General features: G+C 40.5%; 6 protein-coding genes, 1 long non-coding RNA gene and 1 other non-coding gene across 9 annotated transcripts; 4 read left to right on the top strand and 4 right to left on the bottom strand.

Moving 5' to 3' along the window:
* Nucleotides 1–34,258: 34,258 nt before the first annotated feature.
* Nucleotides 34,259–43,310, bottom strand: LOC117458018 (G2/M phase-specific E3 ubiquitin-protein ligase-like). The gene is made up of 9 exons (XM_071205354.1): nt 43,236–43,310; nt 37,595–37,690; nt 37,208–37,514; nt 37,035–37,114; nt 36,763–36,821; nt 35,714–36,027; nt 35,359–35,537; nt 34,768–34,940; nt 34,259–34,481 (listed from the first exon to the last, which is right to left on the bottom strand). Exons 1-9 carry the CDS (start codon nt 43,308–43,310, stop codon nt 34,259–34,261), a joined length of 1,506 nt encoding a protein of 501 aa, XP_071061455.1.
* A 6,499-nt stretch (nt 43,311–49,809) lies between these two features.
* On the bottom strand, nt 49,810–70,791 carry b3glctb (beta 3-glucosyltransferase b). Its single transcript, XM_034099873.2, has 15 exons — nt 70,612–70,791; nt 68,282–68,319; nt 68,153–68,192; nt 67,445–67,554; nt 60,411–60,487; nt 60,156–60,267; nt 59,836–59,972; nt 59,122–59,185; nt 58,121–58,237; nt 56,995–57,064; nt 55,410–55,523; nt 53,961–54,060; nt 53,380–53,499; nt 51,329–51,473; nt 49,810–50,663 (listed from the first exon to the last, which is right to left on the bottom strand). Exons 1-15 carry the CDS (start codon nt 70,670–70,672, stop codon nt 50,538–50,540), a joined length of 1,431 nt encoding a protein of 476 aa, XP_033955764.1. The 5' UTR covers nt 70,673–70,791; the 3' UTR covers nt 49,810–50,537.
* On the top strand, nt 70,726–77,713 carry LOC139435110 (uncharacterized). Its single transcript, XR_011644383.1, has 3 exons — nt 70,726–70,816; nt 76,947–77,052; nt 77,468–77,713. It is a non-coding gene; the product is annotated as an uncharacterized lncRNA (long non-coding RNA).
* Nucleotides 77,714–78,648: 935 nt separating this feature from the next.
* Nucleotides 78,649–85,542, top strand: LOC117458990 (mesenteric estrogen-dependent adipogenesis protein). The gene is made up of 5 exons (XM_034099797.2): nt 78,649–79,117; nt 79,197–79,333; nt 84,295–84,416; nt 84,505–84,678; nt 84,845–85,542. The coding sequence occupies exons 1-5, from the start codon at nt 78,918–78,920 to the stop codon at nt 84,857–84,859; spliced, it is 648 nt and encodes a 215-aa protein (XP_033955688.1). The 5' UTR covers nt 78,649–78,917; the 3' UTR covers nt 84,860–85,542.
* Nucleotides 85,543–85,684: 142 nt separating this feature from the next.
* On the bottom strand, nt 85,685–89,977 carry alox5ap (arachidonate 5-lipoxygenase-activating protein). The gene is made up of 5 exons (XM_034099798.2): nt 89,755–89,977; nt 89,581–89,662; nt 87,530–87,600; nt 86,053–86,134; nt 85,685–85,979 (listed from the first exon to the last, which is right to left on the bottom strand). Exons 1-5 carry the CDS (start codon nt 89,822–89,824, stop codon nt 85,817–85,819), a joined length of 468 nt encoding a protein of 155 aa, XP_033955689.1. The 5' UTR covers nt 89,825–89,977; the 3' UTR covers nt 85,685–85,816.
* Nucleotides 89,978–92,626: 2,649 nt separating this feature from the next.
* On the top strand, nt 92,627–92,698 carry trnae-uuc (transfer RNA glutamic acid (anticodon UUC)). Its single transcript has one exon. It is a non-coding gene; the product is annotated as a tRNA-Glu (tRNA).
* Nucleotides 92,699–93,575: 877 nt separating this feature from the next.
* uspl1 (ubiquitin specific peptidase like 1) lies at nt 93,576–115,610 on the bottom strand. 2 transcript variants are annotated; one of them, XM_034098645.2, is made up of 9 exons: nt 115,453–115,610; nt 114,348–114,504; nt 113,452–113,574; nt 112,393–113,350; nt 111,529–111,639; nt 102,666–102,795; nt 101,987–102,112; nt 96,058–96,218; nt 93,576–95,518 (listed from the first exon to the last, which is right to left on the bottom strand). In XM_034098645.2, the coding sequence occupies exons 2-9, from the start codon at nt 114,471–114,473 to the stop codon at nt 93,765–93,767; spliced, it is 3,489 nt and encodes a 1,162-aa protein (XP_033954536.1). In that variant the 5' UTR covers nt 114,474–114,504; nt 115,453–115,610; the 3' UTR covers nt 93,576–93,764. The 2 variants fall into 2 exon arrangements, with proteins under 2 accessions (XP_033954536.1, XP_033954537.1); XM_034098646.2 differs by lacking the exon at nt 115,453–115,610 and having other exon boundaries at nt 93,577–95,518; nt 113,789–114,437.
* A 3,324-nt stretch (nt 115,611–118,934) lies between these two features.
* On the top strand, nt 118,935–122,879 carry hmgb1a (high mobility group box 1a). The gene is made up of 5 exons (XM_034099429.2): nt 118,935–119,043; nt 121,278–121,438; nt 121,661–121,806; nt 121,926–122,100; nt 122,203–122,879. Exons 2-5 carry the CDS (start codon nt 121,292–121,294, stop codon nt 122,353–122,355), a joined length of 621 nt encoding a protein of 206 aa, XP_033955320.1. The 5' UTR covers nt 118,935–119,043; nt 121,278–121,291; the 3' UTR covers nt 122,356–122,879.
* Nucleotides 122,880–144,179: the final 21,300 nt, after the last annotated feature.

The following is a 144,179-nucleotide window of genomic DNA, read 5'->3' as shown; positions in this document are numbered from 1 at the left end:
TGGTGGTTATACCATTGTTATCGTGAACAAAACATAAATAAGGACATAGTATCTGCTTGAAGATGAATGGATTTCATATCCTAGAGGGGATTAGTTATTGTGAAGACTCCACAAGGTATCTACTAATGTATTGTAGAGAACTTGAATTGACTTGATAAATAAGTGAAGATAGGCTGGCTGGCTGGCTGGCTGGCTCACGTGAGTATCAGGTAAATGTGGGATCCCACAGAACTGTATGTAATTTGTACTGTATTGATTGTACTTGATTGTATTGCATTGTATATTACCATTAAAGTGGATTAGTGTTTAACGGTTAAGTGTATGCTCTGGATTCCCTTCATGTAAGATAACAGCTATGTTTAGGGACGCGGGGGGATTTGGAAATGCGGCCAAGTTATCATTTAAATCTCCTAACAAGCGGCACCCCCTTTTTTCTGGAAAATCCTTAACAGCTTGGAGGAGTGGTGATCTAGCTGCTGCATGAACTTCGATCTCAGTGGGACAGTGGTGATGCGAGCAAACTCGGCTTCCACCTACAAACATTTAAGACAAACACAGATCAAATCATAAAATCAACACATTTTCTCGTTGGCTGCAGCACCACAGTAAAAGTTAATGGAATAATTCAGCCATGACTTTTTTTTTTAACTTCCTGATGATTTTTTGTCAAAGCATTGTAAGAATGATAAAATAATGAAAATATAGAATAATTATTTTTCTCAAAGCTATCATTTAACATGAAAGTTAGGTTAATTTCTTAGTATGATTCTGTAGTCAGGTTCCAATGACAAACATAAGTGCATGTGGCCAGACTTTGGACGCATTTGCCCTAATTTTTTCTGGCAAACTGCATCACATGTACAAGGATTCAAATTGATTTATGATAAACAATATTCACTATTGGTAAAATGTTTTTTTTTAAATTGAACCCCCTTATATATAATAATTAAGTTATCAACAAAATATATGACTGACCTCACGCTCAGAAAAGAGAGCCGGCCACCTTCTTTTGAATTCGGCAATGAATGGCTTGTCTTCAATCACCTCATGACGCCTATAGGCAAATGTCCTCTCCATTTTATCCTTCACCACCTGTTGGTTATTGTTCTTATGTGCCTCGGACAGTAGTGCCAGCCTCTCTTCCTCTAGGCTCTGTTTGGTTTGTCCTGTTGGATAGTCTGGATAGTAGTTAACCTCCGCTCTTTTAGGTTTCTTCACTTGATTGCGAGATGTGCGTTGATCATCCTGTTGACGCTTTAAAGAATTGACAGTCAGCTCTGAACATCCAATGTTGCGCAGCTTAGTGCGGTAGTTTCCCATCTTGAATTTCAAACTGATCTTCCAACCATAAAAGCCAGTAACAGAGCCTTGCTCCCTTAAACATGGGTGCTTTTTCACAAGTGCTTCAGCTACCGAATCAAATTCAGCACTTGAGGGATATGCTTTATATTTCACAATCTGTGATGCCAAAGTTTCAAGAATATCTGACTTCATTCTTGGATTAGGACTGAAGAGGGTACCATTACTTTGAAAGTCACTATTGGCACGCTGGAGTTGGATCTCAACATCATAGACAAACTCCGGCACAGGAAAGGCGTTTGGCCATGGCGCACTTCTGAGGGATGATGTTGACGAAGAATCAGAAGATGAGGGAAGATCAGTGTCCACAGATGAGATTGAATTGATCTCATCCTGGCAGGATGTCCGTGCAGAGAAGCCAGGACTGCTTGTAGATAAAGCACTTGGGGGGGTAAATTACTTTGATTTTCCCCTTGTTTTGAATGTCTGAGGTGGAGGTAAGGTTTATAAACTCATCAAAATCAAGGTCCTTGTATTGCAGTCTAAAGTCTCCAAACACCTCACATTGTCTCTTACTCTCACTTTGAAGTTCCTCAACAGAGCTTGGTATTCCCAAAGGCAGGGTTACTTTTGCAGAGTCATTTTCTCCTAGGATGATGCAAAGCACTGCAGAAGTGGCCATACTTGTCAACAGGTTACTCTAAAGAAAAGACAGAAGAAGATATATATTTTTTAAACAGCAGGTAATACAATTCGAGGCAGATCCAGTCATCATCAGTAGAGGTATCATAGGCATTGAAAGCACTGGGTTAGTGTGATGGAAGTATTCTTTAAACTTTAGTAACATATTTAATTATGTGTTGTGTAAATATTTATATTTTAATGATTCTTGCACGTGTGTAGTAATAAAGCCAAAGTAAACATTAAGGCAGCATTATCATTTTTGGTAGTTCAATTAAACTGCAGACTGATTTTAATTGTCGGCAGTTTCAAATGTATATTGCAAAGGTTACAAAATGCAACTTGACTTGATTAACTAGCATGCATAGATTTAGTTAGGGTACGCCAGCATCCGTGTAGAGTTGTGTTTTATTATTTCTGTAAACCTAACATCACTTGTTTCTGACTCCAAACCCCAGATGTTTTTAATTGATATTCTGTGTCTTATTTTACCCACAATCCCATGAAGACATTCAGTCAAAGTCAAATAAAAATTAAAGGATAATTACCTGACATGTGTATGTATCTTTTAAGGGTGACCATTCGGAGGGTTCCACACTTGTAGTCACTCAGGGGATAGTTGTCAGTCAGTTCACTTAACTTTGCCAACACAATCTCTCTGGCTGAAGATGACTGGAGCTCAAATGCTCCGTAGTGCTCCCTGTACCATGAAGACAATTTTCTGCATATAAAGATCAATGTGTTTTTCAATATACACATTTGAAGTATTTCTGCAAATTCAGGCAGTCCACCTACTGATCCATGCACAAGAAGCATTCCAATTCTATATTCAATGCCATTGCTAGAGACAATGTGTGCTAGCGTGACTGTTGTGAGGTTAGTGTATTTCTGACTTAGTTGAAGTGCTATGTCTTCTTTCATGATATCTAATGGAATTGTTGAGACGTTTGACACGTCAAAGGCTGACCTCTCATTACTCCTTGTGTGCATGTGATAGCCAATCATCAGCTGGTGCTTATTTGCCAGAGACAGTGTAATGTTCTTGAAACACTTTGTGTGTCTTACAACCTGTTTGAAATAACTGTGCTTGGCCTCAAAACGCATAGTCCAAAACATCACAATGGGGCCGAACAGCTTAATCATTTCCGGGTAATGTTCCAAAAAGTGATGTTTTGGCAAGAGTCGCTGATCTGGAAATACTTCTTGGTATCTCTGTCTGTGCTCTGAGATTTTAAACTCTAAATATGCCACAGACTCCTCACAGTGGATAGGTGCAACAACAAGCTCTACAATATGTTTCAAGTCTAGAATCACTTTCCAAGCTGGTTCGTCTTCAGGGATCAACTGCCCAATCATAAACGGCAATAACCTCAATAAACACCAATTTTCGTGCGCGTTGCCACCAATTCTTTTGTTTCGGACAAACTTAACTGGGACCAAATGAGGTCGGTTTTTTTTGTCCCCCCACTTGTATGGAAAGTTTTTGATGCTCTTGTTGAGGTTTTCAAGCGTAAAAAACTTTTTGGAAATAAGCACACCAAGGCACAGTGCAAGCTCTACTGGGACTATGCCCTCAAAAAGATCATGGACAACATCAGGAGGATACCCTGATGTGACACTGAAATGGGCAAGTCTTTCTGTGAAAATACACGCTTTTTTTACACCAAAAAAGCTACCTCCTTTTGCCTGTGCAGTATTAATATGGACTTGATGAAGCTCCTTGTTTCTTGGGGTAAATGCACCCAATTTCACTTCTTTAACCTGAGTTTCAGCTCGCTGAGCTGTACAAAACCTACAGGCATATGGGCCTGAGAAACTTTCCACAAATCCAGCTATACCATGTGCTGCAAGGTTGTCTGACACTACACACTGAAGTGTCCCTTTCACAAATGTACCCAGTTGTGAGACAAAAACACCCTGCCGCTCCAATGTAACAAAGTCTTGGAGTAATGGTTCAAATACTTTGCAATAGCCAAAGGTCTTCACGTCATCACTTCTACATAAAAGAGCCAGGTATATTGAGGTCAAAGAGGAATGGCTGCCAGGAGGCAGCCATTGGAGAAGCAATTGGTCAACTTGCAAGTTATGGTTACTGAAGAAATCAGCTAGAATGTTGTTGGATACTGGCACCAGAGAAGAACTAATCAAATAGTGCAACTCGTTTAGCAGCTCATCAATGGCAGAGCCTGGTACATGGAAACAGTTTTCAAGTTTTAATAAAATAAATGCCAGTTTCTGTTCTATAACTTTATGCAAGTTCTCTGACGTTTGGACCAATGCACCAACCTCAAGTTCATCATCGTGAAGTATCTCATCACTCTCTGTCAAGCATGTATCTCCCAATGTACAACTCAATGAATCTGCCCTTCCATTTCCCACAATTCCAGATTTGAAATTGTTCAGTGTATGTGTATTGTGCTTTCTGTTCTTGTGTGATTGATATGTTCCGTAAATATTTGTTGAAAAGGAACAACTTTCAAACACACAACAGATGGTTTCGTGCCTTTTGAGATGGTTGTTAACATGAACGGAAAACTCTCTCAATGAGACAATGCCACTACAAGAACAATGATGGCAGGTAAATGTTGTTACATTTACAGATTTTTGTGATGTTTGATCAAAATGTGATCGGGATAGATGACTTCGAAGGGCATTCCAAGTTTTAAATGTGCATGGGCATTTAGAATATGTGCATGGATAAGGGTGTCTGCGGCCAAAGTGGCCATGTTTTAACCTGTAGTGCTTCAATAGCTGAAATCTTGAGGTTTCCTCTGCAGCACAGTCTTTACACTTCCACATGTAACTGAAAATGAAACAAACAAAAATATTAAACAAAAAATGACAATCAGAGTATAGATATACGAGTTACCAACTTTACTGTAACCACTTTAGTGTTAATCTAAGATAAACCTTGATCCTTTTTTTAAATGTTAAACACCCATGCATTAAATAGTAAGATGACCATTGTACTTACTGCTAATGAGGAGCCATATTATGTAGAACGTCCACCGTTCAATCTTTGGAATGTTTCTTCATAAGGACACCTCCTGTAATTAAAAATGTATCAGACATGGTTAAATGATTTTTTTAACTAGAAAGTAGAACAAGCACTCTTTTGGTGTATATGAAATATGAACATGGATTATAATTCAATACATGCGAACATCTGGGTTTGGTACAGGTCTGGCTACTTTCACTCAAATATTTACTAAATGGTAAAACAGCATATAGTTTTTAAAAATGTGTTACCACCAGCACATGAATTGTCAGTCAATCTTTGCAATATATTGTCATTCACAGGAGCTAGGGTGACCAGATGTACCGCTTTGCGAGGGACTGCACAGAATTTTTTCACGACTTTAGGTGCGTCCCGCATATTTCATTTTGATTGGCTAAAACGCTTTTCTAAAATTCAGAGATCGGCCGGCTCGGTTTGCTGACTGCCGGCACCGCCCTTTATTATTATGTTTTAAACAGCATCATGTAAGTTGCGCTGACAGGCGACAGAGGTCCACATTGTCCCCCCCCCCCCCATAATGTCATCTATTACTGTCTGTCATCAGACCTCTAGGGGGCGTGTTCCCCCGGGAAGATTTTTAATTAAATATTGAAGTTAAAAGCATCAATCTGGTGCACTTTGAGAGCAAAACGAAGAGATCTATGGATACATCTTTCAACACCCATATAAAAACAGAACTGTAGGCAGATTTTTCTTTTTGGATATTTTACAAATCACTCCCCTTTTAAACTCTAATCTTGTTATTTTTAACAACTTTTTTGTTACCGTCATATAGTATTTTATACCTGTTTTTCATTTAGTCTCTAATGTCTCATTAATAACTATAATGATCATATCAAGGTGTGCCTTAACCTCACTGAGCTGAGGTTATTTGAGCCTCTCAGGAGAGAGCTCTCTTCCACCTGGTTGTAGAAAAGCTCTTTAAATTCGTTAGCATAGCTAGCTAACCAGATGCTAATAACAGATCGCCACTGTGCTTACAACTAAAGACACAGCCACGCAAACACTGCGGTGTGTACGGCTCCTTATGGGTACTGCAATATTTGAAGAGCCGGAGCGGCGTTCCGGTGCTCTCCGCCAGAACTCCTTTCAGACATATACCACGTGAAGACACGTTACGCACGTGTTGTGTTTAAGGAACCTATCATTGGCCAGGAAAAACAGGAATTCGCTGGTTTAATTATTTTGCGGTCTAGATTTGATTTCTTCTTCTTTTTTGAAGTGAGAAGTTGTCCGTCAGTCGGACTGACAACTTCCATAATCAAGCTGCATATGTGGTTTCAACAGGTATCCATTTTAAGAAGACCATACTTAAATCAACTAGGTTTAAACAGCTAACTCAGATATATCAATTAAATTGGGTAAAGATGCATTCATTAGATTAAACAACTCACAGAGTTCACTTTTTTGAGTGTGCGTCAATATGGGCGATCATATGGTCATGTAGCCAGTGGTGGAATGGGACTAAAAATCATCCCGGGACTCTCGACCGGCCCACTTCGGTACCGCTAGTAAATTGTCAACGGGGGGAGCGGGGGATGTAAAATACAAATATAATGTATAATGTCTGTGTCTTTGACATTAGCGCTGCTCGCCACCTGTGCCCTGTACTACGAAGCCAGTTGAACAGACCCTGGATATGTTTGAGTAACAAACAAACTAACAACAAACTAACAAACGAGATCTCGCTAAGCGGTCCTACGACGCTGGTTATCAACTCGGTAAATCAAGCCAGGGTTTCTCTCTCCAGCTGAGAGCGCGTTCACGTCTAAGACACGAGTGGATCTGACTTTAATTACATTTGTCTCGAGTGTTTCGTCAACATAATGTGTTAAATAATACTTCTGCATCCAGTCTGTGACACTGTGAGTGTTGCACGGCCAGATGAGGCTGGAGAAGCTGACTCAGATAAGGAAATATATGATATATTATGATATTATATGATCGATGATCTGATTGATGATGTAATATGAATGATAAGTGCGACACGTCGGCGTCTTCTCTGCATACGGCAGTTTAAACTGTATTTTCTTTATCCTGTAATATGACTTGAGAGATTTAAACTCCGCACACTGAGTTCATCTATTTTCTATAGACGCCGGAGGCGGGCAGCGTCAGGTAAAAGAAGTTATTTAGCCTTCTCAAACCTGAGCCTCACGCGCCGCCTATGGGGGATGTGCTAGTTACTTATCCGACCGGCCCACTTCGGTACCGACCCATCGGGATTCGTCCCGATGGCCAGTCCGCCACTGCACCCAGCCCAGGTAAACTGTCAACGGGGGGAGCCTCGCTGCGGGGAAACGGTGGACCTAGTGTCCCGATCGGAGTGGGAATAATAATAATAATCCGTGCATTGTATCCATTAATTTCCCCAACATTGTGGTAAAAAAACCACACGTTTAATCCACGTTGGTGTACTACAACTACAAAAAGCATCGGTTTGTTTTCTCATCAGTAAATGCAGACCGGCTCAAACAAACGATTTTTAATCATCATCCTCACTCATCATTTAATGTATCATATGTTCGCCGAATTGACATGAAAGCACTAATAAATGTAGTTTCATCCACTTGAGTTTATAACCACAAAAATAATCGATTTGTTTTTATATCACATCCGACGGGAGGAAATTCAGCAGCTCTCACTCCCGATTTTTAATCCTAATGTAATCATCATCTTCACCACGATCATTTATGTTTATGTCGCCGAATTGACATGAAAGCACTGACAAATATGAATATACTGTAGTCAACTTCATTAAAACGTTATTAACGTGCCTAAACTCAGTAATTCACCATTTCTACGCATGACACACACAACACACTTTGTCCGTGTTTGGCTCTCGAAGCGTTCCCGCATTGACGTCACTTCCGGCTTCCCCCAAAACTTCAAAATGAGTGAAGGAATTTCCCCGCGATGTTCGAAATTATTGATATTTAACGAAACGGTATCGCTTTTTCTTTTTTAAACTGACGGTTCGAGATTACTAGTAGCCCAATATTTCATTGCACAACAGTTGTTGGGATGGTGTCACAGGCTCTTTAAACAAATGTGCAAATCTATTTAGGAACCTATTCATGTGAACCTCAAATCCTATATTTTTTTAAATGTTGGACTTAAATGCATCAATCTGGTTCACTTTGAGGGGGAAATAAAGAGAGAGACTACACCCACATGAAACAGAACTGTATACATTTAAATAATCATAAAATCATAATAACATGGCCATAACTAATTAACATACCATATCCAATATGATAAAACATTGAAACTTGTTTATTTATTTGTTTTTGGTTCATTTATAGTTGTGAGTGTGTCTGGGCTCCTGAACCAGCCTCCCCCCTTCTCCTCTTTGAGGCAGCAGCAAAGACTTGTTTTAGCTCTCAACAAGTTTTTAAAGTTTCTTACATTTTTTCCCCTAGTTAACGTTTTTTTATTATTATTCATGCATATTTTACTAATCACTCCCCCTTCAAATGGAAATATGTGTTTACATGAATGGTGACCAAACCGTGAGACCCACTGAGAACTAAGTTAACTATCTAAACACTCAGCAGAGTCCTTTACCTCACCTGAGCTGTAGTTAATAGTTATCAGCCTCTCACGGAGCGTCCACACTACAGCTCCAAAAATAGCTTGGAGCTGGGCGTGTCTGGAGCTTGGGGATTTTATTCAAGCAACACGACCAACAACCAATCACATGAATCTCCCGCCCCCGACATACAAAGCAAAAACCCCCGGGGATTTTATGCGAGCAATATATATATAAACTCCCCAAACAGGCGAAACCCTACCAGTTTCCCCCTCTGTCTCTGCCACCTCCCTCCATGCCTGGTTCCTCCGGTTTGTATCCCGGTAGGTGAAGAGGGTCTGGTCATACAAAACCGGGAGATTTGCTACGGCGATAGTTAGTTTCTCCTCCAACTTTTTTTGAAATATAGAAATGAACGGCGGGATATCTCTCCCAGCTTAGACGCGGTTTGATTGGCTACGGCTTCAGCTGTCAGATTTTGGGAAACGGGATTTGATTGGCTGGTGCTGGCTACTCCGGCGTCTCAGGCGACAGAAGTTGAACATTGTTCAACTTCTGTCGCCTGAGACGCCTCGCTCTGCTACCCACAATTCAGTTCGGCGAAAAAGCGCGGCTACGTGACGTCACCCCATTGAAAGTGAATGGGCAGATTGGAGCAGATTGGAGCAGATTGGAGCTTTCGACGCTGTCGACGCTGTCGACGCTGTAGTGTAGACGGGCCGTCAGTCTGACAGGAGAGGACTCTCCTCCACCTTGTTGTTGAAACAGCTCCTTATATCCGTTAGCGCAGCTAGCTAGCACCAGATGCTAACAACAACAATAGCCTACACGTAACTGATGCGCGCGCTTTCTTGCTCACTTGCGCCACACATACTAGGCTTGTTTGAGACACATTGCGGCTCGCCTCGAAAGTAGACGAGAGTAGCCGATCGCAGCTGAGGGAGGTGTCAAAAAGCTCGTCTTAAGTCGGACAGCTCGGACTCGGAGTCGGCTTGACTGGCTGGGTTTGCAATGGCGGAAATTCCATTTTACCCACTGTAGACAAAGGTGATCTCCATTGCTTTATATAGGTTTGTTAATTCAGTCATGATGATGAACCACACCAGTGACTGGGTTCCATAATTAGAAATGCTCCTCCCTCTTAATGTTTGCAAAACTGATAGGTGGACAGGCTACAAATGATCAGTCCCTTCAGATCCGCACACATGCAGCTTAATGAGCATGAATTGAACAGACCTGCTGCTGTGTTAATTCTTTAGCTGCCACTTTAAGCTTTATAATGTGTACAACATGGATGTAATTTGATTTAATCTTGCCATTTTAAATGATGTATTCAATAAATAAGGTTAAACCAAATCATTGCATTACAATAGATTTTATTTTAATGATTTGGTTTAACTTAAAGAGAAACTTTATTGTTATTGCACATATTACAGGTACTGAGACAACGAAATGCAGTTTAGCTTCTAATCAGGTGCAACAAGCAGTGAAGTGGAAAGTAATGTACACAATCTACAGAATAACATATAGAATGAATTGAATGATGAATAAACAGTGGGGTATGAATGAATACACTAGATATCAGCCTGTGAGCAGTATGAACAGTGTGTATGAATATGCTAAGATATATAAAGTATGAAAACGGTAAGCAGTATAGTATAAAATATATAGATATTAATTTCATGATGATAAACATTGTGGAACAATGATGAAAAATGGGAATGGATGTGGCGACGTAAAACTGACACAAAACAACAACAAACTTTTGCCAGCCAATTGGAGAGTTTCATCAGCAGCACGTGGTAAAAACCACCAATGAGCGCTCAGCTCGAGATACCAGCGAGCTGTTTCCCATCAAGCATTTCGCTTCCACAGCTCGTGGAGAGCAACTGCGCCAACTCGCCTCGCCTCGCTCTCAAGGCTGCGGGCGTCTTTGTCCCGCGAGATTTCAAAGTCTCATGTGGGCGAGACTCCAGAGCAAGTCGGACAAAATGACTAACCATCATGCAACGCACTAGCAAGACGTTGATCGCAACTGCGCAGGTCTGCGCAGGTCTTGCTTGTCTCAAACAAGCCTACTAACACACACACCCTCCCGAGCTTGAATGACACACAGAGACCAATCGATGGCATTAGTGTATGGTCTGTATGAAAGTGGCCATGTGGGCAGGCCACATCATGTAGACAGCCAGTCAACCTCTGTGAGGCAGAGTCAGACCCACATTTGTGCAGCGTTGCGTTCACAATACATACATAACAAAAATCCTCAGGCCAGCAGGCCACTTAGCAGGCCAGGCCATCGGCAAAACTCCCGATGCTCCCGATGGCCAGTCCGGGCCTGCTGTGTAGTGTAAACCAGAGACCATTAACATTTAATATATAAAGCTGTCACATAACAACAAATGATCTCAGTGGAAATATTTATCTTATGATAACATTCAAAAATAAGAGGAAATGTATTCTGCTAGATTTGTATCAGTTGTGGTCAAGTGGGCATTTGGAGCTTGGAGCAACATGCTAGCTCTTTAGCATTCTGCATGACTATTGAGCCCAAAAAGAGGAGATTAAGTTCTCTTGTGTTTTGAATCAAACAATAATTTTTCTACTGATGCTTGTTTCTGGTGTGTTGTTCAGCTGAGCACAAATATGTTGGGCGAAGTTGAGCAGGACCATTAAAAAAAGCAAAGCAAACATATTCTCTGCTTGACACCCCATTTTTAATAACCAAAATGGGACCCCAAAAACAATAACACCACCTGGGGAAGCATGCCAGAAAATCAGTTTTGCCCTTAATAGCAAAATATCAATAGTGACCATCCATCCATCCATCCATCTTCTCCCGCTTATCCGTGGTCGGGTCGCGGGGGTAGCAGTTCCAGCAGAGAGCCCCAAACTTTCTTTTCCCTGGCGACATCAACCAGCTCTGACTGGGGGATCCCAAGGCGCTCCCAGGCCAGCGAAGAGATATAATCCCTCCACCTGGTCCTAGGTCTACCCCTTGGTCTCTTCCCAGCTGGACGTGCCCGGAACACCTCCCTAGGGAGGCGCCCAGGTGGCATCCTAACTCGGTGCCCGAACCACCTCAACTGGCTTCTTTCGATGCGAAGGAGGAGCGGCTCAACTCCGAGTCCCTCCCTGATGACCGAACTTCTCACCTTATCTCTAAGGGAGACACCAGCCACCCTGCAGAGAAAACCCATCTCGGCCGCTTGTATCCGCGATCTCGTTCTTTCGGTCATGACTCGTTCTTTCGGTCATGACATTAGTGACATTTTAGTTTTATATTCAACCACTTTGAGAATCACTGGTATGAAAGAAAGCATTGTAATAAACGAGCCAAACAACAAACATAGTAAAAAGATCAACTACAACAAGCCAACCCAGCAATTAAAAATAAACTACACAGATAGACAACAGCAGCCTGACAGCAGACCAAGTGAAAGACATTTTACAAACAGATTAACACTTACTAGCACGGGGTGCGTGTGGCGTAGTGGGTTGTCCGTAGGTGTTCGGATCAGGGGGTCACAGGTTCCCACTGCAGTCAGCATGTCGTTGTGTCCCAGAGCAAGACACTTCATCCCAAATTGCTCCTGTGGGGATTGCCCACAATATTGAGTATGTAAGTCGTTTTGGATAAAAGCGTCTAACAAGTAACATGTAATGTAATGTGTCAGCGGCCATATTGCCAAGAACACAAAATAAATGACTCCAGTTCCCCACATGCAGCCAATAGCACGGTGAAGTGATACCCAGGCCCCTCAAGAGCTAACCCTATGAATGTGATATTATTTCTACATAAAGCCTTCTGGGATCTGTTGGCAGCTCAAAGTGAATACAAAATGCTATCTGACAAGTAGTAAAAGTGTAAGCCATATGTTAACAGCAGTGAATCAAATGAGCAGCATAGCAGTAGATAAAAGGATGGTTGCAGTAAAATAGACTGTCGTGTTGCAAAGTTGCATTGAGCTATACGTTAATTGTTTTTTATGTTTGAACGCAATTGTATGTTTATGGAAACACTCCATAAACAAGGACCATGAGTTCAGTTTTGGGTAACAATCATGTCTCCATCTTCCTGTGATTTACTGTGCTCATTATCGCTATAATATAGACATTGCCTCTGTTCTCATGCATTTTACACATTCAGGTCTACGCCATCTTATCTGCCATCTTTCTTGTTTTTATATTGATATAATACAGCTTCATATACATGACATTAATATGCTGCCTTCTTCTTTGTCCATTTCTGAACTGAATCCCTCTCTGACTTTAGTTTTGTGCCAAAAAAAAGAAGAAATCAGTGCCTCGGTTCTCCACAGGCCAGCCAGAGAGAGCAGACGGATCAGCGAGACTAAAATTCTTCATGTTTTTTTCTCATGTTTGTGGATGAAACAACAGAAAAGACAACAAAGTGGTTTCTTTGAAGCGAGGCCAGCTGACTGAAAGACTGGTTGATTTACTGAACAGTAGCACCTCTTGTTTTCATTAATTACACTCCCAACTATATATAATAGTGAACATGGTTCAGTAATTCCAGGGGTTTGGTAATAAAGTGACTCTTGTGCTTCTGCCTCAATAAGTTATTCCCGAACCTTTTTATGAGGACCTTTGACAGCCTCTGGAGCATGTCTTAGCAATTAAATTCTGTTTTGTTTCATTAGGTTTTCCAGATAAATAAATTGACGCAACAAGCCCTACAGCCACAGACCATCAATACATTTGTCATGGTTTTAGTTCTGTACTCCCGCACAGAAGTGAAGCAGTGAGGATATAGAGCCGGTTCCCAGAATCGCAGTTATTCAAGGTTGTTAAAATGTATGCATAACAATTTTGAAAAGAAAATGAATGTCTTGTCTGTATGGACTGTGATTCATACAGACAAGAGAGCCAAGGAGGTTATTTATGTCAATCATATTTTTGCATACCTATCTGTTTAGGATTGATATACTGTTAACTGGAAGACTGATCTTTTTAATAATAAATTCAACACTAAGGGGTGCCAACATGAAACCATGAAATGTAAAAGTCTCGCTCTTTCTGTCTCAGTCTCTGGTCTGAAATATAACACGGTTTCCAAACAAAAAATTGATTTTTACTTATTTAGTAAGATCACACAAAGGCTGAGGCATGTATCATTCTGCTGTAGTAGACCGGGTACATTTTCACAAAATCAGAACCCCGAAGGCATTTTGTGTTTATTTATGCTATGCAACATTTCTAGGGGTATTAAGGGGTGCTGAATCCAAATCTGCTGTATATGAAGCTCAAAAATGTCCCAAAATGCCTCAAAATTGAGAAATCCAACACATCCACCACCAGCCTGAAATCTATTTTAAGTATATCTTTTTGACTAAACAAGGTACAAACTTGAATTAAATGTGCTTTTGTAAGTTCTCCTACATGGGCAATCTGATGCCATATTCAGATTTGAGATGTAATGTGAATAAACTGCTTAGATCTCATATATATTGCAAAAATAGTAGTTTTTAACTATGAATAATTACTCAGCTATTATTATTATCAGGCTACTTTTACTTACTTTGTATATTGTTTTGAGGTTAAATGTTTCAAATTTGCTGTGATGGAACCTTCCATCCTTCCCCACTATTGCCCCCCCCACCCACAAAACCAAACCAAAAAGAGGAATCACAGAGCGCTCATTCAGCGGTGTATTAGCAGAAGACTGTTTCACACAGTCATCTGAACAATATCCCGCAGCACAGAAAGTACAAGCTACAGACATGGCCTTCTTCATGTCCAGGACATCTAAAAAACCAATGCCTTCCTGGATATTGAACAATCGAAAGGCAAACACAGTCAACCCAGAGAAAACTACAGTAGGCTACCTACCTATCATCCAGACTCCTGCATCTGAACTCGATACACTGAACACAGTTGTCAAGCGAATGCTTCATATCTCCATATCAATGGAACAACAGCATGTCATACTGACAGTGGACGAGGCACTTTATCCGAAGTTGCTAGAACTGAAGTGGTCAATAGAAGAATACAAGGACGTGCTTATCCCTTGCCTTGGAGGCCTTCACATTGCCATGAACTTCCTGGGTGTGATAGGACAACACATGGTTGATTCTGGCCTGAGCGAGCTATGGGTCAAGTGTGATCTAATGGGAGAAAATGCTGCTCAGCATGTCATGGCAGGAAAGGGGTATGCACGTACCATAAGGACCCACAAACTTACCCTACAGGCTCTTTGGCAGCTACTGCTCCCACGGCTTTACACATATCTGGATGAGGTTGATGTTACACTGAGAGCTGAACTCTCAGATCTCTGCCAATCCGTAGATGCTGACCACATCGTGCAGATGGTCGACAAACTGACTACAGACAGATTCCAGCAGCCCATGAAAGAGTTTGCTGCATCGCTTGCAGTTGATGACCCGAATGCCGCATTCTGGTGGGACTACATGACTATGGTCAGCATCGTACTCTGCTTCACAAGAGTGATGGATTGTGAGATCTCCACCTGTATGCTTTCAAACGTATATGCTGCCCTTCTTCTTCAGGTACGATCATATAAACAACGCCAGATGGGGTACTGTGTACCTGGCTGAGCTCTCCCACCAGAAATCCTCCTCGAGTTTCATAAAGGCAACTTTGTGGTGAAACGCAGTGATCGACGCTTCAATCAGGTTTCAGCAGATCAGAGTACTGAGTGGCAAAACGCTACAGGAACAATTAGTGGAGGCTTAGTGGGCATCACCAGGATAGCAACATCCCTCAGTAGATGGACATTGTCGTATAATCTGAGAACATTCATAGCTTCTCAGACAAAAGCAATGCTGAGAATGACAACAGATGATGAAGACGATGAGTACACACACTCTGAGTGCATAAAGAGTAGAATGGAGAGAGACGACGGGGATGAAAGCAAAATATGTGTATCATTGAAAGAGCACTGTGTGTTTTAAGATGGTGGGGACACACTCAAGAAAATAATCAACAAGGACGTAGTCACACCGGAGATTCAAGAATCTCTGCTTGGTGCAGAACACCTTGGACAGGCACAAATGAAAGTGTTCAACAAGTCTGTTTTAGCAAATATACTGACAAAACATGTCCAAATGCCTGCAGATGTGCCCCTTCAGGAACCCAGCTGCCTGGCTATTGATGGCCAAGCACTTGTAATGGCACTTGGGAAGCCGCCTGACACTACAACATTTGGTGACTATGCCAACAAGTTTGCTGAGACGGTGTTGAAGATGGGAGAGAAGTACCAGAGGGTTGATGTAGTCTTCGACAGGTACCATGACGAATCCATCAAAACGGGCACAAGGAGGAAACGTAAAGAGCGTCACCGACCAGTACGCAGAGAAATCGTTAATGACTCCGTTCCACTTCCAGCAGACTGGTCAAGCTTCATGGCACTGGAAGAGAACAAAGCAGATCTCGCTCGACTACTCTCAAACCATCTGATAGAACACAGCCCAGAAGATGAGCTTGTGGTTGTAGTATCGGGTGGGTTTGCTGAAGTAACCACTGTCAAGTCATCAGATCCAGATCTTGATGTCTCCTCTTTAATGGCTGACCACAAGGAGGCTGATACACGTCTGATTTTGCACTGCATCCAGGCTCCAATGGACACAATAGTTGTATCAGCGCATGACACAGACGTGCTTCTGCTACTTTTAGCACACCATGACAGATCGGATGTACCCATCTCTACATGAAAGCCGGGACATCAAAGGATCCAAAGTATTTTCCAGTACATGACATTCGCGAGCTATTATCTGATGATCAAGTGGACACACTCCTTGCCTTCCATGCCATCACTGGCTGTGATAGTGTGTCTCAGTTCAGCAGTCACGGAAAGAAAACAGCCTGGCAGGTGTTCGAGCAACATCACACCGATCTTACTGGCCTTGGAAAGGGCCCCATCACAGAAGGTATTGTGACATTAACAGAGACATTTATCTGTAAGACGTATGGTGTGCCAGAGGTTGATACATGCAACAAAGCAAGAGTGAAGTTGTTTTGCAAAGGTCATCCACAAGAGACTCTGCCACCAACCTCAGATGCAGTGAAGTTTCATATCATGCGTTCACACTATCAATCGACAATCTGGAACCAAGCTCACCTGCCACATCCTGATCTTCCTCCAGTGGATGAAATGGGATGGATGCACAAGGAAGGTCAGTTAGTGCCACGGCTACTGTCTGCCACCTATGCCTTAAGCCTGCAGGGAGTTCACTTCATGTGGGTGTACCAAGGGATGCATCAGCCAACGCTGCAGCTGCAGCTATGTGTATAGAGGATTAGCTTATGATGATCAATGTGTACAAGATCGTATAAATATGATAGACTGGTTGAGAATATCAGACTGCATACTGCTGACTGTTTGTTGTTAACAGATTGTTGAAACCATAACCGGATAATTGTGAACCTATAACTGAGAAAAAAAGTAACAAAGGAACACAATAAGTGTAAGGATAACTGTAACGTGTATTCCAATGTACCTGTACTTGTATTGGTCATAATCTGTCTATTCTATTCTACTCAGAAAGAGTCACATAGAATGTATAGAGGCATGCAACAGCAGGAAACCTGACAACACCTGCCGGAACTAAGTGCCTGCCTTTTGGCAATTTCCCATAGGGTTTGATGTAAAAAAGGCGGTGTGAACAGGCCCACTCATTCTTCATTGCGTTAACACTGGATGCCCTGAGAGCTATAATTTGGGTTTATTTGTTGTTTTGATATATTTTTACATTATTATTATTATTATTATTATTATTTTGTAATCATTGATATGGTGGTGTTTTAAGAGATACTTGAATTAGGTTTTTACCATTTCAGTATGAATTGTATTCTTGTTGAGTTGAACATTCTAATGCCACCAATACACTATGTTCTTACTGTATTGGAGCAAATAAAAGCATATAGGGCTTTGTTGACTGTACTGTTGCTCCACTGTAGGCCTAATCGTGTCATGTTTACGTTATGTATATATGCTGACAGTTATTTTACTCTTATTTTTATTCATCTCCTATTTTCAGTCTTTTATTATTATTATCATTATTTCCTTGATTTTATGTTATTTATTATTTATTTTAGATTTTATTGATCTGTGTGAATCTTTGCTGTACTGTTTTTTTTCTCACTTACCCTGTTGCTGCTTTGTACAACTGAATTTCCCCTCGGGGATTAATAAAGGTTCATTTTATCTTATCTTATCTTATGGTTTGGTGGCCAAATAAAAATTGTATTAATACCAGCGACGTGCAGTCAGGGGAGGCAGAATGATGGTTACTGTGAAATGCGTAATGGCACTGCGCCACTGGCTGCACCCGACTTTTCTAGTACGAGGTGTGCCTATGGGTGCTGTCCTTTCACGGAAGGTGGTCACCACGGACGCATGTCTGACAGGCTGGGGAGGTATTTATGAAGGTCGCCCGGTGAGGGGTCTCTGGAGCAGAGACCTCCAGCGGGCACACATAAATTACCTGGAGCTTTTAGCGGTGTTTCTCACCCTAAAATGCTTTCTGCCTTTCCTCAGGGGACATCACGTCCTCGTGAGGACAGACAATACGACCACAATATTGTATATTAACCGCCAAGGGGACTTGCGTTCTCTCCAGTTACACACAGTGGCGCGCAAACTTATCCTATGGAGCGGTAGACGTCTCCTCTCTCTGAGAGCGACGCACGTACCGGGAGTGATGAACCTCGGGGCAGATCTACTGTCCAGAGGTATACCACAGACTGGACTCTACATCCAAGGATTGTGAGCCAGCTGTGGGTGCGTTACGGCAGAGCCGCGGTGGATCTGTTCGCATCGAAAGACAACGCTCAGTGTCAGCTGTTCTTTTCGATGCGTGATCTAAATGCACCGTTAGGCGTGATGCACTCGCGCACGATTTCCCCCCGGGCCTTCTGTACGCGTTCCCACCCCTGGCTCTGATACCTCCAACTCTGGCCAGAGTGAGAGAGCAACGCCACACACTTATTCTGATAGCTCCGCACTGGCCAGCCTAGCGGAGATATATCAGCTGCTGTGCGGGCAGCCTTGTGTCCTGGGCTAACCCTTATAAGGGCAAGCCTGTTACTGGTTTGGAAGCAATTGCTTTGGGGCCCATACGAGTCAGAGTTCGCAGGCACCCTCTTTTGACTCAGGGTCTGGCTGCATCCTGGGCTCTGTTGGCGAACGCAGTAACCTCTCCGCCAACGCCACAGTCACCCCCGTCGTGCGGGCCGGATGTGGCCCGCGGGCCGCCAGTTGGTGGTCACTGCCATAGTGAGACATCTCACTTCATGTTACTTTTAGACCTGGGGTTTCGTAAGTAACCTATAGTTTCTCTGTTGTCCCCATTCATAAAGCATAAAGCAACAGCATCAGAGCACGGTGCAGAGTCTCTAGATGAGTTTACAGTAGTCCCTCGTTCTTATTAAACATCCATGTTGTAGTCCGCTGTATAGAAAACTGTAGTTTCCATAGTTTCCTCACAGCAGCAGACGCACATTCATGACGTCCGCTGGCGCATCATAAACACGTCAGATAGTGAAAGTGCATTCGGATTCTCTAAAGTACCGCAGTCTCTTCTCCTAAGTCCTTTTGAATTCTCCTATCCACTATCCCTTAACCCCGTGACGTTTCACTCAGATGTCAAGGAATAGGAGATAGGGTTAGAATTTAGGAGCTGATTTTTGGATTATCGGAACGCAACCCAAGCATGGATGTATAATAGAGAACACGTCCTAAAACCCGGAAGTAAACTTCTTCCAGTTCCTTCGTCAAAAACACAATGCAAATTCTCCATAGGATTTTGGAAAATAGCTCGAAATAAGGTCTGTGGTTGACACACATTTAAGAGAGGGATCACGTTTTGTTCAGCCTGATAATCTCCACATGTCTACCCTACTTCTATAATTTTTGAATCATAAATCTAGTTGCCAAAAGCGAAATGCTAACGTTATGCTATAAACGAACTACAAGCCAGTACACAGACGACTTCAACGTCACGTCAATTTAAGATCGTTTCAACTGACTTGCACTGAAACTGCACTTTGAACACTTTAAATATATTATTAACATTTTAAACTGTATACCCCGGTTATCTAGGCCCTTTTTGTTTTGTTTAATGTATACCACATTTATCTAGGCCCTTTTTGTTTTGTTATATGTATACATGTCACACTGTGGGAAACGATATTTCTGGATGTATAACACATGTAGAATTTTTGACAATAAAGCTGACTTTGACTTTCGCGTGCTTGCATATTTTAACAAAGCTTTTCATTTTAGCCACACTGAATTTAACTAGAAGTCATGGCTGTGTCAATTACCAGTCTGATATCGTTTTACAAAGATGACAAGAAGAGTGTAGATAGAGGAGAGAACCACTACAAGTCAGGACACGTAAAACAGTGCAGCCTAGATGAAGGTGTGCTTACCGGTGTTGTCAGGGCTAGCATGAGGGACAAGGTTTATAGTGTCGGTGAGTAGTTATAGCAAGAGTACCGTTAACCTAGAGTTAATTTATTCACATTAATTCCCATCAGCAAGTTTATTTATATAGCACTTTTCAACACAAGGCAATTCAAAGTGCTTTACAAAAAAAGTCTTCAGCCTGGATTTAAAAGTAGTAAGAGTTGCAGCGGACCTGCAGGTTTCTGGGATTTTGTTCCAGATATTTGGAGCATAATAACTGAACGCTGCTTCTCCATGTTTAGTTCTGACTCTGGGGACAGAAAGCTGACCAGTCCCTGAAGACCTGAGAGTTCTGGATGGTTCATAATTTAGCAGGAGGTCAGTAATGTATTTTGGGCCTAAACCATTCAGTGCTTTATAAACCAGCAGCAGTATTTTGAAATCTATTCTTTGACACACAGGAAGCCAGTGTAAAGACTTCAGAACAGGAGTGATGTGATCCACTTTCTTAGTGTTAGTGAGGACTCGAGCAGCGGCGTTCTGGATCAGCTGCAGCTTTCTAATAGATTTTTCAGTGAGACCTGTGAAGACACCATTGCAGTAGTCGAGTCTACTGAAGATAAAAGCATGGACAAGTTTTTCCAAATCCTGCTGTGACATTAGTCTTTTAATCCTAGATATATTCTTTAGGTGATAGTAGGCTGAATTAGTAACTGTTTTAATGTGACTGTTGAAACTCAGGTCAGAGTCCATGACTACACCTAGATTTCTGGCTTTATCTGTTGTTTTGAACATTGCAGACTGAAGCTCAGCGCTAACTTTTATACGTTCTGCCTTGGCTCCAAAAACCATTACCTTTTTTATCTTTGTTTAATTGGAGAAAGTTCTGACACATCCAGTCATTGATTTGTTCAATGCACTTACTCAGTGTTTGAATTGGAGCATCGTCTCCTGGTGAAATGGTTACGTAAATGTGTGTGTCATCTGCATAGCTATGGTAACTTATTTTGTTGTTCTTCATTATCTGAGCCAGTGGTAGCATGTAGATGTTAAAGAGAAGAGGCCCCAAGATTACAAATATTACACACCAGAAAACACAGAAATATCCATGAAATAAATATACAGTAGGCTATAAACAATTAAAGGGATAATTGGGAAGGCATTACAAATGTAAATATATTTTAAATAATAAAACAATCCCACCACCACAGGTATCTACAGGAGAAGAGGGAATTCTCTCCACAAAATGTGAATGCCCACGTGGAGAATGGAAATGTAGTCATGCGGCTGCATTAGCCATCTTTGCCATCCACAATTTCAGCTGCACTGACACCCCGTCAGTGGAAGAAGCCAAAGGTAGCTAAACGTACGCATTCAGTGGAGGAGCTATTTCCTCCAACCAATAAGTCATTCAACCCGCTGACAAGAGAGCCCACCTCCGAAGATCGTGACTGGCTGAGGGACAGACTCGGGGGCAGGTTCTCAGGAATTTCTTGGCTTCTCTCCCCCGAGCCAGAAGAGGAACACTACAGCTTGGAAACACTTACTGTTCCTGAAATTCTCAAATCTGTTCGGCATCAGGGACCTGAGGCAATTGTGGAAAGCATGGCATTGTCTGAGGAGCAACAGAGGGCAATTCAGGTGGCTACCACTGGTCAGCGAACCAACCCAAACTGGCATTTGTTCAGGAAAGGAAGGTTGACTGCCAGCAACTTTGGAGCTGTCCTGACGTCAAAGCGTGTGACTGCTTCCCTTATTGCCAGGGTGCTAGGGCAACAACAGGCTCTTGATGGTGTTTTGTCTGTACAGTGGGGGACTATGAATGAATGTGAGGGCGTCAGGGCATTCACCACTGCAATCCATGAGTCAGGTTTGTGGCTCTCCCAATCAGGATTGTTGGGGGCATCTCCAGATGGTCTGGTAGGGTCTTCCGCTGTGCTGGAGGTAAAGTGTCCCTACGGAGCCAGGGAAATGACAATTAGTGAAGCATTTCAAATCAAGGGCTTCTGTGTCAGTAAGGAGGGAGAAACATTCAGCCTGCGTGAGGAACATCCTTACTGGCACCAAGTGCAAGGTCAGCTTCACCTCACTGCAAGAAAGAAGAAGAAATTAAAAAATTGTGAATCGTTTTTAATTTACATTTACTCGCCTTTGCAATGTTGTTGTTGTTGTTAGAGTGTTAGGTTTCCTGTCAGCTCGTCTGTTGGGAAGATATCAAATATTAGTTTCATGGAAGTCACACCGTCACATATAAGAGCATTAAGACATACAGTACATAAGCTAAAACAAAACATCTAAAGATATAACCTTGCACTTTGTCTCGTGAACATTTTCACTATTTTGACATTTTTATAGATGAAAATTGAACTAAAGAAATAAATGGTAGATTAATCCATATTGAAAATAGGTGTCAGCTGCTACACTAATTATAATAGTTATATTTCTTAATTAATTAAGATAAGATATTACTGTATTGTTCCCAATTTGGGAAATGTTTGTGTTGCAGCAGCATAACAAGAAAAACAAGTTATTATTATATATACAAAAGTATGTGAGGGATGGAATATTAAATTGAATATAAATGTAAAATGTACATGGAGCAGAGAGTTCTCTGCCAGCCAGAGGTGATTTGTTATTAGTTCAATATGTCAAACTGATTTCCCTGACTACAATCTTTAGTTACATGGTGAAACGTTATTCTGCTTGTACTAATTAGACTTATCATATAAGCGACACAGGTTTTAATAGGATGTATTCATTATCTTTACTTATCTTGCGGTCTTTTCAGCAGCGCCATCTCTTAAACGGCGATACAGTCACTACTCATCATTTACATTTCACCGTGACATGGACAATAATATAACGTCAGCTTACCTCATAGCACGAATCCAGACTCTCCTTTGGAAAACATTGGCCGGGAAACGATAGAACGAGCACGTTTCATGCGAAGACCTGTGGCCCCATGCATAGCGTTCCATAAAATGCTGCTTCTTATTTAGTTTCGTTGCCTTGCTCTGCTCTGGGGGGGGGGGGGGGGGGGGGTTATCTGCTGGTGGACTACCTGAGAGATAGGGCCCTTCTCACTTCTCTTATTTTTCATTTCCTCGCTCCTCGGTCTCGGTCTCACCGAAAGTTGATTTGTCTGCGCCATCTTGAGGACAGTGGTGCCAGCAGGGGGGCCAAGGGGGGCCATGGCCACCCTGATATATTTGTTGGCCCCCCCACTGGCCCCCCCACCACACACACCGCCAGTCACGTATGCGTAGTAGTTGATCTGATATTTAACAACAAATACACAGCCAGCGAGTCGCTTGATTTGAGCTTCCAACACTCATACTGCAGCCCCTCCCTCTCCCTCTGCTACCATGGTAACACTCTGATACTCAGCGCACCACTGATACTCTTGCGCATCACTCTGAGATTCGCACAGACAGCAGCAGGTTGCAGCAAAACGTTTCTTTCTACTGACTTTTCTACTGACTTGACACAAATCCACCAGACTTCTAGAATGTAAGTCGTATACGTTCGTTGCCTGTTAAGCCCCACAACACTTTAGGCTTTAGTGTGTTAGCTTTAGGTAGCAAAAAACGGAGATATGCTTACCTTTAGCTGTTATTCTGATCAAAATGTGTGTTCAATGGCATTAAAACGAGAAAAACGCTGGAAGACCTGGAAAACAGGCTCGGGGCTCAGTAAAGGCTGGCTTGACTTCAGGTATAATTCGTCTGTAAACACACTTTGTCGGCTATCCTAATTAGCGTTAGTTTAGCTTGCTAAGCTAACGTTAGCTGGTGTCGGTATGCTGGGCTGGTGTAATGCGTAGGCTACTATTAATCACTGCTGTGTGTAATGTCAATTTGCAGAAAATGAAGAGAAAGTCAACAGACATCTCTTCTTATTTTAAGAAGAAGATGAGTAAAGGAGAGACAGAGCTGGTAGGGAAGCAGCAGCATAGGGCTAGTGAGGAGATGGCCATACATGCTAGAAAGTACATGTGGAACTCTGTTTTGTAAAAGTGAAACTAAAACCTAAGTACAGTTTTATGAATGTGATTGTGACCTTTTTAATCATTTAAGTCTTCTACACACTTTAGGTCTGCAGCTCCTTCAAAATGAGACAAGAATCTATGCAGTTTTTCCTCTTCTGTGTTCTGAGGTTATGAGCCGACCATTAGTCAAGTTTGTGTTCATAATGTTCTGTACGCTAATTTAAAGGATGGTTGAAGCCATTTATTGGAGATGACACACGGGCATACTGCCTTTATTGTAAGGGCAGGGTTGCCAACTCTCACGCATCTGGCGTGTGACACACGCTTTCACCCTCAATCTCACGCTCTCACTCTGCCCAAACTATTCTCACGCCAAAAACAAGAATACTGAAGACTAGAAACGGTTTTGAAAACTTTTGTCAGGTAGTGATCGTCTTCTCAATAGGACATCTTTGATAATGTCTTCTGGCCAATCAGAATCAAGATAACGGCGTGGTGTTGTTGCAGGAAGTCCCGACGGAGAATACTTTTGCTGTAGTACATCTCTATATACATCGATACAACAATTAAGTGTTGATAGAAATCAACACGTAATGAAATAAGACCCCACGGTTTGATGATTGATAGGTGTGTGGGCTGTCTTTCATGTTGACACACAGAACAATGGGGGCTATCAACCCTTATCCACAATGTAAAGCAGGGGCGGACTAGGGGGAAAAAGTGGCCCGGGGATTAATTGACAGACAGGCCCACTTAATGTGCGGCATGTATCGACCGGCCGGCGACGAAAGTATGTTACTTAACAAAAAACCCTATGCATTTTATGTTATTTTGGACAATTATTCATATAGTAATCACATTGAGCCCTTGAGTTGCCTAGAGCAAAATAGTTACAGCATATATTTAGTGATTTTAATGTTAACAGATCATTGATGCAATAACATTTGGACCCAATTTGCCTGACTTGACACATGGAATAAAACATGGGCGTAGGAAGCATCTTCAATGTGGGTGAGACAATTTAACAGCAGGTGTGGGCAGGTGGTGGACCTCATCTCCTCTAGGGGGGTCCGGGGGCAAGCTCCCCCGGGAAGATTTTTTTTTTAAATGTTGAAGTTAAATGCATCAATCTGGTGCACTTTGAGAGCAAAATTAGGGACTAAATCTATGGCAGTCAGTAGGGGCTTGGACTGTGAGCCGTAGGGTCGCCGGTTCAAGTTCCCGACCAGACCTACATTTGGAGTGTGGACTTCTACTTGTAGAGGTCCCAGTTCACCTCCTGCCCTGCCGTGGTGCTCTTGAGCAAGGCACCGGACATCCCCCTTCCCCCCTCACTCTCCTGTACAATAGCTGCCCACTGCTCCTAGTACTAGACTCCTGGTACTAGGATGAGTTAAAAGCAGATTTCACTGTGTGTGCTGTGTGCTCTGCATGTGTGACCATTAAAGAGGGTTTCATCCCTCCCAATTCTTCTTCTTCTTCAACACCCATATAAAACAGAACTGTAAACAGATTTACTTTTTCTTTCAACATTATTTGAACAGCAAGTGGAGGCAAAAGTGACTGCACCCAAAACAATAAACCTGCTAGCTAACTAGCCTAAACTCAGTAACAGAATGTGGGCAACACGTTCTTCTCCACAGCCACGACCTCTGAGTCAGACATCACTTCCCCCTTTTCTATCCTACGGGTACAGCCACTCCCCCTGAACCCTGTTTCCCTGCCACACCCCACTGGGCTGGGCTGGGCTGGGCCGGAACACTTACAAATGTGGGCCGGTAGGATTTAGGCAAAAAAAAAAGAATATTTTTTTTTTACATTTTTTTTTTGGTTTGCCCTCCAGCCCACACACAGAACCGGCCCACCGGGGTAACTCCCGGTATTCCCAATGGCCAGTCCGCCCCTGATGTAAAGTAATTAACACAGCTTCTTCCCTCTTCTCTCTGTGAAGAGCAGCAGGTTCAGCTTTCAGAACAAAGTAACACAAAACTAAAATGACATTCATTTGTTTAAATATGTCGTGTAGTAATTAGGGGTGTAACGGTATCCGTATTCGTCCCGTATCGTCACGGTTCGGACGTCACGGTTCGGCACATGCAGTCACACGGCGAATACGCCTTTTTTTTACGAGTGGGAAAAAAGTCTGTCCTTCAGGGCAGCATCCACTACACTATTTATAATCCAGGGGGCGGTATTGCGCCTAAAAGCTGTTTGCCAGCCGCCCAACAAATGAAGAACAAGAAGAAACACAACAACAAAACGAACTAAATACAAGAAGAAGAAAAGTTAGTGTGTTGATTAGATAGATACACACTCCTACCACAAGGTGTCGCCACATAGTTGTGACCTATGTTTAAATCCACATGTACGGTAAGGGACCCGAACAAGACCTCTTGATTAAACTTGGCTAACACTTTAGCACGGAGCACGAGTCAGTTCATTAATAGACTAACAAACAAAACATGGTACCAGGAGTGAATTATGAAGTAAAATAAAAACGCATGTAAGTGAGGAGTTGTGACAAGCGACATGGATTCGTTAAAGCCACCGGAGACGCTAAAACTTTCGGGAAATGTCGACAGCAACTGGCGGACCTTCAAGCAGCAGTTCGAGCTTTACATCACGGCCATGGGACTGGAAACTAAGCCGGATGCTAGGAAGGTAGCGCTACTGCTAACTATAGCAGGCCCAAAGGCAATAGAAGTGTACAATACTTTTGTGTATGAAGAGCAGGCTGATAAAGACAAACTGGATAAAGTGCTCCATAAATTTGATGCCCACTGCTCTCCCAGAAAGAACGAAACATACGAGAGATATGTATTCCGTTCACGTGTGCAGCAGCATGAGCCTTTTGATAGCTTTCTGACTGACCTGAAGCTAAAAGCACAGTCATGCAACTTTGCTACGCTGAGGGACTCCATGATACGGGACCAGATCGTTTTTGGCGTGGAGGATAAAAAGGTCAGAGAAAGGCTGCTAAGGGAAACGGAGCTGACATGTGAAGCAGCTATACAAATCTGCCATGCAAGCGAGCTGTCCCAAATGCACGTCAGGACTTTCAGCGAGATGGCGGGCACGGCTAACGTGAGTGATGGCGCAGCAGTTGGTGCGGTCTCCAGCCAAGGCAAATGGCGCGCACAGACGCGGCCTACACAGCGGTCAGAAGAAGGGACATTCAGCTGTAAGCGCTGCGGCTCGAAGCACAAACCACGACAGTGTCCGGCATTTGGTAAGCAATGCTCTAATTGCCAGGGCCAGAACCATTTTGCTAAGCAGTGCTTCTCAAAAGGAAATGAGAGGAAGAAAGGAAAGTCTGTAAACATAGTGGAAGACGATGATTTAAGTGAGACATTTTTTGTTGGCATGGTGAACTGTGAAACTGAGCAAAAAGAGGTTAATGCAATCAGAGAAGACAAATGGATAGCTCCACTGATGATTAACGGGACAATAATAACGATGAAACTGGATACTGGTGCAAAAGCAAACCTGATGAGCCTGTCTGACATCAAGGCAATGAAAGATAAGCCACAAATTAAAAAAAGAACACAGGCACTAAAAGATTATAATGGAAAGAAAATCAACAGTTTGGGTGTGTGCATATTAAAGGTAACCTCAAAAGGTAAAGTGCACCACCTACTTTTCTCTATTGTCGCTGATGGACTTGATTCACTGCTGAGTGATAAAGCATGTGAAGATTTGGAACTTGTCAAGAGAGTGTATTGCATCAACACAACTGTGAGTACACCAAATGACTCAATTGATGGTATAGTACAGAGTTATGCAGATGTGTTTAAGGGTTTTGGTGTGTTGCCCTTCACATACAAAATCCAGCTCAAAGAAAATGCACAGCCAGTTGTGCATGCTGCAAGAAGAGTTCCAGCGCCACTCCGAGATCGCTTAAAGAAAGAGCTCGACAGAATGACAATGCTCGGAGTGATAAAAAAAGTTGAGGAGCCAACAGACTGGGTTAACTCGATGGTCTGTGTAAAGAAGAAAAGTGGTGATTTAAGAGTGTGTATGGACCCAAAAGATCTTAATGAAAACATCAAGCGTGAACATTATCAGATACCCAAGCGTGAGGAAATCACAAGTGAAATGGCAGGTGCCAGCTTCTTCACAAAGCTTGATGCGTCTCAAGGCTTTTGGCAGCTGAAACTGGATGAAAGCAGCACCAAATATTGCACCTTTAATACACCATTCGGCAGATATTGCTTCCTCAGACTGCCCTTTGGGATCATCTCAGCATCCGAAATATTTCACAGAGCGATGGAGCACATCATTGAGGGGCTGGACGGTGTTAGAGCATATGTTGATGACATCATTGTGTGGGGCTCTACACTGCAAGAACACAATGAGAGGCTGAAAAAGGTGCTGGAGCGCATACACAAGTATGGACTCAAGCTTAACAAGAGCAAATGTGAGTTTGGAGTTCAAGAAGTTGTCTTTCTCGGAGACAAGCTCTCTGCACAAGGTGTACAAGCTGACCAAGAAAAGATCAGAGCCATACAGGATATGCCAAGGCCCACAGACAAGACAGGTGTACTTCGCATTATGGGGATGGTCAACTTCATAGGTAAATTTATTCCAAACCTATCTGCAAAGACATCTTGCATCCGTGAGCTCCTGCACAAAGAACATGAGTTTAAATGGACAGTCAAACATGAGCAAGAGTGGAAAACACTCAGACAGACACTCACAACTGCACCTGTATTGACATTCTTTGACCCAACAAAGAAGATTAAAGTTTCAACAGATGCTTCAAAGGATGGAATAGGTGCAGTGCTCCTACAAGTTGAAGGCGAGCATTGGAAACCAGTGGCCTATGCATCCAGGTCAATGACACAGACTGAGTGCAGATATGCTCAAATAGAAAAAGAATGTCTGGGACTGGTTTATGGCTTGGAGAAGTTCCACAGCTACGTTTATGGCCTACCTTCATTCACAGTAGAGACAGATCATCGTCCACTTGTATCCATCATTAAAAAGAATTTAAGTGAAATGACACCAAGGATACAGCGTCTCATGATGAAGATGCAGATATGACTTTGAGCTGATCTACACACCTGGAAAACACCTGATACTTGCTGACGCTCTTTCACGAGCACCTACAGTGGATCATGTGAGTACAACTGAAGAGGATGTGAGAAGTCATGTGAACATGGTTTCTGCTGCACTGCCTGTATCAGACACAAAGCCCAGACAGATAGCTGAAGAAACAGCAAAAGACACAGAGCTGCAGTGTGTCATTGCAAATATGCAAAATGGATGGCCTGTAGGTTCCTGTCCGCTCTTCTACCACATCAGAGGTGAACTGAGTGTCGTGGATGGACTATTACTGAAACAACACAGGATTGTCATTCCACGCGCATTGAGACAGGAAGTACTAAAAAAAAATACATGAAGGTCATCTGGGTATAGAAAAATGCAAAAGACGAGCGAGAGACAGTGTTTTCTGGCCTGGAGTAAATAAAGACATCGAGAGACTGATTGGTACGTGTGACACATGCCAGACACACAGAAACAAACAGACTAAAGAGCCCATGATAGTGACTGATGTGCCAACAGCACCATGGGATAAAGTTGGAATGGATTTGTTTCATCTCAAAGGTAAAGACTATTTAGTGGTCATTGACTATTACTCAAACTTTCCTGAAATGGCACTACTGTCAAACTCATCATCAACATGTGTCATAACACATTCAAAATCAATTTTTGCCAGACATGGCATACCTAACACAGTAGTGAGTGACAACGGACCGTGTTTCAACAGCAGAGAGTGGCAAGAATTTGCAGAACAGTATGACTTTAAGCATGTGACCTCAAGTCCTCATTATCCACAGTCAAATGGGAAAGCTGAAAAGGGAGTTCACATTCTCAAGCAACTTCTAAAGAAAGCTGATGAGAGTGGCTCAGACCCATACCTCGCTTTACTCAGCTACAGAGCCTCACCTCTGGAGTGTGGACTGTCACCTGCTGAACTTCTGATGAATCGTAAGTTGCGCACCACACTGCCAAGCTATTCAAAGCAAAAGAGACACCCAAAGCTGCAACACCAACTACAACAACAAAAGATGAAGCAGAAAACATGGTATGACAAAACAGCTAAGCAGCTTCCATTGCTATCAAGTAATGACACAGTCAGGATTGAGGGTCCTGATGGATGGAGAACTAAAGCCACTGTTCTTCAGGAAGTAGCACCGCGATCTTTCACTGTGAGGACAGAGGAAGGACAAATCTTCAGACGCAATCGTCGCAGTCTTATGAAAACAAAAGAGGCTGGTCAACAGCTCAGTGAATCCATCATTGAGTCTGAGTTCACACCTTCACCACAGACAGACTGTGATACTAACACTCCAAGTGAACATGTGGTCACTGGTCAGAAGATCTACAAGGGAAATCAGAAAACCAGATAGACTGAATCTGTATTCTGTATCTGTTTGCGTATACTGCTTAGAAAACCAAGGTGGTGCAGTGCAAGTGAAATGTTCTGTAATGCACGAGTCAACACGTTCCATGCTCTTTTGAGAGGTCTGATGTACAAATTCATCTGTCGATTGAATGTTTCTCATAACTCTGTCATTATGCTGCTTTCAAATCCGTGTCTCAGTGCTGTACGATACCAGTCACCTCTGTGGAAACATTGGTATGGCTGCCTTTTTTTAGTTTGTATTTGAGTGTTGTATGTTTTGTAATAATGGACCAAGAGTCTCTTTAAATAAAGATGATGATGATGATGTAGTTGAGAGACTGATTTAATGGATGTTAAAATGGTGTAAATGTTTAGACAATTTCCAAGTTTGTGCTAGTTAGCATTCTGAGTACATTTAGACCAGATGTTTATTTGTTATGGCATGGTAGAGAAATCAAAATGTTTGGTTAAAATTGATGTTGCACTATTTGTTTATATTACCTCAAAGAAAGGGGGATGTGTTGATTAGATAGATACACACTCCTACCACAAGGTGTCGCCACATAGTTGTGACCTATGTTTAAATCCACATGTACGGTAAGGGACCCGAACAAGACCTCTTGATTAAACTTGGCTAACACTTTAGCACGGAGCACGAGTCAGTTCATTAATAGACTAACAAACAAAACAGTTAGTATGGCGATTTCAGATAACAGACAGGAGCTAGAACCCACCTGCTTCTTTTAAATCAGCTGTGTGGGAACATTTCGGGTTCCCTGTGGACTACAATAACGATGAGGTGCGCGAGTGGTGGATCCGACGAGGACGGTGTGTCGGCGTTGTTCTACAGTGGTGCGGTATGTACGGTGGCTGGGAAGTGCAATGGACAATTACAAAGTGTGAAACACTTTAACAAAGCTTGAGACAAATTTACATTTTATAAAACAAAATTACATTAGCAAAAACACTTTTACCAAGGAAAACAATTTTAACATTAACGAAAACAAATTAACAAGATGCAAAACACTTTTACAAAGCTAAAAACTAATTTACATTTTATAAAACACTTCTACCAAGGACAAAACTATTTAACATTAACAAAAACAAATTAACAAAATGCGAAACACTTTAACATTTCCCGAAACACATTAACATTTGACGAAACACTTTTACAAACCAGAATCAAAGCGGAAAGGGAATGTCCATCATACCGGAAGTGACGTGACGTGTTGGCTCAAATTTTATTTGTTTTGGCGGAAAGACCATAGGTACGAGTGTGTTTACGTTCGGTAAACATGTTTTGTCCGTTTTGTAGAAACAACCTGGGACAAGTGACACCGTTTTGCTCATCTTGTGGACAATCTCTGGAGTGTTTAAAGGACACGGACCAGACAGAAGGACCAGATATCTTGCATCATTGCGGGAAATATTTTAATGAAGGTCACTCGTATGCTGTAATCGTGGACATATTGTCTACCTTTCACTGTGTAAAAATCAGTTTGCGGACTCTTAAAAGCAAACTGAATCAAGCCGGGTTTTACCGCAGAAAGGGTTATTCCTCTCAAATCGCTGTAATTAACGCCATCAGGTTGGAACTTCGTGGACCTGGACAATTGTTTGGATACCGAACAATGTGGCAGGTACTAAAACAAAAGTACAGTCTTCGAGTGAAGAGAGATGATGTTATGAATTTGCTCCGGGAGCTTAACCCTTGAGGCTGCGAGAGGAGATCTCGCAGAAGGTTTATAAGGAGAACCTACCACTCAATGGGACCGAACTATATGTGGCATGCTGACGGTTATGACAAACTTAAGCCATTCGGTGTGGCCCTTTCAGGATGCATAGATGGATTTTCACGTAAAGTAGTATGGCTTGAATGTGGTCCAACAAACAATAACCCAAGAGTTATCGCTCAATATTTCCTCGAATGTGTGCGAAACCTCGGTGTCATCCCCATGAGGCTGCGGACTGATTGTGGCACGGAGAACGGAATTATGGCTGCAATTCAGTGCACCCTACGTCACCATCACCATGACTACTACTCTGGAGCGTCCAGCCACATGTATGGCACATCCATGACTAATCAGCGTATTGAGTCCTGGTGGTCCATATTAAGAAAGGGAAGGTAAGTGTCTATCATGATTATCTATTACTTGCCAACACTGTCAGACAAACAACATTTGCTTAGCTAAAGTGTATCAGTTTTTATTATAATAGATATGATATATAGCCTGTAGTCTATGACCCAGACTATACAAGGCCTTTCTTTAGAACTTATTTTTGGCCGAAATAAAGTTAGAAACTGTGAACATCTAAGCGTGGGTTTTGGATTGAACAGCGGCCCCTGAGGGGACCTAGGCACTATAGGTTGTGAAGCAAATAAATGATTAAATAGACACTCAATGATTTGTTGTTGATTTTACTGGTAACCTTTTAATGTAATGTGTGGAATTGTTGTATAGCCTATTGCTTAATAATTCACTTGAAAATATTAATTTCTATAGGTCTCAGTTCTGGATGGAGCTATTTGCAGACCTCCGAGATGCTGGACACTTCAACGGGAGTCACGAGCATCAGTGCCTTCTGAGATTCTGCTTCGTTGATGTTATTCAGAAGGACTTGGATGAGTGTGTGAGACTGTGGAACAGTCACTGGATTCGCCCTTCCAGAACAGCATCATGTCCAGGAGGAGTGCCCAATGAACTGTACTACTTGCCACACAGGTATTACATTGGTGATGGATTGATACTTCTTTGTCTGTTTTTATCTTAAATGTAATACTATTGTCTTCTATTTAACATAGATTTGGCTCCAGGGACTGTGGATTTGAGATTGAACAGGCAGAATTGGATGCTGTTCCTGAGACAAGCCTGTCTATAGCTCCATGTGGGGACCAACACATGCAGGAGTACTTGGACTTTGCTATGGAGCGCAATGACCTGCAGAAGCCAGAGAACTGGGAGAGTGCATCAGAACTGTACATGAAGCTGAAAGAATATGCTCAGTTATAAAGTAATCGAAAAGGTATTCAGAAGTACAGTAGCACTGTTTCACCATTCCAAATCAGATTTCAGGGCTCAACAATGCTTGGTTTCATGGTTTGTCAGACTGCATTTACTCTCTTCCCTGTGATGTATCCAAAGGATTATGGTATTATCACAATATTTGTTTCAATGTCATTTATACGGCACCAAATCACAGCATAGTCATAAAATAAATATCTTAATCATTATAAAATATAACTGGAATAACAACAAACAACGCTCCAATTAGCAAGCACAAACAATGTTATGTTGTGTGTGTAATTGTGTGCAGAAAGAACATTTCTGTATAAGTCTTATTTCAACCATGTGGACTCACTGGAAACCTGAGAATGAATGACTGATTTACAACAAAGAAGCTATGGGTCGCAATGTGAAATTAGTAGAGCAAAGTTCAGAGTATTTATAAAGATTGTATAGGTATAGAACAATACTTTGATTTTGTCCCAAACTAAATGGACAACATGAGCTGTGAGAAAGAAAAAAAACACGCTCGCATCTAACAACGACTATATGAACAACCTTCATAGAGTCTTTACTCTATGAACAACCTTCATAGAGTCTGTACTCAATGGGTCATCCAGTCACATGACTTAAAAACAGCCAAATCCTGGAGAATTTTGCATTCCAAAGTCCATTTGGGACTTAAACACATTGTATGCATCAAGGAGTGGTAGTTTCAATGTGTTGGAACACGTGTTTGCCATTGGGAATGGAGAGTCATCAAGGAACTCTATTCCTGGCGATGGTTCAAATCCAGATGGGGGAAATGAAGTCAGCCCAGTCGCAAACATCAAAACATCCTCCAAAGACACAGCAGTCTGGCTTTCTGCAAAGAAAACATGTTCAGATACATTTTGGCAATGTGTTTCCTGAAATAGTTATAAAAACAGCGATTTACAAACCTTCACAATCGAGGAGATAGTCTGCCCAGTAGCCCAAAGTGTGGCTTTCCCTAAGCCTCCTGTTACTCCCTGGTGGACTGAGGTCAGGCTTGAAGAGTCGCTCAAGTTCCAGAGCAGTAAGTCGCTTTTCAGAGTGGCACAGGACCGGGGCCAGCAGAGTAGGGTGTTGCTGTAGTGCGTTTAAAAACTGAAGGGCTGAAAGACCCTCCTTGAATCTGAAGAGTGAGCAAAAAAAAATTCATCACAAAGTCACATTTAAATAACCAATTCCTAAAACAAGGGGGGGGTGGCATGAGCACTTAAAGATTGGCACAAGACAGGCAGGGAAACGAGAGACGGACATCCCATATCAGTTATACTACACAGGCACACATTTTGACACTGACTAATTGCTAACAGATAAACATAGAATAAACCAAAGAGGGGGACCATGAGGCATTTTAAACAAAAAATTCTTACATACATTTAAAAAAAATCACATGAATACAAATATGATCTTACCTGTCAATTACAGATGAGTTTCGGACAATAATGTACCACTGGAGGTAGTCTGACACAATTCCTTTCTTTCCTTCAACAGAAGCCACATGTCTCAGACAACCTGCTGTCTGTAACATTGTGCTGTGTCTCATGGTCATTTCTCGCAAGGCATCCACTGAGGCAGCATTCTCAATCTGAAGATTATAAAATGGACAAACAATCCAGTCAATAACTGCATGTACTGTATATTCTTGCCATTTTTGTTCCATTACAAGTTTTATATATTACCATTACTACTATCCTTGTGCAATATATACCTGGCTGCTAAATCCTCTACTACAGGATGTGTTTTTTGTAAATTGTGTTTGTGTATCTTTAATAGTTTTTAGTCATTCTTCTTAGGTAACATTAAGCTGTCTTTGGCTCTTTTCTGCTCCAGGAATGTAAATGTCCCCTCAGTGGGACTAAAAAGGGTATTCTGATTCTGATCACAAAACAAACAATGAAGCCAATTCGGTGTATGTGATAAAGGTAAAGTAAAGATGTCTCAAAACACTGCACGAACTACATAATAATCCACCCTACCACACTGTTGCTGTATGCAATTCTCACCTCTTGTAAAGCTTTCCCTACTTCTTCATCAGTTATTAAATCAACTGTTGCTTTGAATGAAGGCTGGCCTGCAAGATAATGTACAAGATCTTCTGACAGGAAATGTGGCCCTGGACCTCCATGCACAACTGACACCGCAATCATCTTTCCTGCCAAGTAGTATTCATCCTCCCTAACAGCTGTGAATAAATGTATTCATATTGCAAAATTAAAACATTATTTATTATATACTTTAATGTACTGTAATGACACTCAAAGTTTTGGAAAATTGTTCAAGCAACAAATCATGTCATGTGATATATATAGTTAATGATCATTAACAATTGTATTAGTACACTTCTAACCGTATGCATACCATTTGCATTGTAGACCAAGAAGCGGCGTCCGTCTGGTCCATCAAAAATGGGCCGGTCTTTCAGATTCTTCATCAGTAGAGATAACAACTCTCTCCTGGGACCACCTGAGTCAATTTCTTCTTCGAAAACACCAGCATCATCAGTGCATTTTACCAGCATGTCACAGTTTTCTGAATACGATGTACGCTTGAAACCTCTGACTGCTCCATCCCAAACATTAGCCCTTGAAATGTTGAACCGGCTGACTCTTCCATGATCAATAGGCTGTGACAGGTTAGCAATAATGGCAGGTAATGTAACATTCATCTCCTCCCTGTAAAGGACGAAAAGTGACCTTATTAGTGGATATTCCAGAGGGTGCAAAAACAGTTTAAAAAAATTATTTTTGTACCAGAAATATTGTACAGAGAATTTTTTTTTAATGCCACTGTAATAGCTGTCCGTTTACATTTCAGTGTCCAATAAACTCGTCATGTTGACTGCAACCAGCTCCTCGTCCTCTTCTTCAACACATGGTGCATACAGGTCTGTGTATGTACTGTTAGGAAATGATAATTCCCATGTCAAAACATCTTACAAACAAAAATGTCTTTCTCGTGTAAGTGAGTCACTAACATTTGTACTTACCTGTAGCAAGTAGTCTTGTCTGTATTTGTTTTGGGTGGACCCATATCCTCAGTATCAGATATTACTATCTGAAATACAAATACAAATGTCTGTAACAAAACAACACTGAACGTTAGAAACATCAGGCTTCCACAATCTGCCTCAATACCTGTCCAGGCTGAGTTGTGGATGAATGTCCAAGTGCCTTCCTGAAACATGATAACATTATTAACTTCATTATACAGGGTATAGTTAAGTTTTAAGTAACATTTAGAGGTAGGGGGAACCATAAGATTTATAAATAACAGATTCTTTTTGTTTGAAATTAGATGACATGTATAGTATTTTTGTATCCATGTTCACCAGAGAAAATGCTGTGGCCTATTCGTATCATCCACTTAAAGATAAATTACTTATTTTGTAAAAATAAGTACAAACTTACCCTTCATTTTCAGGTTTGTGTTTTGGAGTACTTTTGTTTCGTGGTTCAAATTCAAATACCTGAGAGTAAAAGTGTACAATTATCAACAGCTTCCATTATTATTCCCTTACCACATATGTCTATCAACAGTGAAACGTTGTCAGTGTTTCTGATAGTAATTGTATCTGCCAAGTTGGTTCTTCTAAAATATTGACCAGAATATAGATTTCCTGCTTAAAATCAAATGTATATCAAATAAATAAATGAACATTAAAATAAAATCATTTACGCACCACAGTGTCAGCCTGATTGAATTCAGCTGTGCTCCTAGATGTGATGACAATATCCGAATCAGAGTCTGAGGTATCATCCCCTGTAGTAAAAGCAAAACGTTCAACACATTATTATGTATGCTGCAGTAGAGGATGTTAACATGTAAAAATATTGAATAATAACATCCACAAACCTCCTCTAAAATGTTTCTCAAGGCAAATTAAAAGGGTGATCCTGGCATATGCCTTTCCTAAGTCCTTTTTATATTCTGCCAATGTGAATGGCTTTTCTGAACCAGGCACATTGACAACCTCTGAGCAGTCTGGATACAAAAGGACGTACGGTCCTTCATCCATGTCCTTGTTAAAGGCTTTCATTTTCTGGACAGCGCGTTCCAGTATAGCAGGTGCTGCTACCTCCGGGTCTGTAAACAACGGGAGTGTTTTCCCTCTCCGAGGCTTTAAATCAACTCCTTGTAGCGACATCATTCCTATGTTTATCTAGTAAAATAGCAGAGAGATATAAGTAATGACACACACAGAGACACTGAGATGTGTATGAAACGGATAATGCAGCTTACCTGGACTCGTCTCTTTTCTTGTTTAAGTCTTCCTTTCCCACAGTTAAAAGACTGTTTCTCTTTTGACTTTGAGTTTTTGAGTTCTGTACTTCTGTCCTTAGACCCTCACATCGTACAAGGAAAAACTTCCAAAGAAAATCCAGTTTAAAGGGAAAAATGGGAGAAACCTCAGGGAGAGCAACAGAGGAGGGATCCCTCTCCCAGGACGGACAGACGTGCAATAGATGCCGTGTGTAAATTGAAAAGATAATACATTTGCAACATAGGTAGTCCAAATGTTTGGAAATGCATGTGTGTATAATAGGAAGATGAATCCATGAGGATATCCATCCAGGACCTATGATCCAGGACCACAGCCACGACTCAAGATCCAGCGCTCGTGATCCAGGACACAGGACCGCAGGATCATCCATGACTCCGGATCCCAGCGTATATAGACACCAAAAAGAAAGACATTTGGGGAAGCTGGGTTAATCGGAACATGAGTGTACACGGGTATAGACAGAGAGAAGGAAGAAGTAAGATGTCCCCCGACAAACTAAGCCTATATCAGCAAAACTAGGGGCTGAATCTAATCAGCCCTAACTATAAGCTTTATCAAAAAGGAAGGTCTTAAGCGCACTCTTAAAAACGGATAGGGTGTCTGCCGCCCGAACACAAACTGGAAGCTGATTCCACAAATGTGGAGCTTGATAAGAAAAGGCTCTGGCTCCCATTGTACTTTTAAAGATTCTAGGAACAACCAACAACCCTGCATTCTTGGAACGCAATGCCCTAGTAGGACAGTAGGGTATAATGAGTTCTTTAAGGTAAGATGGCGCCTGCCCATTAAGGGCTTTGTAGGCGAGAAGAAGAATTTTAAATTCTATCCTGTGTTCTATAGGGAGCCAGTGTAAGGCAGCCAGAACAGGAGTAATGTGGTCCCTTTTCCTAACTCTGGTTAGTACACGAGCCGCAGCATTTTGAATCAGCTGAAGCGACTTGATTGACTTCTTGGTACTCCCTGATAATAAAGAGTTACAATAATCCAGCCTAGAAGTAACAAATGCATGGACTAGTTTCTCTGCATCGTTTTGAGGCAAGATATGCCTGATTTTTGCAATGTTACGTAGATGGAAGTAGGCGGTCCTTGAAATTGATTTTATGTGGGCGTTAAAGGATAAATCCTGATCAAATATAACACCAAGATTCCTTACAGTCTCACTGGAGGCCAAATTAATGCCATCCATAGTTAGTATGTCTTTAGATAATTTGTTTCGTAGATTCTTCGGGCCAAGTACAATAACTTCAGTTTTGGTCGTGTTTAACATCAAAAAGTTTAAGGTCATCCACGTTTTTAAGTCCTTAAGGCAGTCTTGAATTTTATTTAGATGATTAATTTCATCAGGCTTGATTGATAAATATAGTTGAGTATCATCCGCATAACAATGAAAGTTTACAGAATGATTCCTTATAATATTGCCTAATGGAAGCATATATAATGTGAACAAAATAGGTCCGAGCACTGAGCCCTGTGGCACTCCATGGCTAACTTTGGTTTGCGTGGAAGATTCATCGTTAACACGTACAAACTGAGAGCGTTCAGATAGATAGGACCTAAACCAGCCTAAAGCAGTTCCCTGTATGCCAACCAAGTGCTCTAGTCTTTGCAATAGGATATCATGGTCGATAGTATCAAATGCAGCACTGAGATCGAGCAAAACAAGAATAGAGACAAGTCCCTTGTCTGAGGCTATTAGAATATCATTTGTGACTTTAACCAGAGCTGTCTCTGTGCTATGATGTGTTCTAAAGCCAGACTGAAAATCTTCAAATAAATCATTGTTTTTTAAGTAATCACACAACTGTTTTGCGACCGCTTTCTCAAGAATTTTTGAGAGGAACGGAAGATTAGAAATAGGTCTAAAGTTGGCTAAAACCTCTGGATCGAGGTTGTGCTTTTTAAGAAGCGGTTTTATCACTGCTACTTTGAATGATTGTGGAACATAGCCTGATAATAAAGACATATTCATAATATTTAATAAAGAAGTGCTAATTAATGGAAAAACTTCCTTCAACAGCTTAGTTGGAATTGGGTCTAACATACACGTTGATGGTTTAGAAGAGAGAATCATTGAATGTAATTGTTCAAGGTTAATGGCTGAAAAGCATTCTAGTTTACTATCTAGTGTAATATTAGAACTTACGATTCCGGGAGCTGTTGATAACACTATACTGGTCGAAGGCAAGAGGTCATTAATTTTGTTTCTAAGAGTAACAATTTTATCGTTAAAAAAGCACATAAAATCATTACTACTGAGTGCTAAGGGAATAGAAGGCTCAATGGAGCTGTGGCTCTCTGTCAGCCTGGCTACAGTGCTGAAAAGAAATCTTGCATTATTCTTATTCTCATCTATTAATGAAGAGTAGTAGGCTGCTCTCGCTTTACGCAGTGCTTTCTTATATTCATTGAGAGTAATATGCCAAATTAAACGAGATTCTTCAAGTTTAGTGGAACGCCATATCCTTTCAAGTTGTCTAGACTTTTGCTTTATTTTGCGGGTTTCGGCATTATGCCATGGAGCTAATCTATGTTGTTTTATTTTCTTCTTTTTCAAAGGGGCAACATAATCTAATTTTATTCGCAGCGCATCTATAGCACTATCAACAACATGATCAATTTGGGGTGGTGTACATTTTGTATAAGTTTCCTCCCCTACATGCAGACATGCTATCGAGTTAAGTATTGGTTGAATCTCTTCCTTAAATGTGGCTATAGCACTAACAGATAGGTTTCTGCTGCAAGAGCTTTTGACTAATGCTTTGTAGTCTAGTAACAGTACTTCAAAAGTTACTAAGAAATGGTCGGATAAAGCAGGATTATGCGGTTCGACTAATAGTTGCTCAATTTCAATACCATAAGTCAGAACAAGGTCGAGAGTGTGATTATAACAGTGGGTTGGTTTATTTACACTCTGACAGAAACCAACAGAATCTAATATAGAGTTAAATGCAACAGGTTCCTCCTAAAGCCGTGAAACCAAAATAAATAACGGAAGCTTTTGGCATATGTTTTTCAACGACTTTGCGCTCTTGAAACACTTTCTTATTATTTATGATGTAAGACATTCTTTTTAGTTTTACAGCTTGATGAAACCTTTTTGTTTGACATCAGCCATTATAGATAATATGGCCATCTGAGTGTGTGTGGTACTGTTTATGGTTTGTTTTTAACTGTTTAATACAGTTAATTATTCAAAATGTCAGAGTTCCTTATTTTGAGACTGAAACTTGCCCTACTGTTCAAAAATAAATAACAACAAACCTGGAATTATGCATTTGGGACTTTTTTTTGCTTTTTCTTGTTGTACCGAACCGTGACCTCCAAACCAAGGTACGAACCGAACCGTGACTTCTGTGAACCGTTACACCCCTAGTAGTAATAGATGTATTTATTTTTCTTCTCAAGAGAGTACCAGAATGTGTATTTTATGTTAGTATTTCAAAAAATCTCCTGGGGGAGAATCCCCCCAGACCCCCCTGCAGGGGTTGGGTTTTCAGCATGTCAACTCTTTAACCTGTGGGTAAATTGCAGGATTGGCTCCAGGTCGCCCTTTTTATTTACTACAAGACAAATGTGCCTTTTTATTTCATACAGACATTGAGACAGGGGAATAATCTAAACCTCACAGGTGGCGTTTCACTGTCAATGTATGTAATTACATTGCAAATACTGACTTCACCCCACCACTGTATGGGTTAGCCCTACCATAGATTACCCAACAAAAATACTCTCTGGCAACTGCCGACCCGTATTGCGCAAGCGCAGATCTAAGATCCACTAGAAATGATAAAAAAGTAAAAGTCTGCTGCTTATTGTTCTACTAGGCCAAAATAGAGTGTGTTAATTAATATGTTTGGCAGTTTGGAGTAAGTCTGTAGATTTGTTTGTGTGTGTGTTTCATGTATAGGCCTCTCACGATAAGTAATTTTGTTGGATACATTTTCCAGGAAAATATTGCGATAAACAATAATATTGTCGGCACCGTTGTATGACCATTTTAGACCCCTGACATAATGATAATATATAATAATAATTGAAGTACATCCTTTCGAACTGCTAGTCACATCCTCATGTAAATGGAAATTTATCGAGTTCATTTTTATTTATCGTACGATAAGTCAATTAATTGCTTATCGCGACAGGCACACAATAAAACAGTGGAAACAAACAAGTGTTTGACTTTCATTAGTGAATGAAACTTTGTGCCCTTTATAGTCTGTGTCCAATTTTGTGTATTTGTATATATTAGGGGTGTAACGGTTCACAAACATTTCGGTTCGGTACGTACCTCGGTTTTTTGGTCACGGTTCGGTACGTTTTCGGTACAGCAGAATTTTTTTTCACAAAACAAAACATATATATATATATTTTTTTATCATTATTAAACTGTGAATAATGTATTCACTCAAATAAATACAAAATATAATAAAATAAACATTAAGGTGCAGCATTTTGATGAACTGAAATAATCTGTATTTGAACTTTACTATACAAGTACTCACAAAACAAACTATTAGTTTTGGGTTTTTAATTATTATTAAACTGTGAATATTCACTCAAATAAATACAAAATATAATCAAATGAACATTAAGGTGCAGCATTTCGATGAACTGAAATTATCTGTATTTGAACTGTACTGTATTAGTACCTAAGCAGCCAGTTTGACATTAGGACTTGCTTGTCATTGTATTTTCATGTTGTTTAAAGAAAAATAAACTTGTCCACATTGCTTGCCGAAAGGGCAGATCTGCTGGCACTAGCAATGTATCCTGCTGTGGAGAACACCCTCTCGCTAGGGACAGAGGTAGCAGATACAGCCAGGTAGCGCTTTGCTAACATGGCAACATAGGATATTTGGCGTTTGTAATAGCTTTGGCTCAGTCTGAAGTTTTTGCGAGTGGTGGAGGCTCAAATGCTAGCGGGAGTTGGGTTTGCACTTCAGTCTTTTGGTACCGGTGATATTCACGTTCGGGTGATGCCTTTTCAAGAGTGTGCAAGTTTGATGTATTGCCAGCCGCGTAACCAATTTTAGTTGAACAATGCCGACAAACAGCTTTGGTTTGGTCCACCTGTCTTTGTCCGTCATCCTTGTACGTAACTGCGAAACCAAAATGTTCCCAAACCGGAGACTTCAATGATGCTGGAGGATTTTCGAGCTCAACTTTATCTGCGTTCGCCATTTCGACAGTTCCTCAAATTACTGACTAAATTTGAACGCATCCCTCTGACCAGCTCTCATAGCATGCCCTCTCATCCAATGGAATGACTTGCTCGCTCTATGACGCGATGAGCCCAATGTGAGGAAATGACTCTGAATGCTGCGACGCAGCACCTGAGATTACTTCCAAGAAGTTGTTCACGTTCTCAATTGTTTACGTTTAACGTTATATTCGTTCGGTACACTTCGGTACACACGTGTACCGAACCGAAGGGCCCGTACCGAATAATTTCGGTACGGGTACGTGTACCGTTACACCCCTAGTATATATTGTATATATATCCTATATCCTATATATATGCTAAGGTCCCGCTGCTGACACGATAGCAGTCATTTAGTGCGCATATGTGTAATTAAACCCATGATATCAAAATCTCACTCCAGCCAGGTACCCAAAGTTGGCAACCCTGGTAAGGGGGATTTCTATGCCAAACTGTCTGACATCAAGAAGCATATTGAAACCCAAAAACATACTCAAAAGGCAAAGACATTTCTGATCTACTGTCGTCTGGATTTAACTCCGGTGGTTTCAAGTTTTGATCCTTGAAGGGTTGGGAACGTTTTTTGTACTCCCCTCTACCATGCTCTCTCCTACAGCCGCCATTACATGATATGCAAATTAGGCGATGACGTCATTTAGCGACTTCTGGCGACTTTTCGGACAGCTAATAGCTACTTTCCTTACTATGGAGTTGGCAACACTGTCGGGAACCTATGGCTCGCGAGCCATATATGGCTCTTCCGGTGACGGCATATGGCTCCCAGACAATTTTGGAACTGATTTTAAAATACTTGTGATATTTCTTAATAATACTGTGCCATTTTAAAGTAAACAGAAATTAGTTTTGAAGATAAATTTCACAGGTCACGGGTCACCCGTGGGTCGGGTCGGGAACCAATGGCTTGCGAGCATGTCCGTGTCATTGTAAAGGTGAAGAAATCAAGTTTATCCGCTTCATCCCTTGTAACGGAAAAGATGGCGAAAAGAAAAAAAGACGATGATTACCGTGCATTCCAGGCTGCGTGGACGGAGGAATTTGCATTTGTGGAGAGAGCAGGATCTGCGGTATGTCTAATATGCAATGATAAAATTGCATCGATGAAACGGTCAAATATAAAGCGGCACTTCGATACGCACCATGCTTCATTTGCATCGAAATATCCAGCGGGGGACAGCAGGAAAAGGGCATGCGAGGAGCTACAGCGGAGAGTGCAGACGAGTCAGCAGCAACTACGTGTGTGGACCAAGCAAGGTGATGGGAATTCCGCTAGCTTTGGCAATAGTAAGGAATGGAAATCCATTCACAGATGGCGAGTATGCCAAAACATGCATGCTTGATGTGGCCAATGAACTGTTTGATGACTTCCCAAATAAAGACAAGATAATCAAACGAATAAAAGACCCCTGTCAGCAAGAACTGAGCACGATCGTAGCATCATGATGGCAAATCAAGTCGAGGAAACACAAATTAAGGACATAAATGCCGGGACATACTTTTCTCTCGCGTTAGATGAGTCAACAGACGTTAGCCATATATCTCAGTGCAGTATAATTGCCAGGTATGCTGCAGGTGACACACTGCGTGAGGAAAGCTTGGCTGTTTTTCCAATGAAAGGGACAACAAGAGGAGAGGATTTATTCACGTCTTTTATGGAGTTTGCTAAAGAAAAAAAACTACCGATGGACAAACTTATTTCTGTCTGTACTGATGGTGCACCCTGTATGTTGGGGAAGAACAAAGGATTTGTAGCGCTTCTCCGTGAACATGAAAAGAAAACCATCCTAAGTTTTCATTGCATCCTGCACCAGGAGGCGCTTTGCGCTCAGACGTGTGGCCAGGAGCTTGGTGAGGTGATGTCGCTGGTCATTCAAGTGGTCAACTTTATTGTTGCCCGAGCTTTAAATGATCGCCAGTTTAAAGCTCTGTTAGAAGAAGTTGGGAATCATTATCCCGGTCTGCTTTTACACAGCAACGTGCGTTGGTTGTCAAGGGAGAAGGTGCTCAGCCGTTTTGCAGCTTGCCTAAGTGAAATCCGGACTTTTCTTGAAATGAAAGGCGTCAAGCATCCTGAGCTAGACAACACTGACTGGCTCCTGCAGTTTCACTATCTCGTGGACATAACTGGCCATCTGAACCAACTCAATGTGAAAATGCAAGGTATTGGAAATACAATCTCATCCCTTCAACAAGCAGTGTTTGCATTTGAAAGCAAGCTGGAAGTCTTTCTCAGGGACATTAAAACAGGTCGTCTTCTGCACTTTGAAAGACTGCAACAATTTAGAGATGCATGCTTAGCAAGTGACTCCACTCAACATCTGGATCTCCTGCAGCTAGCTGGCTTTACGTCCAATCTCCTGCAGTCATTCAAAGCACGTTTTGGAGAATTTCGTGCGCGCACTGGTCTTTTCAAGTTCATCACTCATCCACATGAGTGATGGACAAAATCGACCTGACATGCATCCCCGGGGTCTCTATCGGAGACTTTGAGCTTGAAGTTGCTGACCTGAAGGCATCAGACATGTGGATGAGTAAGTTCAAGTCACTTAATGGAGAGTTGGAAAGTCTTACGCGACAGCGAGCAGAGCTGGCGAGGGAACACAAGTGGACAGAAATGAAAAATCTTCAACCTGAAGACCAGCTGATTCTTAAAACTTGGAACGAGCTTCCTGTGACATACCACACAATGCAGCGTGTGAGTATTGCCGTATTGACCATGTTTGGCTCTACATATGCATGTGAGCAGTCATTCTCGCATATGAGGAACATTAAGACCAACCTACGCTCACGTTTAACTGATGGAAGCCTCAACGCCTGCATGAAGCTCAACCTCACCACGTATGAACCAGACTACAAGGCCATCAGCAAAACCATGCAGCACCAGAAGTCACATTAAAAGTAAGACATATTTAATTTATTATACGTTAAAAATATTATATGGCTCTCAATGAAATATATTTAGAAATATTTGGCTTTTATGGCTCTCCCAGTCAAAAAGGTTCCTGACCCCTGCGAATCGAATGCGTGTGAACGGAAGACGTATGCGTTTTACTGTATGTGTCCTCGTGGGGCCAGGTTCTAAGCCGAACTATATCCGGTCACAGAGATCTGCTATTTTAAAGTAAGGTCAACACATATCGACCCTAAATATAGTCTATATTAAGAACGAGAAAAGTCTTTAACATATATATCGTTTTTTGTAAACATATGACAAATGTGTGAGGGTGATGACGTCAGAGCATCGTCCTATGTGCCGGGCTTAGCCCCAGACAGCCCCAGCCCAATTTAACCCCTGGGTATTTGTAAGGGAGCTCCTATGGCATTACCCTGCTGAAGCTCACCAAAGTTTAATATATTTCATATTTGAAAGTTTTGTCAATTGTTTTGTTTATTGGTCAAATACTGGTTTCTAATGGTTTCTGAGGAGTTTTACTGGAATGAAAGAGCACAGAGTACAGAATCAACAAAGCAGCATGCTGCATTAAACCTGACCTTCACAGAGAGGTTGAAGTTCATGTGGAGAGGAGGCTTCAGTAGTCTGTCTGCACTCTGTTTAGTTGTGCTATCTTACAATCAATATAGTAAATGTGAGGTAAAGTGTGTCGCCAATGTAACCGGTTAGAACTCGAAGTTACGATGAGGTCTTAAAATGTATGGAAAGGGTCTTAAAAAAGGTATTACATTTTACTTCAGGATTCCTGCATATACCCTGCTATTGCACGTCTGTCCGTCCTGGGAGAGGGATCCCTCCTCTGTTGCTCTCCCTGAGGTTTCTCCCATTTTTCCCTTTAAACTGTGGGTTTTCTCCGGAAGTTTTTCCTTGTACGATGTGAGGGTCTAAGGACAGAGGGTGTCGTATTGTCATACTAATATTCTGTAGCTTATAGTTAGGGCTGATTAGATTCAGCCCCTAGTTTTGCTGATATAGGCTTAGTTTGTCGGGGGACATCTTACTTCTGCCTTCTCTCTGTCTATACCTGTGTACTCTCATGTTCCGATTAACCCAGCTTCCCCAAATTTCTTTCTTTTTGGTGTCTATATACGCCGGGATCCGGAGTCATGGATGATCCTGCGGTCCTGGATCGCGAGCCCTGGATCTTGAGTCGTGGCTGTGGTCCTGGATCATCGGTCCTGGATGGATATCCTCGTGGATTCATCTTCCTATTATACACACATGCATTTCCAAACATTTGGACTACCTATGTTGCAAATGTATTGTCTTTTCAATTTACACACGGCATCTATTGCACGTCTGTCCGTCCTGGGAGAGGGATCGCTCCTCTGTTGCTCTCCCTGAGGTTTCTCCCATTTTTCCCTTTAAACTGTGGGTTTTCTCCAGAAGTTTTTCCTTGTATGATGTGAGGGTCTAAGGACAGAGGGTGTCGTATTGTCATACTGATATTCTGTACACACTGTGAAGACCACTGAGACAAATGTAACATTTGTGATATTGGACTATATAAATAAACATTGATTGATTGTACAAACTGTGAAGTCCACTGAGACAAATGTAACAGTTGTGATATTGGGCTATATAAATAAACATTGATTGATTGATTCCCCTGTGCTCCATTTCTCTTCGTCGTCATTTCATGTCACGGTCACTCATGCTTGTCTGTGTCTCCTGCCTGTTCCCGTATGTAACTTTGTTCCTGGCTGTCGTGATCCCCGGTTTTGTTTCTGTTAATTAGTTTCTTGTTTTTTCATGCCTTCGGCTTTTTATAATAAAGCTCGGTTTTTTAACTGCACTTGGGTCCTATTTTCCCCAAACCTGACAGTTTGAATACATCTATCAGATCATATTAATTCACCACAAAAAACATATTTTACAAGGACTGTGGATGCTTTTTCTTAAATGAGAATTGTTGTGACTTGCGTCCACTAAGTCTTGACATTGTAACTTCCTGTGATTTAAAAATGACTTCCAAATGACTTTGCTGGTTGCTTTCTAATTAGACAAAAGCAAATACAAAAAAGTGACAATGTAGGTAAAAAAAAAACCGCTGGATGATTTGGACTCTATTTTTCTCTTTCAGAAATGTTCTGAAATCACAACAAATCACACGAAGCAGGAAAATCAAAAGATGCAAAATATTTGATATGGTGAAATATTAAACATGACCATGATTAATATTCATTTAAAATATAAAGGATGTCTGAAGCGTGCGTATAAGAACCATCTGTGTGGTTAGAACAGGCAGCAGTGGAGCAGAGAAAAACGTTGGTTGTGAATGCAGCGCTGGAAACGCCTCTTGTGTGGATGACAGAGATAGTGGAAAATGTCACTGCCGTGTGTGTGTGTATCCCGAAACAATATTTGAACAAATCATGAACCAAAGTGTTTAAATATGTGTTATGATGTTACCAGTGTGTTCTGATGTGATCTGTGCCTTTTTGGTGAGTAGACAATTGTATTATTAACTGTTTTATTTATTTAGCTATGCAGGCTGGTTCCTTTGAGGATTGAAGCCTCTTCAAGGGAGACCATGAAGAAGGTTTTACAATTTTCATGACAGAATATAATAAGGAAACAGCAGACTAAAATACATTTAAGCTAAAAAAAAAAGAGACAATTAACAAACAAGTCGTTTACTATATAATTTACATTAGTCTTGATGTTAATAACATGAGCTTTATTCATTTATGTTAGTAATATTTTTCATTTCACTTTCAGACAGGCACTCTTTTTAAGAATAGTTTAACATTGTTGGTATCTACTTCTACCTTTTTCAAAAATCTTTAAAAAAGTGTATATGGTTTTAACATTGAATATGATTATGCGATTAAGTCTCTAACATGTCCAGCTGTTTAGAATTGTGTTATTTATCTGTAAACAGCATTACTGTTTGTTTTTTGGTTAGTCAGTGTGGATGGGTTCAAAAGTAATTACAACCACAGCTGGCAAGCCTGCATTAAAATGCCATTCTGCAGCTGCTTTTATAAATAAATACCGGCTGAAAAAACGAATTACCTGTTTTTATGATTTGAAATTAAATATTCATAGAGTTGAATAATTGTTTGTGTATTCTTTTTCTAAAACAGACTGAGAGAACTGTGTGAAGCCAGCGGGAATCACAGTGTTTGTATGCCTCACACAGGGAAACACATCATGTCCTCCTTCCCAGATTACTGCACTTTGAAGAATCACTGCCACATCTCAGCCACAAAGTTGTAACAAACAAAATGCTGCTGTTATTTGAGCTTTTAAGACAATCTGAAAAAAATAGAAAGAGATAACATTGAGTATCAGTCTTGTTTTAGTCACAAGTCGTCGTCACACTCACGCTTTCTTTAGTCTCAGCACAGTTCCAAAACGGACTGAAATTAAAGTTGTAGGAAAGCTTTCAGTTCCTTGATAATAATACATGCCTCAGCCTTTGTGTCCATTACTTTTTCACTCATTCTCATTGATGCCAAAACCCCACGAGTTATGAAGTGCCTTAGTGTGTCACTGTGACACTAGTTACTATAGCAACCGGGACACTGGGCTGCACGTAGAGACAGTTTCTTTTTGAAGACTATGTGTGATACTAGAAAAGGGACATGGTGTCATAAATATGTATTCAGCATTCATCTTCCCGGAATAATCCAATTAGTCTTTACTGATGACAAGCAATTGTGCTTCTGTGGATGAGCATTACAGGGAGATAACATACTTTAATGCTTCATTCTGGTGAATGGGGTTACATTTCATATTTTACAATTGCCTAGGATTGTTACATTTTCTACAGTTCTGAGATTAATATTTTAATTCTATTTCATGCAGAAATACTGTCATTACAACTTCATAAAAATTAATCACTGTTCATTTTGCATCACACACACACACACACACACACACACACACACACACACACACACACACACACACACACACACACACACACACACACACACACACACACACACACACACACACACACACACACACACACACACACACACACACACACACACACACACACACACACACACACACACACACACACACACACACACACACACACACACACACACCAAGTGGTGACCATTGTTAAGATGCAGCCCCTCTAATGGCTGACAGGCACAAGAAGAGGCTTACACACTGTACTGATGTCAACAAGTCCAATTACTCAGGGAATTGGAAGTTAGTATTATCGGTTGCCGCGTATTTGCACATTTTTAGCTCTTTGCTGTTGTGCAAATTTGATTCAATGTTCGGTTTACATATGCAATTTCACGAAGGATTGTGCGCAACACCTGCACAAATAAGAATAAGAAATAAAGAAACAGTTATTCTCAAAGTATCGGCAAAGGAAAATACACAACTCAACTGCAGTGAGGGCAACCAGAATCTCCTCGTTTCTGTGCTATTAGCATATAATTAAATGAGGTAATATGCATATCTTTGGCACAAAATGTGTCCCAATTTATGCAAATTAACCTCACTGCAAAAACAAAAAGACTGTCTTGGTTGTTTTTAGGAATGTTTCTTCTCTTTGCGTTATGAAGTGCAGCATTTAAATTGTTCTCTAATGTTTTTGCATACTTTGTTCTTGCTGCACAAGCAACACTAATACTTTGCCTAACGGATAAATGCAATCAGGTGCAATATCTTTTCTAAATCTGCCTTTGACATGGGCAGATAGTGGCTGAGGTGCAAATAATGCCGCTGTTGGCCTCAGTTCATTCTGACGGTGTTTCTACAGTTCATCTCGTGGCTGTGTGTCCTGCAGCCAGTGTTTGTAGACGACCACAGGATCTATGTTCCAGTGTTTGTGGAAGGAGATGGCCTGCTGCGTCGCCTCAGAGTAGTCATACGGTTGGGCCTAAAATATCAAGAACAAGCATTGGTGTTTGATACGATTCATATTTCATTTAATATATTGATGTGTGGATCCTCTGATACTTGAAACCATTGCCTGACCACAATAGTGCCTTTATAGACAAAGTAATCCTAAATTGCATCACAAATTGACCTTATGCAAGGATGGAGTTTCTTTTAGGCAAATCAATTTGAAAATACAAGTACTTTAAAAAGGTACTTTTTCCGCACAAACCCATGGACTCATGGTTAGAGAACATACCAGATGAGCACAAATCCTCTCTTCACTATTGCTATCAGATGAAAGCACAAAAAAGGGAATAAATAAGAGCTAAACATTGAGAAAAGCAATTCACCAACATTTCAACATCAGTAACACTTTCTTTACGGGTAGGTCATTTCCTAACATGTTCAATAGGAATTTCAATGAAAGAAAGTGTAATTTCATAGTTATCATTTAGATATTAGCACAGTCAACTGTTCTTGGAAAAGTAACTAAAGTTAGGAAGTTGTGTAAACGTTATTCTTTACATTTGCTGAATGATATGCTTCCCTGAAGAACATTTCACATTTCTGCATGTTCTGCACGTTCTGCTGTGCACTGACCCCAATGTCTTTGTTAAGTTACATTACATAGCAAACAAATGGCATGTGTGTATTGTTTCCTACCTGGTGGAACAGGGGGCTGTGTGTGATGGGAACACCGAGGGAAGTGAAGCACCGGCCCAGCACCATGTCATCAGGAGCATCGTCACTATAGCAACCACAACCACTGGAAACGAGCCGGGACACCGCAGACCGACTGAGCACCATGCTGCTCACAGAAAAAAACAGATATTTAAATAATAGAGGGAATTAAAAGCACAATAAAACATGATACAAGGTTTATGTGGCTGTCTGAGCCTGAAGAACGTATTATTGTTTGTTATGTTATCATGTAAAACTAAGTATTTTATTTTTTATATTTCAAAGAGGCAGTTTTCCTTGAACTTTGGGATGAAAATATCCTTTTCTTCACACACAGTATTCAGCCTGTCAGGACTATCAACGCTTCCATCACTGTTTTTTCTTTGGACGGGATGTGTAGCCAAAAGAAATGTTAGCTGGTGAACATAGTGGAGCATTCAGCAGCTTGAGCAGAGTCAGATGTTTCTACTTTATTGAATTTCAACTTAGTTGTAAGTGAATTTGTCTCAGTGGGCTCAGGACAAGACATATAATAGGAAATAAAAAGGTCTAACACACACAACAACACCTTGTCCCATAAAACACACAAAGTGACAGTCCTTTAAACCTTTTATAAAGTGCTGGAGCAGAATTGGGGAACCCTTTAGTAATTTAGTGGTTGTGCTGTAAGTGCTGTGGAGAAAAGGGGATGTCTACTTTCTGGTTGTCTTTTTCCTGAGGGCAGTATTCTTAAGGATGTTTGTCAGGAAGCCTGGAGTCCTATACTATTTTAAGACCTTTGAAATCAACGCCGGTCTCATGCGTGTCATAGATGGAGTGAGTTTAAAAGGGGTTGGTTTGGTTGCCATACCACATAAATATCAAAAAGATGAAAACATTTTCCCCGGTAGCTCTAGAACCGCAGCTTCCCCGCTCTGGACACTCCAAACATTTTTGTTCAGCTCAGGGATGAAACTTTTTTGGTGAACTTTTTGATGATCAGGAAGATCCCAATTCCATGCAGCACAATTTAGAGAGGAGGTTGTTGTTCCAGTAGTGCACTTTTCCAATCTTTAAGTTGGTAATAGTCTTTAGTGAGAGAGCCTGCCCATCCCTCAAAGAGTCAAACACCAGCTACTTAGTTTTGAAAAATACTTTAGTTTCAAGTTGTAGCGACAGCCCTTGCTAACTTAATATCAACATACGATTAGTCATTTGATCATTCAATAATATAATACATATACAAAGTACATTAAAATATAGCAAATTGTAGTCAAAATGTATGACAAGATTTCAACCCTACCAGATTTGTCTTGTATTTAATATGAATTTTAAATGTACTGATTTAATGCTATGGTGTACTAAAGAAATACTGATATTTACCAGAATGCAGTCGCAATAACGTTTTGGGACAGGCATACACATACTGTGCTGCTCAATGCAACAGTCATACACATACTGTGCTGCTCAATGCAACAGGCATATAGTGTTAACGTTTATTCTCCAATTTTGACTTAAAGGTGGGGTAGGTAAGTTTGAGAAACCGGCTCGAGATACACTTTTTGTTATATTCCATGGAATGCTCTTAACATCCCGATAGCAATGAATATCTTAAGTGCTTTTCTTTGACAAAAAATCCATAACAAAATTTCATCTGTGGAAGCCGTAATACTGTAAAAAGTACGACCAATCATTTTAGCGCACTCGAGCTGGTTTCTCCAAAATTACCTACCCCATCTTTAATAACACTTTTGTATTTGTGCAGCTTTCACACCACTAGCTAAACTGTGGCTGTTCCCTGCAAAGCATTCTTCTTTAAGCATAATTGTATGTGCAGATAAAATAAATGAAAAAGAAAACCGAAAGAGGACAGTTCTGAGTTCAGTCAGAAGCTGAGCTGAACACAAACACTCACAGAAAGAAGTGTTGACAACGTGCAGCTCCCGTACTTATACAGCTCGACATTTGCAAATAAACAGCCATGGTTAAAATTCGATTCACCTTCTGTCCTTACAACTTAGCATCAACAGCACCCACACTCCCTGCAGCCTCACCCTCCTCCTCCTGTGATGTAGCTGTATCCGCTCTGAAGCAAGCTGTAGCCGTACCTCTCCCCCAGAATCACTACTTCCTTCGGGTCGTAGCAACGCAGCAGTTGCCGCAACCTGGGTAAACTACAGACAGCAAACAGACAGGAAGTGAGGAGCATGCGTGCATATTTCCCAAACACAAGCACACATCATAGACTCTAGACTGTATGGAGAAACACAACACAATGTCTTGGCTACATCAAATGTCTATGCTAAGAGACTACAGAGGATTTTTAGGGGATTCAAACCGTTTCTAAAGTTGTGTCTTTAATGCAACAAAACTACTTTGGTTCAAAGCTTTTCTCAAGACTGTGACCATCTCGCTCCCTCCTCCAGTTTTGTTGGAAATGTTAGTAAGTTACACATTTATAAATCTAACTGGTTCCTGAAATCACAAATAATTACTATGTCAGCCAGCAAGTGACCTGTGTATGTGTGTGCGTGCGTGATCTTAAAATAAATCACTGTCATGTGATATCTAAGGTTATGTTTTCTTCCTTTCGTTGACAGTTGTAGAATACAACGAAATATCTTCTCCCAGTTACCTGATCAGTGTGTCGTCATCAACAATGAGAAGCCAATCAGCCTTTGGTACGTCTTTGCTTAAGAACCGCTTCAAGATGGCAAATGTCTTCCCACAATGCCCTGCAGGGAGATGACATACAGATAAAGCAGGGATCTCCAATTCATGTTTGTGGTTCATGAGACCTCATCAGACCCGATTAAAGTATTTTATCCTTTTACAAAAAGGATAATTTTTCTGTTGATCATTTTAAAATGGTTCTGATTCATAATAATAATCAGGGATATTGAAAAATAAGTTATCTACTTCAAAAGGCCAAATCATTTTTGTGAAAATCTGGCAAATAGACAATTCACACTGGTACTGATGATATTAACTTTTACAAAACACAAAACATATAATATTTTTACACCAAGACAAAATAGCTAGGCAAACAAAATACCCCATTTTTTTAATGAAGATAATGTATGAAGAAAACTTGAGATGTCCCAGATCATATACAGTAAGTAACATTCAAAAAAGACTAGGTTAAATAATAGAAATTTCAATATGCCTGCAGGTTTATTGGCATAAATCAAAGTATTAGACAACTGACACGATTGACCTCAAGATGGTGCTAGATAAAAAAGTCAAAGGATCATAACGACATGATCATCCCGTAAAAATATCCAACTGAAAATGGTTAACTTCTATTTTGAAGCGATGAAAAGTCACACAAAAAAAGAAAAGTTAGATGTATAGTTATTAGGAGACCTCATCTGGGAACCAATCGATGTCTTTAGAATATTCTGTGCCAATCCATCAAGTAAATGACATTTCACTAAAGAAAGTGGAACCTTTGACCTGCTGCTGGCAACAGAGGAAAAGTCATTAGATTGTATCCCCTTATGGCCCAGCATCATCTATTGATCCCCCTCCATCCACACATTTGAAAGCTACCTAGTTAGGTCAGGGGTGTAGTCGTTACAGCCGTCACAAACATCCCCTAACTCTGCAGCTTCCCCCCGAGCTCCTTCTGAGGGATCCTCCGACTGCTGTCAGGACACCTCTGTGATTTAATCTCTCTAAAAGCCATGACACACCCACAGTCCAAGATCGTTCAATATAAGCAAAGAGAAACAGACGTGAGGGAAACAAACAAATGACTCAAGTCAAAAGGGGACACAGAGGTCTAATGTATGATATTTTCACTACACAATGACCTCCAGGAGTTAGTGTTGAGTGAGTGTGAAAATGGTTCGGCAAACGCTGCTTTGATTAAATGTTTGTATCAAAAGAACGACGTGTATATCTACAGGCTGTTATCTGGGATCCCTCACTAACACAGCTGCTGTGACATTATCTCCTCAGTCACAGAACGTAACTGATTGTTGGCTTCTGGCTGTAATCTTTGCGGTGTGTTCAAATGCAACAAATTAAGCTAGTCCCTTGTTGTTGGTGTGGTGCGTTTACACTTCCTAGATCCGCTTACCTCTCTCAGTGTTGGGCACTCCCAGGCTGATCGTGGGTATGGAGGCGTCAGTGACGTCGCTGTAATACTCCAAAAACTCAGCGTCTTTCTCCCAGGTTGCCTTCACCACTGGTACTGTGAGGAGAAATGGAAGAGGGGAAAAAAAGAGGCCAGGTGGAAGAGAGAAAGTAGAGCCTTAAACATTGAATCTGAATCACACAGACACATACAGAGTTAATTATGAAAACTATCAAATAACGACAGAAGGGAGTGAGACTGGGGGAGAGAATTAATAGAGTGTCTTTGAACTAACATTGTCATTCCCTTCATGTGGATTTGGATTATAGTAATCACAAAATTAGTTTTATGCTGATTTATTCTCAAAGGATTCCACTAACTAATTGTTTGGAGTGCACACTACTGCTTTCCCCTGCAATGCTAATAAGACCTGAATATTAAATAGCGGGTTGGGGAGTTAATCGCTCTGATCTTTCTCCTTTTCAGTTTGTCTGTTGCTTTAAAATATTCAGCCCCTAACTGCTGGCTAATTTTGACCCTAAAAAAAAGAACCCAATGTTTTGGATAATTACACAAACTGTTGCAATTTAAGCAGACAGACTAAACGAGGTTGTGAATTTAAACTGGATGTTTTAAATGACCGGCACTCTGTTTAGAGGGTGGCAGTAAAGAAAAAAGCGGTGACAAATTAAAACTGTGAAGTAAAACTTGCACAGCTTAATGTCCTGTGATTTCCATTTAATTTCGATTTACTCTGTGATAAACGTTAACTAAAAGAGTTCATTTTCGCGATGTCGTGACCTCAGGGGGACAGATCGGCTTGCTAGTGTGATCAGGAAGCTGAGTACAGGAGTGTGGTGGACAGTTTTGTGGAGTGGTGCAGTCGGAAACACCTGCAGCTCAACGTTACTAAAATGAAGGAGCTAGTGGTGGACTTTAGGAAGCAGAGTACTGCCCCAAGCCTAATTACCATCGTGGGCATGGATGTGGACAGTCACACATTTCTGGGTGTCCACATAGACAATAAACTGGACTGGAATAAAAACACTGACGCCCTTTATAAGAAAGGCCAGAGTCGCCTGTATTTCCTCAGAGTCCTTTAACGTCTGCAGCACTATGTCGCAGTTGTTTTATTACTCGGTGGTCTCCAGTGTCATCTTCTTTGCTGTAGTGTGCTGGGGCAGCAGGGTGAAGACAGCTGATGCCAACAGACTCATCAAGCTCATCAGGAGAGCAGGCTCTGTCCTTGGAGTGGACCAGGAGTCGTTGGCAGTGGTGTCGGAGAGGAGAATGCTGAGGAAACTTCTGCATGCCACACTGGTTTCCTACCGGAGCACTTTCAGCCACAGACTGAGATCACCGAAGACCACCACGGAGCGCCACAGGAGGTCTTTCCCCCCAGTGGCCATCAAACAATATAGCTCTTTACCCTTCAGCTAAGCGAACTGAGAACTTTCTATCTGTCAATATAAATATCATTACCATCATTACAAAACACTCGCTGCTATATAGCATGTGCAATATTATTATTATTAACAATGTGTAAACAGTTCTTGCCCTTCAAAACATTTCGGGAATAGGCACACACCTCGCTCTGAGTGGAACTTCTGGCAGGTTTTCACAGCAACAAAAACATCTCTCTTTGACACCGGATCTCCCTAGTAAAAGAAAGAAAGAAAAAACAATGTTACTTTTTATTTAAAAGAATGTGTTTTAGTTATAAAATGCCAAGAGGTGCAAAGGTGAACCCACAAGCACAGTGTGAGGTGGAACATACATTGAATGTTATGGACTTAAAATAAGGTCCAGATGGTAATATCAGGCACATTAGGTCCTAACAGCGCTGTCAGGTATTATCATTGACTACACCTGTCAGTACTCTATTCGTATTCCAGCAAAAGACCAGCAATAATTGGGATTTTAATTCTTTTTTTTGATCTGCGATACTTGCAGAATATTCATTACAAACTTCAGACACTTCCTGATGATGCTTGACACTAATTCCTGTGAGATGATCATCATCAGATCTATCGCTAAATTATTAATGTATTCCTTGTGACAGATAGTCTTCAAATGTATGCTCCTTTCACACATTGCTTAATACAAAAGTCATGTATACAGCAAAGTGTTTTATTCATAAATAGCGTGTCATTATCATATAAGAGGACCGTAGCGTGAAAAGGAAGGGGAAAAAAATGGAAAATATGTGGAAATATACATTATGAGAATGATTATGTGCATGAAAACCAAATCTACAATTACTTATAAGTTATTCTTTTAAGTCATTTTTCTTTGAAATCGAAGTACATGTGAAATGTTCTTTAAAGCAGATTACAAAAAGTAAAAATGTAATTCTTGTGTCTTGTGTGGGTTGTTTTGTTTAACACCTTTTTCTTAATCTTTTGTCTTCTTGATTTCTGTTACGGCCTTCAGCCCGGGCTCACTCATCCTGCAGGACCTGATTATTTGTCGGCCTGCATAATAGACTTTGGCAACAGCGACGTGTGTAATGTACTGAAATTAAATTCAGCCAGACAGCTGAGTTATAAATGTGATTCAAGATGGTGGATTAAAAGAAGCAACCCTGAAAGAACACCTTGAAGTCCTCATAATATAACACTCAGAAAAAACACATGCTAATACAGGCACACTTTTCAAGAACTTAGTGCAAGGGTTTATGAACACCATATTGTAAACGTAATAAAAGTACATACACAGTTAGGAAGGTAGGATGTAAATGTGGTGGCACAGTTGTCACTCGTCTCTGTACAAAACTCTGGAACTGCCGTCAGCTTTGGACCATTTCCTTCTTCCCAAATATACAAAGCAATCTAAAAATAAAAGAAACAAAATAAAAGACAAATGTTGGGCTTATGCGTAATATTTGAAACAGTGATTTGCATTGACGGGTAAAGCAGCTCCTCGAATTGTAAATGACTATCTTTAGTTTTCTGGCAGCTCTCAATGGGTAACTCATATACACTAATTTAGATAGTGACTTATTTATTCTGTACAATCATTACCCACAAGTCAATTGACATTTTCAAAAGAGGGCACACAGCTCCAAGTTTATGAATCACGCATGAGTAACATTATGAATAAATGTATTTAATAGTTGTGAAGACGGGGGAAGTAAAGAAAAAAACATCACCTTGAATTTGAATGAACTCCCGTATCAGAACACATTTAAAACACAATTAAAACAATGTTACCATAACAGGGTATGACCAATTTGCTGCCCTAGGCAAGATTTTAAATTAACACAAATACAAAATTAAAACCTATAATTGCAAACGAAAACCATTATTTCAAAAAAAGAACAATTTAACATAAACCTCTGGTTTCTACTGTAATTTACATTAATTACAGCAGAGGGACCTGTCCTAATCAAGTGAAGAGAGGGCTGTAATCTACTTCCACATAAAAAAATTACACTTGACCCGCCCCTTGCTCCTCCCCCCCGCAGCCCCGGCTCCGGCAGTTCAACTTACCTGATTGGGGGGGGGGGGGGTTTGCGCCACAGTTTATGAGCGCTGTATGCAATATAGGCGTAGTTCTTTTAAGATAAGATAATAGGATGTACTTTGTTGAACCAAAATCGGGAAATAGTTTTGTTATGAAATGTAAATAAAACATTTTTTTTAATTTTATTTTGTTTTTATTTAAATAAAAATGTTCGGCGCATATTCAGAAATTGGAAGATGATTCAAGGTACCTCGTGTTTCAAGTCGATGGTGAAATCTGACTTCAGACTCTTGTATTGTATCTGCTCAGCGAGTCTGAAACACATTAAAGAGAAAGATACTGAGAGAAGAGAAACAGCCGAATACGAGTGGGAACTTTTCCCAGGCATGTCACAATATCAGATTTATACAGCACCATTATTTTTGCCAGAATTCAATAAAGAAGCATTATTGTCATCATTATCTAATGAAAGTTGAAGGAAGAAAAAACATGAATGGTAATGCTATCAATCAAAGTCATCTTTGTCTAGTTTGCATTCGTCTCCTCTAAGCCAAAAATAATTAAGTGAAAATAATAATACATTTCATTTATATAGCACACTTTAAAAACAACGTCATCTCAAGGTGCTTCACAATACTATATGGAGAAAATAGTAAAATAAATAAAATAAAAAGTTATCTAAGGAGCATATTGAATAAAATATGGTAATGTAAAAAAAGGTTAAGAGCCTAAAAGGTTAGGATAACCAAAAAAAAGAAAGAAGAAATGTACAAAAGTCTGATGTAAGACACACACCATCATGTGTATTACGAATGTATTCAAATGTATTCCAGTTGTGTTTATTTCCTAGTCTCTTTTGATAGTGTGTTATTTAAACAACCTTGAGATTTCAACTCTTTCAAAAAAGGAAATAATGAAGAAAAGGAGACAAACATATCAGCAACACATTGATGCGCACACACACCTCTGGAGCAGCGGCGTGCTGAGAGCCCAGCCTGCTGCGGGGTCCGGATAGCTGAAGGAACCGAGGTCTTCAGAGAACGCATAGTGGTGGATAATGGAGGCTTCGTTGTCATAGAGAGGCTTACCCAAGAACCACTCCTGAGTTACAAAGGGGTGCACGGGAAAAGAGTGATATGAAAAGAAAAGTTGCTCAGTTATTTTCTCATCAGTGCTTGTGCATCAGTGCAGGAAACTACATCATCATTCATGTAGCTGAAAGGGCTGTTTAGTACACCCAGTAAGTATTGTTCAAAATAGTGTGCATGTCAGAGTGCATCTCACCTCCTGGACTTGGTATCTGTGGAGGACCTGCAGCAGAGCAGACAGTGTGACGCTGGTTCCTTCCTCAATGAAGAAAAACCAGGATGCTGATTGGCCGTAAAAGGCAAAGAGACTGGAAACATCCACATAGAGCCATACACTTCATGCATTTATTTTATAATCCAGGAATCATTAAAGCCAAACTCTCAATGAACGCTTATCGAATCTGATTTGATGAATTTGTTTATCATCCCCATATGTGTGTTTAACACTCACTGAGGAAGCGCAGGGAGGATACTCCAATCCCCTTCATAGTCTGATAACTCATGGAGAAGAAGAACGACTGGAACTCCCTGCATGGAAACAAATAATATTTCATTAATATTTTCATCATCTCAAAGGGCTGGAAAACAGAGTTAACATCGTCAAGGTTAACCTGTCACTTAGAGCACAAAAACAGTCCTACATCTTCATCTCTGTATGCAGCCGAGCCATGAGGGTAAACCGTTATTGTTTGTTGAGCACATAAGATCAAAATAAAGTTTTGAGGAGGCTCAGTCACTGGTACTTTTACAAAGCCATGTTGGATAAACTACCATCTTATATCTGCTCCCTGATCTCTCGACGAATTGAAAGTACTTATTGCCTGAGATCGCATGCTGTGGTTTTATTAAATGTGCCAAGTGCTAGGACTGTCTTAGGGAAGAAAGCTTTTAGATGTGCAGCTCCACTAACTTGGAACAGTCTGCAAAAAGAATGGAAAATTACCAAGCTAGTACCACTACATGTTTTTAAAGCTCGGTTGGATGCTACAAAATCAGATGCTGTTGGTACCTGTACATGTGGTTAAATATGTAAATTGTAATCCCTGTACATGTTGCTGTATTATGTCCTTCTGTTGGTCTGTTGTTTATGTTTTTATGTCTTCTTGTGGAACCTACTGCAGCAGGTCTCCCTTGAAAAAGAGATCATTGATCTCAATGGGATTTTACCTGGATAAATGAAGGTTTTGAATTTAATTGAATTGAAAGTTGTTGTCTCTTTAAATATTCTTAACAATCAAATTTTTATTTTTTTATTTTATTATTTCAAACTGTTTTACATCACTGTGTTTCAAGAAGATCCAACATCAAATACTAATGCCTTTGATGGACATCATTTACCCCAAGATAACCAAAAACAACAAATGTCCTGCTGGAGAATGATTTGAATTGTTTACCACTTGAGGGCAGTGTACACTAATGGTCATCTCCTTGCAATACAGGTGTACAATTAAAGCATACATGACAGAAGTGAGAAGAGCACAAATTGGTTTTCAGAGGGTTTGACATAAGATCACATTCTCATGAGCGAGAAATCACACAAAGGCTACAAGATTTGGATGAAATTATTAATGATCCACTGTTACTGATGAAACATATCTTGACACGCTGACAGGAGGCGAGGATTCGATCCGGAACATATTGAGTGACAACATCTGCTCATCCATTGTGTGCACTGTTTTTCTAGTTTGGTAACAGACTAAATTAATGAGTTGATTCAGACGCCGTTTCTTACAACTTCCTCCTCTCCAAGTGACTCATTCAGAAGAACGCACACATCTCACTCTCTCTTTCACACGTTATTCATAGGACTATGAGGATGAATGTAAGTATAGATTAGTATAGGTTGGAAATTAAGGTTAGCGTATGATCCTTACTTATCTAGGTCATGCCCCTAATTTGGTCACATCCATGTTTATTTCAAAGAGCCAAAGAGTGTTTGTTTTATATAATGTTATGTTATGTAAATACAACATGTAATGCAGAACTCAGCGTCACTCTCACTGTCTCCCTGCAACGCATTGAATTATTCAGAGAGGTGTTTTTGTTCCTTCTGGAAAAAGTAATAAAAACTATAGGAAAATATAATTCCACAGCACTGAAACACCTCAGGCTTTAAGAGGATTATGATCTGATGAATTGTATTATTATATCAACAATTCATTAAAACATTTTCAGCAACAAGTGCATATCATTAATCTTCATTAGGGAAGGAATTATTTACCTTTTGAATTAGACTTCAGTAGCCTTAGCTAGGAGAAATGAATAAATAATCATGAAATTAGTGACACTATGGAAAAAATAATTCTTAAAGCCATATTAGGAATAAAAACTATTTATTATATACATGTATGGAGGACTCGTATGTCTATGTAAAGCTAAGGCTAAGATGAAATACCAGAACATACTTGATTACATCATGAGTCTGATAAAAAAAATGGTATTATTTTAGTTTCTGGCGTGACAGAACGTTTTGGTAATTTTACTTCCACAGTTAAGTGCACAATTTCCCACAAAGGAAAGATAATATTCACTGAAAAGTAAAGTAGCTTTAGGGCTTCCAGTTCCCACAGATATTCACACATTGAGCGTTTTCATGCAACCACACCACTTCAGATGCTGAGAGTGTTAAATATGGTTAGTAACATCTGCTGTAAGTGTGGTGAGATGTGAGCGAAGAGAGCTGAGAGCAGCTGCCAAATGACGGGACTCTGTAATGAAGCTGGATGATGAGGCTGAAAAGGCTGATTTAAAAGCCTGCAGTTACAGCCAACAAATAAAGGGCCAAATGTGAGACGTTTATAAGTGTCTGTCTCTTCCTTTGAACAATATGCCAGGAAAGATGTGAATATAAATAGGTGTTAGAAATTACACTAACATTACAATTGAGATGTAGCTGTTAAAATGTTGGTGACATCATGACCACAGCTGTGCAAATATAGATTACTCTATAGCGAAACAATTTAAGTGTTGTGAAATAAACAATAAAACAGCCATATGTCCCACAGACGATAAGCTGTCTGTATGCAAGTCAGACAGGAAGCTGAGTTAATGTGTGTTTGCCACCTTTAATCACCTGGTTATACATTGAAACCGTGACGCACATTACTAAAAAAAAAAAGGTGACAAAAACCTAGATTCTTGAGAAACATTTTGCTACAATCGAGATCTGTGATCAACATAAAAATCTAGATAAAGCTCTTAGTCATTTTCCTCACTTTGACAAATCACCACGTCCTCTGAAGCACACATGCTGAGATGATTGAACACTTATCAATACGCTGTCCAGCACTTTCAGGACCTGCAGTCAGCGGTGGTCTGTCGGGGTCTCAGGCTATAATTCCCAGGGTGGACCTATTGCTTATTTTGTTTTTAAGTTTCAAGTCTGTTTTACTCCTAATATGCATGTAAATGTGACGTTAATATCTGAAAAACCGCAAACACTTAACTACATTGCTACACATTTTAGGGTTTTAGTAACGTAACTACTTTAGCACTTAAAATATGTTTCAATCATATTATTATTTGTTTTTTATTGTCTTATTTTATGTTATTGATTCTGATGTTTTCTTTAGAATGGCTGTTAATTTATTAAATGCATATTGTGCAATCCTTCTCTTAATGATCCAACTTTCTATTATCTGTTTGTAATTACTGGGCCATTTAATTTGTGTATTATTTGTCACAGTCTTTATCCATAATTCTCTTTTTTCCTCTTTCTTTTTTCATTTTCAGGCTTCAGCCTCTTCATTGACTTTTAATTAAAAACTTTAACAAAGTTACGAGAATCATGCAAGTTCACCAGGAATGACCTGGGGCCCCTTTAGGGGGTTTCCTTCTGAGATATCATTGCAAATCGTGCATTGGTCGTTTAAAGAGAAAGAACTGGTTGCAGTCAAATTATGAGACCTGGCTGTGGTTTAAAGTTTTTTTTATCATTATGACAAAATGGGGTCCTTGAGACATTTACTAATGGTATTGCGTCACAACAGTGCAAGATGCAGACCACAAATATTATACAGATAACACCATTTTGTTTACATTTAAATATACAAGCCACTAGTTACATTAATGGTTTCTCTTGGATTTTGTGGAAATCTCTTTAATTCATACATAAAACTTCCCTTTTCATACCTGTTATTCTTTTCCAAAGTTATGTTTAAGAGACATTGAAGTCAAGACTTTCCTAATCCAAAAATAACCTTTGCATTAGAAAGATCAATATTTAATTAGCTAAAATACATTTTGATAAAATAAGTTCATCATGTTTACAGAAGTAATAATGATCTGAGAAAATTCATCGAGATGTAACCCCTAAATGATTGATGCTCTAAAGATACTTAAAATCTAATCTATTTTTGATTGAACTGAATTAATGATCATATCGCAATTACCTCAAGACTGCGGAGGTGGTGCACGTTTTTTTCTTTTTCTTAGTGTCTGTAGACTTCCTTTCAGACTGCATAGAACCAGACTACATCAAATTAAAATAATTTCTTGAGCCATTTTCTTTACATTAAGTATACCGATTAATTGCTCTTCACAGCTCTCATGCCCTTAACAATAATTTAACAAGCCATTAATGATACATTGGAATTAATTACCGGGCAGCTCACTCATTTTATAACCATAGAGCCACACTGATGTTTGTCGACATTCTCACTAACTGCATTATCTTTCTGTCTCTCAGATAGAAATTGGTGCAGTCACCTCTCAAACCTTAACCAAAACCAGAATGTGGCTTCAAAACAAAACAAACAGAGATTTCAAATGTATTCAGTGCTCCCACTCTGTCGCTGCTGAATCACTCACTGATAGGGTTGAGAACCGAAACTCGGTTCCAGATGAGAACCGATAAGAAAATGCCGGGTACCCATACAAAATACACAATTTCGGTTCTGCTTAACGGTTCCACCGGGTCCGTCTGCGCCGCGGTGACCCGGTGGAATACAGCCAGGGTAAGGGAGGACTAGCCATCTGTGTGTTCTGGAGAATCACAGAACGGCCGGCTCGGTACGCTGACGGCCGGCACCGCCCTTTATTTTTTTTAAACGGCATCATGTAAGTTGCGGCGACAGAGGTCCACAGTTTCCCCGCAGCGAGGCTCCCCCTGCCCTCCCGTAGACAGTTCACGAGCTCAGTCATTTCATAACACCAAAGATGGATCGCGGTAAACGCTCTAAAGTGATGCTCCACTACACTAAAAAAGAAAAAGACAAGGCACAGTGTAATGCCTGTTAATAGCTTGCCACAGGCATAGCTCAGTTAAAATAAAGCACAGCTATTGTGCAATACATTTGTATTGCATGTATATTTTTTTATTTGTAAAAATGTCAGTTAAAGCTTAAAAAAATAAAGATATTTTTGTTATCTAAACGTTTGACCTCTTTCTTTTACAATTTTGGAATCGAAACGGGGAATCGATAAGAACCGGAATCGATGATACCCATCCCGATGCAGATGTGATTTAAAAATGTCTCCAGCTGCCGCACCATATTTTTTGTTGACAGACTGCCATGTGATTGCAGACACATCAGGTCTCCTCACTTAACACAGGAGAGGGACTCAGAGAAAACAACATGTGAGATGGTTAAAATCATTAGTAGATTTCTCAACCCTGGGACATTTTTGTTTCTTTCTATGTAAGAATCTTTCAACGGAGCCCCTGCTGACTACCTTCTGCCATTATTACTTTGATTTTCTGGATTGAAAAAGAGTTTGGAGGAAAAATACAAAAAACAGTATCAATGTATTTTTGCTTCAAAGGAAAATCAACAGCTTCTCACAGCAGGCTCCCATGTCCATATTTCTGTCGTCTCATCTCTCCCTTTTCCTCTGAGCTCAGGGAGGGGAACACTACAGCAAGGAGGACACCTATCGGTAGCCGTGTAATAAGACAGCTATGCAAACTCCCACTCCAAAAATCAGTGACACACAGTAAAAGCATTGTTTCTGCAGCATTGTTATCCTGTCTGCTGTTAAGAATAAACTGAACCTTCTTGAGTCCTTAACGGCAATAACAAAATGTATTGTTCTTAACCATTACTGCTGGTAATAAATGAGCCTCAAGCAATAGGATAACTAATTAATGTACTTTATATTAAAAATCCCCATTAAAGCATATAACATTTTTTATGTTGTAGCCCATTTACTACTAATAATGTTTACTTTACATATCTGCTGCTAACCATGTTTCATATGAGACTGTGTAGTTGCCTTGACTGAATAAATAAATACTTTTATATTGATAATCATTCATAAAGTTATAATTTAAAAAGGGAAAATTCACCTTCATGAATGGTTGGATGGAAAATCCAGGGAATCCATCCAATACCTAAATTACATATTTAAATGTCAACTTCATGATGGCTCCAGTTGAAAAGTCACCATCATTAGTAGGTTTTACCCTCTGGGACTGTCTGCACACAATGTCCTGGTGGTATATCCAAACATTTCTTAAGAAATTCTTAAACTAAATATTATCTCTTTATAATTTTGTATAATAAAAGATATGGTGTAAAATGTTCATAATTAGCATATGTATTCAAGAGTAATGACCAACATTGTATTGTGTGAGTTCATAGTAATTCTAATGAGGTCATCCTTGAGTCCAATAAGATTAAAGTAGTTTTCTTCCAGGCTCTCTTTAAATATCATGTTTATTAGAATGGGAAAGATGAATAACCTGAAAACATTTGGCCAGTTAGTCGGCATAATTACATAAACGAACCTGTGCATTGTGAAAAATGTATTAGATTATTAAAAACATAACTCTATTTTAAAGGTTACAGTACCCCTCTTATTATCATAGTATCTTGAGTTCTATCTTGATGACAGATGGGTCACACATGAGGACACATGTGTGGACACATAAGACCAGATCTAAGATCTAAACCAGGGGTGTCCAAACTACGGCCCGGGGGACAAATGCGGCCCGCAGGCCATTTTGAATTGGCCCTCAGTTAATTCAAAAAGTATAATGATATATGGCCCACAAATGAAACTTTTGCTTGTCTTGTATTGTACTTCTTAAATATATATGTAAACATATATTACACAGTAGTATTCATGTGTTAATAAGCTCACTTGCAAATGAATTCCATCAAAGTTGAAAACATTTTCTAACAAATCTAAGTCTAATAACTTATTTCCATAACCAGCTCGAAATATACCCTTCATATTTCCTCTTATTATGAGTAATCTGAGGCTTCTATTTTAAGGAATTAGCTGCAAACACAATAAATTAAACCCTCGGGAGAGCTGTGACGTTGGCTGTTTTTTCTTAAAGCATATTCAAGTGTAAAGCATAATTTACCTACATTTGATTTATTTTGCTAACTTATAACTCAACTTATGAGGCAATATACCTCTAGTGAGTGGCCCAGCCCTTCGTATGTTTTTCTATATGTGGCCCTCGGAGAAAAAAGTTTGGATACCCCTGATCTAAACCCAGCAAAAGGTGTTAACCGACTGCCTGCCAGATGTTACCTGTCCCAGCTCAGCGGCCTGCTGCAGAATCTCCACCTTCCTCTGAGCAGCGTGACGGGCGTGGAAGGTGTTCCTCTGACTCTGGATCAGTAGCACCACCTCCTCCAAACCTGAGAGAACATGGACACACAAGTTAAGAGGGGTGACAAAAAAGGAAAGGCAAAGTGACAAAAGAAAATGTGTGACATACACTTCGACAGTGTGTCTTCTTGACAGGAAAACCTCAAAGTGATGACATAAATTCACAAAGTCACTGTTCCCGGCAAAGATAACCACTCTCGAAACTACGACTTATTATTTCTACATACCAGTTTTGGCATGCATTGGACAAACAGAATACAACAATAGTTAGCTAAATACCTTTGGAGGTGCAAACAGGTGGTTTGTGTTGATGTTGGACGGTTCCAAGTAAGTCTCTATTTTCAGTGTACTAAATGAAGCCAGTTGGCCATAGCTTTATATTTAGGGTACAAACATGAGTCCAATCAAACTTGTCATAGAACTATAAGCAAGAAAGCAAATAAGTGTATTTAACTAGTCCTTCCTTTAATTCAATCCACAACCTCAAAGATGTTGGTGTCTGGGTTGAGCTTTTCATTCACATGCTCTCGATGAAATTATTATCATGCATCGAATAATGGATTTGCTTTCCTAAACGTAATCTATGAACAAAACATCAGACCATCTGTGGTGAAATCCCTCACTCACCAGCAGAGCCGTGTGCAGTGTGCTCCTGATGCTCTGCTGCCTGTGGGGATCAGAGGGATCTGGTTTAGTCTGACACACACTGCTGAGCCACACGATGAAGCATTATCACAGAATCTGGGCAACACTTACATGAGCACGACCTGCGTGTTTGTCCCCAGCAGAGGTACCTTTAGGGCGCGAAAGAAGAGGCAACATTTAGTCATCAAAATGCATTAATTATATGTAATGACATGAGCAGCCAGTTATTCTTTAAATTGATTTGCAGGGGATATCGGAAAATACATTTACAGCAGATGTCATATTGCATTCAGAAATGTTTGCCTGTTTATACATTTTTAAAAATATCTTTGGGTTTTGGACTGAATATGTGATATTGAGATCTGAGATCTTGGCACTGAGTCTAAAAACTATAGTCTAAACACTTTGATGTAAAAAAAATGTAAATAATTGTTAGTTGTTGCTAAATATTAAGCACATGTTATGTCATTATAGTTATATCTCTAGCTTGGTCTTTATAAATGAAGACAGGAACCACATTCACAACACTTTAAAGTCTTGACACATCTGTAATAGCGCGACAGTCCCAGCAGCAGACGTAGCAGCAGCAGTAGTAATAGTTATTACTGCACCAACACCTCTTCGCTATATTAACAAGATAACAAATTAGACTTTGTGTCCATGACTCAAAACAAACTTTGAAACCAGGACAGATAGTTGCAGAGCTCAGTATAGGCTTTGTGGGTGTGTCATACTTGACTTGAGAGTCACCGGTATACAAGTGAATAATCATGTCAATCTACGCTAGAGGCAGAGATATGACGGGAAGTCAATGTGCATTTGTGCTATTATTAGTGGTGTGCAAAGCCCATTTAGTTATTTTCCTGACTCAGACATTAAAAAAAAATACTTTTCATACATGGTAACCCTATCCCTAAAAAAAGAAAAACATAACATTTCTCCAGATCTAACCACAAAATGCTTCTGAATGCTGTAATATTGAGCTGAGAAATAGGTCATGATGAACCAAGATGTGAGCTATGAGGTGACTCATGCAGGTGCAGGTCTCTATGGGACTGTCTGATCTAATGCATTTTCATTAAACATGAATCTATATGTGTACCACCCGGGGCAAAATAAACCAGCAGGTGCCTGCTGTGAATGCATAAAGGAAGAACACAAATAAGTATATTGCAGAGGTAAACTTCATTATGACAATCACTGTTGTTATTATGGTAAATACACATTAAATACATTACCACCCATAATCAACCTCAAGGCTCCCTTTCACTGCAGACATGTTGGCATGTTATGGTAAAGGATGGTCTGGTATGGGAAAAGCTCTCTTTAATAACATGAATGATACGGTGTTAAGGAAATAGAAGAAATAATGTATCATCATTGAGGTAATATATTACACCTGCACTATTCCTGCTATCATTAATAAAGGGAAAAGTGTCAATAGCAATCAAATGAAAGACCATGAAAACATTTTTATAATATCTTGTGCATTTCTGGAAAATTCTTAAATTACGGATCTTAAAACACGTTTGGCTTTTCCAGTTGTCTTTTGAAGGTAATGCACACTCATGGCATGTCACAGAAGTTTTCACTCAATTTACCTGTCTCTTTTGGCCTGTATTAAACTGTATTTAACCAACATTTCCATCACCCTTCTTTTGGATTTGTTAATCCAGTTAGTTTAGGACAGCTAACAACGTAATGGACCCTTTTCACGGAAGACATTTTAAATGGACCTATAAGGAAAAACCCAGGTGGAATTGATCATTTTAACCTCTTTTACCTGAACAGAGGCCTCACTGGCCATAGGAGTCACTGGGTGTGCAGGTCTTCTCACTTTTTAGCTTACTATTTCATTCGTAGACAAATATCTGGCTGCAAATAACCTGCAAGTGCTGTTCATTATTTACTGATAAGAATATGTGGCAATTGGACCACGGGGTTATAGACAATGTCAATTTCACAACAATTATCTTTATTCTTCCCAAGCAAGCTTCTGTGTGATTCTATCAGTTCATACTCTTCCTAGAGACACATTTATCATACATTTGATTACCTTGAAATTAACAACTGTTCTTTAAATCGTCTTGTTTACAAACCCCATGGGAGCACCTGCATTTAATTGAGTGATGCGTCAAGCTATGCACTATATAACCTCCCCAGGGACTCTTTTCGATTTCAAATTAAAAGAAAATAGACAATATTTTGTAGCAAAACATATGCCAGGGTCTCACTGGAGAATAACTTAAGTCTGTAATTAAACATAAAATACATCCAGTTTAACATTTTTAAACAACAATGCACGTTTCGCCCTGTTAAATTACATACATAGTTTTACTTTGAAGTACACATCAAACTAACTTCCGGTATTTTTATCATGCATAGTGCTAGCAGTTTAGCTTACACCATAGCTATCTCCACAGGGCATTGACCCCACTTACCAAGCCAAAGAAGAAGCACCGCGACCAGTTTGCATCCGTCCATCACATACTGATGAGACATGGCTTCTGTGGTTGATGTTCTTTGTTTTATATCACCGTGTTTTCTTGGCGAACTGGAAACACTGGTTAGCTACATTCCTATACTGGCGGAGCTGGGCTGCAGTGACTGTTGGAGCAGAGCTGCAGCGACCTCTAGTGGTCACGGGTATGTTATGTTATGTTATGACACACTGGCATAGTAGTAAACCACAATGTTGCTTCCTTCTCACTTTCAGTGGTGGTGGTCAAAGTCAGAGGTGGGGGAAGTACTCAGATCTTGTACTTAAGTACAACAAATGAGAACTACCAGAGTGTAGGAATATTCAGCTAGAAATAAAAGTCCTGCATTCAAAATGTACAAAAACAACCGGTTTCTGAAACTTACCTACCTAAGTTTCAGAAACCGGCTCGAGTGCACTAAAATTTGAAAGTACGCAGCCGAAAAGAATCCGCCCCTTCCTTCAGACTTCCTTACAGAGCACCTCCTCCAACACACATGAACGCGCACATAATGTCAGCAGACTGGTGAAAGTGGCCGCCTGTTGCTGGCGAGTCATTGAAGTACTGCTGGGCACGAGATACATTTGTGCGTGCACGAGATGGAAGGCTGACAGACAGGGCGGCAATCCAATCCGTTTGGCTAAACGGATTGGTTGTACTTTTTACAGTATTACGGCTTCCACAGATGACATTTTTGTATGGATTTTTTGTCAAAGCACTTAAGATATTCATTGCTATCGGGATGTTAAGAGCATTCCATGGAATATAACAAAAAGTGTATCTCGAGCCGGTTTCTGAAACTTACCTACCCCACCTTTAAGTAAAAGTACAAAAGTATAAGCATCACAATATATGTATAGTACCAAAAGTACTCAGACATTTAGCTAAAGTAAAAGAAGCATCAATATCACGTTGTTTTTTGGATTCTCTGTTGTAATTTCTTTATTTAAAAAAAAACTATACTCCTGGGAGACGGATCCCTCTGTTGCTCTTCCATGGGTTTTATTACATTTGTACAGATTAATTGTGGGGTTTCTTTGGTAGTTGTTCTTTTAGCACTCAACTCTAAGGATAGAGGGTATTGTATGCTTTACACACTGTAAAGCCCCCTGAGTCAAATGTGTGATAGTGGGCTATATAAATAAAATGTGATTGAGTCATTGTAATACCAAAGAAATTCCAAGTCTTACATTTTTACAACAGTGCTTGAGAGAATGTAGCCCACTTATTTATGTTTAACTTCTGGTAATACTGATATAATTAGCCCTATAGTTTTGCTAATATACTTATTTGCTACACTAGGTATTCAAAAGCTAGACGGATTTTACTAACACAATAGGATGGCTGAAAAAGATATACTAACCAAACAGTATATATTCCTCCTCAATGCTGCAGATCAGCCAAAGCTGCACTGACTCTTATCTCTGAGAGCAGCTTTTTCACTTTTGGACTCAGTATGCCCTCCACAGGGAGGTCAGAGGTTAGCTACACAATCAACAGGCAATAAACAACTAGAGATAAACTAGAATGCATGAGTTTTTACACAAGCTGATTGTGAGAAAGGATTTTGAAGCCTTGTTCCCAGTATAGCAAGCATTGTCTAGTGTAATTTATATTATAAATAGATGTCCAGAAAGAAGGCTGAAAGCATGATTTCTGTTGTTGTCCATGCAGACTGAGACATACAGAACAAATGAGTCAACAATATCCTGACCACTGAGTCTAAACATGGACTTCTTGCCCACACAAATTAAATAGTCTGTCTCCGTGAAACCACAGCTGTGGGTGTTCACATTTTTGTGTGAATATAAAGCGAACTCTACGGAAAGAAATCCAAATGGGATTTACGTTTCCTACAAACTTGAAGAATACGGAAATAAGGTCAGAGCTTTACTGGCTTTATGGATCTGTTTTGGACTCTTATCGGGTGAGTGTTTGCGGGAGACAGCTAAAGTAAATACTCGAAGACTTAAGGCCCTGACACACCAAGCAGTCACCAGAGGACTAGCCGACGCTGAAGTCGGCTGTTGCCTGGCCGTGTTCTCCTGCGTTTTGGCCATGTGTCGCACGGGAACACACCGCACCGACTTCAGTGCGTGAGTGGCAATAACTCTCCTTACCAGCAGGCGGCGGTAGTGTGTATTCGTCATTCAAAAGAGGCAACAACCGGAAGACAGAGAAGAAGAAGAGTATCTTTTCTCCGTAATATCATACAGAGCTGGCCTCTCCTGAATCAAGGTGATGAGCAGGTCTTCGTTTGCATCATTCCAGATCGCCATGGTGAGATGAAAATGAATAGCAGTCTGTGTGTGCCTTCTTAAATCGTTTGTTTACGTCCCTCACTTCCGCTTCGCTTCTCATGCACTGATTCGCTAGCTGAACAGCCAATCAGAGTGATTATTTGGTCCGACTGCCAGACCCGATGCATGGCCGATTCAACATGTTGAATCGGCCATGCATCGGGTCTGGCAGTCCAAATAAGGCGTGTCACGGTCGACGGTGCGGGACACACCAACCTGACTACGGCGCCGCGAATGCCCGACAGCCTCCGACGGCCTCTGACTCCCAAAATCGGGTTGGTGTGTCAGGGCCTTTACGGAGCGTCCACACGACAGCTTAAAAAAAAGCTTGGAGCTGGGCGTGTCTGGAGCTTGGGGATTTTATTCAAGCAATGCGACCAACAACCAATCACATGAATCTCCCGCCCCCGACATACAAAGCAAAAACCCCCGGGGATTTTATGGGAGCAATATATATATAAACTCCCCAAACAGGCGAAAACCTACCAGTTTCACCCACTGTCTCTGCTACCTCCCTCCATGCCTGGTTCCTCCGGTGTGTATCCCGGTAGGTGAAGAGGGTCTGGTCATACAAAACCGCGTGACTGCTACGGCGATAGTTAGTTTCTCCTCCAACCGTAACTCATGAGCATTGACCAAACATTGCTTATGAATAAAAACGCCAACAGGAAGAGAGTCTGATAAGACACAAACACACACACATGTAGAATATTAATGTCATCGTACCACAAAGGCTGGCAGGTCACTCAATATGTTTTTCATTACTGTACTTTTTCTTCTCTGTTCAAAAGCTCGCTTTGTTCACGACAGGAATGCCTATTGCTCACCTCAAGTGGCTTCTCGTAAAGTCCGGAAATCCATCTTCATTATTGTGGATATAATTGAACAATAGTGTTATTTAAAAAAATAAAATTTGATTTAGTTATTTATTCATTTATATATTCATTGTTAATTCATAATTCGTAATTTACTTTATTTTCTCGCTTACTTAGGGCCTACATTGTAGGTTTATAATGTAAGCTATGTAGGAAATGGCCAAACAGTTTTATGAAAGTAAATACAGCTCTGGAAACAAATTAAGAGACCACTGCACGATTATCAGTTTCTCTGGTTTTACTATTTATTTTACTTGTGTTGGAGTAAAATGAACTTTTTTTTATTTTATTCTATAAACTACTGACAACATTTCTCTGTGTTGGAATTCAACATAAACTGGAATGGATTGGCTGCCATACATGTAGAGATTGAGATTTAAGAAAAAATTGTAGTGGTCTGTTAATCTTTTCAGAACTATTCTCCTTCAAAATAACGTTTTAAGGGAAGAACAATATTAAATCATCAAATAGTACTTCTGGGACATTACCCATATGTCAATAGTGCTATCCAGACATTAAACAATGATTAACATCCGGATAATATTGAATCTGTAGAACCTGTTTTTACTTAACCACATGTGTATGTGCTCCACAAAATGTCCAAAAAATGTAGTAAAAAAATAAATAAAAACAGTAGTAAAACATTACAATTTTCCAGAGCCAAGTTAATGTAAATTAAAGATATATTGTAAATAAAAAGATTATGAAATCATTTGGCAGTTTTTGCCTGCCAATGGACTTTGAAATGTAATAAGTTCTCAGTCTGCATTAAACCATTTCTGTCAATTATCTTAAAGGAGAGACATGTCATGCTTTTCCGGTTATTACCCGTCCCCTTGTGTGTTATGAAGCTTTTTATGCATGTAAACGGTCTGCAGAGTCAAAAACCCTCAAAGTACACCCTGTAGCGAGTAAAACTCTAACATAGAAAATACCTCCCCAAAACGCCTCGTTGGAGATTTCTCATGTTCTTCCTGGGCATTGTGACGTCTGAATACCCAGTAGCCACGCCCAGAGCTATGACCAGGCTGATTGGTCCAAATTAACCAATCCACGTACTTCCTCACACACAAACACACACACACACACACACACACACACACACACACACACACACACACACACACACACACACACACACAGTAGAGGTTTCTCAATCCTTAAATGTCCCCTCCTCGATACTTAGTCCCGCCCACAGGAGATGCGAGCGGAGGACTGAGGAGGGGAACCGAGGAGAGAGGAGGGGAAGCAGCAGGTGGTTAGAGAAATGAGAACTCCTCTCCTCTGAGCGGTCATTTTAAAGAGACGTCCATTAATGATGACAGGAGGCACAGCAGCCCTCTGTCTGATTGACAGATGTGTTCATGACGACTTATATATTTACTTTTAATTCATTCACAGTGCGGTATAATGAGACAATAACAGGCTACAGATGCGGATACACACACATATATTTATATAAATATATACAATTTCAGAATCAAACAAGTATGAGAGCACTCTCATAATAACGTAACACAATCAGAGACTGGATATATCCCCCCTCTCTCTGGTCGCTGAAATGGGGAATTGAAATTACGGGCCAAAAGTTGTATTTACAAGTATTAAAAGTAAGCAGAGGACACCAAACCAACTGAGACCCGTCTGTCTGCCGCATCTATCAATCAATCAATCAATGTTTATTTATATAGCCCAATATCACGAATGTTACATTTGTCTCAGTGGTCTTCACAGTATGTACAGAATATCAGTATGACAATACGACACCCTCTGTCCTTAGACCCTCACATCGTACAAGGAAAAACTTCCGAAGAAAACCCACAGTTTAAAGGGAAAATGGGAGAAACCTCAGGGAGAGCAACAGAGGAGGGATCCCTCTCCCAGGACGGACAGACGTGCAATAGATGCCGTGTGTAAATTGAAAAGATAATACATTTGCAACATTTGAAACTGTACGCACTGTACAACACGCAACTACACACTGTACCACACACACAGCTCCTAAAGCATAATTAGGCTACAGCCATTGTGTATTTTATTATGTGAGCTGCCATAGAAACGCCTCTGCGTAGTTTACAGAGATGCTGTATGAGTATGGGATTAGTTTTGTATCATAAAGATAAAGCAACACTTTTTCAGAATAAAGCAAAACTGTGAGTTTAAAAGAAGAAAAAAACTGAGTCAAGCAAAATAAAATACATTTCAAAAATAAAACTATAAGTTGCAAACAAATCATTTGTGTAATCATGTAAACTATAAGTCTTTTTTCTTTGTTTTAACATAAGTTTTTGTTTGCAGTTCTTGTTTCTTCTTTCTCAATGATCAGACTTTTGCTCTCGCTGCAGCTTTCTCTTTTGCGCTCCCTCATTTTTTGTTTGAGATTCTGACACAAACCTCCCAGGTGGGCGGGACTTTCAGGGGTGCGTCCCCATTGGCTACTCAGTTTTTGAGTGATAGCCCAGTCCTCCAGCGATTGTACAGTGCGGTGTTTTGTGAAATGCTGCAGCGTTTTCTGAAATGCTGTTGTGTTTTATGAAATGCTGCGGCGTTTTCTGAAATGCTGTGGCGTTTTGTGAAATGCTGTTGTGTTTTGTGAAATGCTGCGGCGTTTTGTGAAATGCTGCGGCGTTTTGTGAAATGCTGATGTGTTTTGTGAAATGCTGTGGCGTTTTCTGAAATGCTGTTGCGTTTTGTGAAATGCTGTGGCGTTTTGTGAAATGCTGTGGCGTTTTGTGAAATTCTGTTGTGTTTTGTGAAATGCTGTGGCGTTTTGTGAAATGCTGTTGTGTTTTGTGAAATGCTGTGGCGTTTTGTGAAATGCTGTGGCGTTTTGTGAAATGCTGTTGTGTTTTGTGAAATGCTGTTGTGTTTTGTGAAATGCTGCGGCGTTTTGTGAAATGCTGTGGCGTTTTCTGAAATGCTGTAGCGTTTTGTGAAATGCTGTGGCGTTTTGTGAAATGCTGTAGCATTTTGTGAAATGCTGTGGCGTTTTGTGAAATGCTGTGGCGTTTTCTGAAATGCTGTGGTGTTTTCTGAAATGCTGTAGTGTTTTGTGAAAAGCTGTGGTGTTTTCTGAAATGCTGTAGTGTTTTCTGAAATGCTGTGGTGTCTTGCACTTCAGGGCCACCGTACAGGCAGCTGCGGTGCGGTAGCTAGCTGAGCGTGGACAGAAGACCCCCAGAAGAACCAGCATTTCAATTATTATAATACTACAAGTGAAAATATATGTAAGTATTGATCATTTGTGTTGTTTGTGCTATACGGTCTGTTTCTTTATTGTGTTAAGTGAGAAGTAAAGCTGTGCTATGAAAGTTAGCTTGTGCTACCTTTAGATCCATAACAATGCAAGCTAAGTAGCCTAACAGTTAGCTACATAGCTAGCATTGAGTGAGCGTTCAGACACCGGCGCACACACTCAAACAGACTCGTGTGCCTGACTCTACCAACAGGTTTTCATGATTCTGTTTAGATATGCAAGTATAAGCCATGATAGCTTGTTTTATTAACACGCTAATTTGATATGAAAATCAATGGAGGCTGAGTTAACTTTGTAGGAAAACCTACCGTCCATGAGCTGTGTTTTATTTGTTAACTTCATATTTTTAATTTCCTAAAACATTTATTTTCCTCTCATATTAACAGTGTGGATCATTGAGACAGCGTGGCATCCTGAGTCTTATCCCGTTTTCCCACTTCCTCTGAGGGGACAGCACGGAGGGGGGGCATGAAGAAAGAACTGCACCAGCTTCATCCACGCTGGCGTTACTGTTATCACTGGCTCAGTGTCATTTCATTTGACCAAATGTCTTTATACATATACATTTAATAGATTTTATTATTATCCACCTTTTTGTTTTATGTCCTTTAAAACATTCTTTGAGACTTCATCTTCTGGTTCAAATTTCAATAAATGTATATTTATGTAAAATTTGTATCATCACTCTTTTGTCTTTATTCTACATGAAAATGTTAGAGATAGATAGATAATTTTCTCACAGGATATAGAATGAAACAACACCGGTTTTATCCATTGTGTATGAATGCTTCAGCTCTAAAGCAGTCTTTAATTGTTTGTCCCAAACATAGCAATATATGCTTTTGAAATGTAACATGTCTTTAAAAAATAATAGTATACACTTTATATTGTGTATCACCTTTAGCTTAAAAATACATAGATGTGTTTTTTTAATCTATAAAATAAATAGACAGACACTTTATCAATCCCAAATTGGGAAATTATTTAACAGCAGCAGTGTGTTCAGGTATTAAAATATTTAAAGTTGGAATAAAGTATGAACTACACATCACAAGTATAATGCACTGCAATCCATAAAATAAATCCAATATGTTCATGAAAACTCCCGAGGAGACACCGACACTAACGTGGCCGAGTGGACTCCGGAGTTTGCTGCATGAGTTGCACTGTATGATCTGTGGTGTAGTGGGCTGTCACTCAAAAGCTGAGTAGCCAATGGGGACACACCCCTGAAAGTCCCGCCCACCTGGGATGTTTGTGTCAAAATCTCAAACAAAAAATGAGGGAGCGCAAACGAGAGAGCTGCAGCGAGAGCAAAAGTCTGATCATTGAGAAAGAAGAAACAAGAACTGCAAACAAAAATCTATGTTAAAACAAAGAAAAAATACTTATAGTTTACATGATTACACAAATGATTTGTTTGCAACTTATAGTTTTATTTTTGAAATTAATTTTATTTTGCTTGACTTAGTTTTTTTCTTCTTTTAAACTCATAGTTTTGCTTTATTCTGAGAAAGTGTTGCTTTATCTTTATGATACAAAACTAATCCCATATTTGAGAAACCAATGTGAGTTTGGAAAATTGCACAATATAAATATATTCTAGTAGACCTCAACAATGGAATCATGATCAGTGGAAATGGCCATGACATGTCTCCTTTAAATGGCTGGTGTTTTCGCTTGTTAGCATTCAACCTGAGCCGATTTAATTTGAGACCGGAAGTCTGGTCGTGTCACCATCATGTCTAACTTCACAGTGTTTATTGAAGCTACAGACTTCAGGCAGGCATTATAAACAGCTGCAGCCACAGGAAGACGTACCAGAGGCGTGACACCATGAATGCGAGCAAGACGTCCCACAGCAGAATGAGAGTGACAGAAGTGGAAGAGTTTCTGAAAAATCCTCCGGACGGTTTCTCTGTGGAGGAGCTCTCCTCCGGTCACCGAGTCCACAGCGACCCGGAGAAGAGCCTGGTGCTCATCGACGACTTCAACTCCTGCAGACGGGAAATAGTTTTCCTGAACTCGGTGGGAAGGTGAGGGAAACGCTTCATGGGATGCTTTAAAAATACACATTATTATACTCAAAAACATGTTTGAATTGTTTCAAAACAGGAAGGTTAAAATGCGAAACTTATGGGAGTACACCAGCATGAGGAAGAGTCTGCTGTCCAAGAGGATTTATCTGCTGATGTCTGCATGCGAAGAAAACCTTTCAGTGAACGACAAAAAGGCAGCCAATGAAGAAAGAGGTAACTTTAACTGTACACAAGGCTACTTACTACCATTATACAAAATGACCTCATCATGACGAGGACACGCGTTTTTGTGTAATTACACTGAAATAACTAAAAAAGATAAATGGTATTTAAAGACACCACTGGCATTTTTTAATTTGCACAACATTATACTTTTGAGCACAGTGTGTAGTTTACAGCTAAATGTGTCATGCTGCCTATATGTGGCATGGTGTGCATCTAGACCGGGTGACGACAATACCTATTGACCCAGCAACCACTGTAAGTTATATTCTTGTTTAATTAGACTTCTCTATTTCATTTATTCTACTCTGTATAATTGTTCTGTAGTTATTGTAGCTAAAACGGCGCTTTTGAGAGATTTTAAATCTCAGATCTGCTCACGTGAACCTGTTACACAGGTCTCAGTAGGTATTCAAGCCTGCATTACGGGCTGAAGTCGAATAGTCCATTTAGCTTAGGAACCTTCCTAAAGGAGTGAAATGACCCGGAAGTCCCTCAGTGGCAGCCATGATAAGTGCCGTTCGAATTCTCTAGAATGATGAGAATGATAGGAAAGGAGGTTTCAAACTTCCTTTATAACCTCCTTTAGCTTAGGAACCACTGGACCTCCCTAACTGACAGGAGAAGCGAAAATGCTGCCCCACAATGCCTTGCAGCCGCAGCATTTGCCGTCACTCAACAGTCGGCCGTTCACGGAAAAAAACGATTATGACGGAGAAATGATATCATGAAAGTTACGGTGCTTATTAAGCTTTTTAAAACATAGGTGGTAAGTTGCCAAAGTGCTTTGTTTTGAACGTTCATCAGTATTATAATCAAAGAGAGAAATATGAACGTTAGTTTTTACTGAAATGATCAAATAAAGTCAACATTTCAGTCTTCACTGAGCTGTGTGGGGTTTGTTCAACTTTTAAAAGATGTTTGAATGGTGATATACACAGTGATAGATGTTAAGGACTAACGTTTATAATAAATACATCTGTATTGATTTTAAGATCTTTAGTTCATACAATCATACGTATTGGGATCATTTGTATTAATGTGAACCGGAGGGAGAGGGTGACGAGCATAAGTTTCACTTTCCTTTTTTATTTCAATTCCAACTTTGGTCATGAAGAATATGTTTCTCTGTTGTCCACGTTCATAAAGCAAAGCAGCAGCATCAGAGCACGGTGCAGAGTCTCTAGATGAGTTTACAGTAGTCCCTCGTTCTTATTAAACATCCATGTTGTAGTCCGCTGTATAGAAAACTGTGGTTTCCATAGTTTCCCCACAGCAACACAATGATGTCCGCTGGCGCATCATAAACACGTCGGATAGTGAAAGTGCATTCGGATTCTCTAAAGTGCCACAGTCTCTTCTCCTAAGTCCTTTTTAATTCTCCTATCCACTATCCCTTAACCCCGTGACGTTTCACTCAGAGGTCAAGGAATAGACGATAGGGTTAGAACTTAGGAGCTGATTTTTAAACTATCCGACTGCAGCCAGGGCCTCTCAGCTGTCGCCATCAGCTGTAGAGAGTTAACTAATTAGAGGGGCATGGCCCCACAGCTGTGAGAACTCAGGCGTCCATTTTAGGTAGCTCTTTCCTGGAGCTTCAGCGTCAGACAGCCGAAGACATTGGAGTCCTGTGGGAGTCAAAGACTGACAAAGACATTGGAGTCCTGTGGGAGTCACGAGGGTGGCAAAGAGGAGGCAAATCCTACTCTGATTGAGCTAAGTATCGCTGGTGTCTTATTTTCTTTTCTTTAGCTTTCTAGCCCCTCATGCTATAATCATGTGTATTTTCTCCATTCCTGTTCATGCGTCTTCTCGCAATTATCACTGGCCCCGTGTATCTCCAAATCGCTATAACCGGCCTGCTCTCGTCTATCCCACATGCTCCACTGAGATCCAACATCTAGTTTCAGGCGGCCTGTGGAAATGCCAGTCAGCTGTTCCTAAGGCTGACTTCATCTCTGGCTACGCCTGGCTACCTAACGTCACTCCTTCCACCTTTGAATTCCATGCCGTCACAGTAACCCATCCTATACAATTAACCATTGTTGTTCTCTACCGTCCACCAGGCGCCTTGGGGGACTTCTTGGAGGAATTAGATAATCTCCTCTCACACATCCCTGAATCTGGCCCTCCCGCTGTACTTCTCGGAGACTTCAACCTCCAGACGGGGAAGATAGACTAACTAACATCTCTGTTAACCGCCTTTGCTTTCTCACTGTCTCCGTCCCCACCAACTCATAAAGCTGGCAATGTCCTTGATCTCATATTCTCAAGGAACTGCACTACTTCTCACCTCTCTGTAAACCCGCTCCACACATCTGATCACTTCTTCATTTCATTCTCTCTACCCCTTTCCAAACATAACAAACTAATCTCTTCTCATCCTGCACCTGTCCGCTGTAACCTCAGTTTCCTCTCCCCCTCTACCTTTGCCTCATCGGTGCTCTCAGCCCTCTCTTCCTCTGACTCGTTCCAACTCCTGCCTCCAAACTCTGCTGCAGAAACTCTCCTCTCTACTCTCTCATCCTCTCTGGACTCTCTCTGTCCTCTCACATCTCGGCAGGCTCGTCAGTCAGTCCCCTCCTGCTCCCTGGCTAAATGATGCACTGCGTGCTAATAGAACCGTCCTTAGGGCAGCAGAGCGGAAACGGTGGAAATCCAAACACCGGGACGACCTCCTAACCTATCAGGCTCTCCTCTCCTCTTTCTCTGCTTCGATCTCTCAGGCAAAAAGCACTTTCTTTCAAGATAAGATCCAATCTTCCTATTCCAATCCTAAAAAACTATTTTCCATCTTCTCCACCCTCTTGGACCCTCCCAAAGCCCCTCCCCCCTCCTCACTTCTGTCAAGCGACTTTGTTAACCACTTTGAAAAAAAGGTTGATGATATTCGCTCTTCTTTTTCTGACTCACCTTTACTCACTGCTGGGTCACCAGACCCTCCTTCCACCCGCACACTAACCTCCTTTTCCCCTCTCTCGCCAAGTGAGGTTCTTACCCTCATTACCTCTGCCCGCCCTACCACCTGTCCTCTGGACCCTATCCCTTCAAACCTCCTTCAGACTATTGCTCCTGATATTCTACCGTTTCTCACCCATTTCATCAACACTTCTCTAACTTCTGGTCACTTTCCAAACAGTCTCAAGGAGGCAAGAGTAAACCCTCTTCTAAAGAAACCCACTCTCAACCCGTCTGATGTTATAAACTACAGGCCTGTCTCTCTACTCCTGTTCCTGTCTAAAACACTTGAATGCGCTGTCTTTAAACAACTCTCCTGTTATCTCCATCAGAACAACCTTCTGGATCCGCACCAGTCTGGTTTCAAGGCAGGTCATTCCACAGAAACTGCTCTCATTGCCGTCACTGAGGAACTGCACACTGCCAAAGCAGCATCCCTCTCCTCTGTCATCATCCTGTTGGACCTGTCTGCTGCATTCGACACGGTGAACCATCAGATCCTCCTTCGCACTCTCCAAGAACTTGGAGTTTCAGGCTCTGCACTTTCCCTCCTCACCTCATACCTCAAAGACCGCACCTACAGGGTAACTTAGAGAGGGTCCGAGTCCGACCCTTGTCAATTAACTACAGGGGTCCCTCAGGGCTCTGTTCTTGGTCCCCTCCTCTTCTCCCTGTACACAAATTAGCTCGGATCTGTCATTAGCCCGCATAGTTTTTCATACCACTGCTATGCTGACGACACCCAATTAATTCTGTCCTTTCCCCACTCAGAGACCCAGGTCGTCGCACGCATCTCTGCTGGTCTAGCTGACATCTCTCAGTGGATGTCTGCTCATCGCCTCAAGCTCAACCTTGACAAGACTGAACTGCTTTTCCTTCCGGGAAAAGATTGTCCCATTCTTGACCTGACTATCAACATCGGCACCTCTGTTGTTTCCCCGACTCAGACTGCAAGGAATCTGGGTGTTATCCTAGATAACAACCTGTCCTTCACTGCAAACATCGCTGCTACAACCCGTTGCTGCAGATACACGCTTTACAACATCAGGAAGATACGTCCCCAGCTGACCCAGAAAGCGACGCAGCTTCTGGTCCAGGCTCTCGTCACCTCACGCCTAGACTACTGAAACTCCCTCCTGGCTGTTCTACCTGCATGTGCCATCCGACCTCTGCAGCTCATCCAGAATGCAGCGGCTCGTCTGGTCTTCAACCTTCCTACATTTTCCCACACCACTCCGCTCCTCCGCTCCCTTCACTGGCTTCCGGTAACTGCTAGAATTCACTTCAAGACACTGGTACTTGCATACCATGCTGCGAATGGATCTGGCCCTTCCTACATCCAGGACATGGTTAAACCGTACACCCCAGCGCGTGCACTACGCTCTGCATCAGCCAAACGACTCGCTGCACCCTCACTACGAGGGGGACCCAAGTTCCCATCAGCAAATACACGTGGGTTTGCTATCCTGGCTCCAAAATGGTGGAATGAGCTCCCCATTGACATCAGGACAGCAGAAAGCTTACACACCTTCCGGCGCAGACTGAAAACTCATCTCTTTTGACTCCACCTCGAGCGATAGAATTACTAACAAAGAACTGCTAACAGAGCACTTGTATACTAATAAAGGACTGGCTTATCTATAGGCAGTTGAGTAGCACTTGAAATGCTTGGCTCTATGAAACCTGATGTACTTATATGATTCTGTTTTCTTCAAGGTTGTGTCTTCCTGGTCGAATGTACTTATTGTAAGTCGCTTTGGATAAAAGCGTCAGCTAAATGCAATGTAATGTAATGTAATGTAATGCATGGGTAGGTTGGTTCAATTCCATGTGGGCTGAAATCCAACTTGGGATGTTTGCAATGGGTGGAGACGGAGTAGAGTAATGACAATGGCTGTACAGTGCTTTTGCATAATGACAACATGTCTTTCTGAGCTCTCTTCTCACTGGTTTCCCTCTGTTTTCCCCATAAATTATCCTACACCTTGCATCAGTGGCAGTACTCAAGCAGTTTGTGGTGTCCATCAATGCAAACGATCCTTTCATCAAGTGGCAGATGGAGAAAGGCCTGGACTGGAGCATCTCCTCTGTCGCAGGAGAAAGCTACAGGGTGGATGTAAGCAAGACTTTGTGTCACTTTTAATGTAGTTCACACCGGGAGCTAGTGTGTTTTGTGGTTTTTAAATATGTCTTTTGTTTATCAGATTGACTTGACTGAAATAATGGAGAACTGGGCAGTGAAAAACAGCAGCGTTATAACCGACAAATTAACAAAAGTCCAACCTGTGTGGAGAGACGCCTCCTTCACCCTCAAATACTACTCTGATGCCCTCTTTGACTTTGCACACTGGTTTGGGTTCAGCAAAAGGACATTTTGTGTAAGTATGTCTTATTCTTCTTAGCAATTTAGTATAACATAATATATATATATATATATATATATATATATATATATATATATATATATATATAGTTACTTTGCTGGATTTGTCAGATTGCACTTGTCTAATTTGTGTTCTCTGCTCACATCTTTTACCATTACAGTTGAGACTGACATGAGCAAGCAGTGGATGGAGAGAAAGAGAAACAAATTGAGTTTTTATGGTGTGTGGGTCTGCTTCGTTAAGGAAGTTTCCTGATCAGCAGAAGAATGTAACCTGCCAGGTAAAGGGGCAGCCTACCTCTTCAGACAGAACTGCACTATAATGGCTGTTGGGTACTTCTTCTGTTAAGTTGGTGGAAACCACTGACAAGGACTGACAAAGAATTACTGAATGCCATGAAGATTATCAAGGAATATATTGTTGTTGGAGAAATACTGTTTTCTCCACTCTTTGGGTTGTTGTAATGCACTGACATGTGTGGCTTTGAACTGTGTATGACCTTGCAGCTGCCTCTTCTTGTGATAGGAGGAGGCAGGGCATTTCAGGTTGTTATTTATGAGAAGACAGACTTGCTGTCTCCTAAATATCTCATTTCTATGAAGTGTGAAGGAAGTATGTGACTCTTTCCAGAAGACGTCACAGATAACCCGACTTTCCGACACCCGCGGCTGATATTAGCGCCACCTCCATTTACAACTTTGTTAACTCCTATGTTTTGGACAATATAAGCCTGATGTTTTTTGCTGTTCCTTTGAGCAACATACCTCATGTGTGTGACTTAAACCATATCCTTTGTATGTGATTTAACTCTGCTCCTTCTTGCAAGAATAAATTAGTTACCTGATCATTGATTCTCAACCTGGTGTAGAGTGATATTTTTCTAACAATTGTGTATTTTTTTTCCCAGTGTTTTTCGATAGAGATTTTTACCTCACTTGATTAGAGGTGAAGGGGTCAAATCTATATTGCAGAATGAATTGTTTAAGACTTTTGTACAGAAGAATTTGTTAATGACATTTTATTTATTTACCAAACTGACAGACAATAAATGCTCTTTTATAAAAACAGAAATTAAATAAGACTTTTGTTTTTGTTGTTTTGTTGTTTGTGCCATTATGTGACACACCTTGCCCTAAGGGAGTAGGAGAAGAGCAGACGCAGCGCTGGTGATGATTTCCACGTATTCCTTATAGTCGCTGCTGCAGAAGCGCACCAGCAGGTAGTTGAAGATTCCCACGATGCACATCAGGAACAGGAAGAACAGGACGCGTTTTCCAAACTGGTAGCCTGGGGTGCTACGAATAATGTTTAAATATGTTAGACTATGCCTCTTAACAAACAAAACACAGATCGCTCATTATAATTTACCTTTGAGAGGTTTGTCCCATGTATCCGATAAAGTACTTCTGCCTGACTACAAGATAGATGACCCCAGCAAAGGAAGCAGGAGCTTCAGAGATGTGACAGAAAAAGAAATATATATATTACTTCCTGGTTGGGTTGTACAAACTGAGATCATCATGGTATGGTCTCAGAAAACATCACAGCATTACATTTTTGTAATTATCATTATTAGTTACAATGAAACTCTAAAGAATGAGAACATAGTTGTACTGGTAATAAACAGAATTATTAACTGGGAAACCAATATCATATGGCTATATTAGAAAAACATGGCAATTTACATGTTAGCAGCACTATAGCATGTTAAGAAATACTTTTAAGTAGTTTTTTTGAGTTTTAACTATTATTATTCTAACAATTAACATATACTGTTGGTGCTGCTCATGTCTTTCTAACTCACACACACTCACTTTTGTCCGTTCGTTTAACAGAAAATATTTTTTACATGTAAACGTTATATGATGACCAGCCATTTTGAATAGCCTGGTATATTACTACAATCCCCATTTTCATAACTCACAATCTGGAACGTATATGGAAACTCCTGGCCACTTCTATTTGGGTGTCATGTTTTAGTCTGTGGCTCTTTTTCCCGGTTCAGTGATACAGTCAGTAATGATACTTCAGAGAATACCGTGATTCAACTGTGTGAACCAAAAATAATGTATTCACACATTTGTTTATGTATTACTTGAATAAGTGAAGCCCAGGTAGTGTGGGTAGAGGGAGAAAAAATGCATATGAGGACTGACTGTTGGCATTTATGTGGGAAATTCCCACAGGCAGTCTAGAAACTTCAAGAGGCTCTCTTTATTGTTCTATAAGGTGTTTTGTGAGCTATTGTAATGGGTTGAGACATGGGTACAGTAAGCTATAAGGAAATGTTGCTTTCCTTTACAAGTAGTTGTCACTCAAGTGTAAAGGGCTTCTTATAAATGGTAATGGGTAAGAATTCCAGAAAAAAGGTTGGAATACTTTTGATTTACATTTTATTGTAAATGAGAACCTAGGTGGAACAACATGAGTTAATATTTGTCGGTTGTATTGGCCTGTTCTGACTATCAATTGTTAATTGTGTACTTGGTTGAAAAAAGTTGTCTCAATATTTTAAAGTTGCAGATGAATATACAGCAACTTTGATATGAATTTATATTGTAATTTAATTTTGCCAAAGCACCCTGTCCTCTGCATGTGTTGGCTGAGCCTGATTGGGCTGTACTTCATTGCTGCGTACGTTTTGAATTACATGTATGTGTGGTCAAGTGTCCACAAAATGTTGGACAAATAGGGTCAATGGTATTATATTATAAGTGCTCCTCAAAGTAAGGAGTCATCTATAAAGAACACAATCCTTTCTTGAATGTTTTTCCTCAGCAGAACTGACTCTGTGGGAGTGTTAAACTGATTAATGATTACTTTACAGTAACTGATTAATGATTACCTTGACTGAGACACAGACCGGCACACCACATCACTGCCAGGAACGTTGGGTAAGAATCCATGCAGTTACGACTGAGAGATGAGAAAGCAAGAGGTGCAATTAGTACAATCAAGGAAGTTAACTGCAAAGAGGATTTATGGAGCAATCTGATAACGTTTGATATTTAAGAAAATGTTTTTAAACTGTAGAGCAGAAAAGGCTGTAAAAAAAACACAATGGAAAACCAATGTGGCTGTCTTGAGTGTTGGAGGAGAAGAGTTGAAATGGACAAATGTCGTCCGCTCTGAGGTAGTGCGTACTGGCTGCTGCAATACACTGCAATAATCAGTTCAGTGTGTTTCACAGAGCCATGTCCCTCAAACCTTTTCAATCTCACGCATGTCTGGAGAATTAACCAGTGGTGTAATAAATGTAGTGAATTACAATTACTCAAGTTTTGTACTTAACTACGATTTTGCATTATTTTCCTTGAGTATTTTTATTTTATGCTACGGTTTTACTCCACTACAATATGGAAGCCAATATTTTCCTTTTAATCCACTACATTAATTTGACATAAATATATACTGTTACTTTACAGATTCAGATTATTAGCAAATACAAAATATAAGAAACAAGCTATGCTATATAGTTATAAGTAAAGTATCCAGCAGAAGTATAAGCTCCACTTTTACCGGCTGTGATAAACACATTATTTCTATTAAAAAATAATAATCCAGTAATTGAATATGTTATTCTGAAATTAGAATTACGTACACAATAAGTACTATCCCTTTTGGTACTTAAGTATATTTTGATGTGAATACTTATGTACTTTTACTAAAGTAAGATTATGATTGCAGGACTTTTACTTGTAAGAAAGTATTTTTACACTGTAGTATTTCTACTTTTATTTAAGAAATATATATTTCTCCTCGATTAAACTGGCAAAAAATGTCCTATCACAGAACGGGTTTTTTGTTTATCTTTCGGTCAGGACCCTACAAGAGGCCTCAACATAAATCTGAGAGGTCACAGGCTGATTTGTTTCCTGAAAGGTAATTATATATATTTTCTCAGATTTATTTCTACACCTACCTCGAAAAAAACCTTTAATAAGAGAACAGGTCCTTTTGAAACTCTCAGCAAACGTTTGCATCACCCAAACGTTTGAAATCCAAGACAGGATGTGGCTGAAATGTTTCTTGCACAGGAAGTGCATTGCAGCCCATGGAGCTTCCCAATACTGAGACGTTGTGTCACTAATATTAGATTTTAATTTCAAGATATAACTACTTTTAATGATTAAATGCAGCATAACGCATTGTTTTCCTCAGTGCCAGAATTTATGGATTTGTTGATATTTTTCTCTGTTTAACCAATGAATTGTGGCCCATAACAAAAATCAGAAGCAAATGTGCAATAACTACAAGTTCCCGAAGTCTGATGTGACGTTTTTTCACTTTTCTTACCAACAGTCCAAAACACAATCATGTTCAAATGACAATGATAGGAAACAGAGAACATTGAAAATTCTGATATTTTTGATGAATCCATTAACATAATAGTTGTCAAAGTGTAAAATAATTGAGTAGTTTTGTGTGTGAGGTATCTAAGATGTTAGGTGGATACATTCTTGAATTGACAAATGTTAATGTGCCAAGTGATTTTGCAAGAAGTGTGAAAGTCACAGTTTTGAGAAACAGGCTTGATTTCATATTGCACGATCATACCTGGATTGCAATTTTAAACAAAGCAAAACAACCTAAGCTATAAGTCATTTTTAAACACAATTTTAAACACATGAGGATGATGATGATGAGTCACCTCACTGAGAGGCTTGTGGAATTACATTTTTTCCTAACGGTTATTGTTGCTTTCCCAGCAAGCATTCAAATGAGCTCTGTAGTTTTTTCCAGCATCTGGGAGTGTTCAGGCAAATGCAGACTGCCTCTCCAAAACAGGTCAATGGAAAACCAAATGGAATTTTTATTTTAGAAGGAAACAAAAATAACAAAAAAGCATATGTTTCATTAGATTAGCAGAGGAACTGAGTGTAAAATTGTACTTACTTGGCACAAGAAACTCGTTCAAAAGCAGCTGGGTTTGGATTTACACTTCTGCACTCCTTCTCTACCTTCAAAGCAAAGAATGCTAAAACACAAAGATCATTAATGTCATCACACAAGGTCATCTTACTCACATCTTTAACTACTGATTTAGAGTTGCTTCTTGCTTTTTCTCACCATTCTGAAGTACGCTGATGAGGGTGACGATGACCAGCATGTAGATGTTTTCCACCACGATGCTGTACATGATGATTGTGTGAGCTGTAATAGAAGATGAATGGAGATGCTGAGCTTCTTTTTCCCGTCCAGAAGTGTGTCTCTCCAGTCAGTCTGAAGAAAATAAACTTGATCTGTATCTCTATGACATACTGCACCATCCCACCTCAATCCTACATAGAAAACTCGTTTGTGGTTTCCTCTTTATGCAAATTATGTTCTGGCTTAATACAGAGGACACAGGCCTGTTACTTCCTCTGTGCTTGTGTCAGAGATTGCACAGCCATGAACACATTTGCATTACTCTATTAGGGTAATTAAATGTTCTTTGTGAGGGCCTTTTTGGAGTCTTTCTGGCAAATGAGCAAGACCAATACACGGGAATCCTTTAATATTATATCTTATGAAAGGATGTCCCCCAGACAAGTTCAAATGTGGATAGCCTTTTTCTCAAAGCAACAGGGTGACTTATATGAGAGAAACTCCAGGTGTTCCCATTCAAATGTTCATTCATGTTAATAATTACACCTTCGCTTCATACTTTTATGAAGTCAAAACATCCACTGCACTGGAAGAGGAAGTACTCATACGTTTTACTTAAGTAAAAGGATAAATACATCAATATAGAGAAATTACATAACAGGTAAAGGTTGTTCTTTCATTGTACTAGATCAGAATGTATAGGCAGTATACAGTTAAAGTGTGTAGATTTGAGAGTAGGGGTTTTCCTGGAGATGGGCTCTTGTCAGACTACGCTTCGAAAAGGAGCCCTTATTTCCTGGATGGCTGTGAGCAGGGGCGGACTGGGGGGAAAAAGTGGCCCGGGGATTAATGGACAGACAAGCCCACTTAATGCGCGGCATGTATCGACCGGCCGGTGACGGAAGTATGTTACTTAACAAAAAACCCTATGCATTTTATGTTATTTTGGACAATTATTCATATAGTAATCACATTGAGCCCTTGAGTTGCCTAGAGCAAAATAGTTACAGCATATATTTAGTGATTTTAATGTTAACAGATCATTGATGCAATAACATTTGGACCCAATTTGCCTGACTTGACACATGGAATAAAACATGGGCGTAGGAAGCATCCTCAATGTGGGTGAGACAATTTAACAGGGGGTGTGGGCAGGTGGTGCACCTCACCTCCTCTAGGGGGTCCGGGGGCAAGCTCCCCCGGGAAGATTTTGTTTTAAATGTTGAAGTTAAATGCATCAATCTGGTGCACTTTGAGAGCAAAATTAGGGACTAAATCTATGGCAGTCAGTAGGGGCTTGGACTGTGAGCCGTAGGGTCGACGGTTCAAGTCCCCGACCAGACCTACATTTGGAGTGTGGACTTCTACTTGTAGAGGTCCCAGTTCACCTCCTGCCCTGCCGTGGTGCTCTTGAGCAAGGCACCGGACATCCCCCTTCCCCCCTCACTCTCCTGTACAATAGCTGCCCACTGCTCCTAGTACTAGACTCCTGGTACTAGGATGGGTTTAAAGCAGAGAACACATTTCACTGTGTGTGCTGTGTGCTCTGCATGTGTGACCATTAAAGAGGGTTTCATCCCTCCCAATTCTTCTTCTTCTTCAACACCCATATAAAACAGAACTGTAAACAGATTTACTTTTTCTTTCAACATTATTTGAACAGCAAGTGGAGGCAAAAGTGACTGCACCCAAAACAATAAACCTGCTAGCTAACTAGCCTAAACTCAGTAACAGAATGTGGGCAACACGTTCTTCTCCACAGCCACGACCTCTGAGTCAGACATCACTTCCCCCTTTTCTATCCTACGGGTACAGCCACTCCCCCTGAACCCTGTTTCCCTGCCACACCCCACTGGGCTGGGCTGGGCTGGGCCGGAACACTTACAAATGTGGGCCGGTAGGATTTAGGCAAAAAAAAAAGAATATTTGTTTTTTACATTTTTTTTTTTTGTGGCCCTCCGGCCACACACAGCACCGGCCCACCGGGGTAACTCCCGGTATTCCCAATGGCCAGTCCGCCCCTGGCTGTGAGGTCCTAATTATGTTATTTGAACCTACCTCCAGCTTTGAAAACCTCTAGTATAAAGCAATCCTATATGTTTTGTATTTGTGTTCTTGACTTTTTATCTCATTCAAACAAATGAAGATAAGAGGAAGAGAGCAATGTTCACCCCTGGAACATGCTCGATAAGCAGAGAATTGTAATATATAAAATGCTGATCTCGGGGAAAGCACACATGCCTGAACAAAAGGGTTTTATTGTAGTACAGTATACAGTATACAGCCATTTACAACCTGTCTAAATCATAGACTGTATATACTATGTCCGGCCTACCAATAGACAAACAGCACCTGCGAGTGCATCACAATGGTAATGCAGCTGCTATTTCCCCCATTTGGTTAGTGACTGTATTTAAAAACAGAAACATGTTGTTGAAGTCGTTTATGAAAGCTCTTTAATTCAATTAATTTCTTATTTGCATACAAACTTACTATAATTGTGTACTTAATTACCAGCATACATACTTGAACCTACTAAATGAATAAACTACTGTTTCTTAACCTCCCAACAAATACAAATGAAGAGATTTTCTAATGTGAAGCGAGTTCAAACATTTAATCAAGCAGTGTTGTTTGACACTGTTTAGGCTGACGTTAGGCAAACAAAAACTAGCTAAGCGTGGTAGTGCATTTAATTTAAATTATAAACAGTAGATAGTCGAAATGATACCAGCTGAAGTCATGGTCTGCTAGTTTGTACCTTATAGTTTATATAATTTATATACGTATACACGACGCGTTATCTATAACTATGTTGAAAATGGCTAACGGTCGTCAAAGTTAACGTGAGTCCCATATGGTCTAGCGGTTAGGATTCCTGGTTTTCACCCAGGCGGCCCGGGTTCGACTCCCGGTATGGGAACGACTCTTTTGAGTTCTAGGTTGAAATTCATCCAGACTAGACACTAATGATCCTACCGAGAGACTGCTTAAATAGTAATAACGATTTCCATATTTTATCGTTTGCCATTTTCACACAAGGTCTGCTAAGTGACTCATTGATATATGAAGGAGCGAAGATTACTATTTAGCATTGCTTTGGTAAAACAAATCATATTACTTTTTTTATGCATGCTTCTATGTAACATTAAACTGTCTTTGGCTCGTTTTCTGCTGTAACAATGTACATTTCCCCTCTGTGGGACTAACAAAGGTATTCCGATTGTTTCATATTACCTGGTAGTTTATACAGTATGTGACTAAGTTCCTATTTGTTGAAAGACAAACCCTAACCCTTTGGACTAAATGGACATAATATAATAAAAGTTCATCTTGAATTACGTTAAACCAAGCAGCTGAAAATTACACCTAAACTTTACAGATTCAACTGAACATTGCCATTTTTAAATGATAAATTCTAAAGATAGTTATTGATGTGCTGTAAATTACAGACATATTTTCCTGCAAACAATGAAAATGATGCATTGTGTAACCTTGCTGCATTATCACAACATTTTGTTTTCTTTCAGAGGTGTAAAAAATGTGTAATCTTAATAATCAAAGCAATGTTGATGTCTGACTGAAGGCACAGGGTTTTATTTTGTAAATATGTGTTCTTAAATGAACTGTTAATCTTTCAGTTACAATAATTTAACAGTTTTGCCCTCAGTTATAGTCTCATGTCTAAGGCAAGTCAGTACTAGCAAGTCAGTGTTTACATTGACTTAACAAACCTAAAACTATAAATATTTTAATTCTAAGAGGAAGCTGAAACCACACAACACATTTTGTACAACACAGTAAAGTCATTAAAGTATTTATTAAATGACATTTAAAAAAAAATCACCACGACACTTTAAGTAATTTTCTAATTAACAAAACAGAAAACTCAAACAAGCTCTGCTGTAAACATAATAACTTCAGTGCCAAACTTGCAGACATTATTTTAAGGTGTACAACACTTGACAAGCATATAAACTTCATAGAAGTCAAATGAACAGTTCACTGAGGGCGTCCGTCTCCATCTCACTCGGCGATTGAGTCACGGCCTGCGAGAGAAACTCCTCCAGGAAGTTGTCTGTGTTGTTCATCTGAGGCAGCGCTCCAGCAGCGTTGACCCCACAGTGTATCTGCTCCACCTGCCCCTCCTGGCCGCTGGCGAGCAGCTCCAGGAAGCCCGTGCTGTCCGGGGAGAGGTTGCTGGCGGTCGTTGCCGGCGAGAGCAGGTCCGAGAGGAAGTCGTCGCAGATGGAGCTGTCGTACGTGCTGGAGGTGACGGTGTTTGGGGATCCCAGGATGGTACTGTCCGGTCGGAGGCTGGCCCCGCCTTGATGCCCCAACATCTCATTCAGCTTAGCGAGCTTCTTCTTCTTTGCATTTAGCTTCTTTATCAGCTTGTACCTGAGGGCTTCTGTCTCGCTGAGGCCTGGAGGAAGCTTCGAGGACTTCTTTGAGGAAATTTCCGGTAGCCGAGTTGCTCCAGGCATACACAGCGGCGTGTCAGACACCACCGTAGTGTTCAATCGGGATATCTGGTTGCTGGGTGTAACAGGTGGACTCAGCTTTGATTTTCCTTTGAGAAGCGCATAAGATGGGAGCGGACTTGGGGAGCTCTTCACACCAAATCCACCGTACATTTCTGCGGCTTTTAGCGGGAGACCATCGCTGTCCTCTGTCCTGAGCTGAGGTTTTGCGAAGATTACTACAGGACGCTGCTGTTTCCTCACAGGGTTGGGCGTTGAGTGGATGGGAGGAGGGAGCTTTCTTAGAGGGACAGAGGTGGGTGTTTTGGAGGGGGTAACTTTAGCAATTGACTTTTGAAATTGGTTGACTGGGCTGAGCATGTAGGACCAGTGAGGGTTTTGAGGGGGCATAGTGGCATTGGGATTTTTCTGTGGCGCATCAGTTGCAGACATGGGGGCTGCTCGTTGAGTAGTTTCAACAGGCGGTGGGTTTTGAGAAGCAGCGTTTCTCTCAGGTTTGCTAATGACTTCTTTTGAGGGCTCAGAGGATGTAGTTGGTGAAGTTTGCGGAGCTGCTTTTGGCTCCGCTACCTTTGTAACTGTTTTTCGGCCAACTTTTCTGCCTCTGCCAGCTGCTCTGCCTCTGCCCCGTCCTCTCTTTCCACAAGGCACAAATGTAGGATCACACAACGAGCCGTCCGCAGAATCCGATGAAATGGAGGGTAGCTCAAAATCAGGGCTGGGAGACGCTTCACTTTGTATTACAGCGGAAGAGCTATCGGGTATAGAGTCAAGTGTTTCATTCCTGCTGGGAGCGCTCGCATCCTCGGTTTGTTTGTTCTCGTTCAAAGGAGGCATTTCTGAATGATCTTTTAATTCCACCAGGGTGAGTGTAATGATGTCATCATGGGAAAGTCCCTCGAAGGCGTCCAGCAGCGTTGTGGAACCGATAGACGTGTCACCTCCTGCCGTGATCGTTGTGTCTTCAGATGCTGAGAGTGCACAGACTATGTCAGTGTCGTTGTGAGACATAAGAAGAGACTGATCGGTGGAGACGTTCAACACATTGTCCGCTGTTGAGCCATTTTCACTTAAACAGGGGTTCTTCTCATTCTCAGATGGGGGACATTCAGAAAATGTGCTCGATGGAGAACAGGCACGAGACTCTTTATTCTCCTCCGCCTCCCAGAAGACGACGTGCATCTCCTGAGCCGGGACCGGGAGCTTTTGGTGAGTCTTACAATCGGGATGTTTCAAGTCGTCATATTCTAACCAGGATCCTGTAAGACAATGCACAATTAGAACTATAAACGGCATAAAAGTGCCTCACATATTCATAATGGAGGAGCCAGGACAGCAGCATATGTAAAAGAATGTTAAAAAATCAAAAACATAACAGAATAATAGAATAGGTAAAATGTGGAATTGTCATCTCTCAAGCCGCAGTATAACTTATCTATAAAATGGCAATGAAACAAGTCTTCCTCAGTTAACATTGCATGAATTGTCCAGCAGAATGTGCTGTTGGCAATCTACCACCAACACTTAAACAAGCACATAGTAGATTACAGATAAATAGAGTTCTCATTCACTATACATGTTAATGTAAAAATATTGCAAAGGATAACAGCATCTAACAACTTAAAATTGTACTAAAATACAATTAATGATATATTAATTGACTATATATATATATATATATATATATATATATATATATATATATATATATATATATATATATAGATGCCTTAATCACAAGGGATGTTTTTTATCGACTTACATTTCAACAATACAACTATAAAAAATGGAAACCTACCGTCAGAATCACAAATCCAGGTGACAAAGTGCTTCAGTTGGTGGTTGTACTGTATGACGGTGGTGATGGAGTAGTGTTTCCCCTTGAAGGAGAAGGTGTAGATGCTGACATCGTTGTCAGGAAGTCCCTCTACAAAGTGCAGCCCAAACACCGGCGCCACACTTAACAAAACACAAAGCAAAACATCTGGTTAAACAGATAGAAAAGTGAAGAGCACAGTGAATAATATGTTCGCACTCCTGTAATTAGGGATGCTCCGATCGATCGGTCACCGATCGATATCGGCCGATACTCAATCTCTACCGATCGATCAGTACTCTCTAAACATGCTGATCGCGAGAGCCGATCGCATGACGTAAAATACATGACACTTTTCTCTGTGTGCGGCAAAACAAGCTCGCCAAAATGGCTTCACCGGTCTGGCATTATTTTAAGGTGTCCGAAAAAGACAGTAAAATAGCGGCATGCAACGTGTGTGAAGCAGAAATCCTGCAGCTCCGTCCGCCGGACCGGTAAGCGGGACGAAACACACAAGAGTTAGACCTAACACACTTAGCTATTTTATCTACCTCTGGAACAAGCTAAACTAGTTATTATAAATATATTTATTCTTCACTGTCAGGTCACTCATTACTAGATCAGTGAGCTGCATGAGATACTGACAGGCTGTCGAGAGAGAGAGAGAGAGAGAGAGAGAGAGAGAGAGAGAGAGAGAGAGAGGAAAAGAGAGCACTTCCGCTCATTTCTCCCGTGTTATTATCCAAAGTGAATGTAAACTTGAATAATGTACATCATTTCAATGTAATAATTAAGTTGATAGTTGTTTGTGGAAGCTCCAGTGAATGAGCCCCATTAACTAAGTTTAAAGATCACTTTAAATGGAAGATTTAAAGTGATGTTTAAATCTTCCGTTTAAAGATCACTTTAAATGGAAGATTTAAAGTGATGTTTAAATCTTCCATTTAGGCCCCGCCCACTCGGTCGGATCGGCGATCGGTATCGGCCGATACTGATTCCGGCGATCGGCCCCGAAATTGGCGATCGGAGCATCCCTACATGTAATTATTAAACTGCATGTACTATAATGAGATGGTTGCGCTTCATTGTGAACAGATTTCCTACTAAAATGAATGACGTCGTCTTTATGTATGCATGTCTGTTTTTAGATGTTGTCCACAGTTGTACATTTGTTTAGTTTCACACATGGTGGGTGTTTTGCTGAGGACCAAAGGAAGCTGTGTGAAGATGAAGATGTTTTGATGAGTTTAAAAAAAAAAAGTGAATGCAGCCATACCAGAGGCTAAGCAATCGGCCAAATAGGCTCTGCACTGGTATCTTTTAATTTCTCACAATTTCAAGTGTTAGGAATAATTAATTGACAATTGCAATCCCCCTGGGAGTCATTACTGCCACTTTAACACAGAAGTAGGCATTCAATGAACATTCATCAATTATTTTTTTGTGTAGATGTGGAAGCACATCTCGTAGAAATAAATGATTTGTTATCCTGATAACATGCATGTCTCTGCTGGACGTGGAAAAAACTATTGTAATTTTCTAATAACAAAACTAAATTTGTTGGAAACACTGGAGACTAGAGAAAAGCTGCTTTGCCCCTATAACTTGTATTCATGTACCTTTGTTATTCATGTTTTATTATCTTTGCTTTTAAATGAGTGTTTTTAAATGCAATTTTATAATGTGTTTCTTAATGCTCTTAACCTGTTAAATCCCACGCCTGTTTTTCAGGTTTCAAGCTCCAAAATGACATTCCCAGACAAACAAATGACCATATCTTCCCTTCTAAAAGGGGTAAATTAATAATCTTTTTTCTCAAAGCAAGGTTACACCTGTGAGTTGGATGTAGAAAAGTCAGAATCAATAGATGTTTTTATTTTTAAAGTAAATTCAGATTGAAAATAGTAAAAAAAAATGTAAATTATAGTGTCCGTCCAAAAAAAAAATTACTTTCAGTGAAAACCACCCTTGAATGATGGGATGGTAGACTAAAAGCTTTAGGAATCCAAACTATAACATAATAAGTACCCTGTATCAAGATTGATGCAAAACAAGTGACATTTTACCTTTTTAGAGAGGTTTAGAAAAAGAAACCCACTTCTAGGGTCATTTGGATGGATTTGCCATGTCTCTGGAACCCATCGGTCGATTTTGGTGATTGACACCTCTTTTGAACCGTTAGAGCCAAAAGAACCGAGGGGAAGTTCCTAAAATCCATCTAAACATTACCATTGGTGAATGAGTGATGTGCAGCCAGCATGCCCAAAATCGGAAGCTGGGTTACAGCTCTCATACACTATATGAAAACTCAAGTTTTTGACATAAATGTTATGATGGATTATCAGTTAGACCCTCCAGAAAAACGCGATTCTGCGATCGCAGAATTGACCGCATAATCAGCAAAATGGCGCAGATTTTTTAAAAGGCCGCATATTTATCAAAAGGCCGCATAATCCCCGCATTTTTCCACACAAAGTTGAGAGAAAAAAAAGTTAACTCGTCTTGACGTGAAGTGATGATGATGACGCGACGTCATCAGCTCGCGCATCACAGAAGGTAAACAACACCGTAGAGTGAACGTGTGGAGCTCACACGAGAGAGAAAACACCAAGATGAAAAAATGTAATCCATCTCATTTACCGACGAACATTTCTGCTAAAGACCGGGCAAAGCAGTACCCCGATGTTTTTGCACGAAAGTGGGGGGGAACTATTCTGCACCCCGTGCAACTGTGTGTTGGAGCATAAGAGAACATCCACGGTGACGACCCACTTTGATTCATTCAAACATTCGAGAATGCTTTCTGCTGCTGCAGACAAGAAAGCCAAACAACTCACGTTCACCGAGGCATCAACCTCCAAAACCCATTCGAGGGTTACAAGAAACGAGGTGAGTAGCCTACAAGATTGAAGCTGGTCAATTAACAAACGAGTAAATGAAAACAGAATGAGGCGGAGAAGTGAGTGTGTTTGTGTGTGAGAGAGAGAGTGTGATTAAAATAGCCCAATTGCTTTTACAATAAATAAACATTGAATGTGTTTAATTGTATAGTAAAGGGGTTTAACGTTAGTGGCAGGTTGTGTGTGAGAGAGAATAAATAAATAAGACATCCCTATATTTATTTTTTCCGCATATTTAGCAACTTTCCGCAATTTCACCGCATAAAATCACATAAAACATTAATAGGTTGTTAAATGTTAAGAAGCCCTGAGACACAGTTTCGTGAATATTGTTTCGGGGGGCAGGGGCATAACAGGTTAATGTCTTTCATTTTTGTAAAGCATTTCGAATTGCCTTGTGTTGAAAGGTGCTATGTAAATAAACTTGCCTTGCCTATATAATCATGGGAGTTAGAAAAGGCATTCTTTATTGACATGGTAAACACAGGGTATATGCAGGAATCCTGAAGTCAAATTTAATACCTTTTAAGACCTTTTTTAAGACCCTTTCCATACTTTTTAAGACCTCATCGCAACTTCGAGTTCTAACCGGTTACATTGGCGACACACTTTACCTCACATTCACTATATTGATTGTAAGATAGCTCAACTAAACAGAGTGCAGACAGACGACTGAAGCCTCCTCTCCACATGAACTTCAACCTCTCTGTGAAGGTCAGGTTTAATGCAGCATGCTGCTTTGCTGCTTCTGTGCTCTTTCATTCCAGTAAAACCATCAGAAACCAGTAGAACCAGTAGAAATCCTCAGAAACCATTAGAACCATCAGAAACCAGTAGAAACCAGTATTTGACCAATAAACAAAACAATTGACAAAACTTTGAACTATGAAATATATTAAACTTTGGTGAGCTTCAGCGGGGTAATGCCATATAGGAGCTCCCTCACAAATACCCAGGGGTTAAAGTGGGCTGGGGCTGTCCGGGGTTAAGACTTTTCTCGTTCTTAATATAGACTATATTTAGGGTCGATATGTGTTAACCTTAGACTGTATATGTATATATATATATATATATATATATATATATATATATATATATATATATATATATATATATATATATATATATATATATATGTGTTGACCTTACTTTAAAATAGCAGATCTCTGTGACCGGATATAGTTTGGCTTAGACAGGGCCGCCCCTCCCTACAGGCCAATCACGCAGGCTGCATGGGGCCCCGCCTTGCGCATGGGGCCCCGCCTTGCGCAGGGGGCCCCGCCCAGAGGGCCTCAGCTGCTGTGCGCAGTTCTCCGCGCACCCCCCGCGAGAGTGAGAGATGACAAGGGGAGCATGTCTGTAACCCGACACCGTTGTAATGTATCGACATCTGACCAATCACGGCTTTGATACGGCCACTAGTGCAGGTAAAGAGATGTCGGTGAAAAGACAGTTTCAGTCCGGCGCAAAAAACAAAACATGAAGAAACTAGAGCGTCACTCGAAGGTGGGTTATTGTATGAGTCAAATGTACAACTTGCGAATGTTGTATAAGTCAAATTGCCAATTGCCATATTAAAACATAAGCTGCAATTCAGGACATGAAGAAGGCAGTCTCTGCATAGCATATAGGCTAATGGAGATGCAGTTAGTTCCAGCATTCTTTATTTAACATTCATTCAAGTCTGTGATGCCTTTTATCTGCTAATGTACAGGAGGAACAGTGATACACTGTCTGTCTAGTTGGCTTACATAACAGTTACAGTTTGCAGCCTAAAAAACATGGAGCATTTTTTCCCCTTTTATTCATTTTTATGTCAATTTGCACATTTCATGGTGATGCTCAGCCTCTCCCCTTAACTCCTAACAGTCATCATCATGTCAACCACAACACAGAGAAATACTGATAGAAATGTGTGTCTAGTTGTTGATACATTGCTGACAGAGGGAACTACGTTTGAATACAGATTTAAGAAATATCAGTTTTTGAGCATGTCATAAGCATGTTTTGTCTTGACTATATTATAATAAAACAATATAGTATTTATATTATTGAATTGATTATGATTATTATTAGTAGAAGTTGAATTGCATTAATTATATTTGAATCTTTATGAGGCTAATATTTGGCAGGAAATGCAGACGTATTCACCTGTAAACGCATACTGAACGACATACATGCACATTTACCATTTACCTCACTGTATAAAAAAGTAACTGTTCATAATAATAATAAACAGGAATTATATTTGCAAAAATATGTTCACTCCCGTCGGTTGGGGGGGGGGGGGGGGGTCATCTCACAATGTCGCTTGGGGCCCCAAGTTGGCAAGGGGCGGCCCTGGGCTTAGACCCCGGCCCCACGAGGACGCATACAGTAAAACACATACGCAAAAAAGTTTTCCGTTCACACGCATTCGATTCATTAACGTGCCCGTTCACACTAGACCGCTGGAAATGCTGGAAATGCTGGAAATGCTGGAAACGCTGTAGTACATATGCCAGGCCTGTAAGTGGCGCTGCTGCCGCCATAAAATACACCAAAAGCAGCGAAGAAGACCCCGGAGCATGGTTGTCATGGTTGCCCTTCTGTTTATTGTCCGCGGTGGACGGCGTGTTCTCCTGCTGTATATCTCTCCGGTAGTCCACCAGCAGATAAACCCCCCCCCCCCCCACAGAGCGGAGCAAGGCAACGAAACTTAAAATAAGCAGCATTTTATGGCACGCTATGCATGGGGCCGCCTTGGGGGGGTTTCCCGACATGTTGTTTCAGTAAAGTAAAGGGTGTTTCATGTTGTCGTTGCTGTGGACCTTCTTAATACCTTGGAAAATGCCGTTTAATACTTTTTAATAGCCTTAATTTTCGCTAAATTCATTTATCAACTTTTAATACTTTTTAAGACCCCGCGGACACCCTGAAACAATACACCCCTGTGCCACAGAATAATAAGGTTTGAACAGTAGATGTAATTACTTTGCAAATGGTGGTCTGATTTCTGACATCATTATTACCTCTCCAGTATCAAAGTCCTTCTCTGGTTCTTCTGGCAGCACACATTGCACGGGGCCAAGTGGACTGCATCAAGAGGGCACCAATCAGGTAAAACCTTTGTGAAGGTGGGAAGAGTTTTTATAACTCTGAGAAACACAAAAAGAAAGCGATTAAAAATGTGTTCAGTTTGCTTGCATTAGAGGATAATTATACATTTCTAACAATGTGATATTGACAAATAGGTAACATTCAATTGTTTCATGTTTATAATTTGGTGATTGGCTTTAATATTTTTTTTTATTTCATACTTACATGTAACACCTTACTACCTCTTGTCAAATATAACAAGCAATCTCCTTTTGGGCTCTGGTAAACGGATAGGCCTTTTGCAATGTTTTCAGGTATAATATGGACTAAATAAATTAACTAATTAATTATTAAAAATGCATTAAGTATGTGACTATTAACAGGATAACCACCTTGCAGTTGTATGCAAGGTGGTTATCCACCTTGCAGATTGACTCCTCTGCTTAGTCAATCTGCATCTATTTTGGTTCAAAATGTCATAATTGTCAGATTTTGTCAATGCATTAGCAAAAAGGAAATAGCTTAAACTTCACAAACTATACACCTCTACGGACATAAAAACATCACTATCACTCTGTCAAGTAAATCATGTAGTATCTGATCATCATCTACCTTTCTTTTGTGGCAGTTTTGCATTCGCTGCACTTGAACTCCCAGTGAAAGGTGGACTGGAAGAGAGGCTCCGCCCAACAGTCCGTCTTCAGGAGCAGCGGCAGGGCGAACACCGGAGTCTCCTCCTGACCTGCAGGCACAAACATGCAGCCGTTAGAGCATCATCACAGGGGGGGTGCTGACGGAAGCTGTGGTTATAATCTCGGGCAAAAATCATTATCCCGATTATTTTGGGTCAATATGAGACGACAAGTTCTTAAAACAATCATTGCATTGAAAACATCACACCAGCGTTTCTGCCAGGGGGGCGTCTTGCCGTCATTTGACGCCCTTATTCAGCTCGGGACGCCCTGAACTCGGGCCTAGGGCGTCCACAAATATTAATAATTTGAGAGAAGATCGAGAGTTTTTATCGCTTGAAATGACGAAAAGGAAAAAGGACAAAGACATCCCTCTGTTGGAGGGGCAAAGGAGTCTGGTGGGATTCTTTTCGGAGTATTGAATATCGTTTCCCCGACATCGAAGCCAACAACACGGAACGTGCGCGATTTAGACGCGATGAGCGGGGGGGGTTTTAGTGGAGCATGCGCGTGAACTGCGAGCGCCGGAGCCTCGCAGTGGCGAAACTGAGGCTCCGTGGTAAACTGTAGTAACATGAAGAGACGTTTGGGAGCCGAAACAGCCGGCGCTTTAAGAGAGCCGAGCCAAATGATCCGGCTCACTAACGTAAAAAGACAGTATCTATAAAAGGGACGGCTCAAGTCAACCCCCCCTCCCTCTGCTCTCGGGGTGGATGCCCTCTCAGCCCTGGGGCCTCATTTATAAAGGGATATACGCTCCAAAAATGGCGTACGCCAGTTTCTACGCAATGTTTGCGATTTATAAAATACTAACTTGACGGGAAAACATGCGGTCCTCCACGCAAACTCTAACCCATGCGTACGCACTAAGCACAAAAACGGGAGACGAGAAACTGCGACACCGTTGGCAGAAGGAAGAATGGAGAGAAATATGTGGAAATAATACCATAGACCACTTATTTATTTAGGTGACGATTCAACCTCCATGCTGCTACTCTGGTTCAAACGGCATCCACCAAACAATATGATTTATCTCGACCTCCCCAAAATAACCAAAATCTGACACGGTGTGAGATGTCTTTTTTAGCTGTTGAAGCTATCTTCTTCAAGTCAGTCAAACTGAATGAATGAATGGGCGTTTCTTTGACTATTTATAGGTAAATATGGGCGTTACGTGAAGCCCGCAAAAGCTGCACCGCATTTCGAGTCGATTGTGATTTATAAAGGGAAACCGGCGTAGGAAGTGCTGTACGCACTTTCCTCGCCGGTATGCAATGTTTGGTGAATCGGAAAATTTCTGTACCTATTTTTTGGATTTCTACTACGTAAGCAACTTTCCCACGTGAATCCTACGCACGGCGTTATAAATGAGGCCCCTGGTCTGGCGGAAACACTGCATCACACATTTTACCGTTTAAAGTTGAATACCTCAATCTGGTGTACTTAAGAGCAGCATTAAGGGGTGGGACCTATGAAGAACCTGCTCTTGTTAACAGTTGAATAATAAACATATTGGTCAGATATTAATGGTGATGACAGGTCACACCAAAAAGGCTTTCTTAAAAAGGGAACCTATCATGAAAAATCCACTTTGTCATGTCTTTTATACATAAACATGTGTAAAGAGATTCCGAAACTTTCAGGAAAAAATATTCGCTCATTTTTCGTCCGATCCATTTTTATAAAAACTAGTGCTGTCAAAATTATCGCGTTAACGGCGGTAATTAATTTTTTGAATTAATTGCGTTAAAATATTTAACGCATGTGCAGAATGGCCCGCCCCATACATGCCACCAGTGGCAGCGCCAGGGTATGGCTGGGGTAGGCTACACCCATACCAAGAAATGGCTTAGCCCCACCATGAAAAATGATGTTAAAGTAAGCAAAATAAAGTCTGCCAACTCGCGGAGTAAATTGCACAGACAGCAGTTAGTAAGATTGATTTCAGTCGCCACGGTTTTGAAAACTTTTGTCACGTAGTGATCGTCTTCTCAATAGAACATCTTTGATAACGGCGTGGTGTTGTTGCAGGAAGTCCCGACGGAGAATACTCTTGCTGTAGTACAGGGCAGAGCCATATAATAGTAATAATATGGCTCTGGTACAGGGGTGCACATAACTGGTACGCAGGTTATGTGCGTAATCTGAAATGCGTACCGTCACTTGTGTCACAAAGCACATTTGCGTACCGACGTACTTGTGAAGCTTTTCCAGAAGGCGGTTAGATCACCGGACGACAGAGTCGGTCTCCGTGTGCACAGACAGGGCTGCTGTTAACGTCGGTCTGTACAACGGAACTGTGCCAAAACTACGCCAACCGGCTGCGGAGGGAGACTCCCCCCCCCCCCCCCCCTTCACTGGAGAACTGCGCTAAAACAGCTGATCACAACGTTCACACTCTGTGGTCACGAAGTACTCCACTAGCGCCCCCCCCCCCTCTGTCGACTTTCCTGAAGTACTCCCCCGTTGATAGAAATCAACACATAAAGAATTAAGACCCCACGGTTTGATGATTGATAGGTCTGTGGGTTGTCTTTCATTTTGACACGCAGAACATTTTTATAATAAACATACATACTGTATGTTAAATGAATATATCAGCCTTCTTTCATTTATCTTTCCATTCCCACAATATACATAAATAAATGGCATATTTTGGACATAGTTCGAATGGTGATTAATTAATTTGTAAACTGTGATTAATCTGATTAAAAATTGTAATCGTTTGACAGCCCTAATAAAAACCTGTCTGAAAATGAGCTGATCAGATTTTGGCCACTTTATGTCATAACGATTTAGTGGGTTGTGTAACCATTAGCCAATCAGCAACCAAGGTAAACCCCCCGCCCCCCCCCTTATCACCTGAATCTCCTCCTAGAGCACAATTGTGTTCTTTTTAACAAAATATCTCAGAGGGGCGTGTAGAGTGGCTCCTTATTATTCATCTAAAGTAAAAGACAGAATCAGCACTTTTGAAACACAGGGATGTCTAAAATGCATGAACCGTTTGGTATTTTGAGCAAAACACATCATAGACATGTTTTTTATATATCTGAGACCAATAATATATGCCTAAAAACAGCATAATAGGAGACCTTTAAACCTGTTACGCCCCGAGCCTGTATTCCATGCCTCAGGCTCGAAAATGGCATTCCCAGAACAAATGACTATATCTTCATTTCTAAAAAGGGGTAAATTCTAAAGGGGTAATCATCTTTTTTCTCAAAGCAATGATAAACCTGTGAGTTGGATGTAAAAAAGTCAGAATCAATACAGATTTTTTTTTCTTTTAAAGTAAATTCAGATTGAACATTGTAAAGAAATGAAAATTATAGTGTCAGTCCAAAAATAAACCATTACTTACAGTGAAAACCACCCTTGAATGATGGAATCGGAGACTAAAAGCTTTAGGAATCCAAACTATAACATAATAAGTACTAGGGCTGTGCATCTTCACTGGTCTCACGATTCGATTACGATTATCCTGTCAACGATTCGATTCAATTCGATAACCCGATGCATCACAATTCATACCAATGCGTTGCATCCTCAATTTTCTATATTACTGCACATGGCTTATTTTTCATCAATGCATACATGCAGTAAATACATATGAACTCTTTTTATTATTTAGAAAGTGCTTCAGAAATCAACATAAATCTCTTGACATTAATTTATAAACCAAAATAAATGAATTGTATAGGTCTAGCCTCCCTATATCTGTGTGTGAAGTTGTTCCATCCTCAAAAACTAAAAAAGAATGCTTCTGCAGTCTAGCTGCAGCTTCTAGCAACGGTCTTCTGTTAAAAAAAGGACACTGAGGGTGCATTCACACCTAATAGTCCGCTCTCTGGTGCGCACCAGACGACAGTTTGTTACATTGTTTCATTTTCCAGAAGGTTCGGTTTGCGTTCACATGGGCAAAACTGAAACGGACTATAAACTTTAAACACAAGTCATGTGCTCGGAAATGCTGTTCAACCATTGGTCAGACATTAAGGGGGTACAAACGCAAATCCCGGCAATTTCTAGCGGAGCCTCCGCCATGGAGCATCGGCACTTTCGGCAGGTTATTCTCATGCTGCTGTTAGTCTGGAGATCAACAGACATGATTATATAATCAAACAACGTCTGTTAAAAAACATTATTACATGGCTTTGTTGAATACTCGATTCTGATTGGTCAATTCAAAACACGTGACACGTTTTTAATCCAGAACAGACAGACCGCTGTCAAGGATTTATTGACCGTTGTTAAGGACACTCACATCTGCACAAAGAAGTCCGTTCGATTTAACTGTATACAGTTTAGCTGAAACTAACTGACAAGACAAGAGCGACAAGAAAACAGCGGAGAAGTAACGGGCAGAAACCCTCCTTTTTACGCAGCGGTCCAGACATAGGTCAGACGGCGACACATATTCAGTTGCCAGTTACTTTGGCATTAGGGCAGGGATATCTAGATACTTCCCAAGGTTTGACATAATGAATTGTGCTACTTTTTTTTAAAATCTGTAATCAAAAAGCTCCTCAAAAACGCTATCGAAGCAGTTCCTACCGTTGCTACGTTAGTTCAAACAGTAACAACGGACTATTTTTCTTAGCGGATGCATGTCAATTTAAATACAACTATTTTTTAAATCAATAAAATAATTTTCTAAATCCACAAAAGCATTTCAATTAATATTGGGAGTCATGTCGTTACTTTGTTGAGAATGTGGCCATGTAATAAGCGGGATAATGTGCAGCATTATCCATGAGACGTTCTGCAGAGGAGGGGCGTTTCACCGACGACAGGTGTTCTTACTTTTATGTAGCTGACGGAGAATTTTTACTTTACACGACACTGTTCAACACTTCATTCTGCTTTACTCTTTAACTAAACAACCGCGGATGTCTTGAAAGACTCTTTCGCTAAAGATTTTTGAAGATATCCGCGTTCTTGTGACACGTAAATACTGCGCTTCCTATGTTTTGGTGCGGACTGCGTTCACTAGTGCTGGAGGGACGCGTCGACTTCAAAATATCGTCGACGACATATTTCCGCGTCGACGCGTCGCTACACACACATGGGTGTGTAAACAAAGCAACAAGCCGTTCGCAATCGCACTTCAAACACAATGGAGACTGAAACGGCTACCAACTCCTCCTCACAGGATTGCGCACGAAGCCCTCAAACGAAAACATCTCGCCCTAGGTCTTCAAAAGCATGGGAATATTTTAAAGTTAGTCCAAAACGCAAAGATATTGTCATTTGCAGTCTTTGCCAAATGGAGTTGGCATATCACACAAGCACAACGGCTATGTTGGAACATTTAAAGCGGCAGCTAGCTGTGGTGGCTACCATTAGCAGCTAGCATTTGCTCTCCGATTTTTACATAAAAATGGAATTATGGATTATAAATTCAATATTTTTTTTATACATAGACGTTAAAAACCTATGGATTAACCGATTCAGCCGCGTTTTTTCTCGTTTTAATGCCATTGAACACGTCTTTTGATCAGATTGACAGCTACGGTGGTGAGACGATCTCCATAGAAGCTCTGTAAAGGTACGTGTTGTGATGACTGTATTTGCTTCCCCTGTCGCGAGTCTGGATCACTCAGTGATGATACTATATACCTACATAATCTGTGGAGTCTCAGCTTTAATCGGATATCTTGTATGTGCAGCTACGATGAGTAATAAGGGTACTTTTATCTTGAGTTCTGTGCCAATGTCCGTTAGCATTTTTCGCTCATGGGTCATTTAGATGCTTCTTATGAGACTTGTGTTTTGTTTTGGTAAACATGGTTTGTATCGGCAGTTAGCTGAGATTATTTCCGTTAATCTGGTATAACACATTAATAGTTTGTTAAATATTAAGATCCCCTGAGACACAGTATCGTGAAAAAAAAATGTTTACATTACGTCTTTTTTACATTACGTTTTTTATGAATTGAACAACAGAAAAATAATCGTTAGATTAGTCGACTAATCGATCAAATAATCGCCCGATTAATCGTTTTCGAAATAATCGTTTCCCCCCAGCACTAGGGTGCACACTTACATTCTCTGTCTTACTGTTACATAAACCCCATGAATGTATGAGATTAAATTAGCTTAATTATATCTCAGTGATTAAGTGAATAATAAAGTTTCTATCGGGTCACTATCAGCCTGTCACTCATTATTTTCAGGGAGGGGGCGGGGTTTGGAGGAACGGAGAGGTGACGGTGATCGCGGAAGCTTTTTTCCTCCTGTCTTCGCAAACTTTACACACGTATATATCGTCTGAAAATGTCTACAGGACATTCATACTCTGCAATCCAAGACTTAATTAAATCCACCAAAGACCTGACATGATTGTAACGCGATTATTTTTGAAAAACATAAATCCCTGTGTCTCTGAGCCGCAGCGACACAGTGATTCAGAGCGGGTCCTTCTGCTGTTGGTTCTGGACTGGTGTTCTTGTGTTGGTGGATAAAGCAGACCGCTCCGTGTTTGGTGTTGCTGTGCCGCTGTCACGTCTGTTCCCTGATCTCTGCGTCACCGACCGATTTGATATTAAAGTGACAGAAAAAAAAACGTTATAGTAAAGCCACGGCCGGAAAATCAGGAAGCAACCTATAATCGACTATCTTCCGATTATCTTCCGTCACTGCATCGATACCGAATCGTCCACGTCCACATCGCAATGCATCGTAGAAACAATTATTTTCAACACCCCTAATAAGTACCCTGTATCAAGATTGATGCAAAACAAGCAACATTTGACCTTTTTAGAGAGATTTAGCAAAAGAAAAACCACTTCTCGGGTCATTTGGGTGGATTTGCCATATCTCTGGCCCAGGGTTTCCGTTAGCCGGTAATTACCGGTTTTTAGCTGGTAAAATTTATAAAAAACCGGTAAATTCAAAACCTGACGGTCAAAATGTCTGGTAATAATTAGGGAGGCTCCGATCGATCGGCCGCCGGTCATTATCGGCCGATATTCACTCTTAATAGTTTGATCGGTGCTCTCTATAAAGGCCGATCAGGAGAGCTGGATCTGATCGATATGGACATAAACGCGAGTGTAGTGTAACCGGAGCGAGAGAGAGATCAGATCAGCTGCTGAGTCTGACCGAGACACGCAGCTCTGCAGGATCACCTTGAAGCCCCGCCCTCTGTTTAGCGAGCTGCATGAGAAACTGACGTGCTGCTGTCAGGAGAGAGAGAGGGAGGGAGAGGATCCGTTTCTCCCGTGTTATTATTCAAAGTTGATGTAAACTTCTGAATAATGTACGTTATCTACTACAAGTAGTTTGTTTGAATGTAATAATTATGTTGTTTGTTGTATCATTTATTGAAAAATGAATCTGAATTTTTCGATCTGTTACGATTATAAACTGAAGCAATATAAAAATGAGCCCGTGAACTGAGTTTTAAACTGAAGCATATCTGCTCATAGTCCGGTAATTACCTGCTAACGGAAACTCTGCTACACAACTATTATTATTATTGAAATATGACCGGTAAGTTTCAAATTAGTCCGGTAAAATAAATTCTGCCCGGACATTTGACCGGCGAGAAAAAATCCTAGCGGAAACCCTGCTCTGGCCACCCTCGGTCGATTTTGATGATTGACACCTCTTTTGAATCGTTAGAGCCAATATTATCGAGGGGAAGTTCCTAAAAATCCATCTGAACATTACCATTGGTGAATGCATGCCAGCACGCCCAAAACCGGAAGCTTGGTTGTAGCTCTCACAAGCATGCATATGAAATCTCAGTTTTTGACAAAAATGGAAGAACGGATTATCAGTAATAATTTTAAAGTGACAGAGATATTGGATTAACCTTGAGCAGCGTTTTTATTCCCTTGAACACAATTTTTGATCACAAAACAGCAAAGGTAAGACGTAATTATTGTTATGGTTTTGAAAATTGATGTTTTTTTGCTTTGTTCTGGCTGCTCGCTCAGTGAGTTCTGGTCGTGCAATGATGAGACTTATACCAATGGAATCTGTGGAATCTCAGCTTTCAGATGATATGTCGTTTGTGTGACACATTCATAGTTTGTTAAATGTTAAGAAGCCCTGAGACACTGTTTCATGTGATCTGGTTGGCAAAAGAAAGGCAGTATGAAATCAGCTTGAGGGGCCCTGGGAGCAGTGTTGTCGAGTTTGAAAAACATTTGTTCAGACATCTCCCCCATGCTCACAGTAACTTTGCACTATTTGCATATTGTTTCTGAACTGAGAAAGATTTCCCATCATGTCTGGCAGCACCAGAAACAATCCAAGAAATATTTTACTACTTTATTTTCATACACTTCTTGTATCCAAAATGTAGCCTTGGCCTAACATCGTCTAAATGTATTGTTAAAATGTGTATTGTCAACCAATGTATGTGCAGTGAAGTAGCCAGTGTGAAATTGTATTTTTGCTACATTGCACAGTCTTCAAACCAAGTTGAGAGAACATTAAGCTAGAAAAGTATGAATGATGACTATGATGAAGTAGTGCACAACAATTGTTGCCTTTTCCATGACATACTAAAAAGGTATTCTAAACAGGACTTATGCACTGTGCAAATAAACCTCGGGAATGACACATCCATTCAGAATGTATTTCTAAATATAATCCTGAGAGCTAATGTCTCCTCATATCGACACACCCGTTTTTTTGGCTGCCATGGCCTGAATCTGCACCAATGTGGATCAAAAGAAAGACATTAACCAAGAATGTCCAAAAACATTACTTCATCAACAATGTTCAATTCCTTTCAGCACTGGTTTGTCTTCAGTGACTGAGCTTACCCAGCTTGCAGTGCAACTTGGGCTGCAGCAGTTTGAAGATGGACATCCTGAGAGTGTGTAGTTCTGCATTGGCCTTTTGCAGCACATGATATGGCACCCGCACGTCACCATCTAGATAGATAACACACATTATATATTATATCTTCAAAACGTTTACAGATGTGTATTTGATAAATTGTGTAATTTTTGTAATCTTTAATATATATATATTTTGTTATGCATGCTAGTTAATATTAAGCTGTCTTTGGCTCTTTCTTGCTGTAGAAAATGCAAATGTCCCCTCTGTGGAATGAATTAAAGGTATTCTGAGTAATGCACTCCATTATATCTATATATAAAAACAAAAAAGTTATCACGAGTAAATTAACTCAATTGACTTTCTAGTCGAAAGAATTTGCAATTTTTCATTGATGGTAGTGCTACTTTACACCCAAGTAAAAAACCTAACAAAATGAAAACCTTGTGTACATTTGGAGAGATTTCTGTACATGTACACCTGGCTTGACATTGCACATTCAAGAAGTTTAATTTGCTTCTCAAGAGATTCACACAAGAAACAATTTAGGACTTTCATCTTCTGTATTGGTATTTCCTTAATCAACCATCTCTGAAATAAAGTGTATTGTCTCTTAGGAGTAACACACTTATATGTATGTACACCATTAAAATAAATCTACAATTACATTATTAATATAAACAAATATATTAAAACACCTTAATGCGCCATTTTTGGCTTCTGACCTCTCCTAGAAAAAACCCTAAAGGCATGTGATGTAATATTGAATGTGCTGTTTTAGAACAAGCAGCTCTTTTGTATTGCAGTAGCAGAAGATACAATAGAGCTCAGGGATGTGAATAACCTACCTCTGTCAGTCTGTTGATGGAGTTGGGTGGCAGCACAAACGTCTTCATATCCTCTCATCAGCTGCCAGACAGAAGACTGCTGAGGCTCATCTTTGAGTTTACTCCTTCTCAAGCTCTTACAGCTCACCAAAGCAATAAGCATCGAGTCCAGCCAACACAGGTTGTCACAGTTATTCCAGAAAAGATGATTCGGAGAAGATACAAGCTCGTCTGACTGCGTGGTTATCCTGGTAGGGGAAAAACACTCTGTTTTGGACTTAATGCTGTCCAAGTCCTTACATGTGATGCTGTCTGTAGTCAATGGTTTCTTTGCAGTCCTGGCTGTCTGTTCATTGTGCGGAGGTGATGGAGTATTGATTCCGTTTGAATCAATTGCAAAAGAGGACTGATCGGAGTCCAGACTGCAGCGTCTGTTCAGCGCCTCAGGAGGACTGTTCTCCTGACAGAAGTCATTCTCGGCCTCTGACACATCAGGAGAAACACGATGATGAGAAAGTGCAACCTCAGCCGCATCAGAGGTCAACGCAGCTTCTGATGAGCACTGCAGGAGTCCAGCTGGAGTCAAACGTGTAGCAGAAGCAAAAACATCCGTACAAGTGGCAGTCTCTGGTTCCTGGTCCAAAATATCATCTTCATATTGTAATGACTCCTGTAGCGGTGTCTCTACAACTGAAGAATCCTTATATCCATTAACTCTTTCATCGCCTGCCTTTGGTGCTGCATGTTGGCCATTAACGACACAGTTTAAAGTACCTTGCTCGGCTTCTTTCATTAGGTCGTCCGTAATGCTTTGTGGTCCAAGACTGTCGGATTCATTCAGTCGCAGGCGTTTGTGTACTGGTCCAATCAACTCTCCTCCTTCTTCTTCTTTTTTTCTCTTGTTCCCAACTGAGGGCCCCACAGGAACCAAGCTGGCCAAAACATCCTCCAAGGAGCGGCTGACCAGGGGGAAAAGGCACTATGAAGAAACGAAAACAGAAAGATTTTAACATGGCTGCTTGAAAGAAAAGCATAAAACATGGCTGTTCAGCTGGATGTTTGTGATGAACTAAGACTTACCTGTGGGTTTGTGCAGAGTGTGATGGACTCCTGGAGGTTGATGCGATAAGAGCGCAGAGCATAGGTCGAGCCCTTCGAGGTACACCATGGACAATACTCAAGTGAAGCAGCTCTTTCCTGAACCTTCAAAAAGATCATTAAGATCACAGAGACATGGTATTAATTCGATATGCCACAAAAAAGAATGATTGTTTCACTGTAGCATATAAAAACACAAGTTATCAAACAGTTTTAAAGAACATGCAAATCTGTGTAAAACTCTATTTTTTTGCAATTCATGCAAAAATGTTTTAAAAATGTTTATACATGTGTATCAGATGAATGGATTTCTACCTACCCACTTCACTGTCATATTTCAGCATCTTTCTCCACCACTGTCAGCAGCATTCATTGTATTCGTCCAATCACATTTATATACACATCTGTACATGCATTAAACTAACAAAAGAAAATTAGAATTTTGTATTTGATTTACCTTGCAGGGGTGCAAGAGTACCTTGCAGGGTGCAAGAGTACAAGCAAGAGTAAAACTGCTGACAGAAATGTTCAGTTTTTAGTGATTTTTCTTTTTTCACTCTAGATTTTGGCTTCACGTTTTCACTCATCGTTATTAATGGGATGAAGTATACATGAAGTTACATTTAAATAGGTCTATAATTGAATTGTAGATAAGATTATTTTTCTAAATAGATCATTTTAACAAAATCATGTAGTACACAGTTTCTTATAAAAACATAAATAATAGGCTTCAAGCCTACCCAAAAATCTTTCGCCTTTTACTAAAGATTTCCTTTTTATGTTTTGGATTGGTACTGCAAAGTCACAGTATTTTTTTCAAATATAATTCAGCTTTGCGCCAGTGACAACTGTTAGAGGAAAACAAGAGCTCTACTGACTTTTCCCAAATACCCCACCAGTGGTAAGGCCAAAGCCCCCAAACCAGTGTCTTCACCAGTCATTGGCAAGCCACTGCTGCTCTTCTGATCCATAGTTGTCCGATGCCATTCAAAAAATAACACCATGTCACTGCAACCAGGTTCCAGTCCTGAGGAGCTGGGGAGAACAATACAGCACCACATAATGCAATGTTACTCAATACATGAGGTGTGTGAACAAAATTGACCATAAGACTATATAGATGTGTTAGATAATGGTATATTGTTAATACAGCAATACCATTCACTTTAATGTTTCAAGTTATATTGACTGTATGGTGCAAAACAATGAGCAAAAGCTTTGTGGCAATACTAGTTTGACAGGATCGCATCCATGTCATAAAGAATTATGATCTGTCAGGTATTTAATTTACTGTATGAGTGTAACTGTATTTAGAATTCCTTGATTTCCTAATATGATATTAATAATAATGTGAACTTTTGTATATTACTTACTATTACTAATGATTACTTACTTCACGTGTCTACAGTCAACATTTAAATAATCCAGAATTAGGTAGCCGTTTTTGATAACAACAACAATCATTACGGGATATAATACAGGATAAAAAACTGTTTCACTGACTATCTTCACAAAAACTAACCTAAGAGATGTTAGCTGGCACACGTGGGACCAGCGGTCCACTATGACCTAACACATGAGTGTTAACCTTTAAAACAATATAAAGAGATTGTAATATACATGGGAAATTGTTAAGTTGACACACTAAGTAAATGAGCATTTCCCATTGCAAATGCGGCCTTTAGAGAACACGTTAACTGCTTTTAGGAGCCAAAGTAATTAGGAAGATGCAAAACAGTCAATTCTAATTAGCTAGGCGATTCGATAAATCCTTAAATGGCTTGATTTTTAAACCTGTCAAACCTAATAGAGGTGTAAACTCTATTTAAAATCCTAACATTAAAGTTAACAATCCACGCAGTTACCAAACCATCAGCCTCTGCACCTTGCTGCTAGCATGCTAACATATTAGCCAAGAGCCGGGCATTAATTCGGGCACTAAAGTCTCATTTTCAGTATTTTTGAATGATTAAATATACGTACCGACACCAGATTTAAATTATATCCAATATAACGATGTAGGTCGGCGAAATTCATCCACGTAGAGCCGCATTTATTAATTCAAAAAGAGTCCATGTGCACCCTTATGCCAGTTCGTATTACAAACGTTCTTATTCCGCTCGTTGGGCGGTTGTGCAGCGGCCTTTGTCTTCCCCCTCTTACAGACAAAGGTTCCGCTGGTCCCCTCTTGGTAGTTCAAGTGAACTGCAGTAGCCTCTGTTCAAGTTATTGTTCCTGCTTGTACTGTATGTTGAGAAAACACTGCCCATGACATCGGGACTAATCCATGCGTGAACATGCACGTGATAAAAGATACGCTGAATTGAATCACGTTATTTAATAGCATGCTCATTTATGCTTATGAGTATTAGGCCTTGGTTATCATTGTTTGTGTCTTCCAAGTCATTCTATTACAGGGATATGTGGAATGGCATGTTTTTGAGGGGAAACTATAAACTGCTTAGAAACAAGTCTTACTTTTTAACAAGCAATTATTGTTATATTGAATTATTATTACTATTATTATTATTAATTTATTTTCAATCACTAAAACTGATAGTAGTAGTAGTAGTAGTAGTAGTAGTAGTAGTAGTAGTAGTAGTAGTAGTAGTAGTAGTAGTGGCAAAACGGTTATATTTTTAAACTGATAAAAACAGAAGAACAAACATCCTTTTACATTAATTGTGTAATACATGATGGATGGATTTTCAATATTAAAATGGATAAGCCTGATTGTCTCTTCTGATTTGTCAAATATACTTGAAGCAGTAAGTCCCCAGAGTCAATTATATTTTTAAAGATATTTCATACATATTAATTATTTGATTTCTTCTTCACCCATTCTGTATAGTTAACTGATTTGGTCTAGTAAAAAAGGTGAATTTATTATTTATATGAGAGGTAGGTAAGTGGGGGCTGGGGGTTACATATGTCCCTCAATCTGGTGCTTTAATACAGCCCAAATCTCACACCTCCTGCTCCTCTACTCTCCAACGTACACATTCACAGACGTGTGCACACATGTCTCCCTGCACCCAACCCCCCCTTTTGAATGTGCCCTCTTCCCTTAAGCCTCTCCTGTATCTGCTACTTTCCTGTCCTCAATTTTCCTCTTGATGACAAAATGAATTTGCATATCTTTCCCAGGGAGTGCTCATTAGAATGCATAAACCGGCCGCCTCCTCATGAGCAGGCTATAGCTTACCGCGGCATCTCCTGATGCAAAATGAGACACAGACAGGGAGGCAGCAGCACAGACATGTGGCCTGAGTCTGGGTTGTGATTGGCATTTGGAACCACTTCACCCTTCCCATTCTTAATTCAAGGATAAGAAAAAATTATGTGTCAGCCATTTTTCTTTTGTTTCTATATTAGCTGCTAAGGAAAAGCATATTTCCTCAGAAATTGCATTTAGAAACAGTTAATTGTTTAATGAGCATGATTATTTCACCTTCAGTGGGCATATTCCATGTCTTGCAACATAACATGGGCATTCTCTTTTTTCTGACACCCCACCCCCACCAAATCAGCAAGTCATCTTGAAGAAGGCCTTTTCACAGTCTGAAATCATCATCCTGAAAGGTGTACAGTAGCTTGGTAAATGGTTGCCATTTTTTTCTCGTCTCATTTTATGTGATATTTTATATTTTGTAACTATGGTGGTGCTAAAGCTTAGGTCACAAGTTTACACATAGAATGGTACCTTTTGGAAGGGTAAGGGTTGAATCCAGTTAAAATATGTAATCACAATTAACTATGCAAAATTACTACATAACCATTTTATATTACAATAATATAGTAAGTAAGTGAAGTGATAGCATAATGATACTGGGCAAAACACTAATTAAACAAATTCTAATCTTTGTCTGATGGTGGCGCTAGAGTGATTTTACAGGGTCATTCACCTCATTACAGTTAGTTTCTAAAGAGCCTAAATGTGTGAAGAACATTTAATATATATGCAACCTAATACCATCTGTTGTTGGTCAGACAAATTAGCAAACACATAATCACATTACATCTGGACATCTTTTGGCAGAGCTAAGTTTAACAGCTGCACAACAAAACAGTATTTTAGAGTGCTGTTGTCTACATATGACAGAAAAACAGGTGGATGTAGGGTATAGTATAGTTTACAGGATATTCTGTACTCTAATTTGTATTAAATTATCAAAAAGTAGGACAGTGTTTTGTAAAGTAAAATATGTTTATATTAATGTGGTCCAGAACAATGCAATATCAGATAAAATAAATATTAAAATAAATTTTACCTCAATATTGTCTTTTTCAAATCTGACTATATTGTTATAGCATGTTGAATTTAGGGGTTTTACCCATTGCATTGCACAGAACATGTGTCTGGGGTAGAGAGTGGAGTCTCACTGTTATATCTATGGGTTTATCAGCAAGTTTAAATATTTAAATATTGCACAACACCGGCCTGCAAGCGATATTTAAATCAGTCTAATTATAAAACAAATATATATGTCGACCGGGCAAATGACTCTCAAATGTCAAACTTTTAACTATAAAATGCTCTATTCAAAAACGTTGGCGTAAACTATGTAACTCTTTGATCTTGATAAGGCTGTGTTTTATCTGGAGATGAGCACACTATCATTTGCCAATGAGTACTGTAAACCCATTCAAATTACCCCAAAGAAACATATAAATCTGAAAAAAAGAAAAGCTTTGTGTCCTAGTATACATATTAAGTGCTTTCACCATGATTTGATGCCTGTTTATATATTTTTTATATTAGCCTATTAGGGACTTCAAATACAGACATATATTAAGTGCTTGCTAAAAGTATTATTACGTATTCTTGTTGTAAAAGACTAATATAACACTGTGTGGTTACGGTATAGTGACATTACCTATATAATTGTCTGACAAATGAAAATTACGGTTTAATGTAATTAAAAGGCAGGTCATTAACCCAATTGGTATTGTGTTTTCATTCTAAATCCTGTCGTAATGCCATCAAATGTCTTATAAAGTGCGAATAAATGAAAAAAAGAGTCCGCTGCGTGTTACACTTGAACGTGCGATGTTTATTTTATGCATTTTTTCAAAGTCATAATTTGCAAATAAGCTAAGTATATTGAGGATAATGCACAATGGAGGTGGTGGAGGAAGAGGTGTGCAGCCCACCCAACACAATCGCACAACGTCTTACAGCTTGTCCGTTCACTGCCTACAAGCGCTCCACGTTTTCTCATTCATTTAACTTGCCTACTGTACACTGTGCTCAACGTAGTGAATTCAATACTATGGCAAACACACTACACTACTACCAGCTCCAGCATGCTGGGACTGGAATATTTTTGTATCCACGCGCCTCAGAAAACTTCAGTGACGTTTCACAAAAGGTAGCCAATCGAACCTCGTCTTCTATTAGGACAATGAAAAGCCCCCGTCCAATCAGAGCAGCGTTAGACCGGGCGCTGGCCAATGGGGTGAGAGCCCCGTCGAGAGTAATGTTAGAGAGCTGAAGACTGAAGACACTGCGTATCGCCTGTGTTCCTCACATACAGCCATTGCAGAGCATTCAGATCCAGCGATAGTCCCTAGGTAAGTATCACACGCGAAAATTCTAAGTGTTCTTAATGATGAAAAGTATGATAACAATTCTAGATATCTCACTTATGTGTTTGCTATGATTGAATACATTATGTCTTACTGGTTGAAAATGATTTTTATTGCGATGAAACGTCAAAAAAACAAAAAAAATAGCCGGCGCAAAGCAGGTAACGTTACAGTGTCCTGCCTGGTGTGGTCCAGACGCTCTTTAAAAAAAACGAGAACAAAATATTAACCTTGACTGAATTCGACGATAATCGTCAATTGTGTAGCATATAAATAATTTTGTATATTACTATTGTGTCATTGTTATAAAATGGAGTCAAATTGAACGGTGGATATCGCGTAAAAATTCAGGAATGTCTAGTGGACGACATCGTTAGCGACAATGGTAGAAAACTCACCGTTTGCTAGCCATTGCAGTGCATTGCGAAGCTGAACGGCTGTCATGTGAAGACTGGAGAGCGTACGGGATATGCAATGCAAACGTAAAAAATTACAAAAACATGAGAAAAAGAAAGAATGTTTCAAAGTATACAAGTCCATATGATTGTTTGCTATAATTCTCCCGTGAAGACGTTGAAAAAATTACCTCACGATCTGCGCTTTTACTGTAATGGCTGACTGTATTCGCATAGGAGGAAAGGCAGCGAGGCTAGTGACAGAGGCGCAGTTCAGATCAACTTTTTCTAACCGGGTTTTCTCGAAAAACAAACCGGTAACTATCAAATGTAACGACGTGAAAAGAAAGACCAATCTTTCGTGATTCCAACGATGCTATTGCAATATTTTTCCGATGATGTTAAAGGGTTTAAATCGGGGGTTGAAGTAGAGTGGTCGCCGCGGTCGCTCTGCCCTCTATCGCATGGCTGTGCGTTCACACAAAGAGAAGGAGCCATATTCTCCATGTTAGTGGATGAAGACGAGCGGCCATTAGGAGCTCATAGAAACCAAGGCAGCAGCAGCCGCTCATAGACACAGTGCAGTCCCAATGTATTACTATACAAACCGGCTAGTGCAATAGGATTCAATCGGGGAAATATTTTGTATAGAACGCCGGCTTTCCAGACACATTTGTCGAGTTTCAAAGCGAACTGAAGGGAGTGAGGAGACATTTGAGGGGGACTTTCTTTCATGAAGAAGGCATTCTCACAAAATGGAAGAAGAAATATTGCTGTCGTTGTTGACCTCCTTTTCCTTAACGAAAGCCTATGCGCCATTACTACTTCGGTCGACACAAGCTTTAACGGGGAGTTACAGTAGGCATTTTAATGGGAAAAAAACATTGGACAATTACGGATTTTAACAGATTTGCAATTCGAACGGAATTATTTTCAGAATAGGAGGAAAGGAAGACTTATAATATACTATTATCAAATGACATCGAATTGCAGTTTACGTGTTTTAATTTCAATAAATAAGCTTTTATGTGCAATTTGTGTCTTTTTTGTGTCCAAGTTATTTGTTGGATAAAACATGAACATGAATGGTCCAGACGGTCTTTTTTCATGGCAGATGAGACATGAGGATAGTTTTTTCCACAAAAATGTCTTAGCGCCAGGTCCACTGTTATAGTCCCGCAGAGGGCTGGGGTTTATGTTATCCCGTTGCACTTGGGGAACTTTTGCACAACATGTGAAAGTGATATGGACCAAAACGGGCATCCCTAGATGGAATAAATGTATTTATGGGCGTTTTTGGTGATTTTTATTCTTGATTACATATCTGTGTGTTAAGACGGTTTTAAACCACCAACATTGTAGTTGACCACTTAGTTATATGAAAAGACCCTGTTACAGATTAACGAATGGTTATTAAATAAAGTATTTTTTTTCGCATTAGCCCCTTCTTTGCCAGACGGCTTTATTTTTAGCAGACTGTTTAAAGGACACTAACTTGCAGTATGACCACAGGGGGGGCGGGTCACTTAAGTAGTGCCATCAACAACACCAGTGGTCAATGGAGGGACATAAAGATGTTCCTATTGTATGACACGATTACCATGGTGGGTGGATATACCACCTGCTGTGTATGATTCATAATTGGAATTATAATAATTAATAAAAAACAAATATCACAATTTATTTTAATTATGTTTATACATAAGTATATTTGGGACATTTTTCACAACATCCCAGCTAGTAATCCACTTGTTCCTCTTTCCAAAGTAAACATAAGATTAAAGTATACATTGAATAAAAGCTAACCTAAACCTTTGTTTTTAGATTCAACTGTCAAGATGGTGAGAGAGCCAGGAAAGCCCAGGGGCAAGATGTCCTCCTATGCCTATTTTGTCCAGACCTGTCGGGAGGAGCACAAGAAGAAACACCCTGAAGCTTCGGTTAACTTCTCCGAGTTCTCCAAGAAGTGCTCTGAGCGATGGAAGGTAGGATGAATGGATGATGTCCATTTATAAAATAGTCAGATTATTACATTTCACATTTTATTGTTCTAAATTGACTATTTGACCTATATCAAGTTAATTCAGGGACAGGATGTTGATTGTTTATCTTGATTAGCTACACTTGGCACATTGTGCAATAAGTAAAATATCCCAAACCTAGAAATCTGAGGTTTTTGTGATAGCAAATGACTTCTCTTCTTTCAGCCATTGACTGCTAAGGAGAAAGGAAAATTTGAGGACCTGGCTAGGCAGGACAAGGTGCGCTATGAGAGAGAGATGGTGAACTACGTTCCAGCCAGTGGAGGCAAGAAGAAGAGGTTCAAGGACCCCAATGCACCCAAAAGGCCCCCGTAAGTACAGCAAGTCATTCAATATTTGACACTCTCTTGAAATAGAAATCTTTCTCCAGAACAAAACAATGTGAATATTGTTGTACTATGAAAATGACAATCTTATTCTTTGTTTCCAGATCTGCCTTCTTCGTCTTTTGCGCGGAGTATCGCCCTAAGGTGAAAGAAGAGTCCCCTGGTTTGACCATTGGAGATACTGCCAAGAGGCTTGGGGAGATGTGGAACGGCACCGCTTCAGAGGACAAGCAGCCCTTTGAGAAGAAAGCGGCTAAACTGAAGGAGAAGTATGAGAAGGTAAAGACGCAGTGATCTGTTGTATGCAAATAGCACACATGATACTACCTACAAATGACTGTCTGGGCATTAGTTCAATATGTTTTCATTCACCCCTCCCAGGACGTAGCAGCATACCGCGCTAAGGGCAAAACAGGAACCAGTGCCCCCGCACCTGCAGCAAAAGCTCCGGCCAAGGTAGAGAAGAAGGAGGATGACGATGATGATGATGATGACGAGGAGGATGACGACTTTGATGATGATGATGACGAGTAGATGTGGAATGACGTGTAGTGGTCATTTTTCTTGTTTATAAAGCATTCAACCCCCTTGTACACACGTCACTTACCGAAAGAAATACATTAGTATCCAAGGGGTAGAAAAAAAACTAAAAAGGCTGTGTATATCAGTTGTTTTTATGCTGTACAGTTTTTTTTCTCCTTTTTGCATAGTTGACACTACACAAGTATCGTGTCTATCTTTCTGCCAGTCTTATTTTTTCGGTGATAGTTCCTAGACCACTATCCTGCCTGGTACAGTGTAAAGGAGTGGGCTTACAGTATTTTCCCTAGCTAGAGGTACACAGCACATAAAAAACAGTTCTAAGTTAGATCTGAGTGTCTCTTATTTTCCTTTTTCCTGTGTGTTTTCATTTTAAATGATGTGTTATCAAAATTGACGTATCACAGTTGTTCGACTGATCTTTATGTACCACTGTAATAGCAAGAGTAAAAAAAACGGCTTGTTTAATGTTGAAATTTAAATTGCTTCTGATGTCAATAAACATTTTTTTTAATAAATCTGTTTTGTGTGTGAGCGGGTTCTGTCTTAAAAGAGCTAGCTTATTTTACTCCACCCAAAGTCTACACTAGTTTAAAGGTGGGGTAGGTAAGTTTCAGAAACCGGCTCGAGATACACTTTTTGTTATATTCCATGGAATGCTCTTAACATCCCGATAGCAATGAATATCTTAAGTGCTTTGACAAAAAATCCATTAAAAAATGTCATCTGTAGAAGCCGTAATACTGTAAAAAGTACAACCGGCCGGCCCGGCTAAACGGATTGGCTGGCCTACCTGCCTGTCAGCATTCCATCGGGGCACAAACTTATCTCGTGCCCTCATTGGTCATGTGCGCGTTCGTGTGTGTTGGAGGAGGGGCTCTATAAGGAAGTGGCAGATTTTCTCCGGTTGTGTATTTTCAAATTCTAGCGATCTCGAGCCGGTTTCTCAAACTTACCTACCCCACCTTTAAGTGAACATTAATGCAAAATTCCTATGAGTCAAAGCTATAATATCCCTATTATAGAAGTAGTATTAGGATAAACAGTAACTTTCTGCACTGGAATGCAAGCACTGCCAAAATCAATACAAACAATTAAAACTGCCTGGATCATTAAATATCATACAAACGTCTATGGGACTGATTATTCCTCTAAGTAAATGGTTTAAGACTAAAGAGTTATTCATTTCCATTTGGAGGTGCGTTACAGTCTACGCAAAGTGAAATTGAGTTATTATGCTGTGCTAAGAGATGGTTAAGTGAGGAGGATGTCCTGGCCTTTACTAGCTGTCCCTAATATAACTGAACTAAAACATTTTATTGTATCATGCATGTTCAACGCTACCCTGATTCTATGCCAAGAAGCTGTGTGTCGAAGCTCCTTGGCGTGGTGGAGGTACACTGACAGTTGTAGCATGATTGCTCTGCATGCATCACTAACTGTTCCTGTTTTATTTAGATACAGCTGGTTCATCTGTCACGTATACTCCTATGGGGGGGGGGGGGGGAAGAAGCATTTATATAAGAAGGATTATGTGCTTTGAAAACCCAGTGACACAAGGATATAGCTGATGTGTACAAACCACTGCAGACCACAACTAAAAGGCACACACAGATACTGTATATTGTGCTGTCAACACCGCTTCCCCCATGGGAGAGGCATATTCAGACGGGGGTTACCAACCTTCAGCCTGAGCATACAGAGATTCACAGAAATGAGCTGGGCAGCACAGTGTGATCGTTGGTGTAAAACACAATGATGTATCTTCTTCTGTGCCGCCTGTCTGCTCAGCCTCTGTCATAATGCCGGCCTTGGCCTATATGATCCTTGCATCAATAAGACAAGAGGACAGGCAGACACAGGGCAGCAGCTGACCTCTGCACTGCTCCGATAAAGCCCAGCCGGTCCCTGAAGGTGACACAGCCTCTTGCTATCCCGGACCATTCCTCACACTTACTGATGAGGCTTGCTTTTTCCTATTACATTTTAATCTAGCTGATGATGGCATCCATGGGGACATTTCCCTTTCCCCCAGTCTTGAGTCACATCATGGATGTGTTGTCTACATCTGATAGTGTCATGAAAGCTGCACGGAAAGCTAACTGGGGGCAAACATAATATACAATTACCAAACATGTGACAGCTGCAACGGCTCATTATTATTTCCCCACTCTTCCTGTGTTCAATGTGCAGTATGGCCTGCCTACAGTTATAACAGATTGAGGGAAGCAGTTCAAATGGAGAATGTTTACACTCACATCCACAGAATAGGCCCACATATTGTGTACTCCATACTGCAGTTGAGCATGCAGGATAGGGGGAAATTATGCTGGAGCAGTTGCAGCTCCGCATGGCTCTCAGCTGTTGATCAGTGCCTGTATGGGCCTGTTCAGAGTAGACCAGAACAGAAGCATACAGAGGGAGGTTTAGCTACACAGCGCCACTGCCGGCTCCACAGCCTGTTAATCCAGCCACCTGGTATCCGCTGCACACTGCGACCAACCAGCGGTCTCCGGTGACACCTAGCGGTCAATCACTGCAACTGCAACAATACTGGGGATGAAATCCATCTTTAGAGGTGAGAACAGTTGTTTTCAGGTCAAAAAATCAATTAGTGGCTGATTATGTAAATGTAGTACAATTCTGCCACAACTGCACTTAAACCCAATAGAAATTGTTTTTTATTCTTCAAGTAACTTCAAGCAAAAGCATCACTGTTTTTTCATACATTGGTCAGGTTTAAGATGTTGCTTCCATGACATGAAGTAGAAAAAAACACATCAAAAATATACTTTTAGGTGTATACTACACGATATCTATTTGCATGTGCAGATAATAGTGTGATTTTGCTCTTCCATTTCTGTGACCTTTCTGTTCCAACTTGAGGTCAACCAGTCTGGAAGTTTAGCAAGCATCTTTTGGTTTTCATTGCAGTCGTTAAGTACCTCAAGTCCTTTTGATCTGTGACATGGCAGCCTCACAGCTGCGAAGGAAGTCAGAGAGCTCTTGAAGTTCTACGCTGTCTTTGAAACTTATCTTGAGCCATGCAGCAAGCTTATCTCTGAAGGCCTTAGCAATGAGGAAAGGATTACCGTACCTCTCTTCCAGGATGGTCCATGCGGCATGATAGGCTGACTCTGTGCCTAGCAGGAAGTAGCTCTCTATGGCCTTCTTGGCGGGTCCACCCACAGCTGGGATGTTTTTCCAGTCAACGAGTGTACGAAAGGAGACCTTCTAGTCATTGAACCTCAGTGGGTCACCACTGAACGTTGTAGGTTCAGGTACAGGTAGACGACTTGCACTGATGGACTCTGCAAGAGCTCTGATAAGAGCTGAAGTACTGTCTTCTTGTTTTTGTTGTGTCGCAGCTTGAGGTGGTGAGTGGTTTTTCAGTTCACTATTTTTATGCTTGAGTTCTTCTTTCACAACCAGAGGAACATGTTGATGGAGCAGCTCGCTAATTTCTTCGTCTGTGCATGCATTCTGTTCATATACTTGATGTCTCGCCTTTGCAGCTTTTAGCTTCTTTACTGTTTATAATCGCTCTAGTTGTCTGCGCTTGGCTTGTAACTCTCTTTGCCTCTCAGCATTTTCTGCCTCCTGTTTGGCTCTTAACTGAGCAGCTTCAGCTTCCAGTATATCAAGTTCTTCGATCTGTTGTTCCTGTTCTAGCATTACTTCTAAAGTCGCTTCATTTGCAGCAATTTCAGCAGCGGCTTCTTGTCTTTTGATAGAAGAGAGGAATGAACTTCTTGATGTGGCTCTCGAGTTGCTACGATAATGAGTCGAGGACCTGGTGCCATGAGAGCCATTACTTCTCTTAACAGAGGCAACAGATTTGCATACAGACTCTGTCTGGTTTTGACCAATTTCTTCTTCCTCATGACTTTTGTCCTTTATTGTGTCCATTCGTTCTCTTGCAGTCTCAATGATTGTCTTTGTAACTGCTTCACAGGTGTCTTCTCTGCGACGTGTTTCATGGTCGGGAATGTCAATGAGCCTCAACTCTTCATAAGCAATATTCACATCATTGGAGGTCTTCCTTACCTTAGTGATGTATTCATGCAGCAGGTCATTAGAGCATTGACCACTTAGCGCTTGTTTGGCTTCCTTTGTGATATCTTTCCACCATAGCTCACACTGAAACGGTGTACAAGTCTTGTTACTTGCTCATCATGCAGTTCTTGGCCCTTTTCCGTTAACTTCCGGACTCTTTGGCTCCTTTGTGGCTCTTGTGTGGAAAGGCTATCCATTTTTGGATCTTCAGTTGCCTGTGGTTGCTCATTTTCTACTACACTCACTTCATCACTCTTAGTGTAAGACTCAACATCTGACATTTTACTTGTTTACTTAAGTTTGTTTTTAACTCTAATATTGAATTATCTTTAAAGCTAAGTAGTTAGCCAATTTAGATATTAGCTTTGAGTTATCTTAAGCTTATACGCAGCTATTGAGCCTTATTTAAATGAAAATCACAAGTGATAATGATATAGGCAAACAACAAAAACCTTGGTACATTTCTTCAACACTTATTACTTGAAAGATATTGTCCTTTAAATGTACTGTGTTACTTAGTCTGCAAATACTTACTGCAGATATCTTAATACACAAATCAATATTACCAACCTTTAACTTCCAGTAGAAAGGTAAGTAAATAACATTAACACAGATTATATGAATGATGCAAATGTCCCATTTTCTTTGTATGGCACTTTAAAGTCTCTTTGTTGCACCTACATTTACATTTCTTGTGCTGCTGTGTAGATGGCTGCTATAGATGCACACGCTGCGACGGAGATGTCCCGTGCTGTCCATGGATCGCTGCCGTCTGGCGCCGTTTTACGGGCCGTCCACACTACAGCTTCGACAGCTTCAAAAACGGTTTCCAACGCGTCTGCCCATTCACTTTGAATGGGGTGACGTCACGTTGCCTCGCTTTTCACCGAACTTAATTGTGGGTAGCATAGCGGTCCGTCTCCGGTGTCTCCGCCGTCAGAAGTTGAACATTGTTCAACTTCTGATGCCGGAGACGCGGAGTAGCCAGCGATAGCCAGCGCCAGCCAGCGCCAGCCAGCGCCAGCCAGCGCCAGCCAGCGCCAGCCAGCCAGCGCCAGCCAATCAAATCCCATTTCTGAAGCTCAAGCCCTAGCCAATCAAACCGCGTCTAAGCTGGGAGAGATATCCCGCCGTTCATTTCTATATTTAAAAAAAAGATCGAGGAGAAACTAATTATCGCCATAGCAAATCACCCGGTTTTGTATGACCAGACCCTCTTCACCTACCGGAATACAAACCGGAAGAACCAGTCATGGAGGGAGGTGGCAGAGACAGTGGGTGAAACTGGTAGGTTTTCGCCTGTTTGGGGAGTTTATATATATATATATTGCTCGTATAAAATCCCCGGGGTTTTTTGCTTTGTAAGTCGGGGGCGGGAGATTCATGTGATTGGTTGTTGGTTGCGTTGCTCGAATAAAATCCCCAAGCTTCAGACACGCCCAGCTCCAAGCTTTTTTTGAAGCTGTAGTGTGGACGCTCCGTTACTCGTCTACTCATGCGGAGCAGTCGATTTCTCACTGTAGCTCCCTCCAGTAAATGACACGAGGCTGAGGTCTTGATTAAATACGGGGTTTATTCTTGTGGGACCAGTGGCGGTTCTAGACCAATTTGACTGGGGGGGCCAGTTATTTTCTGAGGGGGGCACAATAAATGCAGGACGAAAAAGAGAACTAGACAGTATGAAGTAATTGCGCATAAGAAAACAATGCAATACAGTTATTGGTATTTGTTTCAGAACACTTATTTATTTCAAATAGATCTTATAGTTATTACTGTTAGCTTCAGCTTAAGTTATAGTGCAATGTTTGCACTAACACCACTCAAAGGACCTGTTTGCATGGCCGTTTGTGACTCCATGCAAACAGAGCGAAATAATAGCCTTAAAGAAAATGTGCAGTTTATGCAAAGCTGTTGTCTTTCTCCTGACCCATTACAATTGGATGTGTTTTTACTGCTTTAGTGTGGTTTTTGTCAACATAACAATGCACATTTTCAGTCTTGCCATTCCGTCACAATTGTGTAGAGCATTGCTGGATTATTTATTAAATAACTTCCTTTCCTGCCTCTCTGATTCTGGTTGAATTTGCCATTCTGATTAATCTCACGGCTTTGACCTCTGATTTGTTCAGGTTTAAAGCTAACAAGAACTTGGCATTACTCTGACTGCCTTTGTCTCTCTTTTGAGTTCTGGTCTAGTCTGTGGTGTAAACGTCAGGCATTCATTACATGGATTTGTGGCTAATTTCATATTTAACTCCTGCAGTTATTGAGTCAAAGGAAAATCCAACTGAAAATTCAACTATGTTAAAGGTCCCATGTCATGGCCATTTCTACTGATTATAATTCCATTGTTGAGGTCTACTAAAATAGATTTATATTGTGCAATTTTCCCCAACTCACATTGGTTTCTCATAGAGCATCTCTGTATAGTATGTGTATTCACTCTCTGTCCTAAACGGCTTGTTGGAGCTCCTGCCCCCCCCCCTCCCTATGAGCCCAGTGGCCGTCTGCGGGACAGCGAGACACACCTACTCAAAGCCTCGCCGCGTCCCGCCGTCTCAGGGAGGAGAAATCTGCGGAGCTGCAGCTGAGAAAAGATTGAGTGTGTGTGTGTGTGAGGAAGTAACGGCTCCGCGGACGTAACATAACGGCTCCACGGATTGGTCCATTTGGACCAATGGGTCCATTTGGGTATGGGCACGTCACTGTACCCAGGAAGAAAAAGAGAAATCTCCAACAAGGCGTTCTGGGTCAGCATAGACAGGTATTTTCGGTGTTAGAGTATTACTCGCTACAGGGTGTACTTTGAGGGTTTGTGACTTTGCAGACCGTTTACATGCAGAAAAACCTTCATAACACACAAGGGGACGGGTAATAACCGGAAAAGCATGACATGGGACCTTTAAAGGAAGAATAATCACACTTATTTTGCATTGCTGAACATACTGGTGGCTTGTTTTTGTCCGCTGGGTGCCATCAAATGGAGCCAATAGTTTGTGTGTTGACGCTTTTGGTGTCAGTTTCGAACCTCTGCCATACACTCATTTAGTGCTGCCTGCATTGACGAGCAGTTGCATTTTCTGGACAATATTTCTCATACCACGTGCATATACTTTTTATTGGCACCATGATTTAATCGAAATATATTTTTTAAATAGCTATTCAAATTATGTAAACAAAAAAGAAGAAATAATCATATTCAGCGTTACAAGCATCTGTGGGATTAACGACAAATAATGTGTTTTATGTCTTTCCCACTCCAAATATATTGCATGAGTTAAATTGATCCTTATATTTTTCATGGTGTCATTGACTCAGCTCACCTTAACAGATACTTTTCAGTTAATTCACAAGATTGGATATATTTTTAAATATATATTTTAAAAAACATTTCCTCCATTCATCTTGTGTTGGAAATATGTAATAAATACCTGTTCCTTTTTCCACATGGGGAAGTAGAGTGTGCATAAGACTTGGTTTATCTCCCTGAGAAAATAAAGAATTGCGTGCATAGCCCTGCAGTCTAAGTAGAGCAGGTACTGTGATGGTCAGTCAGCTCCTAATGAAGGCCCAGACCTGATGAAAGTCATTTGTACTCTGCAATTCTGTGGAAAATAACTGCTCTTCCCCAAAGACATTTTGCTCATCCAGGAGCCGTCAGCCAGCATGAGAAGCATCATAACCCGGTGCCGTCCACCGACTTCATGTTCACTGAAGGGAGCATATCGAGGCTCTGCAGAAGGATGGTAGAGCGCTTTGATTAATTGCTTTTTCTGGATAAGAGACGTCTCATATTGTAATTCAGTGAGGTTTTTTCCTTATTTCTTATCTTTTTTTCAGCGATAACTCCTTTTTATAACAATGTGTGTTTCATAATAATGTGTTCCTGCATGTGTGTAGGACTAATATGACAGAAATCCACATTCCCTATATAAACAGTATATTGTTCTTTTTTTTAACCTCATACGACGAAATACTTGTGATTTGTATTATATTTTGTGTGTAAACTGGACATATTGTGTGACTCATAAATGCAATGCAAATGTAGGCTACACTGGCAAGGCCATGCATGACTGCACACAGATGTTCACACGGCAATATGTGTGTGCATGTGCGTGTGTTTGTTTATGTGTGTTTGGGTGTGTGCGTGTGTGTGTTTGTGTGTCATACCACTGTCTGCTTCCGAATGTCATCATGATTAAAAGTGATGACCCAATCAGCTGCATCTTTTCAGATCCAACCCACATTTGCACCAATCAGGTAAGGGCTGGTTCCCTCAGGCCTGGAGCATTGGCGTGCCCGAGCTGCCTTTAAAGACCAACAAGGGATTTTATTTGAAAGAACCAAGCACAAGGGAATAATTTTTAAGGGATATAAAGGATGTTCTTATCTGTAGAAGCAGCATTTTAAAGATAGTTTTCACCATCATTTTCACACTGATTTACTGTTTGATCTTGGAAACGTCATCATCCACTGGGTGATGCTGTTGGACAAGATTACCCTGAGTTTACATTCACTTACTTTAGTAACAGCCTTTATTGTGATTTCTAAAAATAAGAGTATAGTTGGTCTGCCACCATTTGAGATTTTCACTACACTATCATCTTGTCCAAAATAAATTCACAATAATGGAATTGTTGCAATATCTATATCTATCTATATAAATACTGACTGTGTTTATTTTATTTGTGCTCAGTAAAAAATAACTCACTGAGATGTTACAGTACTTCTATTTTCAGCAGGAAGCTTTCTAAGTGGGAGAAAAGTCAAGCACTTCTGTTTGTCTGTGTACATTAAAGACAAAGTGCACGTTTCTGCATGTTCTCGTGTCTTTACGCTGACAAACGCTTGAGTAGGCGGCTACACAAATGTTGAGTTCTTGTGAAATAAGATTTGTCATCCTGCACTCATAGTTGCATCACATGAGTCATCATATCTTATGCCTCTTTTCTGTGTGTGTGTGTGTGTGTGTGTGTGTGTGTGTGTGTGTGTGTGTGTGTGTGTGTGTTTTCAAACTGCATGTTGACTTGTGGCTGGTAGGCAGAAGAAAGCAGTGTGTAGTGCATTGATGCAAACAAGAAAGATAGGGAGAAGGACAGTGGATGTGAAACAACACACACCATCAAGTGTCTTCTGCTGTTAAGTAAAGTCACATAAAATACAGAGAATTATGTTATACAATTATCCGTAATGCAGCATTAACATGTGCACACATTGAAATAGACATTAGTCACCATGTTTTCTATAAAGTTGATCTCTCAGGCTGTTTTTAGTGCTCTTTACGTCAAACCTACTATACCAGGAAGATACTTTTATAACTTCCTTTTAAAATAATCCAAATAACTTTAAAGAACTCTTGGCATCTCCTTACAGCGCCACAGGGTTGTTGTTTATTCTCTTATGAAATGTCTCGACAAGTTCTTGATGGATTGCCATCAAATTTGTTGCAAACATTTATGTCATGAAATATTTAAATCACTTTGATCGCTTCACATTTCAAGTGCCACCAATTTGTCAAAAATGTATGTTTATTGTTAGATTGAGACCCCTTATTTTCCTTTTGTTTCAATTCCCAATGTTTACAACTTAAAAATGCATTTGCTTTCCAACATGCGTGACCTCATAGGTCATGTTGTTGTTAGGGAGTCATTTATTGGTATTCTGTTGTTTTTTTAAGGATGTGCTGAGTTTGGGGCATGATGATACGTTTGTTGATACTTCTTTATATATCATGTTGTTGCATACAAACACATCCGCCCAAGAATGAAGCCAAACCAATCGAAAGAGTTCTGTCACCTCCATTTGACAGTGTATAGTTAAGATAAAAACTTGTCTTTGTATCATGTATTTGGTAACCCTTTCTTCTTCATGCATCAAAGCCTGCTCTATAGATTTAAGCTCTGATCAAGTTTGTACATTTAATCTCAAATCCATCCCCGAATAGATAGTTTCAGATTAGTTGGATAAAGTAATTGCATTTATGTTTCTCAAAATGTTTATGACAGACACAAAGCAAAACATCGGTTCAGGATAGTGTTTACAGACGTGTCATGCATTGCTTCCAAGATCAACAGAACAGCCTGGTGCTTCATATCTGATGAAAAAGCAAACAAATAGTAACATTTACAGACTGAGTGTTATCTGTGGAGGTTTTCCGTTATAACCTTTGAACAATAGTGACAATAAAGCTAAATGTAAACATTTTATTATGGTGATATTAACACAGTTATTAAAAAGGGAAGGCTGTAATTAGCACTGACATTGGCAAAATAATAAATGTGCTCTTTACAGCAGTGTCACACATCCGTTTATTGATCTGTAATCAATACCTTTGTCAGTTACATCCTCCATTAGTCCCTCCATCAGTCTGTATTGTGTGTGTGTGTGTGTGTGTGTGTGTGTGTGTGTGTGTGTGTGTGTGTGTGTGTGTGTGTTGCTGTGTCATTACTCAGACGAACAAAACAAGCTCGAGATGAAACTGCAATGTCAAAGGAGATTCTCAGTATTTTCCCAATTTAATATTAAAAGATCACATTAACACAAGGTTTGGAATATGTTAAGGTGCTTTATGAGAAAGGAGGGAAACAGGACGTTAATAAAAGGAGCAAAAAAGTGGCGTTACTTTCAGTTTGTTGCTGCCTCAGTGTGTGGAGCAGGTTGAGACTGGAAAGGCTGATTAAGGTAATCAGGTCATGAACACACTACAGTTTTGATTTTACACTGATTATACTGTAATCACAAAGCCAATATAAAAATATTCTCCAGTTGGGAATTGCAAATAAGTCATTCCTCGAGCTCAGCACTTAAAGGGACCTGGCCTGGCTTTAACAGACTAAACAAACAATCAATCATAGGAAACAGCAGTGTGCGAACGATACCACGGTCTCCGGAGGAGCCGGGACTTTTTTGTTGTTGCGGGGAGGGTAAATGCTGATCCGTGCATCAATAGCAACAGCACAGACATAGGCCTATTATAAAGAGAAAATCTGTTGCACACGGGCCACAGGTCTACATTTACATGAAACGTCCCGATGGATCATGTTCATGTCAACAGATTTCCCGAGCATGTATGGGCTACGCAAACTTCAATCAACTTGATAATAAATAATCCACGGACCACCAATGTAACGTTTGACTGTTTAATTAAATCAACTTAAAATGACTCAAAAACAGGCTACATTGTTTCACATGGGCTATAGCCAGGGGCGGACTGGGGGGAAAAAGTGGCCCGGGGATTAATGGACAGACAAGCCCACTTAATGCGCGGCATGTATCGACCGGCCGGTGACGGAAGTATGTTACTTAACAAAAAACCCTATGCATTTTATGTTATTTTGGACAATTATTCATATAGTAATCACATTGAGCCCTTGAGTTGCCTAGAGCAAAATAGTTACAGCATATATTTAGTGATTTTAATGTTAACAGATCATTGATGCAATAACATTTGGACCCAATTTGCCTGACTTGACACATGGAATAAAACATGGGCGTAGGAAGCATCCTCAATGTGGGTGAGACAATTTAACAGGGGGTGTGGGCAGGTGGTGCACCTCACCTCCTCTAGGGGGGTCCGGGGGCAAGCTCCCCCGGGAAGATTTTGTTTTAAAATGTTGAAGTTAAATGCATCAATCTGGTGCACTTTGAGAGCAAAATTAGGGACTAAATCTATGGCAGTCAGTAGGGGCTTGGACTGTGAGCCGTAGGGTCGCCGGTTCAAGTTCCCGACCAGACCTACATTTGGAGTGTGGACTTCTACTTGTAGAGGTCCCAGTTCACCTCCTGCCCTGCCGTGGTGCCCTTGAGCAAGGCACCGGACATCCCCCTTCCCCCCTCACTCTCCTGTACAATAGCTGCCCACTGCTCCTAGTACTAGACTCCTGGTACTAGGATGGGTTAAAAGCAGAGAACACATTTCACTGTGTGTGCTGTGTGCTCTGCATGTATGACCATTAAAGAGGGTTTCATCCCTCCCAATTCTTCTTCTTCTTCAACACCCATATAAAACAGAACTGTAAACAGATTTACTTTTTCTTTCAACATTATTTGAACAGCAAGTGGAGGCAAAAGTGACTGCACCCAAAACAATAAACCTGCTAGCTAACTAGCCTAAACTCAGTAACAGAATGTGGGCAACAGGTTCTTCTCCACAGCCGCGCGACCTCTGAGTCAGACATCACTTCCCCCTTTTCTATCCTACGGGTACAGCCACTCCCCCTGAACCCTGTTTCCCTGCCACACCCCACTGGGCTGGGCTGGGCTGGGCTGGGCCAGAACACTTACAAATGTGGGCCGGTAGGATTTAGGCAAAAAAAAAAGAATATATATTTTTTTTAATTTTTTTTTTTTTTTTTGGCCTTCCGGCCCACACACAGCACCGGCCCACCGGGGTAACTCCCGGTATTCCCAATGGCCAGTCCGCCCCTGACTATAGCCTATTATGGCTGTAGCCTACACAGGGCCGAACACACGCGATAAGAGCAGCCAGCGGCACCAACCATGAACAGAATATTAATATTAATAATATAGCTATAGCACAACACAACCCTCTCACTGCCTGGAGAGATGCGACGCCACACACACAACACAACGATGCACATAGCTCTTCAGCCCCCAAGTTAACGTTAGCTGTCAAGTTAGCACTAGCACTGACGTTAGCTCCCTCCTCTCTCGGTTCTGTTATAGCAGCAGTCACAACGTACGATGTGCTACCACCAGCTACATTCAGTTGGTCTTCTTGATCAGGTTGTTTGGCCGTCTTTTTAAAGAAATTTCCCAAGGTAAGTAGTTTTTTTCTTATCGACATGTCAGCAGCAGCAACAATGCCTGGTAAACATGCAGTGCTAACTAAACGAGGTTGTGAGTGAGTGGGTAGTGGGTGGAGCTGCGGGCAGCGTGCAAGCAGGCGAAACATTTTACACCTTTGAAAAAAAAAAACATGCCCAAAATGGAATTTATTTGATATTCATGTCACCACTAGGGGAGCTATAGCTCCCCCTGCTCCCCTCCAGTTCGCACCATGGGAAACAGAGCTAATGTTTTAATATGTTATTAACCTCATTCCTTCTCTCTGAGACAGCTGGGACTGCTTTCATAGATAAATCAATTTACATTTCTTTGATATAGAAAACATACAACCAATGTATACATTTAAAGCAGTTGTATAGGATGAATAGCAACTGTTAAAACATTGCAAAGACTTTACAGAAGGTAAATATGCAATAGTTAAAATGTCTGGTACTAACTCCATAAAATATATGGTGTTTAACCCACAGAGAATAACTCCTGACCTTTGAAGCTTTTAGCTCTAATGAACACACTGACAATACCCACCCAGCATTTAACAGATGGCAAATAAAATGAGCAACTACCTGGTGATGAAAGTTATTATGACAGTGAATAGAGCATGCATATAAATGAATGCAGTACTTTTCCACAAAAGTATTCAAAGCCCAGGTGGTATTAATATTGTTAAGAGTGGCTTAGTCTATTCACATGTCCCAGTAAACTGAAGGAGCTAAGGAGTTCATTTGTGCATTATCATGGGGTTTATGTCACAATGTCTTGCCTTACATGACTATTACAGCCTGTTTTTGGTGAAGACATCTTGCAACAATGATAACTTTCCAGAATTGTAAAAGCCTGTCAGTTATGAACCACTGTGCATTGTTTTTGGTGTCTGATAAACCTTTAAAATGGTGGATCTCCTTAACCTTAGTCAGGATGGAGTATTCTTTTTAAATACCAGGCTTTTTCCATTCCTCTAACTTCATGCCTAAACCGCTCTCTCTGTGTGGAAGTTTGAAAGCCTTTAGTAGCGCCCGAGGGAAACCAAACTTTTCTCCCAGCTCAGATCACTCGTGATGTTTTAAAACATTTTGATCTTAAACCCTCCAAAGGTAGCTTGGAGAAAGATTGAGGATTTGTGAACTTTCACAGAATCAAAGTGTGTACTTTCAAAGGGGTTTTTATCATCAGCCTCTCATAAACCAATGTTTTCTATATAACGATGCATTCTTGGCACATTCATCAATCCAAAGGTTAACAAAATCACCACACTGGTTCAATGAATAACTTGATGTGATTACTTGATTACAGTTTACCCTGTTTTAATAGCGTGAACAAAACAGTATCTTCTATGATAAGGAAATCCAACATCAATATTGCAAGATACTGTATATATAATTACTTTGTGTGAATCTTGTTATTTATATGATATCCTTTGTAAAATTACATATTTTACGAGAATCGCTGAGAGCACTTATATTTCAGTTTTTCCATTAACAGATTTTTAACTGCTTGGATAGACGTAACATTTCCTGCACTTGTTTTCAACAATAACTAATCAACTTTGTGTGTGTGTGTGTATGTGTGTGTGTGTGTGTGTGTGTGTGTGTGTGTGTGTGTGTGTGTGTGTGTGTGTGTGTGACACATCCTCCCTTGACTTTGAGCCAGTGAATTTCAGCTGATGGAAACTAAAGCAGGAAGTGAGGCGCCGACAGCAGAGGGAACAAACACATCCTTCCCCACAGACAATTTATTGAAGGACATTGAATATTACTTATCGTAACAATAATGTTTTTGTCTATGTATTTAACTACTATGTTTTTTATGATACTGCTGTTTTACTGGTTGTATGTAGGCAGACGTAGATGCATTAAGTGTTACAAGTTTCCATCCAATTGTATTGAATTTCAACACATTTTGAAATGTGCTTGGAGGAGATTAGCACACATCTAGATAGGAGAAAGTGGTGCAAAGTCCGATTTTTCTCCCCATGTTTTTCTTCCTACTTTGCTATCACTGCCATGTTCTGTCAAAAAATAAATCCATGCCAAAAGAAAGCACTTGCCCAAGGTGATTCAAAGAGACAGTCTTGGACAAACATCAATCAAGTGACCACCTGAAAAGCAACAGCAACACGAGGACTGAGCCCAGCAAAAACAACACCTTAAATGTGCTCATTGATAAAAGGCCAAAGGAAGCAGATGACAACAACCTTTATATTTATCCTCTTGTTTTTGTTTTGAGCTCTACAGGGAAGTCTAATCACAGCTTTGTGGTGCCATAATAACCGCCTGACATCAACAGTGTGGCGATAATGCCAACCGTGCACTGCTGATAACGCCGACTCACCCCCCACTTTATGCCTGTCTAGTCACCATAAGAAAGGGAGGAATGGCAACAGGAAGAAAAACAGAGGGGGAGGTGAAGGAGGAAGCCAAGGCTGACTCAGGTACACGGAGGTTGTTGCTGCTTGCAGTTTGCTATAATAATGTGTTCATGGCCAATGTTATCCGACTTAACTGATATGAAAAGTGTTGAAACATAATCACAACAACAGAAATTGTAATTGTTTCTATTTTTTGTAGGTTGGTGATAGTATCTGTGTCATCATACAGGCTTGACGGTGTCACAGTGACAATTGGATTTTACATCAATGACATTACAGGTTTTGTGATTTCCTGGTGTCATATGCCTCTTCTCAAATATCATTCTGTTAGTTGAGAGAAAGAACAAAAATAAAGAAAGAAAGAACGACTGACCTTTCACTGACCTTTTTATATAAGGGTGCGTTCACACCTGCCTTGTATAGTCCGGTTGAATCGAACCCTGGTGCGTTTAGCCGCTTGGTGCGGTTCGTTTGGGTCGGTGTGAACGCAGTCCGAGACCTCTTAAGTGAACTAAACAACCGGACTCTGGTCCGCTAAAATAGGTGGTCTCGGAGCGCTTGCTTGCGAACTCTGGAGCGGTTCATTGCTGGTGTGAACGCAGTCCGCACCAAAACATAGGAAGCGCAGTATTTACGTGTCACAAGAACGCGGATATCTTCAAAAATCTTTAGCGAAAGAGTCTTTCAAGACATCCGCGGTTGTTTAGTTAAAGAGTAAAGCAGAATGAAGTGTTGAACAGTGTCGTGTAAAGTAAAAATTCTCCGTCAGCTACATAAAAGTAAGAACACCTGTCGTCGGTGAAACGCCCCTCCTCTGCAGAACGTCTCTCATGGATAAGCAGGAAAAGAACACCGACAGGCTGATCAGGAGCCCGACGTGAAGCGGAGGTATCTAGATCGGCATGAAGGTGTTCTTTTCCCCATAATGACCGCGCTGCTGCACATTATCCCGCTTATTACATAGCCACATTCTCAACAAAGTAACGACATGACTCCCAATATTAATTGAAATGCTTTTGTGGATTTAGAAAATTATTTTATTGATTTAAAAAATAGTTGTATGTATTTAAATGTGCATGCATCCGCTAAGAAAAATAGTCCGTTGTTACTGTTTGAACTAACGTAGCAACGGCAGGAACTGCTTCGATAGTGTTTTTGAGGAGCTTTTTGATTACAGATTTGAAAATCGTTGCTTGCTTTAAAAGTAGCACAATTCATTATGTCAAACCTTGGGAAGTATCTAGATATCCCTGCCCTAATGTCAAAGTAACTGGCAACTGAATATGTGTCGCCGTCTGACCTATGTCTGGACCGCTGCGTAAAAAGGAGGGTTTCTGCCCGTTACTTCTCCGCTGTTTTCTTGTCGCTCTTGTCTTGTCAATTAGTTTCAGCCAAACTGTATACAGTTAAATCGAACTGACTTCTTTGTGCAGATGTGAGCGTCCTTAACAACGGTCAATAAATCCTTGACAGCGGTCTGTCTGTTCTGGATTAAAAACGTGTCACGTGTTTTGAATTGACCAATCAGAATCGAGTATTCAACAAAGCCATGTAATAATGTTTTTTAACGGACGTTGTTTGATTATATAATCATGTCTGTTGATCTCCAGACTAACAGCAGCATGAGAATAACCTGCCGAAAGTGCCGATGCTCCATGGCGGAGGCTCCGCTAGAAATTGCCGGGATTTGCCTGTGTACCCCCTTAATGTCTGACCAATGGTTGAACAGCATTTCCGAGCACATGACTTGTGTTTAAAGTTTATAGTCCGTTTGAGTTTTGCCCGTGTGAACGCAAACCGAACCTTCTGAAAAATAAAACAATGTAACAAACTGTCGTCTGGTGCGCACCAGAGAGCGGACTATTAGGTGTGAACGCACCCTAAGAGCCAAATCATGTGGACTTTATGTTCCAGATTTGCTAAGCTGCATGTAAAGCCATTGTGAACACAGAGCTGTGCAACATTTCAGACTGAATTAAAAACACTTATCTCATGATCATAGGGAATTGTAATTATTAGATGCAATGAAGATGAAAAATGAAAAGAGACTTTGTGTGTGCCCTTTAAAATGTGTCATTTTCGATTTCGTCTTTTTCTCTTCACTTAAAATGATTCACTTAAGCTTGATAGCCAATCAGAGTGATTTCTGTCACCAACAGGCTCTGCTGTCAATTCAACATGGCGACAAGGGCCTATAAGTGACAGCAAACCGGACACACCACAACCCAACCTTGGTGTGTCCGGGCCTTTAAACCCTTAATTTTAGATAAGGAAAAACTCCCCCACCAAAAACCTTTTAGATAAATACTGAATCTCCTTCTAACTGGCAAACGGGAAGAGAACAGATAAGCATACACTCACAAAAGCAGGTGCACAAAGATACAAACACTGAGTAATGTACTTTATTCCCCTTCTGTGGCAGACAGATGGAAAGAACGTGAGATGATGAAAATTTGTTTTCACAGCAGAGCGGAAGAAGACTATGACGAGTGTGTGAGTGGTGTTTCTATCCTCAGCAAACCACCAACAACATATAAAAAACAAGCACTCAAATGCAGTCACAAGATATCACAGTTACAACTCCTATCTCAGATTTATCCTCCAGCGAAAGGTCTAGAGGGATCTCAGGACAAATCCCTGTGTATATTTACTACTGAGTGTGTTAGACAGGTGGGCAGATTAGAGAAGCACCCACCTCCTCCTGATTCCCACAACAACAGTTAGTGGATAAGCTCAGGCTTACACTGTCTCCTGGTAAGTCCGAGCCAAATCCAACACAGGTTTAGACTGCTGCTTTCGAGAGGGACATGATCCTGAGTAATAAAGGCAGCTCTATGACGTTGTAGAGACGCAGAAAATAATGGTATGTTTGAGTTGTCTATGACAATGACAGGAGAGAATATTGGAAAAACAGGCTAGACGAATCGTGTGGCTTATTAACAGTTCATTTGAAAAAGAAAACGTGTACCATATTCACATTTTATGCCTTATTTCCACTTCTTGGTAAGACATCGCTCTACTCAACTCTCTTTTGGTCCTTAATACCAAAGTTGAGGAAAGCCCTCAACTCTTTGGTAGTCTCGGTTCCATGCCAGTGCGACAATACTTAAATGGGGAGTTAAAACACAACAGACCACTGACGGTTATAAAGAATTGTGACTAGCGGATATGATATTCTGCAGTCCGGTCATTTTTAGATGACAAGATGACAAGAGACAGGAATTTCTAAATTAGGAAAACATTTGCCAAACTACGCTGTACACTATGCCGTCCTATTGACGAATTTCAGAGGTTCTTGAAGTCACCAATGAAAGGATATGTCGTGTTGAAAATTATGTAGGAGCAGTTTTTGGCGGCGACAGTGAAGGGGTTCTCTTCCCAATGGAAAACAATTGGAGAGAATGAGCTGGTACCATAAAATAAGTTGAGCCGAATAGACGGAAACGGTTCGTGCTGTTGTTATTCAGAATTGCAGTAAGCCCCACATACAAAAGCTTATTGACTCGCACATTTGAAACCCAAACGACCCGAAATCAAATCTGCATGGATGTAAATCACTAGATGAAAGTGAGATCATATGGATCATTTTGGCAACTTCCGAACAAGGCCGTCAGTGTGCCATTGATCTCTCTCAGGCAGAGGCTGAAGGCCACGAGGGAGAGTGAAGACGAGCAGGAGGGAATATCAAACAGTGCTGTGGTTATGGTTGGGGAAATGATTGCTCACATCTCCTCTGGCAGAGCTGGATTGTCCTATTTGTTATGGGGTGTGAAGCGTAACGCTGGGTGTTGAGTTCTGTCGGTGGCTCCCAACATCAACCTTTGCGCCACAGTACAACTCAAAGTCTGCAGCAGGATCTCCGAATAGCTGATGGAACACGGTGAATGTTAATTATCAGCGGGAAACATGGGGAGGCAGTGGAAGCACAGCAGGGAGATGTTCGAGTACTGCTATCTGGGCGTCAGTGTTTATATATATGGATCAAGAGTGTCGTGCACGCTGCCCTTCAATGCAACAACTGGTTTGCAGTGACACTAAAAACAGACATAGATTAAAGTTTATCTTCTGCTCCGACCCTGTGCAAGTGGATACAATATACTGGTTGAATTCTAATTACGCTCTTTGACCTTTCAACCTCAAAAACCTTGTTGCATTATTTGTGCTCTATATATATATATATATATATATATACAGGGTTGGGTTGTAACGGAATACATGTAACGGCGTTACGTAATCAGAATACAAAAATCAAGTAACTGTATTCAGCTCGCATTACATTTGAAAAACGAGTAATCTGATTACAGTTACTTTCGTAAACCTGAAGTGAATACATTTTGGATTACTTATTGGAATTATTGGTGGAAAGAATTCCTCACAACATTTAATATTCATTACTAAAGGTACAGCGGAATCATCACAGCGCACAAAACCTATTACCGCCGCAGATGGGCCAAAAAAGCGTTTGAAAAAAAATCGCGGGTCCGCTCGCTCTGAAACAATAACAACGAAACATGGAGGAACAAAAGTCTGCGTTTAAATCGCGTGTGTGTGTATAGAGGTATGTGTGGTTAAAACACATCAGCCTGCGGTCGCTCTTTAGCCTTACTAATGATTATTTCTGAAGGTAAACACAGTGAAGGCGGTGCGAAAGGCGGTGCGAGCTCGTCTTCTCAGAGGCTGAGTTAACCCTCCCGCTGCCTCCTGGCGCTGCAGAGATGTCATGAAGTGAAGCAGGTTTTCCTTCTATAAAACAGCTGCGGGCAGACATGAATTCATAGATCAAGGCAGACTGGTGCACACACTCTCCTCTCCTGTTTTGCCAATCCGGTGCTTAAACAAATATAGCTCTACACCCCTGGCCGAAATGTCCTTAAAATGAAGTCCGAGTTCGACATTTTAATTCATGTCCTGCCAACACTGGCAGGACAGAAGGCGACACGCCCGTTCTAAACCGTGTCCTTCACTCCTCACATCCCAAGCTGCATCCCCAAAAAGTGTATTATGTTGTTACATCGTTTCAGATGTGATGTTTCAGTTGTGCTCTTGATAAGCCATTAAAAACACGTTCAGTTTCCTTTTGCTTTTTGTGTCTCCTGTTCACCAAAACATACCCATCTGTGATGGAAAAAGAAAGTAATCCAAAAGTAATCTAAAAGTAATCTGATTACGTTTCTTTTTTAAGACACGTAACTGTAACTGTATTCGGATTACTTTCAGAGCCATGTAATCAGTAATCAGTAACTGATTACATTCACAAAGTAACCCTCCCAACCCTGTATATATACATATATATCACTATATGTCTGTGTGTGGTCTAAGCCAGTGGGCCGCCAGGGGGGTCACTCAAAGTTTGAGGGAAACAGGATCTTTTTTTTTTTTAAATGTTATTAATAACTGCATATCTATCAATCTATGTGTCCTTTGATGCCAATCTTTTGATATTTTTTGTTTTTGAATCTCACGACCGCCCTTCAAGCCAATCAGAATCGAGCTGCCGCTTCTGCGAGTGAAAATCTGCTCAGCTTTTGGAGCAAGTGAGAGCTAGTGAATGTTTCGCTCTGCAGCTGGATGAGAGCACGGATTTAGCAAATGTCACAGAATTGCTTGCATACATCAGATTTATTTCAGAAGACAACTTTGTTGAGGAAATATTATTTTGCAAAGCACTAGAAGGTAGGACCACACAAAGAGACATTTTCCAAGTTTTAGATGAGTACATCATCTCAAACGGACTTGACTGGTCTCGTTTGGGGGTGTGTTCAGATGGGGCAGTGGGGCTATGACAGGCAAAGAAAGCGGAGTGACAGCTTCGATCAGGCAGAAGGCCCCAAATGTAGTGGCAACGCACTGCATGTTCCATCGGGAGGCACTTGTACACATCATTTAAAAAAAACAGGGGGGTCCCCGCCAGAGGATAATGCTATATGGGGGACCTTGGCATGGCAACGTTTGGGAAACCCTGATCTAAGCAACACAGCACGTGCTCAGACGAAGAGTCAAGAGGCTTAAAAGATTACAGAGATGTATTGTCTTTACACAAAATGTAACATTTATGTTTGACCAGCAGACCTTAAAGAGAGGAACGAAGGGACTGTAAAGGTGACCTGGTGGTTCGTATTACACAGACCTGCACTGTGAACAAGTACAGGCAAGTGGTCTGGAGGGAAACACACACACACACACACACACACACACACACACACACACACACACACACACACACACACACACACACACACACACACACACACACACACACACACACACACACACACACACACACACACACACACACACACACACACACACACACACACACACACACACACACACACACACACACACACACACACACCACACACACACACACACACACACACACACACACACACACACACACACACACACACACACACACACACACACACCACCCAGTAGTATTTCTTTGATCTAGATACATTTTGTCTTTGGTTGAAAAATAGCCCGTAAATTTAAATTATGATAATAAACAGGCATTTATTGTTCAAAGTAAGTCAATGAAATGTACTGTTATGTTAGAGTAAAACTAAAATAACACAATTTCCAAACC

This window comes from Pseudochaenichthys georgianus, chromosome 14 (assembly GCF_902827115.2).
Source record: "Pseudochaenichthys georgianus chromosome 14, fPseGeo1.2, whole genome shotgun sequence".
Lineage (NCBI taxonomy): Eukaryota > Metazoa > Chordata > Actinopteri > Perciformes > Channichthyidae > Pseudochaenichthys > Pseudochaenichthys georgianus.
The sequence above is the reverse complement of the archived record's forward strand: the minus strand, read 5'-3'. Positions and strand labels throughout refer to the sequence as shown.

Bases quoted from the DNA above. Each gene is read 5' to 3' on its own strand.
- LOC117458018 (XM_071205354.1), bottom strand. From the start codon at position 43,310: ATGCTTCTTGATGTCAGACAGTTTGGCATAGAAATCCCCCTTACCAGG. The intron at 36,028-36,762 runs GTAAGTTTGTAC...CGTCCTTTACAG, and splicing joins CACAAACCTGAAAATGAAGG to GGAGGAGATGAATGTTACAT. The intron at 34,482-34,767 runs GTAAGATCATAT...CTCACTCTTCAG, and splicing joins AACTCATCTGTAATTGACAG to ATTCAAGGAGGGTCTTTCAG.
- b3glctb (XM_034099873.2), bottom strand. From the start codon at position 70,672: ATGTCTCATCAGTATGTGATGGACGGATGCAAACTGGTCGCGGTGCTT. The intron at 54,061-55,409 runs GTAAGCGGATCT...ATCTCCCTGCAG, and splicing joins AGTGCCCAACACTGAGAGAG to GGCATTGTGGGAAGACATTT. The intron at 50,664-51,328 runs GTAGGAAACAAT...TTGATATTTTAG, and splicing joins ACAGCCCCCTGTTCCACCAG to GCCCAACCGTATGACTACTC.
- LOC117458990 (XM_034099797.2), top strand. From the start codon at position 78,918: ATGAATGCGAGCAAGACGTCCCACAGCAGAATGAGAGTGACAGAAGTG. The intron at 79,334-84,294 runs GTAACTTTAACT...ACCTTGCATCAG, and splicing joins GGCAGCCAATGAAGAAAGAG to TGGCAGTACTCAAGCAGTTT. The intron at 84,417-84,504 runs GTAAGCAAGACT...TTTGTTTATCAG, and splicing joins GAGAAAGCTACAGGGTGGAT to ATTGACTTGACTGAAATAAT.
- alox5ap (XM_034099798.2), bottom strand. From the start codon at position 89,824: ATGTACAGCATCGTGGTGGAAAACATCTACATGCTGGTCATCGTCACC. The intron at 86,135-87,529 runs GTAATCATTAAT...ACATCTCTGAAG, and splicing joins CGGTCTGTGTCTCAGTCAAG to CTCCTGCTTCCTTTGCTGGG. The intron at 85,980-86,052 runs GTAAATTATAAT...CATTATTCGTAG, and splicing joins ATGGGACAAACCTCTCAAAG to CACCCCAGGCTACCAGTTTG.
- uspl1 (XM_034098645.2), bottom strand. From the start codon at position 114,473: ATGGTGTTATTTTTTGAATGGCATCGGACAACTATGGATCAGAAGAGC. The intron at 113,351-113,451 runs GTAAGTCTTAGT...GTTTCTTCATAG, and splicing joins CACTCTGCACAAACCCACAG to TGCCTTTTCCCCCTGGTCAG. The intron at 102,796-111,528 runs GTAAGCTCAGTC...TTGTGCCTGCAG, and splicing joins CAAGTTGCACTGCAAGCTGG to GTCAGGAGGAGACTCCGGTG.
- hmgb1a (XM_034099429.2), top strand. From the start codon at position 121,292: ATGGTGAGAGAGCCAGGAAAGCCCAGGGGCAAGATGTCCTCCTATGCC. The intron at 121,439-121,660 runs GTAGGATGAATG...CTCTTCTTTCAG, and splicing joins AGTGCTCTGAGCGATGGAAG to CCATTGACTGCTAAGGAGAA. The intron at 121,807-121,925 runs GTAAGTACAGCA...CTTTGTTTCCAG, and splicing joins AATGCACCCAAAAGGCCCCC to ATCTGCCTTCTTCGTCTTTT.